The 144,179-nt window shown below is 32.6% G+C and overlaps 4 protein-coding genes across 4 annotated transcripts; all 4 read right to left on the reverse strand.

The window, feature by feature from the left end:
* Positions 1-1,624: 1,624 nt before the first annotated feature.
* Positions 1,625-33,585, reverse strand: LOC140452708 (chitotriosidase-1-like). Its single transcript, XM_072547029.1, has 7 exons — positions 33,429-33,585; positions 29,031-29,219; positions 22,835-23,070; positions 15,723-15,850; positions 12,894-13,023; positions 9,538-9,723; positions 1,625-2,000 (listed from the first exon to the last, which is right to left on the reverse strand). Exons 1-7 carry the CDS (start codon positions 33,484-33,486, stop codon positions 1,749-1,751), a joined length of 1,179 nt encoding a protein of 392 aa, XP_072403130.1. The 5' UTR covers positions 33,487-33,585; the 3' UTR covers positions 1,625-1,748.
* A 7,994-nt stretch (positions 33,586-41,579) lies between these two features.
* LOC140439912 (chitotriosidase-1-like) lies at positions 41,580-67,892 on the reverse strand. The gene is made up of 7 exons (XM_072530086.1): positions 67,806-67,892; positions 62,490-62,678; positions 56,303-56,538; positions 52,675-52,802; positions 47,884-48,013; positions 46,521-46,706; positions 41,580-41,892 (listed from the first exon to the last, which is right to left on the reverse strand). The coding sequence occupies exons 1-7, from the start codon at positions 67,861-67,863 to the stop codon at positions 41,650-41,652; spliced, it is 1,170 nt and encodes a 389-aa protein (XP_072386187.1). The 5' UTR covers positions 67,864-67,892; the 3' UTR covers positions 41,580-41,649.
* Positions 67,893-67,960: 68 nt separating this feature from the next.
* LOC140434439 (zinc finger MYM-type protein 6-like) lies at positions 67,961-70,594 on the reverse strand. The gene is made up of 3 exons (XM_072522702.1): positions 70,388-70,594; positions 69,412-70,068; positions 67,961-67,993 (listed from the first exon to the last, which is right to left on the reverse strand). The coding sequence occupies exons 1-3, from the start codon at positions 70,592-70,594 to the stop codon at positions 67,961-67,963; spliced, it is 897 nt and encodes a 298-aa protein (XP_072378803.1).
* Positions 70,595-83,836: 13,242 nt separating this feature from the next.
* On the reverse strand, positions 83,837-114,576 carry LOC140452713 (chitotriosidase-1-like). Its single transcript, XM_072547034.1, has 7 exons — positions 114,468-114,576; positions 100,530-100,718; positions 95,044-95,279; positions 92,545-92,672; positions 87,703-87,832; positions 84,342-84,527; positions 83,837-84,188 (listed from the first exon to the last, which is right to left on the reverse strand). The coding sequence occupies exons 1-7, from the start codon at positions 114,523-114,525 to the stop codon at positions 83,946-83,948; spliced, it is 1,170 nt and encodes a 389-aa protein (XP_072403135.1). The 5' UTR covers positions 114,526-114,576; the 3' UTR covers positions 83,837-83,945.
* Between the last annotated feature and the right edge of the window lie 29,603 nt (positions 114,577-144,179).

Below are 144,179 nucleotides of genomic sequence, written 5' to 3' on the forward strand. Positions count from 1 at the left end.
ATTTTCCTCTATTTGTTGTCCGTTTTTTACTAATGCATTTTTTTATTGCACTCTATGCTCATTATCCCAGGATTGTTTGCATACCTAGGATCTGTCAAAGTCTCTTTTTTAATTTGTGATTCATGTTCAGTTATCCTAACACTTAGTGGTCTTGAAGTTTCCCCCACATAAACATTGTTGCATTCACAAGGTATTTGATAAATGCAATTTTTTTGATTTCTCCTATCGGTTGTTGGGGTTGGTTTTATAAAAAATAGATCTCAGGGTGTTAGTTGTTTTAAATATTGTGATGTATTTATTTTCTTTCCGTTTTAGTTTTTTTGATAAACCTTTTATATATGGTATTGTTGTTATATCTTCTAATCACGTCTTTTAAGCATTTCTGCATCGTTTTTCGAAGCAGTCCCTGAAGATCTAAATCGGCATTGATCTTTTGCAGTGGAGAATGAATATTTTTCTATATGTTTCAGAAAAGTCTTTGTCGAAAATTCCTGATCATCAGTTTAAAGCCTGATTACAATTGATTACAACCATTCATTTGACGCTCCATATGTGTGATAGTTCTGGCTAAACTCATTATAAGCTCAATATGCGCATTTTCTCTGTGTTTAATAGAATATGTGTGCACATTCCTTCTTCACTCCGTTTAATCGATATTACTTCCTCTATAAGGCCAATTACTAACCTGTATCCATAAGTCTCTTCCCCCAGGTTAATGTTTTTGGTTTATTACTAGATGTATAGTATATAGTATATAGACTACGTTATTATACGGAGTAGAGGCCTGGACACTTTCCGAAGCTTCTTTAAGAAAACTCGAGGCATTCGAGATGTGGTGTTACAGACGTATTTTAAGAATTTCATGGGTGGATCGTGTGACTAATGTTGAGGTCCTACGTAGAATAGGCAAGGAATGCGAGATTATTAACACCATCAAAGAGCGCAAACTAGAATATCTTGGCCATGTTATGAGGAATGAACAGAGATACGGCTTGTTGCAACTCATTCTTCAGGGCAAGGTATTTGGAAAGAGAGGACCAGGGAGAAGAAGAATATCGTGGCTTTAAAACCTGAGAAAGTGGTTTAATACATCGACAACCGGACTATTCAGAATAGCAGCAAGCAAAGTTAGGATAGCCATGTTGATCGCCAACATCCGGAACGGATAGGCATCGTAAGAAGAAGAACTAGATGTAAGCCATGCGAGTCTCAAATACTCAAAAAAATTCACTTATCCCAAATACTTATGGCACCAAAGGATTGGGCTCTGGACAGACTATTTCAATTTTATCATATAATTCCGTTTACTAAGACCCAGTTGTTTGATATTCTCTTGGAAGCTCTTCAGAGTGACACCACCGTTGAGAAGATAATAGGTATTGTCTTGGCACTACGCACACTCATTCTTGATTGTCTCCTTATTTCTATCTTAGGATCTCTATATTTGCCAATTATTTAGATGCATTTAAAACTTAGATTGTTCTTGATATTGTTATTGCTATTCAGATTTAAGCTATACAGCTTTTATTGCCTCTAATGGTTTTACATAATCTTGTAAAGATGTGTATTAAGACCTAACTGTTTGATGTTCTTTAAGGGGGCCTTCGGAATGATACTAGTAGTCTACAGGATAATTATTGTTATTATTATTGTTATTTTGTTTTTTATGTTATTAAATGGATCATTTACACAAGTATCTATGACAATTTTCTAGAATAACCTACTACACATAACTAAAATTTACAAATTCAAAACTGTGGATCATGAATTTTGTTTATAGTCTTTAATAAAATATATTTTTCTCCACAAGTTCCTCTGAAATCGTCGTAATCTAATGACCACACCATCATTCCTCCCAATTCATTGTCCCGAGCGTAGTTTACTTTTTCTGTTATTGATCTTTCGTCTTCAAATCCAACCCATTGATCGTCCCAATATCTGTGAGGTACTTTCTGCTGATCATCCCAGACATACGTAGAATTTAAATGAAATTCGCATATCTGAAAAACAAGAAAAAATAAAAAGTGCCCTTTAAATAAATACAAAAATGAAAGAAAAATGAGGTATAAGATTAAATGAAAGGAAATTTCAATTGTCTGGTATTACAACAATTCAATAGTCAACATCACTTCTCATGCAAGAAGTACTCTCTGGTCATGTACTCTCTGTGCTGGTTTGGTGAAACAAAAGAACGCAACATTAGACAACAGTACAGTTGCAAAAATGTACAGCCTCGCTTGCATGTGAATGATATAAGTGCCCACTGTAGCCTTAGAGATAATACTAGACCTAGGCTCTAAAATAATTGCTCGAAAACGTACATTAATTCACATGACATGTCAAGAACGAGAAATAAACGTTTATTTTCAAGTATTCCAGAATTATAAATACAACGTGTTCATACAATACACTTAGCCAATTTATTATATTGATGTACTTTAATATTTATTTTCGATTTGTGCCTTCTAGGAACCGTTTGATGACTGAAAATAATTTTAAATTTATTTTTCGGTTTTGATAATTTTGATAATTAATTGTTTAATTTGGTACCTTAATATTTTCTTCTTCTTCTTTTTATGTAGACATGACTGTCTGTTTTTCAATGTACCTCCAGTAAGTTGTCGTTCCATCGTTTTCGTGGTCTTCATACTCATTGGGGACCGTCTCACGCCATCTTTACTACTCTATTTGTTGTTATTCGGCTTATATGATCTTTCCATTCTACTCTTTTATTTCTCAACCATTCCTTGATGTTCTCCACCTTGCGTCTACTCGTATATCTGTACTTCTAGCTCTGTCCTATAATGTCTTGCCATCAATTTTTCTAGAGTGTTCATCACTGTTGTCTAACATTCTTTTTGTTTTCTCTGTGTCAGGTTCTGTTTCTGCCGTGTATATCATTATTGGTCTGATGGCTGTTTTGTAAATTCTGCCTTTCATTTCTTTCTCGATATTTTTATTAATTTAACTTCAATTTAACCTCAATACTACTTAACAATTAGTCATCATCATCAGCATCATCATCATCCAGCCTTAATTGATCACGTCCACTGCTGGACATAAATCTTTCTTAAACTCCTCCATTCTTTACGATTTTGTACTCTTTGTTGCCAATTTTTGGTGATACGCCTGATGTCGTCAGCCCAACGTGTATGTGGTCTTCCTCTACTAAGTGTGTCTGCTCTTGGCCTCTTGAGCTCTTGGACGAGCAAAATTTGTAATTTTGCTCGTCCATAGTGAGTCGTGCATTCGCGCTACATGGCCTGCCCAGTTCCATTTAAGTTCCGCTATGCGTTCCACTAATAATTAGTGGTACCTACCTAATAATTCGTGTACTTAATATTTAGTGGTAACTTAATATGTCTAAGAATATTTGTACATGAATTGCATCCTATAGTGAAATGTGCATTAATATCAATCCTTGTAGTATAATTTTAAGAACTTTATTGACCTTTGATATTAACTAGATTTTAAAACAAGTTTTACAGGCTAGGGCAGATCTGTTTTAAGGTGGATATGAGAGGTGGCATTCTGATTTTTGCAGAAAAAGTGATGTGTTAACTTCAGTAATATTAATTGACTTATCTTCCCTCTCAAATAGGTCGGTAATATTTATATAAAAAAAATTAAATCTTTAAAAATTACTAAAAACATCGTTTTTTTCTACTTTCCTTGCTTATCGTCGAAATGAAATAAAATGGCAATACTTGAATTTTCTATAAAATAAAACTGGTTAAAAATGTTTTGAGTTATTACTCTTGCTGCAAAATAGCAATAAATACAAAAAAGGGGAAAGGCCTTTTCTTATTTAACGTTTTTGAACCACTTATATTGAACTTAGGACCTTCATAACTTGCCTAGAAAATCTGTATAATATAATAAAAAGTTCACCAAATTTCATTAAAATCAATTTAATAGATTTTGCGTAACAATTTTGCAATCTAAATTAAAAAAAATACATTCTTCAAAATCTTGCACAATAAAAACTAGACCACAGAAGTTTACCAATTTTACTTATAAAAAAGTACTACACCTATCTAACATACTTTATAAAATGGAAATCGGGTTCTTTAGGCGGCCTTAGGAATGTTTTAAAATTATAAACAATGTTTTGGTTTATAAACAAATAGAATTAAAAGATCTGCAACTCCAAATTCCTGACCTCTTTCCTTCAAATGTAAAAACTTCCCCTCCCTGAGTTATCATAATTCCCGAAATCAATACCACATTACTCCAACATTAAATACCAGAGAGATCACCCAATGTAATCCGACAGTCATTTTTATGCGGGAAAAAGTTTTGCATTTATACAGATGCCTCCAAATCTGCAGTTGGCGTAGGAGCAGCATTTGTCACTCAACTTTCCTCTTCAGATTTCACAATCTGTATACAGAAGTATATGCAATATTACAAGCCCTTATTCATATCAAAAGTACAAACCATTCTTCCTCCGTCATTATCACAAATTCTCTAAACCCGTTGACAACAATTGGTCAACTATACACTAAGAACCCTATAGCCTAATTTGTCAGTAAAGAATTTGCTGGCTTACAAGAATCTGGTCTCGAAGTCAAATTTATGTGGGTTACATCTCATATTAGAATACAAGGTAATAAAAAAGCAGACCTCCAAGCAAGAAAAGCTACCAAAAACGATAATGCTATATTTTATAATATCACTGGAGATAGTTTCAAAGACTATCTCCAGTGATATTAAACAGATCGTCAAAGAAAAAGTAATCAGTGCGTAGCAAAGTAAGTGGAACGTATAGGAATCTAAATTAAAAGAAATTAAATCGACAGTGAAACAGTGGCGCCTAGTAAACCTAAAAAAATCTCACCAAGTCAAAATTTCTTAACTGCGATTAGGTCATACCAATATTACGCATAAGTACCTAATGACTAAGGAAGACATTCTAGTTTGTGAATATTGTCTAGTCAACGTTTCTGTTAAACACCTCCTAACAAAATGAGATAAATATACAGTGAACAGACAAAAAAACAATATTTCCAGTGATTTCAAACCAGTATTAGGTGAACATTTAAATACTAAAAATATAATATTAGCTTTCTTAAAAATACATCTTTATATAATTTTATATAATGTAATAACTAATATCGCAATTGACATAGTTGGTTAAAGCGACTATTTTTTGTAAATAAAAAAAAACAAATAGAATATCTCGGTAACTATTTTCTTTTAAATTTAAAGTTGAATTACGAGTAGTGGTTAATGAGATACTACCAGTCAAAGTTGACCGGGGTTTGCGACGAAGTTATAAACAATAGGATGGGTAATCTTTGAACCATTTCTTTTTTCTTTTGAAGGTCTTTCTCGATAACAGTTTTCATATTTTTAAGATATTCATAACATATATTATGATAATAAAAACGATTGGTATTGGGCGTGAAAAATACCAAAAACACTATATTGAAAAAAATTGAATTTCAAAGTTCAAAATCTGTAAATGTAAAAAAATGTATTTTCTCGGCTTCCAAGGGAGCCATTTTCTTCATTTTTTTAAATCTCATGTAACTCGAATAGAGAACCTAAATAAAGCATTTCCATATCCCAAAGATGTTCTAGTTTTTGCAAACTAATTAATTTATAACAAAATATAGGTACACGTATTTTTCCTATGCTGTAGACTTGTTTTAGAAAAACTTGTGGGTAACACTGTATAGATAAAACGTGTACCTTTTAACGCTTTAAAAATAAATATTCTCATTTGAAAGCTGTATAATTATTTAAACAATCTTTGTTTAAACAAATTAAATTTGTTTTCATTTTTTTATAACACATTAATAAAAGTGGACTTCACAACAATATAATTTAATGTTATTAGATTTACTTTATAGAATTGAATTAAAAATTATTAATTATTTCATATACAAAGTATCTTTTTTTTTAATAAATTAAATTGTTTTTTATAAATGTTTTCATTGTTAATAAAAGGGAACTTCTGAAAAATATAATTTTATGATATTAGATTTAATTTATAAAATTTAATTAAAAATTATTATTTATTTTATACAGAAAATATCTTTTTTTTTAATTTTTGAACGAATATTCGTCTATAAAGACGTTCTTTCTTGCGCTGCGGACTGGAGGGATCTTCTATTACTTCATCAAAATCTTCATCTTTAAGTTGAAAATTACTCCCCAAACTTTTATCATATAATTCTAAATCAATTTTATTAAAGTTGTACAAAAAGGGGTGTACATATGTGAAATTATTAATAAAAATTCCGAGTATGAGAACTGTATTAAATAGGGCTGGTTCAAAATAATTAGGAGAGGAAGTCAAGGGTTATACAGATAATAGCCAAATCAAGTTTATAAACAGTCTTACCAATATTGCTGTTATACACACTCGCGGTATTTATAGGCTTACACTCGCGGTAGTTTCTCGTACGCGGGGCGCTGTCTTTACCGGTTTCTACACACGTGTCTCGCGGTATGGACACTAAAATTAAGAGATAGAGCACAGTTGCGTCGGTTGTCTATACAATTCAAAATATGATTCGCAGTATTTTTCGCGTAACTATCAAAGAGAGAGAGAGAAACAAAGATAGAGATAGAGAGAGAGAATGTCTGTTACTAGTGGCAGTCAACAGTCGAGAGAGATCAGGGCCATCTATTCCGAAGTGCAAATTCGCGTTAACCTTGCGCAGCTACGTCACTCGCAGCGTAGTATTCACATTGTATACATAAGCACTCTTAACTTAGCCACCCTAAATAAGGATATTTTGCATATTATTTTACTTTCTTCATACATTTCAAATAAAAACAAATGTTTATAATGTTTTCTTAGTCAAATATATTTAATTTTTATACGACTTAGAACTAATAAGGTATTAGTACAAACAAATAGCTACTGAGTTAGGTACCTACATACTTGCACTTTTCATAAACTTTTGAGAAGGAAAAAATTTTTTATATTATACATAATTGGTAAATATATACTTAAATTTAAATAAAACAACAGTCACTTACAGAAGTACGATGCCAATTTTCAAAATAAATATTACGATCGCGTTAATTCTTGCTAAATAACTATAATATATAAAACAGTTTTTAAACAATTTACGTTTAAAAATATAAAATTATATACATTATGCGATAGTTTTTTGTATTTACTTGTATTAGTACGTGGCTAAAACAATTTTTTTATTAAAATCTTTTATACGGAAGTACACACGCGACCGAAAAAATGTTTTCTTAGCATCTTGACGGCAATCAATATTAACACAGACTTGACATATTGCGGACTACAGACTTGAAATATATTGCTTGCCAATAAATATGGTATCTCCACTTTTTCCAAATGAGCCATAAATTCGTTAGAAGATTTATATAGTCCACCTTCTGTCAAATGACTACGTCGATCTTTGGTTAGTTAAATTTGGTAACTTGCGTTTAAGCTTGCTACAAATAAATTCTCCTTAATGTCCTAGTCCATCATATCCTAATTCATCGAGTTCTTTACAGAGGACTATGTCATCTCCATCCGTAGGATTGGTGTCAATGATTGTTTTTTTAAGCAAGCTTTTCTACCATACTACCGCTAATAGTTAATGTAGGAGTACCATCGTCTTCTACATTACATTAATTTAAAAAGGCACCTTCGTTTTTTTTCCATTAAATAAAAACGCAGTCGGTATTTAAAATTTAAAGAAGTTGGATGATCGTTTAAACCACCTTTCGCTCTTATGACCCTAAAAAAAATTCTCCAAGGGATCTTGGTTTAAGCGCCTCGTCAAAAGGTAGTTTATATTGTATCGTTTGCCTACATCTTCGAGCAGCAACTGCAAAGCCTTATTTGATATAAGAATACCTACAACGTTTTGGAAAATGTTATAAATGTGTTTTTACTTTGATATATTGTGTTACCTTTTTGGAACGAAAGCAATGATTTCTTGCCTTTAACTCGCATTGTTGAAATCATATCAGACACTCTCTGCAAAATTTATTTTGCGCTTCTACTCCACCAGACCTCAGGTTTCATCATAGGCGATTTCTTGTTGGGAACAATATCTTTTTTCAAACCCCGATAATTTTTCGGCCGATAATTCAGCAGTTGATGTTTAAGATTTACAGAAAGTCAGTCTCTGTAAAATGTTTTGAACAAATATAAGCCGTATTTGGGTTAAATTTATCTTTCCTACCGGTGGCATGCACACATTGTTTAATTAGATTTTCCTCTTTAGGGAAACGAAAAAGCCTCGTGTCAGGGCAACGATTTCGCTTGCTCTTGTTATTAAAGGAACAGCCAAAAACCGCACAATGCATATCGTAAAAATTAAAAATATATCTGTGAGATATGTGAGAAACTTCGAAACTGATAACTCCACTCTACGGATGCTAGTTTCTAACTGATTACGCTGCGGGTGACGTCACTCCCTGGCCGACGGTCATGCTGTGTGCGCAATATGTTACCTTTGTCGTTTAATATACCATGGAGAGAGATTACGTCTGTTGCTACCGACAATGAACAGTCGAGAGAGAGTCTTCTTTGTTTGCTATTTTAAAACCTATTTCTAAAGAAGTGGGTTTGAAGTGGGGTAGGAATCATTACTAAGGGTTGGAATAGGGTAATGATTTTAAAATTGAGGTGAAGAATAATAGTAATTAATACAGCGAAAAACATGACATAATTTTTCGCATTTTAAAAATTGAACAAAAGTTAATAGCAGTATCAGTATTTTCTTCTTCAAGATTAATAATATTGCTTTGCGAATTAATCGAAAATTGAAAAAACTACTTTTTGTATAAAAAAATATATAATTTTTAAGTGAATTCTATAAATTAAATCTAATAATATAAAATTATATTGTTTTGAAGTTCATTTTTATTACTCATAAAAAAATTATTGAAAATTTAATTTGTTTAAAAAAAAAGTTTACACGTTTTGTAAGTTTTTCTAAAAAAAATGTTCAACATAGGAAAAAATATGTAGTCTATATATTCTCCAAAAATCCGTTTCTTTAATTTTTTAAACTGCTTTTTCATTAAGTAGCCATATTTCATTGCTATGAAATATGGCTACTTAATGAAAAGTTAATTGCTATATTACTCTACGTATACTAGAAATTGCTTCATCGATTGTTGAATTATATAATCATGACGTGATACTGTCTGATATATTTGTGCCATTTACATTATAAATTTGTCTGTTTTACGGTGTTAATAAAAAGTCGTATATAAGGTCCCACACTTGCTTTGTTATTGTTATATCATAACATAGTTGAATCATTTATCGTGTTGCAATTTTAATATCTATAGCATTTATAGTCTTATAGTTATGATATCTATCCATGTTTCTACATTTCATCTTCCAGGATTTTAAACGATGTTTATAGTATATATTAAATAAGTTTAAAGTTGCTATAGTGAATAACTTGGTCATTATCAATAAACAAATATAATTTTTCTATTTAATACTTTTCATTTTTAGCGAATCGATTTTAAATATTACCAAACATTTTAAATTATTAAAATTTCACTATTTATATATATTTAACAGTTAATACTTACTTCATTATATCCTAAATATCCAGATTGTCCAGTATATGGCCCTTTATTACCACCACCGATGACATCTGCATAAAGAGAAGTATTGGTTTTATCAGCTAAGGTAAATGTTCTTCCATAGGTGACAATACCGAGGTTTATTTTTGCGGGATCTGCACCACTCAATATCCAATGTTGGATTCCTGCATCCTACCAAATTACCATATTAATATACGTATGTAGCATATGCGGACTATAGATAAATACAACGTGCTATAGGTACAAAAAATATGTACTATGTGTGGTATGTGCTGGTATTCTAATTTATAGATACATTACAGGTAACGACAAAGTGTTATTACTTTTCATCGTATGGTATATATATATATATATATATATATATATATATATATATATATATATATATATATATATGGAAAAAAATTGTCCCAAAAGGCGAATGAGCCGATAAAAGGCCAACGGCATGGAGAAATAGGAACGGCAACGGAAAACCACTATATTAAAGGTTTCTGAGGATATAACGTTATATGAAACAAGAAAACTTAATAACCTCCTAAAAAGTCTCCGAGTGATCGAGGAGACAATATTGTAAAAAACAAATTGATTATAAAACAGTCAATGAATGATTTAAAAACTCCGTTAAATCGGTCAAGACTTACCCAGATGCCGATATTCTATCAGACCATACTTTACAATCACAGTCAGGCTAAAGAAAGCCTATAAAAATCAGAAAACTTCCAAAATATTACAAGATGCACTCCAAGACCCATGCACTCTAAATAAGGTTTTTCAAGAAATTACCAACAAGTTCCCCAAAAGTAGACTAGAAGATACCAATAACATAGATGATTGCTGGGAACAAATGAAAACAACAATAATCACTGCAATTGGAGAAAATCTTATAAGACCACGAACAGTGAAAAATGACTAGAAGAAATAAGTCATCTTAGATCTAATGAACGTTCGGAGGCAGTCTTCTTCTTCAAGTTCCGCTCCTCTCGGAAATTGGAAATAATTCTGACAATTATAATTTTGTTGGTTATGCGCCTGAGTAGTTCAATTGAACTGAATTCAAACCATTCACGGAGATTGCGTAGCCACGAGATTTTATGTCTTCCTACGCTTCTTTTGCCTTTGATTTTTCCCTACATTATATTTCTTAATAGTTCGTATTTTTCACCTCCAATGATGTGCCCAAGTATTCAAACTTACTGATTTTTATAGAATTTAAAACTTGTTTTTAAAACGCATTGTTTTCCTAGTTGTTTGACAACTTATGCGTTTTTTTTGGGAACCATCCATGATATTTTCAGAATACACCGGTAACACCATATCGAAGGCAGTACAAATCCATAAATAGAAAAAAATACTAATGAATTTCATAGAGAAATCTGAAAACAAATAAAAGTAGCTAAAAAGCGATGGCTACAAGAATCCTGTTTATTGAGAAACGACACGACAGCTTCCATTTGCATAAAAAACTAAAAGAGTTAACAGGCAAAAGCAAAATTTACAGGCAAAATAGATTACAAGACTCTGGTGGTAGAATTTTAAATGATATTAAACAGTGCTGTACCGAATGGAAAAATTACATAATAGAATTATTTTAAGAAGACCAAAGAATCTATCAAGAAATAACATCTAACCGAGATACTGGCCACCGATTCTAATCTTAGAAGTTTAGAAGGCCATTGACCAAGCGAAACAAAGGAAGGCTTCTGGTCCTGACGATTTGTTACAGAATTGCTGCATAATTGTTACAACTATTAGATAATGAGAGTATTGCGATTATCACTTCCTTCTTTGACAAGATATACAGTAGCAGTAAATTACCAGACAACTGGTTAGAATCAATATTTATAACTATTCCCAAGAAAAGGAATGCCTGACAGTGCAGCGTCTATCAATTTATCAGTTAAATGAGTTACACGCTCAAATTTTTTATGAAAATATTGCTTTGTCGCATCTACAAACTTTGTTGGGAGATAACTGGTGACGAGCAGTTTGGTTTCCGAAGTGGTATGGGTATTCAGGAGGCTCTTTTTTGCATGCGAATACACCATTTTCGATGATAATAAATAATTTTCAATTATATAAAAGGAAAATATTAAATTGATGTGTATCCATTTTCAATAATAAATATTTTTGTTTGGTCTATCTATAAACTTAGTATCAACCTTAGCACAGTATCGGTGTTTGTATTAGAAACATCAGAATGTTTGAGCAAAAAACGTTGAAGCACGTCAAATTTTAAATCTAGTTTTGCTTTAATTTTCAGTATGATTTTTTCGGGGCACGGAGTTTCGAGCGGACTCGCTGTCCGGAAGACACATTTTGGGACACAAATCATGTAAAAATTAACTTAGTCATTCATAGAGAGAAAATCTCTTCTAGCTACCCCTAAAATCAGGTCGCTTAACCACTTAAATAATAAAACAGAGGATGGCCCTTTACCCAGGGCATTCAAAGTAACTTTCAGTTACTCCCCATTCGTTATGTTCTGTGATGGAGAGAGGTAATTGGTGATAGCTTGGGGGGAGGTCAGATAGGTCCGATAGGTACCACTCCATTACGAAGTGTGACCGGTTTGATCTTTGGACATGTGGATCTCATTGCTCCATTGGAACACACATGTGACTCAAAACTGGGTTTGTCCAAAAATTGTTGATTGTGTGATTGTTTGTATGACGACGGCATAACGAGCTCAGGATGTCAACAATATTTATAAGAGAAAACGGTATACTCCAGTAAATGACCGTTCTGGAGTGTAATTTTGCTCGTCACAGGATTTGCTTGAAAATTTGGATTTAGTTTCCTGTTACCCTCTACTTCACTTATGTACTCAAGCACAGTTGCTTTTACTAGGTGGGTGAAAATTCTCGGGGGTTTTACTAATTGAATACTTTTTGAGTTATTTGTGAGTGAAAATGTGAAAAAAATCAAAATAAAAAGCACATTTTTAGACGGTTTTTCACAATTAACTCAAGAAGTATGTATTTATCGAAAAAAAATTCTTAGTAAAAATGTAGCTTATAAAAAATAAAAAATTGTGTACCTATTAAGTCTGTAGACCCAGTAGAAGCAACTTGTAGCTCATGAAATGCTGGTTCTTATGTGCCAAATTCCAAATCAAATATTTCAACGTTAAATAACCAAAAAATGAAGCACTTTTTGGGGAAAACTCATCAAAACTTTTTGAAAGTGTTTAAAGAAAGCTTTAATTTTATTTTTTTTAAAACGTTTCTAGCATTAAAACTACAGATTAGATATTTGTTTTCTCACTGAATATACCAAAACATACCTGACATCAAAATACTGTTTATTTTATTTTATAAAAATTACAAAATTTTATTACTTACTACATTGTACGTACTATTAGCTTCATATTCGTAATCAATTTGAGCTGGGAACAATGGTGAAACATGTCCTACAAAATTCTCAAATGCTCCATGAAAATCAAAAACCATAACATTAAGCATATCCACCAACCTACAAAACGACAAAAGAGACTGTTCTTAAGAAAATATTAAATAATGTTATAGAATAACTAAAAATTCAGGTTCATTAGTCAGGTTTCACAAAACATTACATACTCAGAAACCAAATAGACTATCTATCAATAAATGAGAGATATACCCATAGAAATAGTATATTATCAATTGAAACCTTTAGTTATGATATTATTAACAAGAACTAACATTTAATAACAAATATATGGGGCATCGTTTAAAAATTTGTAACGTCAATAACATCGCTTAACGAACCCTTGCTAAGGAAAAATCGTACATGAGAAAATACAAAGAATTTTAACAGCTACAAATCAAATAAGAGGAAGCTTAAATTTACACAAAAAGCAAACAATTATCAAAAAGATAAGATAAAAACTACAATACATTCATGGAGGAAAGAAGAAACATTAAAGCCTAAAGGAAAATCAAGTATCTGAACCTATCATATGAGGCAACATTTTAACGATCAAAGAGATAGTGCAGGTAAGACACATAGGAGACTGAAGAAAAATTAAAGAGTTTGGACCTAGTATATAGGACAATGATTTACTGATCAATCAGATGATGCAAGCAACAAATCTATGGATAGTAAAACAGGATCAGAAATACCAAGAGAAGAAGTCAAGTACACGATCAATAAAATGAAGAAAGGTCCAGATGAGTTGCCAACAGAAATAATAAAACTCATTAAAATCATAATTTTAAAATGATTGTGGAAATATTACTCCAGTCGTCAGAGACAAAAACGCCAGTGAACCTCTAAAAATTATACGAACAAGCTGCATTTTGCTGTTCTGAAGCTATTTTCTTGTGGCATGTTAAAGTAATTACTATTTAAATGGGAATAAGCCACAATTAAAGGTTAAATTAATTTTATTGACGTTTCAATTTCCACTTCGGAAATCGTTCTCAAAATACGTATTATAATATATTATTATTATCAATATACGGTAAATAATTTTTTTTGATAAAAATATATTCAAAAAACGAAGCAAAAAAAAACAAGAACACACGCGATTTTTCTTTCTTGCTTTATAAATTTTTCCACGGAGGTATAGGTGTAGACATTGCTTTACAGAAAAAATGTCTGTCTTTCCTATTTAAAATGATATTTGCTAGAAATCTTTGGGATGCACAGTATCCCAGATACGACTTTTCAAAATTTGCTACTCACACAATTTTTGGGCCATTTTTACTATTTTTTGGCAAAAATTGTTCTATAACTTTTTTCTACGCAGTTTAAAGTATATGCAATAGTATATTAAATAGAAAGAAAATATAATTACCTTTAAAATTATTTACTGTATAAGATTCTAGGAATAATTATAAGCCAGACACGGTTTTTCAAAGTTTTCTATTTTTAACGATTTTTGATATTTACGGCAAAACACAAAAATTGTGTAGGAAAGCTGCACTCTTCATTTTTAAAACCCATTTTAATTTTTGACGATACGATACTCTGATTAAAAGTTATTGAATTTGCACCGTCGAGTTGATACAAATTTTATTTAAAAAATTGATGTCGCACGCGTAACATATTTAAAATCGCCGGTTGCTTCAATCGTTGTTTCTGAGAGAACAGTTCATTCTACTGAAAAAGTGCTAATATATATTTTTGTTCAACGTTATCTCAGCTACATCTTTTGTTTAAAATTTTTTTCTACGATGTACAGATTCTTGATAAATCGATGTTTTCCGTCCTCCACTCACTACGAGGGGCGGTTTTAGGGAGAAGCTCGGGGTTAAGTAAACTGTTTTGCATATTTTTTAGGATCAGTGGCATTTTCGTCTCTGACGACTGCGACTGGAGTATTCTTTTCTTGTATATTTAGGTATATACAAATAGTTGTATCAAAATTTGACAAACCATATCTTGGTTACCGTTAATGCTAAATTATTTTATAAGTATACTATTTCTTTTTTATTTGGTAATGCATATACCTAAATGTACAATAAAAAATTTATAATAAGCAATTTAAAAAACAGCTGTAAAAATTAGCAAAAATCATTAAAAGTATATAACTTTAATGAATTGTATTTTGCTTAAAATTAGTTCTAGAACCATCGAATATACACTATTTAACAGGTAATTGATTTTTCGTTCAATTAAATATTCCACCGCATATACCTAAAATTGAGTAGAAAAAAATGGTGTGGGTGGCGAAGCTTGAAAAACGGTACCTGGGATACTGTAATCCTAAATATTTTTTCCAAACGTCATTTTGAAGAGGACATATAACAGTTTTTTTATATACCATGTTTTTTTCTATACCTATACCCCCGTGAAAACAATTTAAACTTTTTTTGCTTCGTTTTTGAATATATTTTTGTAAAAAAAATTATTTTTTACTTTAAACGGTGACATTTCTATAGGAAGTTTAATTTTAAACAATTTTTCTTTGGGTGTATATGTACGAAAACTGCATAGAATTCACCCAAATGCACCCAAGTACATAGGGACAAATTTACCCCTTTCTCAAAAACGCAACCCTATAAATGGTAGCACTCCACGGTTTTTACATATTTAAGGATACATTAATAATAGCCTAATAGCTCTGATTTATATTTCAATGAAAGTTAATGGGTATGGCCTGCTGATAAAAATAAATAAGATATGGTTACAAGTGAAGTATGACGTGCAACGGTATTTGTTTTGCATTTAATATATACATTACTTACTCATTTATAACTGGGACATCATATCCAAGGTCAATTTTTTCAACGGCGCCTGCAGTGGCTATACTGAGCAAGTAACCCTTGGGTTGAAGAACGTCACTAAGAGCTTTTACAAGTTCGACAAAGTCTTCCTGAAATAAAAATATTCCTTGTTTACTGTTTTAAAGCACGATACATAAGGGGCTACATACCTTCCTATCAATAATGATTTAGAATAAGATTCTACTACATATTGGGAAAGAGTTATTATCATCAAGCAAATAAAACATTTAAAACAAAATTCAGTTGTGATATTTCTACTTAAAATTTTGGCTGTAGTCCGGTAAGAATTGTTCCTAAGAAACGTTTAAAACAAACTATAGCGATTTGTGCCATTGTGGAATGTATGAACAATGTTCCAGTAATTAAATAGATGAAAGAAAATAGATGTTACCGTAGGCGTCACAGTAGACTACCGCGAAGTGTAATACTATGTTTTTTGTATTTTTAAAATTTAAATAATATTTGAACAATTGAATAAAGTAATTTTATTATTTATTTATTATATATATTTTAAACAAATAATATTATACTCAAATAATTCAATGAAATATTAAGTTTGCTCCTAAAGCCACCTGTTGACGTATTAACAAAGCATATGTTGTTTACTTTTGACAGATTAGTCAAATTCAAGCAAAATATTATATTATAATAATATATAAATAAATATCATTTGATAGTAAATTTAATTATTATATAAACTAAATAATATATTTAAAACTATTACTTGTATTTATATGAAAATATTTTAAAATGAGAAGTGTATTAAAAATTTAAACCATATTGTTATTAATCGTATGACATTTATAACTTTTAAATTTATACACTCGTTGTGAATTATACATTTTACTGACAAATTCTTTAATTTTTTTATTTCTCATTTAATGTCTGTATTTTGTTAATAATTTTTTAAATTTAAATCCACTTAAAATAAATATATGCTGGCTAGAAACGAATTATCGAGAATAGTGAATCGATGTGAAGAACCGCTATTTTATGACGCTACCCGTGACGATGCCATCTTGTGGCGCTAGTTCCATTACGTCCTCCTTAACATTTTACTATAAAGAAAAAGTATACTCGTACAAATATATACAACACGAGTATAGAAGCTTCGCTTTAACAGGAATTGCTTCCTACCTACCCATCTTCTTTTTGTTGCCTACCTCTGTCTGTTTTCGTTTGGCTTGGTCTTCACTTTATTACTTTGCGTGGCTGTTTTATTTCAGATTGTCTTGTCACGTGTCCCAACTTTATTTTATTTTGCTATGATATTTTCTATTGGTTAGCAAGTAATTAGCTTTGGGGAGAACTATGTGGATATCTTTGTTGAATCAGATTAATAAATGGCATATGAACGTTTGTTTCTTTAAATTGAATTAAAATATTTAACCACCTAATTCTTGTGGTCTTCTTCGATATTTCAGCTTCATTTTGCTACTTACCTTCTTCTTCTTCCTCTAACGTTACAATCATCTGAAAGTTTTGGTCTGATTAACACTTGCATTCAATCCCATTCTATCATTGGCGACTCTCTTTAATTCCGAACGTCCAGAATCCTTAGATCATTATCGACATTTTCTAACGCTTTCTTGGGCGGCCTCATGGTCATTTTCGACGGGCCTCCGTTGGGTGATATTTTTTGTATTTTTTTCATTTTTATTAGTAGCAAGTGGCCAAGGCAACGAAGTATATGATATTTAACAAACTTTACTATATCGGCGTGCTTAATAAACTCGAGCTCAAATTTCATGTGGATTCTGTAGCCCCCATTCTGCTCCCTCTAAAGAAAACTTTTTATATGACATTTTGTATGTTTAATAACATAATTCCTCTATAGTTGGAGCATTTTTCATTATTCCCTTTCTTGTGAATGCAGTGTTGGAATTTCCATTTTTCAGGGATTGTTTCATCGTCCCATATTTGGGTGATTAGGCCATCTATTTATTTCCATAGTGCTGGTACTCCATGTTTTAATAATTCAGCGGATATTGTATTAGTACCAGGTGTCTTATGATTTTTTAAAAAACTTAATATACTTATTATTTCATCTTCAGAAGGTCCATGAATTTCTCTTTCAGTTCATATAACTACCCTATGTGCATTTTTCCCCTCTTCTACAGTCTTTATATTTAGTAGCTCATGCAAATATTCTTTTTCACCTGCTTAGTATGCTTTTACCATCATTCAAGGTAGTTCTTTTTTATCTTTAAAAAAACTTTCCCTAGGTTTAAAATCTTTTGCTACTTGATATGCATCTCTATAGAGAGAGAAGAACTGACAATAGGTGGTCCACTAGAATTACATTGTGGTATCCAAGATACGTCAAGAGAAAAAGAAGACGTGCATTTAAATTAAACCTAGAGCTAAGATTAATACTATTACAGGAATTAATATTAAACTCTACAATCTTCCGGGTTGAAACGCGTCGATTATGATTGCGCCGAGCTTTCGACATCTTCTTCGATGTCTTCTTCAGGCCTTCCGAGGTCTCCAAGGTCTCAGTCTCCCGAGCCCCCAGACAAACATTTATATATACATATATATATATATATATATATATATATATATATATATATATACATATATATATATATATAGATATATATATATATATATATATATATATATATATATATATATATATATGTCCAAAAGTTTGAAATACGTACAAATAATGTATCTACGCCTATGGGGTTTCAAAACTATTGTTGATATTCATTTTAGAGCATTTTCAAATGAGAATGATAAAGAATTTGAATCGTTTTTGTATCATTTTGGTCACATTCAACTGATTTACAAACTGAAGATGTTGAAGAAATCTACGATTTTTTTTTAAATTTGATACCTTTGAAGTGAACGCATTGTTCCTTTTGCCGGTAATTTTTCTTTGTCACTTATTGCTTAATTAAAACAGATTAAATAATGTTACCAAAAGTTAAATATAAACTGCTATAATTTCCATGATTACTAAGTAATATCAGTGATATTTTTGGAACTTTGTTTGTCATCCATATTGGATATAATGTTTTTTGCTTAGTTACTTACACCAAAGTTTTTTTAACATGTCTGTTCCTTGAACTTTTTTTTAACTTTTACAAAACTGAATTATTTCGAGTTTTTGTTAATCGAATGTATTGTATTTTTTAATCTCTATGGTTCACAAATTAAGCTATTTTCTTTACTTCTTCACCATCATATTATTGCTGCATATCTTTTATAAGCTAAACCATGTGCAAATTTGTTTATATGTTTAGATGTTTGCTTATTTAAATAATTTTGTAGATGAACTGATAATGTGTATAAATTAAATACACGAAACGTCTTCTCTTCAACTGTTGACTAAGAACTCTCCACTATCTTAGTGAATTACATTTATTTTGAATTTAACGGTTTTAATTTTTTTTCCTGTTTATATATATATATATATATATATATATATATATATATATATATATATATATATATATATATATACATGTATAAACAAACAACACATTTTATTAGGGTTGCAGTCAGAAAATTGGCCGGGATGTTAATGAAACACTCTTTTGATTTGCTGTCTAGCTTTCGGAATGGTTTTATTCCTTTTTCAAGACACTCTAATAAGAAAAATATGTAAATATTCATAAAATATCACAATTCTTCAGTGCATCTTACTAGTCGTTGAGATTATTTATAAAAGCATTGACACTCAACATTAATAACACACATATAAAATATAAAATAATGGACAAAATACATTCTGAATTTTTTAAAATTTTCTGTTCTCTATGTGTCAGAGTTAAAACACTAAGTTTTACTATCTTTACCTAAATTTTAAAAATTTTAAAAATTTTAAATTTTCAAATTTTTAAAATTAAGTGTTATTTTTAACATTATCCTGAATGAGTTTTGATATGAGCCTGAATCGTGCGGGGCACGTAGTCTGGCACGTAGTCTGTCGCGGCTGCAGGCCCCTCACGATTTTTTCAACACACTATATATATATATATATATATATATATATATATATATATATATATATATATATATATATATATATATATATATACCCGGTATTTTTAGGCGTCACGCCCTTCCGGTAGGGATCTATGGAGGAGTATCACCGAGCCGCAAGCCCTTATCTCCTGCCGTAATGCTCCACCATAGGCCGATTAGACACCAGCATATTTTAGTCTAAGCCGCAGATTCATCTAGAATTTTAAACTGCTGCGTTAGACTTTTTGTTTTTCTGTACACCGAGCTAGGGACCGAACCCACATCCACTGAACCACTCGCAGTGAAGCGAATGAGAAGCCGGCCGCCTAGCCCGCTTGGCTATCTGACCGACTGGCAACACTGGCAACACACTATCCTGTACAAAATGCAGTGTTGTCCTGCAATGTTTACATTTTTCTGTACATTCCAGGATCCCTATTTTAAGGACTGTCCTCGCAACTATTTGGTATGGTTTTTGGCATCCCACCTCTGAAAGGCACGCATTTTACATAGTTTAGTATAAAAGTACTTTGTGTTAAAAAATATTTTTGATAAACTCAATTAAAAAAGGTGTACACATATTAATTTGTTTTTTCTTCTTCTTAAAGTGCCCTCTCCTCAATGGAGGTTGGCTACTACAATTTTAAAATCTTCTCTATCTTCAGCTGTTCTTATTAGCTGTTCAAAATTTAGCCCTGTCCATTGTCGGATGTTTCTCAGCCACGATAGTCTTTTCCTTCCTAGGCCTCTCTTTCCCTCGATTTTTCCTTTCACTATAAGTTGGGCATATTGGTACTTATTATTTCTCAGTATGTGGCCTAGGTATGATGTTTTTCTAACTTTTACTGTGTTAAAAAGTTCTCTTTCCTTGCCTATTCTATGCAGCACTTCTTCGTTTGAGGTATGCGATGTCCATGAAATTTTGAGCATTCTCCGGTAGATCCTCATTTCAAAGGCCTCCAATTTATTTACGGTTGATGTTTTTAGGGTCCAAGTTTCAACTGCATATAGAAGAGTCGACCAAACGTAGCATTTTGATAAACGTAGTCGAATTTCGAGTTTTATTCGAGAATCACAAAGCAGTTTTTTTTATTTTTTCGAAAGATTTTCTGGCCTGTTCTATTCTCGATCTTATTTCTAGATCAGGATTTAGGCTGCTATCGATCCAACATCCCAGGTACTTAAATCTATTGACCTGTTCTAAAATGTGCCCATTTATTGTGCAAGGTTGAGGTACGTTTTGGTTTTTTCGGATTGACATCACTTTGGTTTTTTTAATGTTTATTTTCATACCAAATTGCTCACAGGTCTAGTTGGTCTTGTCGATGAGTCGTTGTAGACCTACGTCGGAATCCGCAATTAACACTGTATCATCGGCGTATCTGATACTGTTGATATTTACGCCATTCACCTTGACTCCATCTTTGGAATCCTCCAATTTGTTTGTTAGAATTTGTTTTTTAGAAACACAGAATGTCATAGAAAATATCGTTATTATTAGACGATTACTTTTGGATCTTCAGATTTTTTTGAAAGTGTAGGTATATTTGTTTTTATCTCTACAAGTAGGTGCTAGTAAGATATCGATTTTTATTTTGATTTTATTTACTTATTTTTGTATGATTCAATTAAGATAATGAAAAATATTCACATTTAAGATCTTTATATTTATTTATTTATTATCTTGTTTGACCTTATGATATTAGATAACAAATATAAGACTAGTACTAATAACTAATAACTAAATATTAAAAATATTATTTACTAAAAACTAAATATAAGATATTATTGAATAACAAAATATAACAGCTTGACGAAGAAAAACAAGAAACACGAAATACAGCTAAACTGTAAATCAAAATGAACACCAATGAGTTTTAACCTGAAACTCATGAAGGAACTTAAGATTAAATACATTAAACACATTTTTCTCTCAAAGACATCAAAAGAAACTACGTCAGAAAACATCAGCAAATTATCAACAACAATAATGAAAATCGAAATATTTACCCATTAGCTTTAAAAAATGTTACATATTCAATAAAATACTAAACAGACACTGGTCTCTGAAGGGAACATAGTTGCATATTTGCACCCAGAGAAAGGAACCAGTCATTGGCTTCTACAACTCTGAAAACTGGTGGACTCTCCAGATGTAGGCGATAAAGAGAAGGTATTCTTTACCTTCTTTGACAAAAATTTTGACAAAAGACGCTGGCCTCGACATTGAAAAAAAAACTTAAAATCCTAATTAAAAAGGGGTGGTCTGTGAAACCCTATATGAAAGATAAAAAATTACGAAAAAAATTACCGAATTTATTAACGATAAATTGATAAAGAATAATTATTGAGATTACAGCATTTTATACAAGTTTCACCATTGAAGTTCAAACAAATAAAACATTTATGTTAAAATGCATATTGCTCGAAGATTAGAAACAATCTGAGAATGAAATTATGCCTGGTATTTCTTTTTATAAATTAGATCTAAGCTAATTATGTTCTGGGAAGGGGCAGTGTAGTTTCGCCCTGCACATGGGATCTACGTGGGAGAAACCGCAAAACTACTAAGTGTCAGGATAAAAGAGCATGAAGCATACATCAAGAATAGAAACTTCGACTAATCTCAGATATGCACACATACCTGGGACAACGAGCACACAGTACAATGAAAAGATGCATCAATAATCATGAAAAAAGCAGACATAAAAAAGAAAAGTCAAAGAAGCAAGTCACAAGCAGTCTACTTAATTAAGAAAAATGTGTAGCAAATCCATCAGCAGAATGTAGCAGGCTTTGGTTGCCAATACTACAAGAAGAAGTCAATAACAAGAATATAAAATAATAGCGGAGTAATAGAAAGTCGGGGAAATATTGCATACAATCCACTACAATTCACCCAACAATGTGTTTAACCTCTCTTCTATTAACGTCTTCAATTAACCTCTCAATTTGAAGCTTAGAATCAACCTGAAGTCCGCAATAACTTTTTGAGTTTATATTTTATGATTTTTAATTAAAATTTTTTGATCTTAGACCACCAATACCTGTTAAATTAAATAAATAAATATTTAACGTAATTATATTGTACTTACTTTGTCAATAGTTTCGTTTCCTCCTCGTAATCCTGGATATTCCCAATCCAAATCAAAACCATCGAAGCCCCAATTTTCGATAAAAGCTAAAACCTCATCTGCAAGCTTTACCCTTTTTGCTGGATCTGATGCTACTGCTGAATAGTGCTCGGAGCCTTCGTTCCAACCGCCCATACTTACACTTACTTTAAGGTCAGGATTGGTCTCTTTAAGACCTACGAGACGCTTAAAACCCTCTGAAAATAAAAATATACAATTAAATAATATTATTTTACAATATTTCTGACATTTCTAAAAATCGTACTACATAGTATTTAATCGTCTAGGCAAGTTGTTTTTCCATCGTTTTCGTGGTCTTCCTACTAATCGTTTTACCATCAATTTTTCTGTGTTTTCATCTTTGCTGTTTCAAACATGTTGTTTGTCCTCTCTGTGTCAGTTCGTGTTTCTACATGTCTTTATTGGTCTGAAAACTGTGTTGTAAATTCTGCCTTTCATTTCTCTTTGTTCTATTTACTTGATCTTCCATTTCCCTTTAGAACTTTCCGTAGCTAGATAATGTGATGCCTAGATATTTAAACTCCATCACTTGTTCTATTATCTGATCTTCTAGCTAGAATTTACATCTTAGTAAATTTACTGTTATAACCATGCATTTTGTCTTTTTTGGGGAACTTAACATGTTAAATTTTTTGGCGGTTATATTAAATTGGTATTGGCATACGTTGTAAATCATCTTCATTCTGAGAGAATAGTGTCCCGTCATCTGCATACCAGATTATTTTAAGTAGTTTTTGTCCAATTTGGTATCCTTTTTTAGTTTTTACTTTTTATTATTTCATCCATAATCAGGTTGAACAATAGAGGACTCAGGGAATTTCCCTGTCTTATCTTATTCCCAGCTTCAATAAGGTCAATTAGTCCCTCTTTTACTTTTACTTTTATTGTGTTATTTTGGTAAATATTTTTGATCGTTTTAATTATTCCTAGATGTATCTCTCTTGCGTGCAACAAGTGAATAAGGTCCTTTAATTTGACCCGCTCAAATGCTTTCTTTAGGTCTACCAAACATAGATATACCAGTTTGTTGTATTCTAATTGAGAAAATTAACATGTTAAATTTTTTGGCAGTTATATTAAATTGCCAGCTTCAATAGGGTCAGTAAGTTCTTCTACTTTTACTTGTGTTGTGTTGCTTTGGTAGATATTTTCGATCGTTTTGATTATTCCTAGAGGTATCTCTCTTGCGTACAATAAGTGGATAACGTTATTTAATTTGACCCGGTCTTAAGGTCCACGAAACATAAATATACCGGTTAGTTGTATTCTAATGATTTCCTTTGCACTTGCCTTATTATAAATACAGCGTTGGTGCTTGATCTTTCCGACCTAAAACCTTGATGTTCTTCTGCTAGTGTTACAATGTCAGTTTATTTGTTATCAGTTTGGTTGTTAATTTTAATGTTGTGTTTAATAAATTATTTCTTCTGTAATTTTCCGGGTACGATTTGTGTTTGCTTGATTTTTTTTCTCGTACCTACTGCTCGTTGCTTTTTTGACAAATTTGATTGGATTATTCAATTTTGGTATTGGTGCGAACAAATCCTTGGTAACTTGCTGGGCTTTACTATTTAAAGCTGGCTTCCTCTTCGCGGTGGGTAATTTAATTTTCGGTGTAATCAGCAATTCTGTACCTTTAAAAGAACTGTTTAAGCATTTGGAGTCAGAAGTTATTACTTGATTAGATCACGGATTACAACATGTTGTTTCTTTTGTAGATGTAGTTTATATTTTAATTCAATTAGTGAACTGTTATCTTCAGAACTGCTGCTCCTCTTAGATCTTTCAATGGGTTTATCTTCACTAGAGACATTGTCGAGTAATCGTGAAGACTAAAATTTGATAACGATTCGCTACTTGAAAAAATAATTAAACGCTTCTTTTTTGTTATTAGTTTTCTCTCGTACTTGATATCCCCTTGTACTTGCTTCGTTTTCATCTGCAAGTTCAATCGACTTGCTAGAACTTCTAACGACATTTGATGAATCTTAGGAGCTACTATGGTTTACTTTGTCTTCTTCTCTGTGGGTGATTAAACTTGGTACAAAGGCAGTCTCAGGTAGCGTCTGGTCTAAACGGATAAATGTTGGTGGCTGCAAAACCGGAGATAATGTTTGATAGTGTCATTGCTTTTAGCCAAACTGGAGTAAAAATTTTTCCAAACCTCACTTTTGAAATTGCCTTGCCAGAGTTAGTTGTTATAAACTGTAGCACGTCTTGTCTGACTTATCCATAGGTTGCAACTCGTGTGACCTGTTACTAGGAAGACAAAATAAACAAATGCTTCGCATGGCATACTACCTTTATTTGTAACAATAGTAGTTTTTGAGTCAGACCATTCAGGTTTAAAACTTTGGACTTCAAAAAGCACAAAAGTAGGTACAGGTTGACCGCAACCTACAATTGACACGTTTTCTCCGTGCTCGGGTGCGGTTAAATGTATCGGTTTTGCTTCCCTTTAAGCAAAAACAATTTATTGCTTATGAACTGTCAATCTGCATCCTGTTTCGTCCATATTATACCAGGTTTGTCAAATAAGGCATTCCCACCTTAGCTAATCTGTGAATTCTTTCGACAGGATCATTTTCTTGTACTGCAGATAAAGCCGGTGATCTTCCAAGCTTTCTTACGGGATTTTGTGTGCTGTGATAAAGACCTAGCGTTGAGCGAAGAATGTTGTAACGCTTGGCAGCACCTTCCGTTCGATATGACTTGCAGAGCCGAGCGTAGATCTTCTTACCACCACTCAGCTCGTTTTCTTTGCATTCGATAAAAGAGTTTAATGTTTAATCCCTAATATTGCCACTGGCAATATTAGAAATTATTAGCGATGGTAATATTAGGAACAAACAACATGCAGAAAAATATCCGTTACTTAAAATTGCATTTGAAATAATTCATGCAATTCATAAATAATAAAAGTAGCTTTTAATAAAAGAAGAGCACTACAATCACTATTTTCAACAGTACTCAGGGGAGAGGAGATTCCACTTGTATGTCAGGCTAAATACTTAGTTATAATATTCGACCAGAAGCTAACGTCCACACATCCGAAAGCTTAAGTAAAAGACTGTAATCTTACTTGGAAAATAAGGCTACTGTTTTAAAAAAATGGAGGTTAAACTCAAACTATATCTAAAGGTGCATTGAAATCAAGGCGAACACAAACGAACGAACGAGGGAACGAATTTGTAGATGTTTGCTTGGTCATTTGTTTTCTACAAAATAGGACCATTTACATTGTAGCGAACGTTCGCATTCGTTAATGATCCGTCCGCAATATCGGATACAGATGAAGATGTCATCATTAGTGCTGCTAGTTTTATAGTTATTGCAGAACTTTCTAGAAACAAAGGAAGAAGAGAGTGTGGTGTTCAAATTTGTTACAAAAGAGAAAAAGAGGATATGATGCCTTGTTAATTGATTTAACAACTGACAATGTAGGTCAAGTTACAAATTTCTATAGAATGTCTGCGGATGATTTTGAAATGAAATTTAAAAGCAAACCACGTAAAATTATAAGTTGTATCAGTCCCACTACCTGACTTTTTTAAAGAGCCTTTAAAGCTCTTTTTGTCTTTCTCGTCAAAATGATGCCAGGAGTGAAGTAATCTTTTTTGACGTGACAACGTCTTAAATTAGGTTGTGGCTCGGAGTCACTCATGAAAAAGTGTAACGCCCGCTCACGTCTGTTACGATGAGTCACCGAACGAGAGAGAGGCCCGCCGGACCGGCGAATGCCTTGCGTCTCTCTCCCACTCAAACATGATCGGTCCGCTGCGCGCGCAGCACTAGAGAATTAGGCGCGTTGAATCGGTGCGTGCTTGTGTCTCTGTCTTTCTCGAGCGTTCTTGGCGTTGGAAAACCGAGAAAGCGTCATAATACAAGTTCACACGTGTGGTTAAAGTATCGTCAGCTGTGTCTGTAGTGAAAATGTGGAGTGCTTAGATTCGTCATTTACAAGAACTACAACAATAAAGGTAAATAATTGTACACTAATATTTCATTATCGTAAACTATGATTGATTGATTAATTGTTAGATATATATTTATATGTTATATAAATATATTTCTATAGTTAAAATTTGTGCAATTCTTATTTTCATTCAATTCCTTGTTCCTATTGTGCAATTTAATAATATTCATATCAATAAATATTCTACCGAGAAAAAGACGTTGTCACGTAAAATCTTCGCCCGTAAAACCGACTTTACAGGCAACCGAACTTTTTTTACTTTAGACACATCACAATTCATATCATTCTAAATTTTGTTCCAGGCATCAGTTTTTTGTTTATTTTATATAATTTCGACTTCAGATTTAATAGATATTCAATTAATTGAAGCGGCTTTTAATTCGTACATTCCATATTGCAAAATTATTTATGCATACAAGTTGTCAGCATTGCAGAACAAACGGCTCTGTCAGCCTAAATTGTAAATAAATTAGTTTTAAAATAGTACTTCCCAATTCGCTGATTTACCGACATCGTTTGTATCATGTCTGTACTTGATCCCCTTCGTTCGGTCGTATTTGATTTGCTGTTTAAATACAATAATTTTAACGAACGAATTATTTCGTTCGTTTGTATTCGCGTTAATTTAAATGCACCTTAAAGTTATACACAAGGGTAATAAGGTCCATGATAACCTCTGGTTCAGTGACTTGGTGTAACAATATATAGCAGTCTGGCACAGCTCGACTGCTTCGTGTAACTCACAGAATGCTTACTTAAACTACGAAAATTACTCCAACAGAGCTGAAGGTTTTACTAAACCAACAACCTTATCAAAAATACATTTAGGGATATACTACGTATAAAGTGCATAGAAACAGAGGCAGACCAAGTAATTTTATATCAGAAAATAAAGGCAGATACGTTTTGGGAATACCAGTGAACCATATAAATATAATTCCGGGATATCATTTTAACAAAAATTGTCAAATTATAACATTAAAAAGAGAAAACTGGAAAACCAGCCGGCCAGTAAGGACAAGTTCTGGTTTGTATACGAACAGTTCCAAAACTGACATAGGTACCGAGGAAACTCATGAAGGTTGATGGGCCTAAAAAGGAGTATGGACTCCAATATTTGTAACGGAACTATCCTTGGGTTCTGCAATAATACTAGAACATAGGAAAGATAAAGTGTTCAGCTAAATTTACAGTAGACATACTAAGTCACAGCTGAAATGTTATTATGATAATAGTGGGCTTATGTTATATGAGGATGTCATAGTAAACTTTTTGCTATGAGTTTAGAAGATATGAAGGCCATGTTGCACGTCTTATACCACTGCGAAGGCCTTGTATAATTGCAGCAGTTTTTGTTTTTATCTAGCGAAATTCTAAATTCCGCATTTCCTTCCCCAATATTTCCACACTTTCCAAATAGTCACATTCTTTATTTTACTTTTTATATGTACGAATGGTTGTTAATGTCTTCCCTACTTACTGAACACCAATAATGGTACGACGAAATAAGCCCTTATCAAATGCATTCCTATTTATTTTTGATCTGCTCGCTAGTTGTGATGATTTTGCGACAGAGAATTTCTCAAGGTCGCTAACTTGACGTCTTTAAATGACAATTCTTTTTATCTTTTAAACGTATACTTTAAAATAAAAACCAATATTTTACATTTTTTTTGCAATAAGTGGAATATGTAATAGTGACTAAATATCCCCTTAGTGACCACAATAAGTTCTTTAATTATCTGTGATAACAAAATCATGATGTTTTAGTCTACTCAAAGCTATTTAAATTATTTCTGCATTGTGGTTTTCTTTTGTGAACATTAAAATAATGTTTCGAACGCAGGGTAATAAAAAAATAGGATTTCTGTTACTTTACGCGGTTCTGTTACTGTGTTGCGGTATAGATGTCTGTCATGGTGCTAGCGTTATTTGATGATTTAAGTACTACGTTTTAGATGACTTTTGCTGAATTATTTTGGGTTAATAATTATTTTAAATTAATATTTTACTACCAGTTTACTCCCAAAATACTCCCGTAAATATATTTTTTAATATTGAGATTTTTCTCAGTATTATAAATAGCAGAAGTCTATAGGGATGCTAATTACAGAGGCTATATTAATCAATGGATGTATTAAACAGATATTATTTACTTACCATGACCACCAGGATCATTTGACTCCCAAGAATCCAAAATGTGAATAGAACCATCTAAGTTCAGACCAAGGAAAGCAAAATTAATGTGTGTACACAGCGATGGATCTATATTACTGACATCGAAAGCACCATTTCCTGCTCTATAAATAGTCCAACTGGCGAAATAACAAACGACGTTTTTTTTCGCACCTATAAAAAAATCACGTAAATAGTTATGTAGGTAACAAAGAAATTATTAAATCCGACTATTGTTCGGAAGTTATTTTTTCTCGTTACTGATTTTACCATATATCCGGTTCGGAATAAATCAAAATTTAACATAATGACGGTATTAGATTTTTGTTTCGATACAGGGCAGCGACAGCCGCTTATACGTATTTCGACCTCTTTAGGTCTCCTCAGAACGGTATAGCCACTGCTCTGAACCAAAACAAAAATCTCTCCCGTCCTAGACAATAGTTATCAAAATAAGTATATACGGACGTAACTACGCCATCTAAAAACAATAAGAAAAATCAAACGATTTCTACCTAGCGAAACCGAATTCAAATTTTTACCACTGTGTTTCCTAAAACTTGCGAAACAAACAGCTGGATAAATTACTCGGCAAGGGAATCTAAAATTGCATCCCACATGCCGTTCATCCTGGTCAAAATTCGTAGTGAATTCAGTTTCTGGTACTCCAAACGAAGTAAGTGATAAAACATAATGACAGTATTAGATTTTTGTTTCGATACAGGGCAGCGACAGCCGCTTATACGTATTTCGACCTCTTTAGGTCTCCTCAGAGCGGTATAGCCACTGATCTGAACCAAAACAAAAATCTCTCCCGTCCTAGACAATAGTTATCAAAATAATTATATACGGACGTAACTACGTCATCTAAATACAAAAAGAGAAATCAAACGATTTCTACCTAGCGAAACGGAATTCAAATTTTTACCACTGTGTTTCCTCAAAACTTGCGAAACAAACAACTGGATAAATTATTCGGCAAGGGAATCTAAAATTGCATTCCACATGCCGTTCATCCTGGTCAAAATCAAAATTTATTTATGTCTTTTGTGTGATTTGGGTTTATCTTTTTTATGTCTTTTGGTTGGGCGTTTATTTGGAAGTGCCCCCCCCTTCGCAGTTGGGAGTTCCCCTCCCAAGGCAAATGTCTAGATTGGAATATGTTTAAAAGGATAAATGGTAGAATAAATTTTAGAGGAAAATTAATAATATAAATTATAAAATAAAATTAAGAAAAATATTAACTAATGATGAATATTTAGAATATGATATTGTACTTGGATTAGATTCAGATTAGAGCCAAAATATATCAGATATCACTGGTCTTTAAGCTGCCAAACAGCTTTTGATAGGTTAAAGAATATTCTCTGCTAGGAACCTATTGTAGCTATTTTTGAATTGGTGCAGTTCTAAAATAAAAACGAAGTAATGGAGAAATGAAATCAGTAGCTTACTTTTCAAAAAAAATAATCAAATATCAAAAGAACAAAAAAGCCATAGTTTTAGCATGCCTAGCAATTAAAGAAGCAATAAAATTTTTGCTAATGAGAAAAAAATTTATAGTTATTATTGATCAGAAGCCCCTTGAGGGAAGAGAACTTCGTACAAGACCAGATGAAGAATTAGGAGATATGACACATTTCCTTTCACAATTTGAATTCGACATAAAATATGAACCTGGCAAACAAAATGTAGAAGCCGCCCGCCTTTCTAAAAATCCTGTTTTGGAAAATAAGATCAAAATAATAATCGACAAATAATAGATAAAATGAGGGAAACAATTTTAAACCAAGATATATTTTATAAATTAAGGAAGAATGAAAAAAAAAATTTGCCCAAAGACTTTGGACTAGAGTTAATAACAAAAATTCACAAATGTTATGGTCATATCTCCATTAATTGCAAATTCCACTGGTAATGTAACAAACAGAATTATAAATTTTTATTACATTAAGAATATGGATTCACTGGCAAAGGATATCTGCCAAAAATGCGAGATCTTCTCTAAAAATAAAACAAGAATATATCCAAAATATGGTCTCTTTTCATAATTTTGTCCGCCAAAGGAACATATTGAGATAATGTCCTTAGATACAATAGGAGAATTTGGAGGCAATCGTTCGACAAAAAAATACCTCAACTTACTTGTAGGCCACTTTACCAGATATGCGTTTGAAGTTCTAAAAATCAGACGACAGATGATTATTCATAAAATTAATTGCCAAAACTCAAGATAAACACCCCATAAAAACATTATTAACAGATCAGTCAACAACAATATGAAAAAGCTCCTCATAAGCAAGGGTTTGTCTCTTCCCCTAAAACTACGTCTAGTTGAGTGCTACATTTTTCCGATCTTACTATATGGTATGAGAGGCCTGGACGCTGACAGAGACTCTCACGAGAAAACTAGAAGCATTCGAAATGTGGGTGTACCGACGCATTCTTCGTATATCCTGGACCGAACATGTCACCAACATAGAGGTACTCCAAAGAATCGGAAATGAGAAAGAAATCGTGAGCACAATCAAACATAGAAAGCTTGAAAATCTAGGCCACATATTGAGACACGATAAGTTCCGTCTACTTCAATTGATTGTTCAGGGGAAAGTAGACAGTAAGCGAGGGCCAGGCAGGAGAAGACACTCGTGGCTCCAAAATCTGCAGAAGTGGTTCGGGCTCACATCGGTCGAATTATTCAGAAGCGCCGCAAACAAGATCAGAATTGCCATGTTGATAGCCAACGTTCGCAACGGACAGGGCACTTGAAGAAGAACAGATCAATATCCTGGAATTAATTCCAAAATGTTTAGAAATCAAATGAAACGTTTAGTTATTTAATTAATCTTTACAGCAGTAGACTGCCCATTCTCGTATATCTTAAACGAAAGACTTAATCAAACATTAGTAAACAGAATAAGATGCAAACAAAATAAAACCAGAATTAGATCATGGACAAAATAGCCGACTAATGTATAGATGAATACAATAAAAACGTTTATTCTGTAACTGGCTATAGCCCAGAATATTTGGTTTTTGGAGAAGCCCATCCGATTGTTCCCAAGGAACTGTTTGAAGTGACAAACTTACAAAAAGATAAACAAATAGTCTATAAAAATTCATTACGCCATGAATATAATAAAAAACTAAATGACAAAAATAGAAAATTCTATGATTTAAAAGAGGGAAATTTTAGTATATGTGGAAAATAAATCAACATTGAATGGAAAAAAACTTAACGAAGTCAAACCAGGTCCATTTCAAATAAAAAAGAAATCATAACGAACATAAATGAACCGTAACATCTTATTTGATTAAAATATGGAAAGAACGAATAATAACAAGGAATACTAAGCTCAGGTTAATCAATGCGCTTATTTTTCCCGTTGCTACATACGTAGCTGAACATGAAATATCAAAAAATTGATAGGAGGAAGATCGAAGGCCTCTAAATGTGAGTCCATAGAAGAATTCTACGCGTATCCTGGACAGAACAAAGGATCAACCTGTCAATTATGGAAGAGCTTCATATAAAAGACAAGATACTAAAAAAAGTAAACCGAGCATACCTAATTTACTTCGGCCACCTACCTTGAAGAACGGGGATTATGGAACTATTGGTAGTAGAAGAAAAGGTAAAAGGCCAAAGAACAAGAGGAAGATGTCCAACAACTTGGGCAGACTAAATAAAGACTCTAGTGGGATAATCCCTACATATGGAAGCCGTCCATACGGCACAGGAACGCAGCCAATACAGACAGCAAGTTAATTATATTTGGAGTGTCACTACGCTCTGACAAAGGATCAAGGAATGAGGAGAAGGTGGGCTCGGAACCTCACATATGTTATACAAAATTGATGTTCCCATAACATTTTCCTATTCAATGACAACTTTAAACAAGAAGCAGTCGATCGTACAATTAAAATATACAAACACAGCAATATATCTTGGGTATAACTCTTAATACGAAGTTTCAGTGGAAATATCATATTGAGAAGAAACATGAAGAAGTTCAGAAAAATATATTGGTTGCTTAGTCGTAATTCTGACTAATTAATACATGACAACAACCTCATTATATATAAGCAGATATGGAATAAGTCCAATATGTAGTTATGCTGTCCTGTTGTGGACCTTCATCCTGACCTAAACATCGCTATACTAATTCGACAAATCTCATCAAAAGAGACCACGTCAACATCAAACAGTCCGGATTTGGTAACAAGTTGAATATTAATCGAATATTGAAAGGGATAATATCATTTGAAGTAAAATACCTTAGTAGTAAGTTACCTTTTATTACGACTATTTACATTGCTTGGGTACATAAAAAACAACATTAAGAGACCACTGTGATTTTTATTTATAAAGATTATGCTTACCTGATGTTTGGCAAATAAGAAATGTAGATAGCAACGAGAGTAACACTAGCACCTTCATTTTGAGCACTTACTAGTATTAAGACTACATAATAAAAATTTACGAGTAATTTATACAGCGACACAATTTATTGATTTATCAGATAAATTGGAATAATGACTAAAGATAAAAAATATTATTTGGAAGTAAACAAACACGTATATATAAAAAAACATGAATTTATGAATTTTTAAATGGTTTCAAAAGCAATCCAATTAATCAATAGGTTTTTGGTGTCTAAAATTATTATTAAATATTATCATTAATACAATCGAAAATAGAAGGCCTGATTTTTCATGAATCAGTGATACAATACAATCGTCATATTTCTACGAACACTCTTGATCTGAATGGACCAAAAATATTGAAAAGTGAGGTGATAAATGCTATAGATCAAACGAAAGATGGGAAAGCAACAGGATGCGATGAAATACCAATCGAATTTTTAACGAGAACAACGTGAATGTAGTATTGGAACTGTTTAATAAGATATATGATACTGGTCAAATTCTATTGGACTGGTTGAAATCTACATTTTTGCCTCTTCCCAAGAAATCGAATTCTAAGACGTGTAGTGAATATAGCCTTATAAGTTTAATGAGTCACACCCTTAAAGTATTCTTGCGTAGCATAAGTAAAACACAGTTCGGTTTTGATTTTAGATGCAGTTTTGGAACTCGAGAGCCGCTCTTTGGAATACAAGTCTTGATTCAAAAATGTCTGGATCAACAGAAAGATGTTTACGCCTGTTTTATCGACTATGAGAAAGCATTGAATACTATCAAACATGACAAACTCATAGAACTATTACATCTTACAGGACTTGAGACTAAGGGCATCCAGATTAAAAAAAATCTATATTGGAATCAAACAGCCCACATGAAGAATGGACATATGGTGAGTGAAAACGTAACCATTTGGAGAGGGGTTAGACAGGGCTGTATTATTTCGCCACTGCTTTTCAACCTGTACACAGAACAAATATTTCTAGAGGCACTGGAAAAGTACAACAAGGGCATCAAGATTAATGGCGTACCAATAAGTAATTTTCGATATGCAGATGATACTGTTATACTGGCCGATAACATCGAAGATTTACAACTATTTAAGAAATACAACTGGCAACCAATTTGGACTGAAGATCAATAGAAAGAAAACTAAATTTATGGTGATCAGTAAAAAGAACATTCAACATATCGACCTGAATATTGAAGCCGAACGTATTAAAAGAGTACACCGATTTAAATATCTGGGATATACAGTAAATGATAAGTGAGACCCAGACGTAGAGATTAAGATCCGAATTGAAATAGCAAGATCCAAATTCATCAAAATGAGAAAGCTCTTAAGCAACCGCCACCTAAGGCTACAGTACTCTCTACGCTACTTTACGGAGTTGAAGGTGGTATCTTCTACCATCACTAGTGGTAGTGGAGTTTGAACAAAGAATATAGACGCTTCTATAATATATCTATAATATAAGCGTCTATATTATAATCTAATCTATAATATAAGCGTCTATATTCTTTGGTTTGAATATATAGTTAATATATGAAACCTGTAAAATATCACATTTTGATTTAATTTTTTCATATATCTGTTACATTTTTTCAGACATCTATCAATGGTGAATAAATCTTCTTCTTTTTTGTCACTAAACAAAAAAGAATTTTTAAACAAAATTTTATTTTTGGCAATATAATTGTCAAAAATAAAAATTTTAAGTTGGCATGTATGACATTGGGGCTTATTTGTAATTGGTCGCTATTCTAATTTATTTATAAATTCAATTGTTTTTGTGTTAAGAAAATGTTTTCAAAATTATATTAAAATTTCAGAGAAATATTAATTAGATAAGGACATTTTTGTAGTAATTCTTTTTGAAATGTGTAAAAGCAGCACTTTTATTTCAACTTTGTAAGATATTTTGTCTTTTTTAGCAGCTCTTGATAATAATTGTAAACACAATTGAAAGCTCGAGCCATCCAAAACATACATATTATATATATATATATATATATATATATATATATATATATATATATATATATATATATATAGGCCAAATATATGGTCTAGGAGGTCAAATTCGTTAAACTTCTCGTGCTTGAATCGGTATCAATAGAGTGTTATGGTTCATTTCAGCATCCCTGTTTCATCAGACACTCGGGCTACTACAAATTCAAACCCGGAAAGTCCAACGAATGTCTCCTAAATCTTTACCATTGCATTGGTTAGCGTGCAGAGGTGCCATCTACTTTCGTGGCCATGAGCTAAAACGATTTAATAATATCGTTTTCTGTCATCTGGGCTATACCAATGTGTAAAAGATTAAATCTTTTAGCATATAGCAAATGAGCTGGTGGAGACACTTGGTGAGGATGGACAACCAAAGATAGACTAAAACAGTATGGGAAGCAAAATCGGCAAATAAAATAAAACGAGAAAGACCAAGAGAAACCAAGACCGAGAAATAATAAAATAAGGAAAATATTCAATAATAGAGAGTAATATGGAATGAGGTAAAAACAATTGCACAAAAAAGAAAGGACTGGAAGAAATCTGCACAAATTTCTAAAATTTAGATAAAAGATTACCCCTACACCTGTTAGGTAAAAGTAAGTTTAATTTATTATAATTACGACACATTTAAAAAATATTGTGCCAGGAGGATAATCAAAATGATAAGAAATGATAAAAAATTTAACAAGAATGTTATTACTGTATGCTAATGTTAAATTGATTTTTCAGATGATAAATGTACAAATTCGATTGTAAAATTTAATATAAAGTATAAAATAGCTAAACATATCACGTACGTATCTTTAAAAAACTCTGCTCAAACAAACATATACTTTAATAATTTGGTAGCTTTGATTCTTTCAAAATTTCAATCTTGTGTTTATTTCAATGTAGCGGTAATTATCACAATGGAACCAAATACTTAAATAGGTTTAGTAAAGAGAGAAAAATAGAGAAAGTGATTGAAGTAATTTTAACCAGTAATGATTGAAACACATCAACAACTATCACTTACTATGTTAATCACTTAGAATTTTAATGCTATTCAAGCTCCATAGTTTGCAATAACTATTGAAAATTGTTTATTTTATAACAAAATCACCTAAGTATTATGTGCAATAGAAAATACAAAATAAGTACAAACGTTCTTAATGTTGTGTTATGTTGTTAAACATAACACAACATTAATATTAAACCTTTTTATGTATAAAAATCAGTAAGTTCTCATTAGTCACTTAAATTACACACACCTTACTCTTCATTCGATTCTAACAGTTTTACGCCGCAAGTCCTGACTCGGGACAGGACTGGCGTTTTGCCCACAGGAAGTCCCACATGTCCCGCAAATACTGCACTTTTGTTATTATCGGAATGATTTGATAATTAAAGTTATATAAGTATCTGCATTATGTTCGCAACGTAAAAATATTTATGGAAATTAAAAAGTTTTCTGTTTTAATAATCCATATTAATGAAACATAAATGAATATATTTAGAATAACAGAAAAGTTTAAAATGTTTTCGACAATTCCCTGTTTCAGTCTCACGTGAATCCCTAATAAACTTTTCCTTACTTTTTTAACCACTTTAATTTGAAACACATGATTAATATCTATTTAGCTCTAATAAACTCTAGCTGATAATTTTGATTTATCGAAGTAGCTCTTAATTTAAGACAAACCGCTCGTTACCAACATATTTCATCAACCTTTAAGAGTTTGTGATTTCTTGATGTATTCGAATTATGAAAAAACCAATGTATTATTATAAAAAATACCTAGTTGTGTACAGTGTACAGCATCATTCTGGCGTTTAACATTATTAATAAGCGAGTCACTTTAAATGAAACCTTACGACGTCGAAGAATATTACATTCAAGACAACATACTTAGAAGCAAGACAACATACTCTACACACCAAACTATCATGTTCGAAGACCAATAATTTTAGACTACTAAATTCTGTACGATTATGTACGTTTCTGTACCCTTTTCTGAAGTGTGTCAACCCTTCGCCTGTTTTAGACCAGGCCGGATCTGTTTTGAGGTGGATGTGAGAGGTGGAATTCGGATTTTTGCAAAAATAGTTAGGTGATCACTTCAGTAATAATAATTGATCTATCCTTCCTCTTAAAAAGGTCGGAAACATTAATAAAAAAATTTAAACATTTAAAAATTTCGAAAAACAATGATTCTTTCTACTTTAATTGCTTATAACTTTAAAAAAATTTATTTTGAAGCAAAGTCATTCTAAAATAAAATGGCGACAATTAAATTTTCTATAAAATACAGCTGGTTAATAATGTTTTAATTTATTACCCTTGCTGCAATAAATTAAAATACAAAAAATATTTTTTATATTATATTAAAATACAATAAATATAAAAATAAAATAAAAAAAGAGGGAGAGATAGAGAAAATGGCAAAAATCGAGCAACGTTTATTTATAACACTTCTTTAATTGCGGCAAAATATAAAAATAACATAAGAGAGCAGCACTCTTCATCTTTGAAACGCTTTTGATTTTTGTCGATACTCTGATCAACAGATACAGATATCGAATTTTTACCGTTGAATTGATACAAATTTTATTTAAAATTGTTCAAAATTGTCTCAGCTACATTTTTTATTTGAAATATTGTTTTTACGATTCACAGAATCTTGGTAAATCGATTTTTTCAGTTTTTTCCCCGGAGGGGGGTGTGGAACTTTTTTGCATATTTTTTAGAGTCTCAAAATTAATATTTTCAGAAAAATTCAGATTGTTCGTATGATTTTTAGAGGTTCAGTCAGTAGCATTTTCGTCTGACTGAAGTATAAATAAATAAATGTATTTATAACAAAACAAAAGCATATCTGGCATTTGGTAATGCGTTTTTTAATTAGCTCTATTTCATTTACGTCGTGTCGGATTAAAAAAAATGAAGAAAATTTCTTTATTGGAAGCCGAGAAAATACATTTTTATTACGTATACCGATTTTGATATTTGAAATTAAATTCTCTTTAACCTAATTTTCTATACTATGGTTATAATACCTATGGTTTTTATTATTATAATATCTATAATATAAAAATGAATCGCAAAATGTGTTGGTAAGCGCATAACTCAACAACGCATGGACCAATCTTAACAATTCTTTTTTTTTTAAATGATCCTTAAAGTTTAAGGATGGTTTTTACGGCGAGAAATATTCGAATAATTGAATTTTATTGCTTTTCAATTAAGTTTATATTGAAATCGATAATCTAATCTAATTCAAGTTTATCTTGAAATTCAAGATATTGAAATAGATAATACCATATTCACCCATTTTATCAAAAACCTTCAAAGCGCACATCAACGTTGAATCTTTCTATTCAATGAAATATATTAAATACATTTGCAAATATGTAACCAAAGGGAGTGATATGGCTGTGATTTGTATTAATGCAGAGAATTCCAATTATGAAGTTACCCAATACCAAATGGGTCGCTATGATAGTAGTAATGAAGCAGTTTGGCGAATATTTTCTTTTCCTATTCATGAGAGACACCCTACTGTTGTTCATTTAGCTGTGCATTTATAAAATGGACAAAGAGTATATCTTACAGCACAGAACGCAGAACAAAGAGCTGCTCAGCCACCATCTACTACATTAACCAGTTTTTTTGAGATATGCAAAACGGTGCTTTTGCTTAAACATTGTTATATTCGAAATGCCAAAATATTATACTTGGAATCAATCCTCAAGGAGATTTATACGACGGAAACAAATAAAACCAGTTCCTGGATACCCAGATACAATATGCGATTGGTCGAATTTATTCAGTACATCCAAGCAATGATGAATGACGAATGAATGACGAATGAATGACGATGATGAACTCATTGACATTGGTAATGGCTAATTTCCTATAGACACCTTGACTGGTTGCATTAACTTTCCTCCAATATTTTGTCAGTTCACTCGATCAAAAGATGAACTTATTCAAAAGGTGTTTCCAGATGTTGCTCAAAATTACAGAAACCATGATTGGTTAAGCGAACGGGCTATATTGGCTGCAAAAAACATAGATGTAAATGAATTACATTTCAAAAACAAATCACAGGCGAATTGAGGATATATAAATCAGTTGATTCGGCTACTAACCAAGATGATGTCGTCAACTATCCGCTTGAATTTTTAAACTCGCTGGATTTACTAGAATTTCCACCTCACAATCATCAATTAAAAGTTGGATCGGTAGCTATAATGTTGAGAAATATCAACCAACCGCGTCTTTGCAACGGCACACGGCAACTATACTGAAAGGAAAGTATAAAGGAGAAGACGTTTTGATACCACGCATCCCAATGATTCCGACTGATATACCATTTGAATTTAAACGACTACAGTTTCCAGTGCCGCTTGCTTTTGCCTGACCACAAATAAGTCCCAGGAGCAATCATTAGTTCAGGCACACTGTTCCCGTGTTGGAAAACCATCAGATTTGTTTGTATATTCACCAGGTAATCAAACAAAAACATTGTATATCATAAAGCACTACAATAAAAATAAAACAGATTTTTGTTAATAATTATGATTCACTTGATTTACAATAAAGCGATTACTGAAAATACTTATATACGTTTTATTTCAATATTCTTTATTACATCGATTATTAACCCTATGTTAATAATAATAATAATATATGATCAATGTATGTTTTGTCATTAAAGCACCCACTTTATAAATATGTGTCACCTTTAGGTTCCCACTATCCCTTTAGATTATTTTTCAATCAGGTTTGAACCTTAAGTTCACCTCTTAGTTTGAAGCCCTTTGGCAGACATCCCAGTAGGGGTTTTTAGTGGGTCCAAAAGGGTGGCCAAAGTTCGTGGAAGCGAAGATACTTAGGTCACCCGAGCTGACCCTCACACACCGCCTTATCATCATGGTGACGGTTCTGTTCAGGAGAATTAAAGAAATAAACTGCCACATTCCAAATCTATTTGACAGAACGAAGTCTGTCGGGTCCGCTAGTATGTTACAAATATCTTGAAGATATAAAAAATTTTATCGAGGAACCCTGAAAAAAAAAAGTAATGATGTACAGATTATCAACCTATTGTTTATAACTTCGTCGCAAATGTCGGACAACTTTGACCGGTTGGGTCTCAGGAACCATCATTTAATTCAACTTTTTTCTTTTATGGCAAACTTCTATACGGTTTACTTTTTGCTTTGCAGATTTTTTTGCACTTTTTAAAAAAAAATTTTAATTTTTTATTCTTATGCGATTATGCGAAATTTATTAAATCGATTTTAATGAAATTTGGTGTACTGTTTTATTATGTTATGAATATTTTCCAGACGAATTATGAAGGTCCTACATGCATGCCTTGTTTCCCTCTCTTTTTTGTATTTATTCCTATTTTAAAATAAGGGCAATAAATTAAAACATTTTTAACCAGCCGTATTTTAAAGAAAATTCAATTACGGCCATTTTATTTGTTTACGATTTTGCTTCAAAATAATTTGTTTTAAAGTAATAAGCAAAAAAAGTAAAAAAAAATTGATGTTTTTAGTAATTTTTAAATATTTTAATTTTTTTATAATGTTTCCCACCTACTTGAGAGGGTGGATAAGTCATTTATTATTAATGAAGTTATCACCTAACCTATCACCAAGTCTATTTGTCTTTTTCGTGCCAAGAATAATTGACGAAAATCATTATTGACAATATTTAACTAACTGCAACAAATACTTTAAATTCACATGAATAATTTTATAGCATGAGAGAATACTGGTATTTTTGTGTTCTTTATTAAGCCACACGTTTATTGTATCTTCCAAGAATGTAAATATTCAGTGGAATCTATTTCGTTTCGGGGTATTGATGAAAATGTCTATAAAGAATTCAGATTTTTTACTGAACCCAGGCTGGCTTTTGTATACTCTTAGACTCATACAGTTACATTACCCACTTGCGATCATTGATCTTCTAATTACTCGGTCCTCATTTTTAAAACAAGATGGGGAACTACTTTTTGATGATTCTCGAGATAGGCGCTTATTATTTTTATCGTTTATTCTATCTTAATAGACTACAAATAAATCACTTCATTAAAATCATTTTTAATTTTTATCATTACAAAAAAAAATAACTTACTAGGTTTTAAACAATAAATTAATACTACACTAATTATTTATTTTATTTATAGTTTTTAACAGTGGATATTTCTCTCCACACGCTCCTCTAAAATCGTCATAATCGAATGACCACAACATCATACCTCCCAAGTTATTTTCAATAGCATAGTTTACTTTTTCTGTTAAAGACTTCTCATCTTCAAATCCCACCCATTGGTCATCCCAATATCTGTGAGGAACTCTCTGTTCTTCATCCCATACATAAGTTGAATTTGAATAGTATTTGCAGATCTGAAAAGTATAATTTTATTTCAAAATATGTGACTATAGAATATCTCAACAATAAAACTTATAAAATGAGTTGAAAAGTAGACAAATGTGGCATAGACTCTTAGATGTCAATATAAAGATAAAAATTAGAACTCTGTCTTTGTCGTAAGTATCTTGTTACTATCTAGAACTAGAAACAAACAAAGTAATCAAAAAAAAAGGTCAAATAGAGGTAAATAAAATCGAAAGAGAACTAAATAATAAAAAAGAATTGCTGAAAGGACAATATAGCATAAAGGTTTAAAGGGGGTGGACTTATATTGAGACAAACATAGACTAACATTGAATTGGTACATTTTATTTGGAGATTACAGTTGCCGGTAGTTGTTTCTTTAGACGTTTCGTTTACAACTGCAGCATAATTATCAAACGTGATGCGAGAGCAAACATAATCTCCTGTCCCTTCCAAACAAAGAAGCACAGAAAAATTAGTGGATTTCATAAAAATTGCTGATGGCTTTGATAATTATCACCCACACGTAGCGTCAACTGGTAAAAAAAATTTTTGAACTAACAGCTGTTTTTGCTGCAGTAGCGAGAGGGTCGTTCCATCGGTTAAGCAAGACAGTCGTGTCTTAGTTAGGGTTGGAGGCTCTTGCGCCATCATCAATACTTTTGTGATTGCTATAGTGGAAGAAGACATCGTTTTTGATAGTGAGTGCTACCATTCTATTATGGTAAAGTACAACCTACACAATTTGTTACCAAAACTATTTGCTGCTATATCAAGTTCCGTTTACTGGTATAGCAGTTTGTTGGTGCTATATTTAAATAGGTTTATTCATGAACTCAATTGAATCTTATGCCGCGGATCGAGAGACAATTTAATCTTTATTTGGAAAGTTCAAATTTAACTTTATCAGAATATTTTACGTTTATTTAACGTATTTACTATATTGTATAATAATTGTAGTTTTGTTTTACCATTTGTATATATATATATATATATATATATATATATATATACATATATATATATATATATATATATATATATATATATATATATATATGTATAATTTTTTATAATATATTATATATGTCTTATACATTGTGTCAATTTTAAAACTTACAATGGGCTATATCTCACGAACAAAAGATGATATCGAAAAATGCTTAAAACTGTTTCTAGAATAGTAAGTTAGTAGAACTAAATTGACATACAAGAAAAATCATCCCCATCAACCCACTAGGCCCCACCCACCACAACCAAAAAAGTTTAAATTGCAAACCCCTACTTGTGATACATCATTGAAAAGACTATAAAAAATGCTATCCAATTGTAAAAATATTCATTATACAGAGTGAAGCAATAATTGTGAAACTTTAGCATACATGGAAAATTCAATGAGGTTTTTGTTGAACTACAAATTTGTTAAAAATGTCAATTACGTAAACGTTCAAAGTGGTTTCCGTTGTTTTGTAAACAATAATACAGCCTATTTTCAAATTCTGCACGAACTTTGGCAAATGTTGTTCTAGTAATAGTGCGACATGCTTACGTAATTCTTTCTCGCAATTCCCCAAGTGACGCAGGTTGAGTTTTATAAACAACAGACTTAAGGTAACCCGATAGAAAAAAGAAAACAAAGGCAAATTAAGTTTTTATTTAACAAAAAAAAATTCCGACCTGCACTTATCATTAAAAATAATAGTCGGGTAGATAGAATTACAAATCCAAAAGTCATAGTAAGCCGGCTGATATTAACACCCTGTATAATTATTAAACAATAATTATACAGGTTCATCAACAGAATCAACAAAAACCTCATTAAATTTTCCATTTGGGGCAAGGGGTTTCCAATTTAAACTTTTTTGGTTGTAGTGAATGGAGCCTTAGGGGTTGATGGGGGTAAGTTTTCCTTCATGTCATTTTAGTTCTGCCTTACTATTCTAGAAAAGGTTTCAAGCATTTTTCGATATTAGCTTTTGTTCGTGAGATATAGCCCATTGTAAGTTTTAAAATTGACAAAATGTATATAAAATCATACTATTGCGTTACATAGATATTTATGTGGCAATCAGCTGTAAAAGTCAGTGTCCTGTCGTATAATAATCTAGCATACACCTAATTTCTTTTGTAGATATGAGGTTTATTTTGGGTGATATAGATATCCACAATTATAATATTTAGGGTTCAAAAACAGCTGTTCGCGCTAATTCGTTGACTTTTGTATAGCAGTCTGGGTTATGAATAGCTACTTTTTTGTATCATTGTCACGCATATTGTAATTTGTAAATATTAGGGATTTGTATAAACTTTATGCATATATAATTTCTTCTTCTTCTTCTTTCTTTTTGTATGTAAGCTTTAAAGCCTCTTGTTTAATATTAAAAATTGTTTAAATTGTTTAAATTTCACACCATCTTTTTCTTGGTCTGCCAATATTTCTTCGTCCATTTGGTGACTTATCTCGTATTTGTACTATCCTATCCTCTGCCATTGTACTAATGTGTTCGTTCTACTCCTGTTTCCATTTTTTCACCCATCCATTTACATCTTCTATATTGCATGCTCTTCTTATGTTTTCGCTTCTCTCCCTATCTAACAGACTCTTCCCTAATATTCGTCGGAGTATTTTTATCTCTGTTGTAGTAGTCGTCTCGTTTTAGATGTGTCAGGTCTTGTCTCCGTCGTATATGTTAATATAGGTCTAATTACTGCTTTATAGATTCTTGTTTTTGTATCTTGTCTTAGGTGTTTGTTCTTCCAGATGTCGTACTTTTTCTTCAACATCTCTGTAACTAGTTATATCTATTCCCAGATATCTAAACCTTGCTTCCTGCTTTATTATATTCCCATCAATTTCGATTTTACATCATAGTGGTTATTTAGATGTTTAGATGTTAGATGTGGTCATACATTTGGTTTTTTCTGCTGATATTATCATATTGTATTTCTTGGCTGTTGTATTGAAGATGTGTGTTAATCTTTGGAGTTCGTCTTCTGCCTCGGCGATTAATGCGGCGTCATCTGCATATCATAATATTTGGATTTCTTTGTTCCCCATTCAGTAGCCATAACATTGACGTACTGCTTGTATTATTTCGTCCATTATTATATTAAAGAGAAGTGAGCTTAACGAGTCACCCTGCCTGACTCCGCTTTGTACTTTGTACATTTACTTTTGCCTGTATTCGATTATGGAAGTAGATGTTTTCGACGGCTTGTATAATATTGATTGGTATATAATGTGTTTATTGATTTTACTTTTTAAATAGAGTTTCATATCGTAGCCTTGCTTTTATTTATCTATGGTTATATACATACCCAAGGCGAAAGGGAGAAACAATCGAGTTCTAGATTGAACATAGGAATTCCCCTCTCTTTCTGATGGCCTCAATTATTGTTATATAGTGGTCATCGTATGTTCAGAAATCAACACCTATCACTCACAGATAATTTTTCTCGAGTGTCTGCGTTAGTTATAGTTGGCGTGTTTCTCCAGTATCTGTGAATGGTCCGAATCGACATTGGAATCATCGGTGCATCTGAAAGAGGTTTTGTATTTCACACTTTTAAGAGCTTCATTCTGTTAAGAGAGAGGATATTTTTAAATTTTGATAACTTTTTTGTCTGAATATCCACGGATAATAATGTGATGTTCTTCTAATCATCTGAATCCATTCGAATAAAATTTGGTGGTTGTCTTGTGTGATTGTACATTTTACAACGACGGATTTTTGAAGTGGTGAGAACGACATTTTCTCTTGTGTTTAGTAAACTGTCAAGATTTTAGAGGGGCCTAGAGCAAACCACCAGAACTAGAAGGATACCAGATTGAAAAATAAAATGTAAAAGTAAAAAATCGCGATAAAAATAAAGAAAAAAAGAATATTTAACTAACTAATCAGAAATGGAAAACTTCACTAACGAGACTTATATAAGACTAAACTTTCAAACTGTTTTCAGGTGCTCTCTCTATCAAAAATAGCCTACGAGTATTTCTATATTCTAAAATACGCAGTCTTATAAATACGCATCGATTAATTCTTTTAGAATATAGTTCGCTAGAAATATATTCGAGTGTCACGTTTCAAGTTTTTAATCAGTTTTTCTAATATTTGGATCTTTTGCGTTCTAATTTTGTTACTAATTCAACAAAACGTTTTAGGCCCCATAAAAGGTATTTTTGCAACTCTTATAGCTAATTTGTTGGCAAGTTTATTTCCCTATATTATGTTATATCTAGGAATCCATAGCAGAATAAATTTTCTTTTTCCAAGCTTCCTTTCCAAAACATGATCAATTTTACTTTGCTATCTAAAGAAAAAAGGTGAAATAAATAATATAAAAATACAAAAAGAAATCAATAAGAACGATCTGGTATAATATTAATGAAATAATTGTGGATATCAAATTAACGTGGAAGAATGCTCCTCAGACCAAAAAATGTAACAATAGATAGCGAACAGCAGAAATGCAAGCAAAAACACTCCTTCAAAGATGGATGAAAATAGTGGTAGTGAGAGTCGTAGGTTAGTGGTGTTCACGTGTAATTATTTAGGCGCACTTTTTTGACTGTGAATAGATTCTAGTAAACAAAATATAATAAAAATAATTTTAAAAATTACAAAATGTTACTTACTTCATTATATCCCAAATATCCAGATTGTTGTGTATAAGGTCCAAGTTTACCTCCACCTTTGACAGGGGCATAGAGGGAGGTATTAGATTTATCAGCCAAAGTAAAGGTTCTTCCATACGCGACAACACCTAAGTTTATTTTTGCAGCATCTGCACCACCTTCCAACCAATGTTGAATTCCTGAATCCTGTTAAAATCAGGATGTATCTTATACTAACTTAAATGTGTTTTGCATTATTAAAAAATACATTCATCTATTCATTCTTTCAAAAGAGGTAACCTAAACTTCAAATAATATTTTCATCGTAAGCTGATACAGTATTAAGATATTTTTAATTGAACTTTCTCTATTTTTCTCGTATATAGGGTACCGTTTTCTCATTTCTTATATTATTCCCATTCATATATCTCATTTTTTGTTTGAAACATTTAGAAAGAAAGAAGAAAATATATTCGAGTTACAGAAATATAAACTTATTGTAGTAAAAATTACAACGTACTAAAAATGATCTTACTCTTCTAGAAAAATAACAATAAGTGTTCAAGCTCTGTCCAAATACCGTCTTTGTTCTCATGCAAACAATAAAATAAACAGGCTTATGTGTGTACAAAAATAATGGTGATAGACAAATTCAACACTGAGTAATCACTTGCAGATAATATCAGAGTCACCTAACTACAGTTTGGAAAGATATATTTATCTCTCAAAAAATCATGCTGAGATCTGCACATATATTCTCAATATTTCTATAAGCGGCAGAAACTTGTACTCTTCGCGCATAAGAACGTCAAAAATTGCTGCCTTTGAGACGTGATGCTGGAGAAGAATATTGCTCATACCTTGGATCGCTCATCGGACAAACGTTTCCATTCTTAACCAACTTGACATTAAAGTAAGGCTGCTTACGTACTCACAACATGACTGTAGCGAATTTTACAGTTCTTTGGTCGCATGGTTCGCAGAGGTGACGATAATTTAGATAGATTAATTGTTTCTGGAAATGTTCTGGGGACCGACCAAATTTAGAATTCAGCTGGCGACTCAATGGCGAAAATTTGTTAGGAGTATTTGAGGAAATCACGATCCTCAGTAATGAGGAATGGACCAGAAAGAGAGAGAGAGACATATGTATTTTGACTTTTGACGGGTCTAGTTGAAACATTGCCATATGATGTTAAAGAAGAAACGTTGCGTATTTTTTTGTCATTATCATCATCGTCGTTGTCTTCATCGTATTCTCGCCATCCCCGTCGTCAAATTTTAACTTGTTCAAAAATGGACTAATACCTACGTTTTTAAACAGTTTTAATTCTTTCATCACACATTTAAACCATAAATTTTACCCTAAATTTTTGATACTTACCACATTGTATGTGCTATTATTTTCAAAATCGTAATCAATTTTTGCGGGATAAAGTGGTGACAAATGTCCTACATAGTGGTCAAAAGCACCGTGAAAATCAAAAACCATTACATTGATCATATCTAGTAGCCTAAAATTTAATTTTATCTTAATATTAAACCGATACGTGAAAAATATGAATATATCAAAAAAAATTTTGTTCCATATTAGCGTTTACCTTCGTATTATATGTATATAGGTATATATACATATATATATATATATATATATATATATATATATATATATATATATATATATATATATATATATATATATATATAAATGTTTTTGATGGGTTGGAGTCAATAAAAGGGGCTATTGGTTAACTATTTAATATCTCGAGCTTTCAATTGTGTTTACAAATTATTATCGAGAGCTGCTAAAAAAAAGACAAAATATCTTACAAAGTTGAACTATAAAGAAAAACATTTTTTGTTAACTCACCAAATAAAATTAGTTTCGTTAATAAAAATTGCTGCAAATACATGTCAAAAAGAATTAATACTAAAATGCCCTTATCTAATAAATTCTTCCCTGAAATTTTAATAATTTTGAAAACAATTTAAAATAATAATTTTTTATTTGATAAGGGCATTTTAGTATTAATTATTTTTGACATGTATTTGCAGCAATTTTTATTAACGAAACTAATTTTATTTGGTGAGTTAACAAAAAATGTTTTTCTTTATAGTTCAACTTTGTAAGATATTTTGTCTTTTTTTTAGCAGCTCTTGATAAGAGAATTGTAAACACAATTGAAAGCTCGAGATATCATCAAAAACATTTATATATTTTTTCCAAACGAGTCACAAGTACTTCTTTTTTCTTACTCTTATATATATATATATATATATATATATATATATATATATATATATATATATATATATATATCTACATATACATATACATATATCTATATATATATATATATATATATATATATATATATATATATATATATATATATATATATATATAGAAAAGAAAAGAAATTTAATCTTTGCAGATAAGTTAAATAGTAAACTCTTAAATATTGGGGAAATCTGCAAGAAAGACTCTAATGAGTATCAATTGTTTCGCCGAACGTTTTCGCCAAAGAGAATTAATTTTAATTTGGTTTCTTCAGAGCTGAAAGAGAATAAATTATAATTAGCTACCATATATTATCTATTAAAACATTATTGGTCTTACCGTAACTTAGAATTGTAGAGTTAGAATATTAAAAAACTTTGCTAGTAACATAGTGGTGTTTTTTGTTACTATGTGCAAAAAAAGTTTTTTTAAGGTTTGAAATGTATGGTAGCTTTGAACTTAACACGCAAAGGTTTACCCAAGGTTAATCGAAAAACCCAATGTAACTACATTTAAAAGGAGGTAATTCTTTGAATTGTCGGCAATAACTAAATTTTTGATTTTTAGAAAGTTTAAAAGTGAGGTTCTGTTTTAGCCAGAACGCATACGCTGACAAATTCAAGTAGTTCTTATGAATCTTTATGTCGTTAAGGTTCATTGGTAAAAACGAATGAAATTAAATCCCAGTATAGGGAAATATTATTTTGATTTTCTTTATTTAATTATATTCTATTGTTCATGTATTATTATATCTTATTGAGATGTATCTAAGAAAAGCAAGGGAATGTTATCTTTTTTAGTTAATAAAAATTAATTATAAACGTAGGTTAGTTGTTAATGGATATATCAGTCAAGTTAGTTATCTGTGATGTTGTATTGTTCTTGGTATCTGATTTAATAAATAAATATAATCAATAAATTGATACTCATTAGAGTCTTTCTTGCAGATTTCCCCAATATTTAAGAGTTTACTATATATATATATATATATATATATATATATATATATATATATATATATATATATATATATATATAAATATATATATATATATATATATATATATATATATATATATATAAATATAAATATATATATATATATATATATATATATATATATATATATATATATATATATATATAGTGATGAGTGTCTTACCACCCGGCTTTTTAACGTATGAGATAGAAAACACAGTTACCTTGTGAAATAAAAAGAGATAAAACTCGTAGAGGTGGAAAATAATCGGTAGAAACCTATAATTTACATTACATTACCACCATCGATAGTCTTACACCTTTAGACGTTAGCTTAGAGCTAAATCACCTCGGTCATAATTATTATGTGTAACGTCGTTTGTGTGACGTATTTCCATTTTTAATTTGGCATAAAGTAAAAACTGATTGACCACAATAAAGCAAAAATGTGAATAAAATAATTTAATTAATAGTGATTATTTAATCTAAAGTTTTAAATTATTAACCAAGAATAATTTCTACTATGATTTGAGGAGTTTTATACACTCTTGTCACAGAATAATTATGAACCCTTCGTGGCTTAGTGGTAAGAATTCGGCACTGCGACCTGCGACACAGACATCGCAGACGATGTATTATTATATCTTATTGAGATGTATCTAAGAAAAGCAAGGGAATGTTATCTTTTTTAGTTAATAAAAATTAATTATAAACGTAGGTTAGTTGTTAATGGATATATCAGTCAAGTTAGTTATCTGTGATGTTGTATTGTTCTTGGTATCTGATTTAATAAATAAATATAATCAATAAATTGATACTCATTAGAGTCTTTCTTGCAGATTTCCCCAATATTTAAGAGTTTACTATATATATATATATATATATATATATATATATATATATATATAAATATATATATATATATATATATATATATATATATATATATATATAAATATATATATATATATATATATATATATATATATATATATATATATAAATATATATATATATATATATATATAAATATATATATATATATATATATATATATATATATATATATATATATATATATATATATATAGTGATGAGTGTCTTACCACCCGGCTTTTTAACGTATGAGATAGAAAACACAGTTACCTTGTGAAATAAAAAGAGATAAAACTCGTAGAGGTGGAAAATAATCGGTAGAAACCTATAATTTACATTACATTACCACCATCGATAGTCTTACACCTTTAGACGTTAGCTTAGAGCTAAATCACCTCGGTCATAATTATTATGTGTAACGTCGTTTGTGTGACGTATTTCCATTTTTAATTTGGCATAAAGTAAAAACTGATTGACCACAATAAAGCAAAAATGTGAATAAAATAATTTAATTAATAGTGATTATTTAATCTAAAGTTTTAAATTATTAACCAAGAATAATTTCTACTATGATTTGAGGAGTTTTATACACTCTTGTCACAGAATAATTATGAACCCTTCGTGGCTTAGTGGTAAGAATTCGGCACTGCGACCTGCGACACAGACATCGCAGACGATTAGAGTTCATTTGATTGTGATTGTGACATTGTGATTTTTTTTTTTTTTTAATAATTTGCAATTATGCAGAGATCGTTTTGCTTTGAATCACTAAACATTTATGTCACTCGTTACTAGTATTATAAGTGTTTAAAGTTAAACATAAATGTCTTATTGAAAAAACAGTATCGTTGTACTTCGAAAATAAAGTAAAAATTCTTCAAAATTAAAAGAACGTTTAAAGAATGTTTAAATAAGTAAAAATTCTACAAAAATAAACTGTACAGAGGACAGAGAACTGTAAATCTACTTGTACAGAGGAATTCACAACTGAAGACGGTAAAACTGGAATTGAATTTGATTTATTTTGTATTTCTATTTTATAACATTGGAATAAGAATAAATTGTAAATAATGAGTTCTTCGAAAACTTGTTACCTAATATGTATCATATTTTCTATTATTTTTTGATTGAGTAAAACAAAAATTTTATCCTTGATGTGAATTGAACCCCAATCTTCTTGTCAATAGACCACGTCTCTTACTATTACACCAATTCTACATACAATAATTGTTTTCTGACAGAACATACTTACCTTTAGTTTAGTCAAATATTTCAGTTATTTTTATTATTAAATAAACTTAAAGATTTATAATTTAAAATGGCTACTAATTAATGTTTTTTACTATAATATATCTTAATTTATTTAATCATTTATTCTAACATCAAAAATTATTAAAATAAAATATTTTCGAGGTCATCCGTATAATTATGACTGAAATAAAATAGCCACGTCTAAAAATTAGCTTTATCTCGTACTATCTCACAACTTAATCTGTCTTCTATCCTTTCAGAGCTATTTTGCCGGGAGGTAAGACACTCATCACTGTATATATATATATATATATATATATATATATATATATATATATATATATATATATATATATATATATATATATATATATATATATATATATATATATATATATATATATATATATATATATATATATGTACATCTATATACATCTTCGCTTTCTAATCAGAAAGCATCATCAGTTCATTTATAAAGAACAATATGAAAAACCAAACATCCATAGAAAAGTTATTATAATTATGTTACCTTAAAAAGACATGTATCATTGACTGCTATAGCACATATAACTCTGTCACACTACTAAACCTTGACGATTGAGCTTAATGCTATATAAAACGCTAATAAGCTTACCGATAATCGAAACAGTACTGTCAAATATAAAATGTAAAATCACGTTGGTACAGATGTCAGAGCGAAAATATCAAAAAATGGAATCAGCACCATCTAACAGTGCTCCACTCTAATATGCATGTCTTAATATAAAAAGAAACATTTTTACTTACTTTGTAATCGCTGGAATGTCATATGCTGCATCAATTTTTTCAACTGCTCCCGCTACTGCTGCAGTTAATGTGTAGCCCCTGGGCTTTAGAACATTATTAAGTTCTTTTATAAGTGCCGTAAAATCATCCTAGAAAACAATAACAATATAGATTTATTGGTCAGATTTATCTTCAAATAAATTTTAGAGAATAAGAGGGGACCCAATTTATCAATTAAACGTTCAACAGACCAACAAACTAACAAACGTTCAGAAGCAAAATCTAGTCGTTTAATAAAACTATTTTATAACAGTAAGAAAACCCGAAAATAATAGTAGAGATATCTTAGTGCACTTATCTTAAAAATATATCTTAAACTTACAAGAATTGAATGAACTTCATGAGATAAAATGATGCGATTAACGAAATTTTAAGACGATGATGGTAAAGAGGGAAGGTTAGATTTGTCCAGTGTGGTATTACAAACGAATGAGAGAATTAGCTAAAACATCTTAGTATCATAGTCAAGTTTTAACGTTGACTAGGAAAGCTATTTATCACAAACTAACAATATAGTTCGACAGAACAATAAACTACATTTTTTTAGTTGTATATTTATTAGTATAGGAGATGGTTATAATGAAAATCCGTTCAATTATGATTAGAGAACGTGGACAACCTTTTGCGAAATATAGCATTTATTTTTTTATTTCCTTTGGCATCAGCGATTGCTATCCAGCCAGTCATTATATTTTAATGTTTTATTTATTCAAGCAAATCAAAAACAAAATAAAAAGTTAATAAAATTGTAATATCACGTAGATTATCAAATAACAAATATTAAATGCTTTTGACTGTATTGATCAGACCGGATGTTTACAAAATAAAAAATAATATAAAGTTATTAAATAAGTTAAAATTAAGTAATATAATTGTTCTAAAGCTAGTATTTTGATAACAATTTCTAAAGTGAAAATCAAAATAAACTTATTACAAGTAAAATTGTGGCTTCTTCCAAATAAAGTAAAATAAATAGTAAAAGTTACTAAAGAATTGTAATATATGTTAACCAAAATTTTATAGTTTAATATATTATTCCATTTCTACGTCACTTAAAAATTATTAAAATATAAACTATAAGGAGACAACGTCAACAAAACACAGTATTAAAAATTTATTCGATGATACAAACCTTGAAAATAAACAACCACAAATGACAAATTGAGAAATGTAAATAAATAGAAAACCGCAGACCAAATACAATATACAGAAAGAAAAATGTTTCTTCTTCTTCATCTTCTTGTTCTTCTTCTTCCTCTTTATAAGCAATTCTGCTTGTTCATTGGCGGATTAATACCTCTATGGAAGGTTATCACTCCATATTTTTCGCGGTCGTTGATGCTTATTTTGCCGATTGGTGACTATCTCTTTTTATTTTGACGACACGGGCCTCCTCCATTCTGCTTATGTGGATATTCCATTCTTTTTTCTATTTTCTATTTTGTGCCCATTTATTTATACGCCGTAGGTTACATTTTCTTCTAATTTCTTCACTTCTACTTCGACCTCTCAGCGTATTTCCTGTAATTCTTCTCAGTACTCTCATGTCTGCCGTTTCCAGCAGCTTTATATTGTGCCTGTGTTGGGTCTTGTTTCTGAGGCATATGTCATTATTGGTCTTACACTGGCTTTATAAATTCTTGGCTTCATCTCAGTGTTAATGTGTCTGTTTCGCCATATAGTGTTATTAAGGCATTCTGCAGTCTATTTGCAACTTTCAAAGGAGTGGTTGTGTTGGTTCGTGTTTGATTCGATTCCAACGTCATCTATCAACAATAAAAAAATCCTCAGAAAAGGTACAGAAATCTAAATCTGAATTCGATATATTTTAGAAAAATATTGAACAAGTGTTTTTCAGTTTTTCGATCTGATGTTTAATTCGTGAAACATTCGACTGTCTCGATATTCGATAAAAATCAGCTTTTATACTATAACGTAAGTACAATTACAGTTAAATGGGCATTAAAGATGACTGTCAAGAGGTTGCCATGATTTGCAATCATCTGGCAATGAATGATGTAATTTTTAACAATATTCTCAAGGAAATATAAAAAAATCATGCTTTATTATTAGATGACAATAGGCTGGTATTTTACACACATTTAGTGTCGTTAAGTAAAGCTTTCGACCTAGTCAACTGGAGTAAAATTTGGCAGATTTTTTCTGAAGTGGGAGTCCCGAATCATCTGATATTGCTAATTAAAACCCTATATAATAACAATTATGTCACTTAGAGTAAATGGGATAAGTACGAACCGAACGTTTCAGGATCACTAAGGGTGTCAGGAAAGGCTGCATACTCAATCCCAATGCTATTCAACATATACGGTGAATGGATAATGCGGAAAGCTATTAGGGACTGGAACGGTATCATCACTGTCGGCGGGAAGAAGATTTGCAACTTGAGATATGCAGATGATACAATCATCCCCGCTAGTTCCGAAGTTGAATTGATTTACCTGCTATCACGTATTAAAGAAGTAAGCTTAACGATGGGTCTTAAAAAACAGAGATAAATCGAGAATCATGATATTTGACAGAGCTAACAACAATCAAAATCATTTACCCATGATAAACAATAGCGCCGTTGTAGATACATTTGTATATCGGAACTCTTTAATAACTAACAAGGAGGCTGTACTGAAGAAATAAAAGACCGCTTAGCAATCGCAAAAAGCGATATGGCAAAATTAACAAAAAATTGGAAAAGCTATGAAATAACTATCAATACAAAAATTAGGCTAGTAAAAAATCTAGAAGATAAAAAGATTATAGATGTATTTGAGATATACTGCTGAAGACGAATGCTGAGAATACCATGAGTGGCTCGAACAACAAATGAATCTATATGAACCAGCTGAAGATAAAGAAAAGACTAAGAACGCAAATACCAGAAAAAATAATACGCTATTTTGGACACGTACTTCAAAGAAATGGTCTTGAAAAACTTACCGACTAGGGGAAGGTAGAAGGCAAAGAAGTCGAGGTAGATCTTCCACACGATACACGGACCATATTGTTGCTACTATTGGCGCTCTATTATCAGAATGTGCTAGAATGGCAGAAGATATAAAGACGTGGAGGAACATTGGAAAAATTAGCTAAAAGCTTCATGATATCACGATACCTGCATCAAGTTAATGACTAAGGTTAACTACTTTCGTGCCTGTGTTGGAACCATGCGCTGACAAATTTTCAACTTTTATAAAATAAAGGTTTGGGGTTCAAGGGCTCTTGTTCTATTAGAGTTCATATTCGTTTCTATAATAAATATGTTAAACGACTATGTGTTTTTTTACAGGATAATAGATGAATGAATTTTCAAATTACGGAAACAAAACATAAGCACTATTCATTTTAATTTTGCAAAAATTTAATATAGGCGAGAGAGGCCAACTGATCAAACTTAAAAAATATGTTTGTTTTCTAATTTTCTAATGGTTTCCAACAATATTATCAAAAGATTAAAAATATCATAAAAAGGACTGAGACCAAACCAGAAGCATAAAAACTAATTATTCAAAATACATTATACCACGACAAATTCATTTAAAATTTGTTATCCAAACTAATTAAACATATATCTTACTTTGTCAATGGTTATGTTTCCTCCTCTCAATCCAGGATATTCCCAATCTAGATCAAATCCATCAAAGTTCCACTCTTTTAGAAAGCTTAAAACGTTGTTGGCCAATATTTTTCTCTTATTTGCATCTGAAGCTACTTCTGAGTATACCTCGGATCCTTCGTTCCAGCCACCCATACTTACACTTACTTTAAGATTTGGATTTGATTTTTTAAGTGCAATCAGATTTTTGAAACCCTCTGAAAAAGGTACCGCTAATTAATAGTTATTAATAAATTTGAAATTGATCATAATCATTATCATTAATTGTCTTTAAATCCACTACTCTGCTTACCTCCTATTTATCTGAAATTGTGTTCTTCTTGATCCTACTTTTCTTCATAGTTACGTGCGTGACTAATTTTAGAAAATAATTTAAAAAGGTTAGTCATAAAGATTATCAATTTTTTGAATATTTACTCTCCATCTATCCATTTTTTATTGATGTATTGATGTCGCTACGAATTTTTCTGACATTTTAAATTTTTAGGAATATTTTATAGAATTTTAAAAGAAGTGTTAATGAGACTAATTTAGAGTTCCGACGATACTGTTTAATTGTTGGTGTGTAACGTTGATTATACCTCGTTTAGGCGGGGCACATCTTCAAGGTGTGGGCTCCCTTTCCAGGGAGAGAGTTGGCAAGAACAGAACGTCAGTCTGCAAAAGCAGTTTGTGTTGATGAAGGAGAGAATGGGAAGACGAGTGGCATGCTACGATAGTCAGTGTGAGTATCGTTGTGGTGAGAAAAGTTGTTAGTCATGCCACACTGCGGGGTACCTTCGCGTGTTACCAGCTATACATTTAGGAACGGCTCTTTCGGTTGAGCACTTTTGGCTTGCAGATTGTTAGAATCTGCGATATCTTAATGGCGTCGCATCTAGGGTGTTGAAATACTTATCATGAAGTTCGTTTCCAGCCAAATTGAGAAGTTTGGCAAGGAAGAAGGGAATTTTCTTTGCGGGGTGCCTGGTAAGTATGTGTCCTAGGCGGTGGCAAGATGTTTTAAGGACCTCCTTTGCTCTGATGTTGGACCTTGTTATGGTTCGTAGGACATATCTCTAGGTACAACAAAGGAAGTGACCCTCCATTTGTTGCACAGTCGACTGTTGTCGACTGTGCCGAAGGAGAGCAGTGCAGTATAGTCGGCATAGAGGAAGATGATTTCATTTTGATCGGTGGGGCAAGGGAGCTCACTGTTACAAACTGTGTAAAGGATTGGGCCTTGAAGCACTCCAGCTTGTGAAGTGAATAGTGTGGAGTAATTCTAACTCTTATAGTACGATTGGAGAGATATGAGTGTATTGTTTTTAGGAATGTGGTTGGCAGTCCAGAGCGGCCTCTGGAGCGGCTTTTTCGATCAGACCTGCGTGCCAGACCTGTTCGAAAGCCTTCTGGACATCTAAAAGCCTATGGCTATTTTGTCTTTTTCATTGATTGAGCGTGAAATAAAGGTTGCTGCTTCTGTCAATGCATTTTGAGAGAAGGGTTCAGCTCTTAATTCGAATTGAAATTTTGGGATGACGTGGTTTTTATCTAGGAATTCTACGAGCCTTCTCTCAGAGACTTTACCTAGACTGTTCAGAAGAGAAATTGGTCTATATGATTCAGTGTTGGTTAGGAGTTTCCCTGGTTTAGGGATCAAGAGGTAGGAAAGTAACGCAGTATAAGGCATGCATTAACGGTTTATTTTATTTAATATCATAATAAGAAGATTTAAGTATAATATATGGAAAGATATGATTGTAGCATTATGACTGTAGTTGTCAAAATAAATTTCAAAAATTGAAAGTAAGAATAGAGTCGTTATTATTTTTTAATTCCATTAGTGAGTTATGCGGAATAAGTAAGCTATTTGAACGATTTTGTTTATTATCTATATCATTTAATTAGCTTCCTGATGTTTATTTTTCTCCTGCCCCTTTAAATAGGCATAATTAATAAAAAAAAATGTTGGTCTTTGATTCTGTATTTTCAGTCCTGATAGGACAACTCAAAACATCAAGTATTAAATGAGTAGTTTGAGTGGATCATAGAAAAACTTAAATGCATTAAAGTAAGTAGAACAATTAGACCAATTAATTAACGATTTTCCCATGACACCCTTTGATACAGCCATCTAACAATTGCTTGTGATAAATTTGGTGATAACGATATGTAATAAACAAAATATGCAAAAGTCATTTTTATAAATAAACAATATGTAAACAATGAAAGAACGTAAATTATGGTGGCACAATTTTACTGAAAAGCATAGAAAATCCTTTGAAGTCTTTTGAGAGTTTGTAGTCTTTTTGGTAATTTGTATTTTATTGGAAAAATAGCTTCAAAAATCGATTTTTTGAAAATGAATAATAACTTTTCTAGAAAAGTTTTATTTTATAAAAATTAAGTTATTTAATGATTAAAAAGTTTATGTTAAATATTGTAAAATAGGTTTGCAGTAGTACTGTGATTTTAAGCTTATAAACAATAATTAAAATAACTCGATCATCATCACATGTAGGAAGTTCATTTTTTTTATTCGCTTTATTGGCATTTTTATACGAATTCAAAAAAAAAACATAATGTCCTACGACTTTTAAACCGGTGTTTTTTTTTAAATTTGGGCTATTGTGTGGCATAGATCATGAAAATGCATTTAGTTAATTTGTGAATTGTTTATTTAACTGAGTAATTTGTTTAAGCAATTTAAAATAAATATTCATTATGCAAAATTTTACTTTTCTCTTATTATTATTAGTAGTAAAGGTTGTGAAATGATAAGAAACTTAAATATTTATGTATTATAGTTACAAATAATATCTTTTAACAATAAATTTTACAAAAAAATATTTTTTTAATTGAAAATCAAATCTATACGTATTAATTTTTTTTTGAATTATGCTTATTATTTTTACTTTTCTTGACTCAAAAACATTATAAATATATTTTAAACAAATTAATTGTTATAAACTGTATAATTATAAATAAAAATAGTAAAGTTTTGTTTATAATTACACAAAGTTTAAACAATTAATTTGTTTAAAATATATTTTTAAATTTTTTCAGTCGAGAAAAGTAGGGGTAAGGGGGGGCAAGATGACGATAGTAAGCTTAAAGAATTCCTAGAACTGATAAAGGATTTTCTATGCTTTTTCAGTAAAATTGTGTCACTTGTCCGTATAATCCGGTCTTCACTTTTAGTACTTAAAATCAAATATCGAGCTTACATTGTGTATATATTATTTTAAGTAAAAAATGACGTTTAATCTTTTGCATATTTTTTTATTACATATTGTTATCAGCAAATTTATCAAAAGCAGTTGTTAAATACCTGTATCAAAGAGTGTAACGAAAAACTCTCTTTTTATTTATAATATCTTTGGTCTAAATAGCGAAATATAATGAACAAATAAGTAATATTTATATTCAACTCTTCAACTTCCTTAGTAGTTCATCTCAAGAACGTTAGACATTTTCATAGCTATCTTGACTTAATTAGATACAGTGACCCGCAGCTTAAATGGTGCAGTAGCTACTTAATAAAACTAGCTTGTGTCGGTGGCTCAATATTTATTAGAAAAAAATTACATACTTAAATTAAATTACTACAAGCCTTTTAAAAAAGTATAAGCTATTTTTGTTTCAAGTATACCATACTTAAATAACTATAAACATTTAATTATTTTATGTATGATTTTGATGTCACAACTATGATGCAAACTTTTAAACAGGAAAATTAATATAGAAAAAAAACCCTACACATTAAAAAATGATTGTTAATATTTTGTAGGTCCTCCTTCATTATCAATGACAGCCTGCAGTCGTCTAGGAATTGATTCGACCAACTTTCTAGTGTACTCTGGGGAAATTGTGTCCCAAGCTTCAATTATTTTTTATTTTTTAATTTCAACCACAAATATTTAATAACATTTAAATCTGGTGATTGGACTGGTGTTTTAATGACATCCAAGTATATCCAAGTACATGTATTGGTTCATACACCCTCACATCATCACTCCACCTCCACCGTGCTTTACCCTAGCTTTCATAATTTTTCCATCGGACCCAAACAAGTTATATATATATATATATATATATATATATATATATATATATATATATATATATATATATATATATATATATATATATATATATATATATATATAGATTCACGGATTCTACAGTATTCACTGCCTTCCCTCGCTCAACCGTCTCCATCTCTCTCTGTTGTCTCATTCTCCATCGTTTAGGCCTCTGTTACTCATGGCGGCGTCTACTTCGTTCCTCCAGGATCTTCGGTTTCCTCCTGTTTTCCTCCTTCCTATGGGGCTCCATTCTGTTATTCTCTTTACCCATCTGCTGTCGCTAGTTGTTCTTACATGTCCATACCACTTTAGTCTTTGCGAGCACAAATCTAATACGCCTATTTCTTTGGTTGTCTTTTCACCTCATGTCGCAATTTTGGTGCACTTTTTGTAGGATTATTTGTTATTTCTCAAACAATCCATCTTTTTTCACGTTTGGTAAAAATCTTATTTGAATCTAACCTTGATTTATTTTCAACTCTGTTGTCATTTTGGTAACATTCAATAATGTGCTGAACTATTGATGAACATTTATTTACCACTTTGGATGTTTTTTTGGCTATATCCATTTCTATGGTAAGTGTTTTGTATAAAACTTAAGAGGTCGCTGGTTAAATGATATTAGATAAATAATAATGAAGATAAAATGCAATATTTTGTTTGTAAATAAAATTAGCGGAAAATAGTAAATACAACTGTCAGTAAATTACGAAATTAACTAGCCACACTTATTATTGTTGTTTGTACAAAGAATATAGACTTACTCTTTGAAATATTGATGTCGTATTATTCTTAGCCAGTGGAATATCGTTGGTACCGCGTCGGGACGCCGAAGCTTGTTGGCACAAGAGCCAAAAAACTTGCTGTGTTTCGTTCGCTGTCTTGGGATGAAGTGTGTCTTGAGATTGCAGGTCAGAAAAGAACCTTCTGGCCGTTGGGTGGAAGAGGGTACATCAATAAATCACCCTATTGTATTGTGATTTTGAGTGGCGATAATTTAAGTTAATTGTCCTGGTAAGTAATACGAAACCGTACACTTGTTTCTATATTTGTGACCCAAAATACAAAAGAGAAGCCAAATTCTCCGTACTTAAAACATAATAGATGAGATAGCCAGTTTAACAATTTTAAGAAATAACAGGAAGCAATATATTTTAACAGAGTCGTTAGAATACAGGATTGAATTAGATCACATTACAGTACCGTAACAGAAAAAAATTAAATGTAAAAATATGAAAGAAATAGTACATACTTTCCCAAACAGTAAGTATTAATTATATTTCTTTCTCTAATCGTTGTTCGGCGACCCATTCTTAAATAATTTTGTTATTTGTTGATTAAATACTTCGAAATGTCAAATTAAACATAAAAATAACTGCAATATGAGTTTTATGCAACGCCTACTTCGCAAATTTCAAATTAATAAGTTCTGTAATATTTCATCTTATCTGCATCATTTTAGTTGTGACATCAAAATCATACATAAAATAATTCAATATTTATTTTTATTTAAGTATGGTATATTTAAAACCCAAAAAATAGCTTATGCTATTTAAGAAGGCTTACAGTAATTTAATTTTAGTATGTAATTTTTTTTTAATAAATATTGAGCCGCTGACCCAACCTAGTTTTATTGAGTAGCGACTGCATCATTTAAGCTGTGAGCCACTGTATGTTTTTAAGAGTCCTTTTAAGTTAGAATTATGCAATTGTCAATTTTGCGAAAACTTGTAAAAATACTTATATTTGCAGTTTTTAAAAATGTAAATTTCCTAGATAAGCATTGTCAATCCTGGACAATCAAAAGAACTCTGGGCAAGTAATATGTAACTTCAAAATCTTTAAAAACAATAACAAGCACAAAAATATTAGAAATGTTAGAGTAACAATGAAGGTGTATCAGTGTACCCCTTTCTTGTAAAAATAATTAAATTTTATAACATGTTTCTCCTGTTCCAAGGGAATATATTAATTCCCATTTATTTATATTATATTTTCATTTTATAGTATTTTTTTTGTTTCATAAGTTTCATTACTAGTTACTCCCTATAAGTTTTTTTTAAATAGTTTGTACTTACGGTAACCTGAGGGATCATTTGATTCCCATGAATCTAAAATGTCAATGGAGGCATCTTCGTTAAGACCAATGAAAGCAAAATTGATATGGGTACACAACGATGGGTCTATGTTACGTACATCGAAGGATCCATCTCCGGTTCTATAAACTGTCCAGCTAGCGAAATAACATACGATGTTTTTTCCTGAACCTACAATAAAAAAAATTTCTATTCTACAGATTCTACTGATTTATTCTTGGGTAGAGAGCCATGTTTAATTTAGGATGGGGTATTTTTAGATATGTCTAATTATTCTAACATATTCAGAGCCTCTGGTTATACCGTAAGTTAACTTAAACTTCCTTATTTTAAATATAATGCTCTGTACATTAATACATATTTGAAGAGAATGGCTCTTGAGAATTCACGCTTCTTCTTACACTGAGGTATGGACAATTTTATTATGAAACAGTGTCCGATTTGACACCCTGTTCATTATAAATAATAACATCGTAAACATTTTGTTTAGTACACAACTTTAACATTTTGTAGATAAAATAATATTTAATGTACAAGAAGATTCAAAACGCATACTTAAAAAGGACGCCGGCACTTTTCTTATGTAAAAATGATTTTAGTTAAATTGACTGAAACTTTGCAGGGAGGTCGCTTTGGTCATGCTGATCAAAAGTTATCATTGCGCCAAAAGTTAGAAATCAATTTTTTCTGAAGAGGTTTTAAGTGTGTTTTTAATCCTTTTGAATATTATAAATTTGTAAAATATACAGTTTTTGTCAAAACGTGCAACTAACTTCAGGAAGTGATTCTGCATAAAAATAATAAAAGTTTGCTATATAAACGTATGCCTGCAAAAGCTTTCTTTTCTGAAATACAAGGTGTTGGAATTTTTTTTTACAAACTAACGATGTATTTATGCCCCTGAAACTAGTTGAGATATGCAAATGAAATTTGGTCGGTTTTAAGAGTTGGTTAATGCACATTTTTTAACATACAATTAAGAATTTTATATTCATTATGGGCGTGCATACGGGTAATGGTCTCAAAGTTTTAAAGAAAAAAATGGTACGCCGCTAAGATTTTTTAAATTAAAAATCATTATTAAAAAACTTTTCTTCTTTTTTTCGTATGGATCGCCGTTTTTATGAAAAGAAAAATAAAACATCTTAACGCGTACTTTTCATTTCTTTTAATACTTCGCTAATTATTCTCAAGAACTATCTAATACTAACATTAAACCAGAACAATAACAGAAAGTATCACTACGTAATACAATTTTAAATAGGCGCACAGCTACAAAAAATGTTTAAAATTACCTCCATGAAAGATGACACAAGTTGCAACTCTTAGCCTCATTGGTTGTCGTATTTATGCAAATATTCCAGGTATTTTTTTATTTACTTACGTAACAGTATCAGTTAAATTACCTGGGACATTGCATAGATATATTTTTGGTCGTGCTGATCAAAAGTTCTCAGTGTCCCAAGACTCAGAAATAAATTTTTTCTGAGTTATAGAGTTTTAAAATATCGGTTTTAGTTCATTTTTCAAAATAATGAATTTGGAAAGGTACCGTCCTTCACATTCAATATACGGTATCTGAATCTAAATAAATACGAATAGGGTATCGGAATGATATTTCTTAATGTTTCTCTGTCAAGAGAACAAAACAAAGTGAAATTTCCTGGGTAGGATATTCACGTCGATATTCCGGTGGAATATCCCGTTACCTATGTTTCCAAATTCATTATTTTGAAAAAATTGACTAAAAACCGACATTTTGAAGCTCTATAACTCAAAAACAATTGATTTCTGAGTCTTGTGACAATGAGAACTTCTCATCAACATGACCGAAATTAACTCTTTGTAAAATTTTAGTCAATTTAACTGAAACCACTTACATAAGAAAAGTTCCGGAGTCTTTTATCAACTTCCTTAAATGTATCAACCTATATGTTATGACGTCCTTGGAAAGAACTTTATTCTTGAAGTTTCGTTAATTATTTCCTATATCTAAATCTAATAGTTATTGAAAAATTTAGCTTTTAATGTAAAGACTAAATGTTTGTATTAGGATTTTGATTATTATTGTTTAGCGTGCCATAGAAATTTTAGTTTCCATGGCACGCTATTCTTAGTTCGCGTAAATTATAGACAGGTGATGTACCTAGAAACAGGTTTACATTTTTGCGAATAGATAACTGTCAACTAAAATTTTCATTGCATGGTATACAAGAATAATCAACATCATAATTCAAAAATTTAATCTATACATTAAAAACTAAAATACCTGATAAATTTAGGTATACAAAGTAGTTACACTCCAATCGTAAAAGACGACAATGCTACTGAACCTCTAAAAATCGTACCACCAAGCTGAATTTTGTTGAGAATGAAAATTTTGGGACCCCAAAAAAAGGTTGCCATTCCTACCCCTGGAGTTTCCGCTAAGCCCCCTCTCGCAGGGGAGAAAAACGGAAAACATCGATTTACAAAGAATTTGTACCAAGAAATGTAGCTGAGATCATTTTAAACTAAAAAGGTTTGTTAGCATTATTCTGCAGAATGAACCGTTCTCTTAGAAACAATGCTTGAAGCGAAGGGCTTTGTTGAATGGCAGTTCAATTAGGCGCGCGTGAAATCAGTTCTTTAAATCAAATTTGTATCAACTGGACGGTAAAAATTCGATATCTTTTAATCAGCGTATTCTACCAACAAAAATCAAAATGCATTTCAAAGGTGAAGAGTGTAGCTTTCGTACGCCATATTTTTATTTTGCAGCAAATGAAGTAAGTTTCCATAAATAAGTAAGTTTACCATCTGTTAAATAAATAATGCACGCTAGTTGCGTTATTTTTGTCATTTTTTACGATTCTTAAGAGATCAATTGAATTTATCACTTCCGCTGACCGGTCACTATGGAATTTCCATTGATAGAGACTAATCTTCAGTACCTATAGTATGAAATTTTGATTTTGAGTTTTGGCAACAAATATGAGGCATTTGAAAAATATGCCTAAAAAACGTTGAATTTTAACTTTTACATTACAAACGATCTAAAACGTTTAAAACTTCTTCTTTTCGATTGCACAAGTACGTTTTTAAAACTACACAGCTAATGCTGTCTTTGTGGAAGCATTAAGGCGTCGTAGACATTTAGGCATAATTCAAATGCCTCATATTTGTTGCCAAAGCTCAAAATCTAAATTTCATGTTAAAGGTTTTGAGGATTAGGCTTTAACAATGGAAATTCTACAACTACCGGTCGATTGAAGTGATACATTTTATTGATCTCACAAAAATTGTAAAAAATAGCAAAAATCGCACAACGTTTATTTATTAAACAGCTTTATAGAAACTAACTTAATTAACGGCAAACTGTAAAATGTTGAAGTTTCATCAAAATAGGAGACACTAAAACAATTTGTACGAAATAAAAAGTTTAAATTTTATTATTTATTATGATACAGTGTGTTAATTCGGACACTGTTTCATAATAAAACTGGTTATACCTCGTAAATCACTCGGAGTAAGGCTGCATAACTTTATATTGAGCGAATAGAGCCGTCCTATCGAAATGTGGAATAATATACAAAACATTATATTTGAAATAAGGAAGTTTTAGTCAATTTCCGGTATAACCAAAAGTGGTATAAGGCTCTGAATATTTTGATTAATTAGACGTATCTAAAAACTCCTCATCCTAAATTTTCAGATAATAATTATGTCAAGTTTCTTTAAAACGTCTAATTGGAACTGTTCAATCTGTCAAGTAAAAACAATACCAAGAAATAAGGATTAAAATATATTATAATTTGTTCGAAAATAATTAAAAGACGATGGTAATATGGAACATTGCAGGTAATGTTTATGGACCATTCCTGTAGCATAGTAGCATTAGGAACACAACAGAGCACGGCATTAACGGTTTTTGTGACAGATATCGTCAAATCAATAACTCATTGCCACACAGTTTTAAATGACAATCAAATTTATTTTCCCTTTAAGTTTAAACTTGTAACTACCGCCAGAAAACATTAACAGGTACTTCAACTTTTGTTCAGTTTTCAAACGCAAATTATTTAAAGTTAGGTTCAAAAAATGGAGCACAACATTTAATGAGATGCCAAAGGTGTTACGCTGCTATTCCAAATTCAGATTCGGCTTTTAAAGAATTTTAATTACGAAAGGAACCTGACTAAATGTTTTATTATAAACTTTATTTATAAGAGCAAGTTTTAGTGTTGCAAATATTTACGTGGTGTTTAGACACATAGAATCAAGCACTTGTTAAATTTTCATTTCGAAATTTGTGAGGCACTCGTGTTACAAAATTTAGAATGACGAAATTTACTATATTTTCCTTGTCCTATTAATCAATACAAATTCATCTAAATATATTAGAAAATTATTGCTGTAAATTTTTGGGATCTGTAGGCAATCTGAAATCTGCAATCTTCCCTACAGTCTGTAGGGAATCTGGAATTATTTCTTCCTGATGTTATGTATCCAACTGCGGCAGACATTCTAAAAGAAGAGAGAGATTGTGTATTTCCTAGCCCTGAGATCCACATCCTCTTCAGGATATTGATCCTTCTTTAAAACTAAACTCTGAACATCCGTGAATAGTATTCTAATATGATACTAATTACCGGTATTTCTTAAAGTAATATTTTTTGGCTGTCTAATACGATGGTCTAATCTGAAACGGTTGATTTCTCGTAATTTTGCTTATTTTTAGTCAAGTAACTATTTAGCCCTGTATTTTCGTTCCGATATACATTAAATTAGAACTATTTGCTATGTGCCAAGTCTTTTTTTAGGTGTACCGAAACTTTCGGTACCGGTTAAGGCAAAGATAAATAATGCAGATATTCGAGAAAAATCATCAGTCAGTTATATCATCGCCTTTGATCATTTCTACCACCGTTTTACACGAAATTTCTGGAATAATTAACTCTATACTACTGCCTATAAACCGCAAAAACAACACACCATTACAAAAAAACCGACCACAAAAGGCTGTAATCTGATAGAAAAGCAAGATTTGAACAAGAAAAATAAAAAAAATAAAACAAACTAGACCCAGAACAAAATTTAAACTTAAATTTAAGAATTTTACAGTCTTACCATATACAAATAATTATCTCAAAAGTCGAAGGGAGCACCAAAGATACTAGATAGAGTATTAAACATAAATTATGATGATTATAATGACGATAAAATTTCTAATAATGATGCTTGTTTATGAAGAGCGATATATATTTAGAATATAGTAGTAGACTAATAGACTAAGTATTTTCTTGTAATCGAACTTACCCAAGGTAGGAGCAGTGCAAAATATTGCTAATAAACAAATCGTTATGAACAGTTTCATTGTGATATCTTATTTAGTTTAAATGCAAGCAATAATATTTTTGTTAGCTATTTATATTAAAATGCATTGATATATCAGATGAGATAAATTAGTTAGATTAGATTCTCGTTTTCCCGAAAAATAGTCTCATCTAGAAATACCCAAATAAAAATAATGTAAACATAAAAATCATTTATTTGATAAAAACAACTTTTACATTAATCATTTTACGTTTACTGCATATGGAAAAATAAATACTGCGAAGAAATACAAAGATACAGGACAATTTAATGCTACTAATACTGATAAAAGTTTAAAATAATCTAGAATAAAATAATATCAGCAAAAATCGAAAACCTGTAAACAATTAGGGAAACATTGAACATCATATCTACAATAATTACAGGTACAATATTATGAATTCGGTGTGTTTTTTTTAACTCAATGGTTCCCAACCTTTTTCCCATGATCGCCCCCTTAGACAGGTTTCACCAGTTATAAATACTACAATCGCCTCCCCACCCAATTAAATTGAAACAAATAATGAATCTATACAAAAGGTAAGTATCCATATTTATTTATTTTTACATTTCGTAAAATGATAAATGGTTATATGTGTGTAAAAGAATTGTTAATGACTTCCTTGGGCCTGGTGTCTCTCATAATTTCTTTATGTCTGGCTCAATGTTGGTTAATAACAACCTCAAATCCCCTCTTTCTATTATGTCGAGCCTATTTCTTTGTCTGTTTTTCAATATACACACAGAACAAAAACCTTTCTCCACTAGATATGTTGTGGGGAATGCCAATAATAATAATTTGATTGCATTCCACATAATAATTTGATTGTTAGGGTAAAAGGAAGGGGAGAAAGAAAGAAAGATTGCATTCCACAAGATTGAAAACACTTCTTTCATCCGCAGCCAAAATCTTTCGTACCCACACTTCCGAAACAAACTTTCAATTTCAACATCATGTCTCAAATCAATCAAGTTTTCTTGAAGAGAAGAACATACCGTTGAAATTTCCACGCTGAAAGGATTGATAAACCAAGTTGGCACTTTCAGACTAGCCAAATCTTGGAATCGGGATGCAGATCTTCTTTCAGTGTTTGAAGGTGGAGGCAGTATGTTTGAAGATCCTCAGAATCGCCACAAGAAGATTTCAAGTTGGGGAATTTGGTGCATATTTTCTTCTCTCTCTTCTCTACATATTTTCTTCAAAAATAGATAGTTTGTCAATGAATGCTCCGACTACTCCCTTCGCTTTGGCCATATTTATGTTCTTCCCCTGTAGTTGCAGGTTCATTTCCTTTAATTTTTGAAAAATATCTGATAAGTAAGAGATGTCATTTCGCTTCTCTTGTAGTTCTATACTCAGTGTGGGGTCAGTAGTATTAAGAAATTCAATAACAGTATCCATGAGACTGAAGAACCGCCTTAAACCATTGCCTTTAGAAAGCCAGCGGACTTCCATATGTAGTAGCAATGTATTAAATATCTCATCATTTTCTTCACAAAGTGTACGAAATATTCGATCATTCTTTGGTTTTGCTTTAATTTTATTTACCGCATCTATGACAAGTCGAAGAGAATCGTGCAACCTCCCACTCAAATTCTTGGCAGCCAAATTCTCTTTGTGAATGACGCAGTGAACACACAAAATTCCAGGTACTGCTTGTTTCAGATGTGCAATAAATCCCCAATGGCGTCCTGTCATTGCTGCTGCATCGTCAGTAGCACATGCGATCATATTTAATAAAGGAATCTCTTTTTCCTCAAAAAATCTCTTAATGACTTCAAATATGAAAAATCCTTTTGTATCAGTAGTCAGACTTCTAACAAATAGCATTTCCTCGGCCATTTCTCCTATGCTGTCACTCAGGGTACTCTCGTCAAGTTGCACAGTAAGCTCTTTGCTTTTCAATTTGTTGCAGAGAACATCTTCGACATTCGCTCCCATTTCATCAATCCTTCTGGAGACAGTATTATTGCTGAGAGGAACTGCATCTGTTACTTGGCTGGCCTGACTGGGTACCAACATAGTATCAACTATCTCTTTGACAGCTGGGAGGATGAGTTCTTCTCCAATTGTGTGCGGCTTGCCACTTTTTGCTATTAAGAATGATACCTTGTATGAAGCAAGTAAACCCTTGTCGTTTTTCTTGGTAGCTTTTGCAATCAATGACCCAACAGTAACTCGCCTTTCATACTTTGCCTTGAGCTCCTGTAAACGAAAGAAATACACATTCACTTTAATTATTATAAGTAATGGTAATAAAGTTTAAAAAAGGTTTTCTTTCAGTCTGACTTTTGGTAATAGAAAGTAAAAATAATTATAATATGTTGATACCTAGGTACAGTTACGATCACTAAATAGTTTACATTTTAATTTTTACATTGTAATACTTTTGACGTAAAAGGTGCGTTTAAACGAGGTAAAAATTTAAAAAATAGGCTCCTAGATACGTAAGTCTGTAAACTATTCAATGATTGCAACTGTACATGGAAAAATTACATCCTACAAACAAAAGACTTTTACTCACCGCAAAATATTGGACGGGTCTGTCTGACTTCTCTGGATGAATCCTCTTCAAGTGATCCATAAGACGAGGCGGCTTCATGGATTCGTTTGACAAAGATTTTGCACAAATAAGACACAATGGTAGATTCTTATTTCCTGGCAATTCAATGAATCCATATTTCAAATACTCCGTTGAGTACTGCCGGCACTTTTTTTTAGGTGCTGACATTTTGAGAGCAAAACAAAAGAGTAATTAATTACAACTTATTGAGAAGGCAAAGAATAAAAACACTATCTTGCAATTCTCAATAAATAATTATATTGCCACGCGTCGACGTCTCTGTCCGAATTCTAACATTGTGACTAATAATGATTCTAATATTGTGACGCCTCGTGTTCGACAAGATCTGTAACTAGACGAGATGTTTGTGTTATTATCACCTGCATTGGTATAGATATATTTACTTTTTATTACCCTATGGATATCCGATCGAAAGTATTATATTTTTTTCTCTTTTCTTATTTTTCTCAATTACCCATTTCTCGTTTTCCGGATGCTAAACGCCCCCTTTTCTCTGTCGCCCTCCATATCGCCCCCCTGAATATCTCAAATCACTCCCCGGGGGGCGGTCGCCCCCAGGTTGGGAATCACTGTTTTAACTAATCAATTTAATATTTTCAAGTAAAAAGGGTATTATCTATTGCAGGAAGGAGTTTTCATCAATCTAAAGTTATTATTTAGGTTTTTCGACAAGATCTCCCCGTAGTTTCCGTTTTAGTTTGAAAATTGACCTATTCCAACTCGTGCGAATATTAGTCAAATATAACACAATTCTTAAAATTTAATTGTGATACTTGAAATGCTGTGTAGGAGATGTGCCTGAACACCAGCTCTTTCTTTGAGGTTTTTAACCTTTCTTCCTTCTCTTTCATCACTTGATTCCCGCCTTTGTCTCTCGTAGCTTTTATCTTCTTAGCTCAATATAACCTCTTCTTATCCCTTAAATCTTCTCTATACCAATAGGGATGACTGTGTACTGTCACATCCTGAGGGTTGCATCTTTGTGCTTTGTCCTTTATTTTCTCGTATCCTTCTTTAGCAAAGTTTTGAACTTGGCCATTCATTCCTTGGATTTCCTGTTTGAGTCTTATGTTGTCGAGATAATTCAACCTATTTCCTCCCTTCGTTTTATAACGTGTTCCCTAACTTTAAACAAGATTTACTTGTGATGAGTAAATATTTCTTCATCATGTACCTTTCAAGTAAATACCTTGTTCTTCTTCAAAAGAATGTTAATCATATTTTATATAAAACAAAATACATATGTTACAAACGAACATCTAACTTATTTATATAGTCTATCGATTCTGGAGTCGTCATTAGGAAATCCTCTGGCCTGCCAGAGTCATGTTCAAAGATGGGATCAGAAAACTGGATTATATTTTTCTTCCTCTAAAACAAAATGCTTTTTTCGACGCAGAAATATAAGTCACCAGCAAATAAAAACCTTTGCAATTCGTTGATAAATTTCTGAAATTTGATAAGAAATAAAATTTAACTAAGAATCAACATAGGTATAAGAAATAGAAAATAAGGCACATATCAAACTATGTTACTCGCAATTTATAAACACTTGGTAAGTTTTAAAATTTCACAAATAAAAGGTAGATATTGAGCACAGCTTTTTTATAAAATCTTGCCCAAGTACTTTCAAGGGCATTTCGTTAAAAATTGTTGGCTATCCAGCACATCAATGAATTTTATAAACATTTAAACACATTTACATAAAAACTAACTCTAGACAAAGGACAAGCAGTTGGACGGAAACTCTGTTTCGCGCTGTTGCCCACAATGTAACATCGAAACAATTTTTAAATGTTTGTTCTTTGTCCAGTGTTAGTTTTTGTCTAAATATATTTAAACATTCATTGATGTGCTGGATAGCCAACAATTTTTGACGAAATGCCCCTGAAGATGCTCTGAGAGCGAAAGTACTTGGACAAGATTTAATAAAACACTGTGCTCGATATCTGCCTTTTGTTCTTAAAATTCATACATCCAAAGATTCAACCATATATTATGTGATGCCTAGATATTTAAACTCCATCACTTGTTCCATGAACTGACCTTCCAGCTAAAATTTATGTCTTAGTAAATTTGCTATTACAACCATGCATTTTATCTTTTTGGAGAAATTAACATGTTAAATTTTCTGGCGGTTATATTCAGCATACGTTGTAAATGATCTTCACTCTGAGAGAGTAATATTGGAAACAGCAGAGTAGTAGTATTGTTAGAAACAGGAGAGATGAAAACACTTGAAACAGAAACACACAGAAAAATGTATAGTAAAACACTATAGGACAGAGCTAAAAGTACAGATATACGACATAGATGCAAGGTGGAGAACATTAAAGACTGGGTAAGAAATAGAAGAGTATAATGAAACGATCATATAAGGCGAATGACATCAAATAAAGACATCAAATAGAGACATAATTGAGACAAAATAGAGACATCAAATGTCCACATAAAAATAAGAAGAAGAAGAAGAAGAACCATATATTATTTTAGATCTAAAATTGACTATGGAATTGTTACATACGGGTCTGCCACATCTGCAATGTTAAAATTTTGACACTGTTCATAATAAGGCACGCTTTGAATTATAAGAGGAAATTACGAAATAAGACTTTATATACTGAAAAAGGGCAAACCATCATTGTTAAGAAGACACCAATTTACTCAGATATGCATAGTAACTGTTTAAATTATATTTATCAAATAAAAAAGAAGCTACTTCTCTATTTTGTTTTATTATAGAGTACAACAATCACTTGATTTAAATATTAATTTTTCTTCTCAAGTTTTCTTTCAAAATAATAAGTCTATTCAACCATGAATTCTCAAAATAGTTTCTAATAATACATCCCTAACAAATTATATTAAAAAAACATCGTAATTATCATTAAAATCATTAGTATTCTCCTTATTAAATGAATACAGTAATTATATACAAATATATAAAGATAGATCCAAATCTTAATCTGTACTGGAGCTGCAGTTGCAACTCCTATAACATTGTTCCAATACAAACTTTCCACAGTAGTTTATTCACAGGTGAAATGGCTACACTTCAAGCTCTTAAATTCAGATAATATTCTGCTTTTTCTAAAACTTATAATACCAGACTCACTTAACTATTTAAGAGAAATTCAAAAGATATATACACGTCATGAATTAGTCCTCCAAATATGAAGACTACTATATGAAATTTAAGAAGATAATAAAGACATCAAATTTCTATGGATTCCATCAAACCTCAACATCAAAACATCAAAACCGACAAGTGTGCAAAGAAAGTAACAAAAAGTGATTAAGATTTTTTTTACATGACCCGTAACCGCGCAGGGTTATTAGCGTGTATGGATTGTGTTACAAAATGAAAACCTAATAATAGAATATTATTAGATTAGATTACCTATTAGAATAATAGAATATTAATAATAACAATATTAATAATAACAATAGCCTGTGGGAGTTTTTATCAGTTCTTCTATCAGGCGCGGCCCCCTGCGAATGGGGGATACTTTCTGAGTATTTTTAGCACTGATACCCAGAGGGTAGCAGGGTTACCTGCCGTGGAACAAAAACTGATACCTGGCAGTAGGTATAAAATGCACACCCATAAAAATGAAGATTAATAATTTATATTTAGGGTTGCTTCCTGGGGATCGCCAGGGCACGTCTGGAGCCTGCGCTGGACATGACAGCATGCTGGACGTCGGAGGCAGGGTGTTGACGAGGCAAGCCCCTGTCATACAATCAGCTACAGCCAAACAACAACAACAACCACAAGTGAGCCAAACAACAACAAGAACTCCACTCGCTGAAGGTGCTGCGCTGGAACATCAGCCGGCGCTCACTCAAGCGGGACGACCGAGGCAGCGCATGAAATGGACTTTGTCAATAAATGAAAACATTTTGCGTTTTTATTACAAGGTGACGAACCTCGGTTGAGAAAAGATCGGCTATCGACAACAACTGTATGCCGAATTTTGCAGGGAGTACACAGAGATTCAAGTGTTTGTACAGCGAATAGCAGATCAGTACCGGGTAATTATAAGAAATAATCTTATTCCAGAGGCTAGACGCGATACCACCAGAAGCGAAGTCGAACGGGAGATTAATAACCAAGAGCTAGTTGTGGATCAAGTCTATAATGAAATCCCTAATGAGCAGATTCCTGAGCACCTCATAGAAGAAACTCAACCTGTTAATACGCAGCAGGACAACAACGAGTTGCACGGTAGCTTGGTAAGAGAAATGGCACGTGCCGTACAAGAGTTTAATGGTACAAACCCACTTAGCAGACCACCGCTACCAAAAATAAACTCTTGTAAGAAACTAGGTGCGCTGTTACAATTTATGAACACTGAAGTCCTACCCAATTATACATTTTATACCCAATCTTAATGCCCATAACATTAGCAACAGCAATTGCTAATGTTATGGTCATTAAGATTAGAACACGACGGGGTACTAATATCGAAAGGACAGATAACAAAGTTGCACCTTTGGAAAAACGGCTGCTGATTAAAATTGAAGCATTAAGTAGGGACATTGGTCAAATCACGGAATATGTTCGAGGAATAACAAGAAGAAAAGTAATCAGAAGGGCTGATTACTTTTCAAGCCAAGAAGAAATCCATGAGTTTTTAATAAATCAACTTTCCACACCAGCTGCTCTTAACACCAATACTGGATGGATCGAAGATACGGCGCACAACTGCCAACACTACGTTACTGCTCCTTACGAACCCTTTACTACTGAAGAAGTTTCAAATATCAAAGAGCTTCATAACTGGAAATCTCCTGGAGCAGATGGCATTCAGAACTTCTGGCTTAAGAAGTTCTGGAGTATTCATGAGTACTTATCAGCATTAATTAATCACAGTATTTCTAATCCGCAGGAAATACCATTTATCCTAATCCAGGGAACAACTTATTTAATACCAAAAGATCAAAATAACACCCATGATCCAACCAAGTATCGCCCATTTACTTGTCTTCCAACTCTGTATAAATTGGTCACATCCTGTATAGCTCGGTGTGTCTACCAACACTGTGCTCTAAACAATATCCTAGAGCCTCAACAGAAAGGGTGCGCTAAGGGTTTCATTCCATGGACTGCAAAGAACAACTTATCATCGACTCTGTCATTTCTAATCAAGCATATAGCAAAAAAAGGAATCTCTTTACTAGTTTCATCGATTACAAGAAAGCGTTTGATTCAGTGCTGCATGAATGGCTTATAGATATATTAAAAATATATAAAGTTGATGATAAACTAGTGACCTTGTTAAAACATATAATGTCAGATTGGAAGACAATATCGAAACTAAAAATATTGCAATCAACCGGGGCCTATTTCAAGGAGACTCGTTGAGCCCACTGTGGTTTTGTCTAGCAATGAACACCCTATCTCAGCTACTGAACTCAACTGACACAGGTTTTAGCATCAAAAATAACACAACCGTTGTGACAAAGCTAAATCATCTATTGTATATGGATGATTTAAAACTATTGGTTTCCACTCGAAGCCACCTGGATCAGATGCTGAAAACAGTGGAAATTTCTCTAATGAAATTAGTATGCACTTCGGCCTTGACAAGTGCCGTGTCTTAAATATAATCAAAGGAAAAGTTCAGCCCGTTGGATTCGATATGCAAAACGGCCAGAACATCGAGGCCATGGGTGAAAATGATATGTATAAATACCTCGGAATAAAGCAAGCGCGGAAGATTGACCATAAGCAAATGAAAACTGAGATAACTACTGAGTTTATACAAAGGGTAAAATAGCTGCTTCGTTCACACTTTAATAGTAAAAATTTGTTTAAGGCACTAAACACCTATGCATGTTCCGTGCTGAGCTACTCATAGGTATTGTTAAGTGGACAAAAACGGATATAGAAAATCTTCAGCGAAAAGTACGAACACACCTCACAAAAACACAAAAACACCATCCTCGAAGTGCAGTAGAAAGAACATTACCGCGGTATTTAGGAGGACGAGGACTTATGGATATAAGTGAGCAACTAGAAAAACACATTACTAATTTAAGAACTTATTTTCAGGTGCAGGCTGAGACATCTACTCTATCGCGCGATTTGTGTGCTACAAACAACATATGATACAACACCGATCAAACTGAGGTAACCAGAAATGCGCATAAACCATCTTACTAAGGACGAAAAAATGCGCACCTGGATGAGTAAACCTGAGGTTTACTGAGGATAATGAGGTTAGTCAAGTCCATGTCGACAATATAGCGTCGAACTATGTCTGACATCAGGAAAGTTGTTCCCTGAAACAGAAGGTACTCGCCATTCAGGATCAGGTTATACCAACCAAAAATTACTTGAAATATATCGTCATAAACCCTCAGGTCCAAAATGACAAATACTGATATATATGTCAAGCTCAAGAAACCATGCTACACCTTACCGGGGGCTGCCAGGCATTTGCTGCAACTGAATATAAGGAACGGCACGACTCAGTAGGAAAGATCCTTCATCAAGAGTTAGCCATCAAACTGGGACTTCTGCAAACAAACCATCTCCCATATTATTAATATGTTCCTGAAAGTATACTTGAGAATGATAACTACAAGCTATACTGGGACCGCACTGTGCTCAGAGACCGAATAGTGGCATATAATAGACTAGATCTCATACTAGTTAATAAACTAAAGAGACAAACAGCACTAATTGATGTGGCAATACCCAACAACAATAATCTTTGTGTTAAACAGAACGAAAAGATCGCCAAGTACAGGGAGCTGGAAATTCAAATACGAAGACAGTGGAGAATGGAAAGTGCCCAGACAATATCTATTATTCTCCTTACTACTGGAGTCATTCCGAAGAATCTCATAGAAAACATAAAAAGCTAGGTCTGAATGAACATCTCTACAAGACCATGCAGAAAGCTGTACTGCTCTCAACGTCCAGATGTGTGCGAAAATTTTTGGGGGATACTTCAGCATACCAAGTCACCTAGGGCTCGATAACACGGAAAGAGTCCCACCAGAGCTCAATCCTTTTGATACCGTAGGTATCTGGGATGAGTGAATTTTCCTCTTAGAGGGATTGTGAGCCGTATGGCTAAATATAGATAACAGGATAACAATAGATCATTAGAAAAAGCCCTAAATCTATACAAAGTATAATACTAGATTTTTGATAACAGCTTGCAGTCTTTGAGGAAGGAGAAAATATTTTTTGTCTCACTGTCTTTTCCAAGAACACTATTTGATGTTGGTGGTATGATATATTTTGCGTTGCACTTCATACTTAGGATATTGCAGTAAACAATGTTTTGCCAGTAAGACACTTTTACAAATGTCACACACAGGTTTATCAGCATGCTTTAGTAAATAGTCATGTGTTAACCGAGTATGACTAATCTGGAGGAGAGTGAAGGTTACTTGTTCTCTTCTATTATTTAATTTTGGAATTTTATGATGGTTAATATCAACTTCGTACAGCTTGGTTGGCGAGTTCTTCCATGTATCCTGCCATATTGTAGTAGTCTTTTAAAATATGCTTTCAGGTCGGTGTATACAGATTTCATATTCTCTTCTGCATTTGAGTTACTAGGTGTCTACAAGAGGTCTACAACCTCGTTACCTTAGATTCCAATATGTGACGGTACCTAGATAAAATTAACTTCAATATTCATATTTTTTGTATATTTTATATATTTTCTGTATGAACGGTTTATGTTTTTGATGAGAAATTAGTAGTAGATGATCACAGTAGAGTTGGTTTAATGTCATAATTGAACTGAGAGAATCTATAATAATGATATTTCTCTTTTTATTTTTGTTAACTAGCAGAGCTGGTAGTGCTTTTAGTATGACAAATATTTCAGCAGAGAACATTGTTGTATATGAAGGTAATTTGTAATCTACTGTGTAATCTGATGAGTAGATTGTTGCCCCAGTTTCGTCTTCGTTTTGGAGTCATCGGTAACAGCTACCATATTTGCTTAATATTTTATGTAATTATTTTTAATTAATTTGACTTGCTGCTGGCGTTTCTGATTTGCTTAGGCGTAATAAGCTGATATCACTAGAGGGAAGGCGAATTATCCAAGGGGGAGGTGTTTGGATTGAGGAATTATCATTGAAGTCTGGAAAATGGATACCTGTTTTTAACAAGTAAGTCTGTATGCGATAGTAGAAGGGGTGATCAGTTCAATTTGAAATTTGGAAACAACTTCTAAAGCGGTCAGCGCATATGTTGTGTATTATCTTGATTAGATGATACTGCAGCATCATAAGCAAGACTTAGATATTTTCTTCTAAATGTGAGTGCGATAGCTCCAGTCTCCCAGTATAGGGTTTGTATTGGACTTGTGTGGTATGCTCCAAAGGAAATTCGAAGACCTGTATTTTGAATCATATCTATTGTACGTTTTTTAGAGAAGTTGTAAACGATTGAACCGTAGTCAAGTTTAGAACGTACTAGGTCCTTGTAGGCTGACATGTATTTTTTAAATATTTTAAATATATCTCTCAAGTTAATTTTGGGTCAAAGATGATGCCAAGGAATTTAACATCGTCTATGTATTTAAGCTGTCCTCCATTTAAGCATAAGTTCTTTGGTTGTATTTGGTGACTTTTCGTAAAACACACTGCTTTGGTTTTTAAGGTATTGAACTGAAGTCCACTTGTAAATGCCCATTCTTCAATATGATTTATGGCTTTTTGAACACGGATATAAATGGTTATTAAGCTCTTTCCTCTACAAAATATAACTAAATTATCTGCATATAGCCTAGCTTTTACAGGATATTTAATTTTTGTGGTAATAGAGTTCATAGCTATAAGAAACAGAATTGTGCTATGGCTCGAGCCCTGTAATATACCATTTTCTTGATTTCTTGTTGAGGAATACTCTGACTTGAAACTGTCTACTTTTTAATAAGTTTGCTATGTATTTGGGTGGGTGTATTACCTTTAATTTTCCATTCGCTAAGAGTTTTTAAAACTGAGTATTTTCATGCTGAATTGTAGGCTTTACTAATGTCGAAAAATATTCTGATACAGTGTAGTTTAATTGCGAAAGCATGATGCATTTCCGATTCTATATCAATAAGATTGACTACAGTAGAACAATGTTTTCGGAAGCCACTCTGTTCTGGTATGATTAATTTCTTTGATTCCTGATACCACATGAGTCTGTTATTTATTATTTTATTTAGAATTTGGTCCATATTACAAGTAAGAGATATTGGCCTATATGTTTAGGGATATGGTTTTAATTAACTTTTTTAGAAATAGGAAGTATTATCGAATTTCTCCAGGATTTTGTAAATAAATTTTTGAGAAGATTAAGTTGTAGATGCTGAATAAGGTATTAAACGCTTTTTTGGATTGTTGTATTGCTTATATTATGGTTCCACAAAGAAATTAGAAGACATTTACTGGTGAAGTTAATTTTCTCAATATTTTTATCTGCTGAATCTATTATTAGTTTTGTAATAAAATCTACTTTTTTATGTATATTACTGTATTGATTTATGACCTACAAGTTGTGTTGGATATGGTTTTGAAATTTCGTCCAATTTGAATTTTTAAGTTCCATTTTGCTTCTGGCATAGCTGTAGATGCCCCTTTGTTATGAATTATAATAGGATAGTGATTACTGTCGTATGGCTCGAGTAATACATCCCATGAAAGCATATGCGTTATTGATGGTTCACATATAGATAGGTCTATAGCGGATGCTTCGCCCATTCTTATGTCAAAACGGGTGTCTTGTCTATCATTAAATAGATTTAGGTTGAACTTCTCCAGAAAAGATTTTATTTTTCTACCAAGAGGTATAAATTTTTTTTATCCCATAAAGGACTATGTGCGTTGTGCGACAATTAGTCGTGGAGTAGGTATTTGGTCTAAAAGGTCCGATATTTCCTTATGGTTAAGTTCTTGGTTGGGGGAATGTATATGTTGCATACGGAAAAGGTAGTTGCGTCTTTGATTCTGACTGCAATTGCCTCAATGTTTATTTCTAGTAGTATTGCTGTGCTAATACCATTTGTCTTTATATTTATCACTACTCCTCCCCTGACTATTTTAGCGTGTTGTTGATTTCTAAATAAACAATTAAAGTTTTTTAGTTTGTGTGTAGTATTGTCTTAAAATTTAGTTTAATACCCATTAGATTCCATTGAATTAACCTAGTGAATGTTATTATTATATTATCATGTATCCGTAGAGGTGTCGCTGTCTGCCTCGATATGGAAGTATGGATTAATTTGTCGAAGAATTTTATTTCTTATTCGGATACATCTACTTTAGTTTAGGGTATATTTTTGTCAGTAGATCTGTGACTTCAGAAATTTAATTGGTATACATCGTTGGAATGCTTAATAGGTCTGAAAATCATCTCTATTTTTTTTTTCGAATAAATCTATTAGTTGTTCATAGTTTAAGGGATAACTGAAATTTTGGTTTCTGAATAATTCTTCTGTTGCTTTCATCATTACCTCTAGCTTATTTTATGGTTTCTTGTCTTGGTTTAATTTAGTCTCTGTCTTTTTGTCCTTTGGTAATTCAAACATATGTTCTAATGAAGGAGTTAAGGACGGTACAGAACGCTCGTATGTTTTTGTACTATGGGATCTGTTTCTATTTGGTTAGTTAGGAGTTTGGTGCTTAGTGTTTTATGTTGCACAGAGTTTCCGATCAGTTGGGTATGCTTCTGTTGGATGTCACTAGTCACTTCTTTAGTCATCTGATTGTTACTATTTTATATACTTCTTGTGAGTTTTGTCGTCTGATACAGATACCTTTGTTGGACAGACTTTTGCTAAATACTTGGTATTTGCATATTTGGCAAGTCTGGCTATCTAAAGATAAGTATACTCCATATGATGTCTCCTAATGAATGATAACGAAAGAATTGGGTAAGGTATGGTTGCTTAAAGGGGATATGTAGGTTTGCCGCCTGAAGCTTAATATATGCTGGAATTCTTGACTTAAAGTCTATGTATATGTTGCATATACATAGACTTTATGTCCCGGTCCGTAGAAACGATAAGGGTGGCAGAAGACTGACTTCAAGTGCTTGCAATTCGGATTCTAAGAGAAAGTGTGGAATAGACGGACATACGTTAGAAAGTAGCAATCGTTAGCGGGGGGTGATAAGTCGACCTGCTTGTAGAGTTGTTAATTAATTTTGATTTTTCCGTAGTTGGTAATAAATCATCCACTAATTCTTCAATTGCTAAGTAAATGCATATTCAGTCGTTGGATAACCTTGAACAGAAAATAATACTGATTGGTCGAGTTATTAGACTTAAACTGTGAAGATAATCTTCAATTTTGGAGTTGTTAATTGCACTACATACGATTGCTTGATTTCTTGATAAAGAAAAAAAGCGGTTGGTTGTCTGGATGCGGAAGAGTAACTTTTAGGTTCTAGAGATTGTTGGTCTGGTGCAGTACTAGGTTGGGTTGACGTAGATGAGGATGCCATGATGTGGTTATTAATGTTTGGCCAAAATATTATATAACTAGGGCCAAAAAATACTACCCTCTTTATTAAGTTGTCGATATGTATTTAAATAAGTTAGTCACCTTACCAGTGTTTATCGTTAAAATACAACACATTCACACGAGTTTTTAACTTTTGCAAAAACAGAAAAACGAATAACTAAAATTTAACATACTTGCGTTGAACGTTTTGATAATACTTGATATAAAATCTTTCATTAAAAACATCAAGTTAGAATCTATGAAGAAGCTATGAGCATATTAATGTGTGTATTAAAAACGGAGTCAGTAGGTGTGGCTAACGATCATACCAATATGGCGGTGGGATCAGGGCCTGACTCAATAATATTAAAGCTACTATAAAAGATGACTAGTTATTCAGAAGATTTAATAATCTAAAAAAGTGCAATACATTTTTATTAAACTATGATTTATTTTTCCCGCGGTAAACACTAAAAACACGATATATTATACATAAAGATAAATTAATACAGTTAAATAAAAAGTTGTATCTGAAAGAGATAATAATATAAATAATATTTTAATAGGTAAAATAAATATACGGTATGAAATAAAAGAAATGCGTTCGTTTTACAACTTATATATTTGATAACTACAAATTAACTGACACTTAAAAATTTAGTTCAATTAACAAAGTTAGAAAAGTTATTATTAAAAAAACAAAATTAAATATCTGCCGAATATTACAATGGAAATACTGTATATAAATAAAAATAATTATGTTGCAGTAGTTAATAAGAAATTTTAAGATATTTAGGATGAAGATATTTGAGTATTCTCAAGAATAGCACGATCTACCTTACTTATAAGATTTTTTATTAATACTATTAATTTATTTTCTGAAGTACGGGCCATTACTTTGTTTACACATTTGTATATATAACCTGTGGAACGTTATTCCTGAAGATTTTTTATTAACATTGCTACTGCAACTACGTTGAGAACAAGAAACCATTATTATGCACTATCACAATATAATATTACAGTTTTTATAAAAGTATTATAAAACTAAAAATATTCGAAAAACAACAAACGTAAACAATCATACACGATCTGTCAAAACAATCATAACAATATGGCCGAAGTGGAGTCGTTTTTAGTCACGTGATGCCCTCTCCATAGATTCTAACTTGATGATTAAAAACAAAGTGCTCAATATCGGAGTGTTGTGTATTTATTGAAGCACAGACTAACAAAACATGACTATTTATTTACTTATAGAACGGTTACATATAATTCAATTAATCATAGCAGCGTGGACATTCGGAGCTGCTCATTCACATAACATAACCTCACTCAAGCCTGTCTAAATTTTTCTGAAGTGTCTACTGTTCTGATTCAGGATTAATATATACCACTGAGAATAGTAGCAGTTTATAAACTAAAATAGATATTAAACCTGGGTGTAGTGTCTCAAAAATCAGATTTATTCATCAGGTGCTAATATCACGTCTTAGAATTAAGTACTCACTTGAGTACTTAGTTACAAAATGGGAAACCCCGTTGTTAAAACTTTAATATTGATTTATCGCTAAAACGTATATTAAGCTTAAAAAACATATCTAACTGATTGTATATTGTATACAATTTTTTGTATTCCCGCCAATAAACTACAAAGTTGATGCGGTAAATAAACTTAAAAAAAAACTTAAGCAAATACTTAAAAAGTAAGATCTAAAGTTTGTTAGAAAAGCTTAAGAGGCTGTTAAATCATACATTTATACTCCTCAGTTGCGTTTATTGTTTTCTGACTATTCGTTCCTCATATTTTTTATATTAAAAAATATAGGGAACAGGATACTTACTTTTTTAATAATCTGGGGATAGGTGCCGATTATGTCTACCATTTGTTCTAACCTAAATAGGCTATAAATAAACAACTTTAATATTTTCACTTTTTAATACTAGAATTAGGTATGTATAATAAATTACTAAATTTTAAACATTACAAAATACAAATGTTACTAGATTTTAAATAATAAATAATACACTAATTATTTATTTTATTTATAATTTTTAATAAAGGATATTTTTCTCCACACGCTCCTCTAAAATCGTCATAATCAAGTGACCATACCATCATACCTCCCAAGTTATTTTCAAGGGCATAGTTTACTTTTTCGGTTAAAGATTTTTCGTCTTCAAATCCTACCCATTGGTCATCCCAATATCTGTGAGGAACTCTCTGTTCGTCATCCCATACGTAAGTTGAGTCTGAATAGTATTTGCAGATCTGAAAAAATATGGATTAAATGGCGGTAAAGAGAATAAATAAGTGGCAAGTGGTGTTCACGTGATTAACTAGGCGTGTTTTTCATGACTGAATACATTGTAGTATAACACACAATAATAAAAACAATTCTAAAACCTACAAGCTTTCACTTACTTCATTATATCCCAAATATCCAGATTGTTGTGTATAAGGTCCAACTTTACCGCCACCTTTGACAGGAGCATAGAGGGAGGTATTTGACTTATCAGCCAAAGTAAAGGTTCTTCCATACGTGACAACACCCAAGTTTATTTTTGCAGCATCTGCACCACCTTGTAACCAATGTTGGATTCCTGAATCCTGTTAAAATTAAGATCTATATTGTACTAACTTAAATGAGTTCTTTATTATTAAGAAATGTTTTAAAATGACAAAAATATTAAATAAAATTTAAAAGAGGTAAAATCTAAACTTCAAATGGTATTTTTATAGTAAGCTAATACAGTATCAATATATTGTGAATTGACTTTTCTCGTAAAGAATATCCTTCCCTCATTTCTAGGTTTAATAGATTTGGAAAGAAAGAATAAAATACTCTCGAATTACAAAGACATACATTTATAGAGTTCGTCTAATAGGGAATTGGTTTCCATGCAGTTAGGAGTCTTTGGGCATCACCTCTTTGATTTAAATTGTTTGGATATTTTTCAATTTGTATTGCTTTCCTTATTACAAGTTCTATTTTCAATGTTAGCTATCGTTGTTTCATTTAAGTTTTATTTATGACATGTGTTTATAACACGTTAGCACAACATTAACTAATCTGATTTGACAATAACAAGTAAATCAAATTGGAAATAAACAATGGAATAAAACAAAAAGGAATATGAAAAGGAACAAAATGAGACTAATATTGTATAGACATGTGCTTCAGTACTAATAGCGGATAGCGAATACCATATGTATTTACCTGACTGTACTATTCAGCAAATTAATAGTACAGCCATTACAGTAAAACAATATTTTAACATGATGATGTTAACCTCTGAAACAAAATCAAATATACCTCGGAAGTGTAAACTTGAAGTAGATGGAGTAATTATCAAGCAAGAGATGGAATTCAAAATTGAATAACAGAAATATTAGATTTATCGATGTTGAGGTCAATGTTCGAAAATAAATAATAAGAGTAATACAAATGACAGAATATCTAAACGATATAGTATTATCCTAGACCCCAAATCGAGAATACATTGGGTCTTTAATTAAGCGCTTCCTATTTTTAAATTTAAATAAAACAAAGTGTGTTTTAGAAATCCATCGAAATTTTTTATTTGTTTGAAAGGTCTCTCGATGCCATTATGTATGGAATTATACTATCGTTTAAATGTACGCCGGGCTTCGCTAGATAGCGTACATCTGTATTGTCCAACCATGACTCTGGCGCATAGATCAGACTGACTGATCAGACATGACAGACCGAACGTCGGTCTCAAAGAAATATCAACCGATGACGTTACCAGCCCAAAAGCCACACCAAACCGTTAATTTTTCGGGATGTATTGAACGCTCTTGGATCTCATCTTGGATTGGTATCGTGCATAAAAATGTGCCCCAGCGTTGAAGATGATTTTTTTATGAAAAATTAAGGTCAGTTTTCAACTGCTTCAGTCTAAGCCATGACAAATTACCTATTTGTGGTCTGTGAGGGGCCAAGTTCTTGTGAGCAACGGTAAAATCGATTGCCTCGGACTCTCATGTACACTTGTACGGACAGCGGTGACGTTTTCGATAGATCTTACGGTTTTTGTTGACACAAGGATCTTGATTTCATTTTGATAAATTTTTTTATCATTTGCACTTATTGTAAGCTATATACATCCATGTTGACTTGTCAAAATAGACTGAATAAATAACAGGCAAATTATGTATCTTCAATAATAAGGCAGCTATCAACGCTGTCAAATTTCGGTTTGGAAGACAGTAGGTAGTACGCTGCTTCACCAAATTTTGACCTCTGACCCCTTTTTTGGTGGAGGCGCAATTTTTTGGTGGGCGAGTCTACTATGTCACGGTCTAAGTCGAATGTTACGTTTTATGCCAAATGTCACGTTTGATGTCACGTATTATGTCATGTTTTATATCACATGTCACGAATTACGTCATGTTTATATCACGTTTTATGTCAGGTATTATGTCACGTATTATGTCAAACGTGACAGTGACACAACAAAATGAGATCAAAGGTCAAAGTGTGATGAAATGAAACGCATCAAAAACCAAAATTCTACTAGAAACAATATAAATAAAGATACTTTGTAGAAAAGCTGGAAAGACATTCTTAGGTGGAGGAAGACACGAAAGAATAAGGTCGAAAATATTAACAACTGTATTAAAGTATTAAAAGATGAATAAACACATTAAACGAAAGGGAAAACATGTAATATTCACAATATCGCAATAGAAGGTAAAAGGATAATTGGTCTGGCACCTATAGTCTTTGATAAGACATTAATTAACAGGGATAACATCAGTTAACTGCGTGAAGACATAGGGAAAGTTGGATAGTTCTTTGACATGTAGATAATAAAAAAAGACAACAGCGTACAGAATTTGGATATATCCTTAGGTTAGGTAACCCCAAAAAGTTTTCAATTGGTGGTAAGGCCATACACTTTCTAAGATAAAAAGTATAGAAGAACCCCAATATATTTGAGCAACAATATATATACAGTAAATGGGAAAGGTAGGAATCAGTTTATGATGATATTGAAAATAATTCTTGCAATTCTGAGTTGCAACTAATTTAAGAGTTATTTTTTCTCGCAAATAACACAATAAAACGACAAACAAAAAACTAAAGAGAAGACAATTGAGTCACTCAGACAGCTAGCTAACATATTAAGCGATAATATAAATAAAGTATACACAAACGAGACTTATCCTTAAACTTAATATAAGCTTTCACTAGACACTCTGCTAGAACATCATAATTTTTTAGGTCATTATTTGCTAAAGGATAAATAAAATATTGACCTAATACTATTGACAAACGGATTATCATTGAAACACTGAATATTATTAAGAAGATAATCTTTTTAAAAATGTTTTAAAAGAAAAATATACTTTGGTATATTGAAATAAAGCTGAAATTGAAGGTGAACAAAGAAATCACAATAAAAACTAAGATATGCATTTAGAAATTCTTTAACATCGATGTTACCATTTAAACTCAGATTTGTCAAATGTTATCTTTCGTCTCAATTATCTACGCTACGAACACAAATAATAGAGACAAATTGAAGATTTCCTACTACAGTATTCAGGCACATGTTGAAATTTCCATTGTCCGCTAATATTATAACTGCGAATGCTCAAAATTTGTTAAACAAAAAAATTGTTTACAAAAGAAAAAGTTTTTTATCTTTTTCATGTTTTTCAATTCTTGAATGTATATTAAAACTTTTTACAAAATCTTCAATTAATTAGTTATGCCTTTAAACTAGGAATTTGATCACACATTTTTGATACTTACCACATTGTATGTGCTATTATCTTCGTAATCGTAATCAATTTTAGCGGGATAAAGTGGTGAGATATGTCCTACAAAGTCGTCAAAAGCACCGTGGAAATCAAAAACCATAACATTGATCATATCTAGTAGCCTAAAATTTCATTTAATTAATTAAAACTATCGAAATGCTAGATGAAGATGAAAACTACGAATAAATTAAAGACATTTATGCTTTCTTTGTATGTATGAATTCTTATCTGGACGTCTAGCTGCACGCTGCATGCGATTAAATGCGCTTCTGGCCTCTTCAATATGATACCTGATTCAGGTATTGAAAAGTGGAGGATCGTTCTGTTCTGTAGAGCCATCGACAAAAATCGTAATTGATATAGGCCACGGAATCACTTAAATATATGGGTAGGTAGTAACCTAGACTAAAAAATTGTATCCAATTTCTTCTGTAGTAAATGTGTTTAGTTTGTTCTTGCAAATGCTTATACATACATTTGATAGTTTTAACAACATACAATTTAATAAAATTAATTCTCTTAGTTCTTCAAATGGTCAAATGAGATTTTACTTTAAATGGATATTACACTCAAGAATGTACAAGATACTAGAAGAACTTAGCGGGTCAACACAATTCGGTTAAGGGAGGACTAGGAACAAGAGAGGCAATTTTATGTTTGAACACCTTAATACAAAACTGTTTAGATCAATGAAAAGATGTCTACCTCACCTTCATCGACTACGAGAAGGCATTTGACAATGTTAAACATGATATCATGATGGAACTACTACATAGGGCCAACATTGACCAGAAGGATCTCAGAATTATTCAGAATCTATACTGGAACCAAATGGCAAAGGTGAGGATTGATCAAGAACAATATACGGATGAATTTGAAATCCGAAAAGGTGTCCGCCAAGGCTGCATACTCTCTCCGATGCTTTTTAATTTATATGTTGAAAATATATTTGCTGAAGCATTAGAAGACACGGAATTAGGCATTAAGGTGAACGGCATACTAATTAGCAACCTACGTTATGCGGACGACACAGTGATTATAACTGATAATTTGGAAGATCAGCAGTTATTACTTGATAGGGTGAATAGCATAGGTAATAAATATGGCCTCAAAATCAACATTTTGAAAACGAAATATATGGTCATTAGCAGAAACCCTCCAGAAAACCCGATAATATGCATATGTGACGATCGCATAAAACGTGTGAAAACTTTTAAATACCTTGGCACCAAAATCAATGACCAATCGGATCCACAACAAGAGATAAAAACCCTAATACAAATGGCAAGACAAGCTTTTGTGAAATTCAGACCGCTTCTATGTAATCAAAACCTAAATTTCGAAATACGCTACAGAATGGTCAAGTGCTATATATAGTCCATCTTGCTTTATGGCATGGAAACGTGGACTTTGAAAAAAACATCTATCAACAAACTTGAAGCATTTGCAATGTGGTCATTGAGAAGAATGATGCGAATACCTTGGGTGAATAGAGTTCGAAACGATGACGTCCTTAAGAGAGCCGGCGTGGAAAGAGAACTCTTTCAATTAATTAAAAAACGCAAGACAGGCGAGCTGTGTCACGCCGCCAAGAACAGAATTCTAGTAATGAGATAGTCGCCTACGCACTTTGGTGTATGGCATGTTAAGAAGAAGAAGACCTTATTTATAAATTTCATTACATTACTTTCAAATAACTCTTCTAAAGATGTTACAAAAGTAACCAAAAGGTAAAAGTGTTTTAGACTACTTTATTTTCTTTAAAATTGTGTTTTAAAGAAATCAGATAATGAGGTATAAACAAGTTAGGTTACCTATATAATATGTATTTTAAATTGAACATTGATAGAAATATTGTCGTTGAAAACTTGTTCGGCCATAATATTACTGTGAAGAACTAGCTTTGAAGAAAAACTTTATTACTGAGAAGACAAAAAAAAAAGATTATTGTGAACTTAAATTTCAAATTTCAAGTCTCAATTATTTACGAAGGATCTCAGAAAGCTTAGAATTCCACTTATGGAATAAAATTTTTTGTGTCCTTATTTTAGAAAATAATAAAAAACGTTGAGATATCTTAACTCTTAAATTTAAATGTGCGCTTTTTAAATATAATTTGAATGTACAGGGTGACCCACGCAAGTCTGGCATAGTCCATAATCGGTATTTTAAATGAAACACTCCGTATATTTTTATGTTTTTAAAAGCTCCTTAACATATATTAATTTATAGAATACCCGAGGTAATTGATTGGATTACATTAAAATAAATGCTCAAAATGTTCTCCACCTTGTTGTTGGCACAGTCTCCTATAAAACTCGTCTCGAACTTTGTTTAAAGTTTGAGGTGAAATATTCCGTATTTCTGTAGTTATCTTTTCTTTAAGTCTTTAAAGAAGATTTCATTCAAGTAATTTTTCACCGTTAAAGCATAATGGGGTGTTGCACCGTCCTGCTGGAACCATACAGCTTCATGCGGTAGGGTCGGATCTATTGGATTGGGATATAAGTTAGCCAACTGAGGAAGAACATCGTCTCTTAGCATGCTTAAATGTTTTTTTTGCTGTCAAATTACCATCTACAAATATAGGACCAATAATATGATCTCCTATAATACCTGCCCAAACATTCAACTTTTGAGGATACTGAGTGTGTGTCTTACGCATCCAATGAGGATTCTCCGCTGACTCTCCGGTAATAAACAAAAATTTTCCCCAATATACTAACACTTAGAGTAGAAGTGCATTGTCTGTATTTAGCTAATATAAAATAATACCATAATACGTGATAAATTATTCATTTCAAAATTTCACCTTATATTATTCATTATGGACCCTACATGATATAGTTCGTTGAACTCAGGTTGTTAAGAATCTTTTAAAAACATAAAAATATACAGGGTGTTTCATTAAAAATAAGGATTATGAACTATGCCAGACTTGCGTGGATCATCCTGTACATTTAAATTTATGTTTAAAAAGCGCACATTTAAATTTAAAAGTTACCGTGTCCCAGAGTTTTTTATTATTTTCTATAATAAGGACACAAACAATTTTATTCCATAAGAGGTTTCCACACTGTGTAAATCATTTGTATCAGAGCCACTTCGTGTGTAGTCACGTATTTTATTTAATTTCCTTCTATAAGATCAATGTAAATTATGAATATTCTTTGTAATAAACTTTTCTTTTGCTTCTGAATATCTTGGTTTATAAAATTCGACCAGTTTTTATGTACTCTACCACCTTTTATTCTCCATTGCCACTTCTTTTAGGTGCTATAAGGTAAGTTCGTATAATCGGCTACTACTGAAATATTTTTTTTATTATTTTATTATTTAAAATTATTTTACTCGGGCCAGTTCATCATCTACAGAAATAGACGAAGTGTGTAAAATGTTTCATTCCAAAATTTATAAGAAACGATTTTAAGATTTAAAACTCATACCAAATATTAAAAAGCGGTAAAAAATTATTTATTTTAGTACAATATCCCTAGGTTACCAGTCAAAAAGTGGTCACAAATATTTTTAAATCAATTAATAGTTATTAACTTTTGAACATTTTATTTTGTTCATTTATTTTTTTAAATATAATACGCTGCTAATGACGTATATGCATGTTTTTTATACCATAAATTAAATCCAATGATAATCAAAATTAAGTTATGAAACATAGAAACTGATATAAAAGATAATATTGAAAATTTAAATGATTACCAAATTTTAAAAATTACTAAATTCATTAAACAAAATTTTTATACAAAAAAGATTTTTTAAATTTCAAAAAACTTAAACGTGTGGTGTTATTATATGTTAACAATTTAATAATAAACAGACGCAAAATTTCATTAATTCACTTAGTAATAACGCGCTATAAAAAGTATTCACTTCTGTCGGCACTCCCCAAGTGCCACGCACCCTTTTTATTTGTGACTGCAGATGGCAATTTATTGGATCTCCCGTCGTATGCGAAGGGCAAAATCACTAGTTATTATATATCTATCGACGGATACATTAAAAGCTCACATAACTGACACTTCAACCGAGTAGCGTTAGCGCTAGCTGTCTTTTACTTTATCTTTGATACGTCACGTTTTTTATAGTTGACAACCCTAATTTGCGACCATATTTTCTCAGGCAACCTTATATCATCATATTAAGAAAAAAATTAGTTTTAACTTGATATAAAAAAACATGCATATGCGTCATGAGCATTGTATTTTATTTAAAAAATAAATAAACGAAATAAAATTTTTGTTCAACAATTAAATATTAAGTACTAGTTGAATTCAAAATAATTGCGACTACTTTTTGACTAGCAATCTATTATTAATGTATTCTCATAATTTTAAATTTATGTAAAAATGTGAGTTTGATTAACTACGTTATGAACTGCAAAGGGATCTTAGACTATTTATCATTGTTTTAAGAAACAATGATATTTTAGGTTAGGTCTGACTTTAACCGAAACAGTTCTTCTGTTCGATATATAGATATAATACAAGATAGACTAACTGCTGCCATACAGTGGCGTTCCCTCAGTGCGACAGAGAAAACTGACGCAAAGCAGTCCCTGCATCTCTGTCTAATCGCCCGGATTTATCGACCATGTTACCCTCTCGTTGGTCATTTAGACAAAGATGCAGGGATTGCTTTGCGTTTTCTCTGTCGCTGGGGGAACGGGCTGGTATTGCAAAGATCATTCTATCTTGTATTATATGTCTATCTTTTTTGTGATACACTTTTATTCTACTTTAATCCATTAAAACCACCAATGCATTGTATAATAAAGTGATATTTATGTTTTATTATAAAAATAAGTATTTTGACTTACTCTGTAATCTTTGGAATATCATATGCTTCATCAATTTTGTCAATTGCTCCTGCTGCCGCTATAGTTAACAAGTAGCCTCTAGGCTTGAGAACATTACTGAGTTCTTTAATAAGTGCAGTAAAATCGTCCTACAATAGAGACTTAATAATTAAATTTATCTTTAAATAAATATATTAAGAGGTCCAAAAAACATTTTATTATCTAAAAAAAACTAGACTCTTGACAACTATTTAATTTCATTAATAAAATCTTAAAATAATAGAAGAGATATCTTGGAACACAACTCATAAACAATATATCTTAAACTTAAAAGAATTACATTCATGGTAAGGTGAAACAATAATGTCACAGGAAAATAGCTTCACTACAATAATGTGGTTAATAACATTTTTAGACGCTACTTGTCAAATTTGTAGATTTGTTCAGTTATGTGGTACAAACGAGTGGGATAAATAGCTAAACCATTTTTATTTTAACTATAGCTAGGAAAACTGCAACAAACTAAAAAGATAGTCGAATCCTACTAATTTCATATTTCAGAGAAACACAGAGAGAAAGAGAAGGGAATACAAAGATCAGGAGATAACGTCAACAATATACAATATGAATGATTTTTCCGATGGTACAAACCACTGAAATAAAAAAATGAGAAATGTAAATAACTAGAAAAGTTTTGTATCCCCAGAAACTGAAATTGATGGTCAACAACTAACATCACAATTACAGTGTGTCCCAAAAGTAGCACAATATATTCATAATTTTGTTTTTGATATAGTTTAAAAAAAAAACAAACACAGGTCTATTTTTACAAGTTGTATTTTTTTGTTACACATCTAATTTTTTTCTGTTATATTTGCTGAAGTTATGATGTCATAAACTTTTGTTCAAATAGGATAAACTATACTTATTTGAAGAAATAAATATAGGTTTTGTCTCTGAAATGTACTTTCAGAGACAAAATTAACGCTACTTATCCTTCTCTAATTACTTTATGAAATATTCTAGGATGTATATATATATATATATATATATATATATATATATATATATATATATATATATACATAATATATACACATAATATATATACATAATATATATACATAATATATATACATAATATATATACATAATATATATGCCTTATATAACCATTGGCGCCGTTTCTCGCATCCTAATTTTCAGTTTTTAAATCTCTGGCGTACATTACATCTTCCTTCCAGGACCGTGCTGATCTACCTCGGTTTCTTCTAGTGCGCGGCATTTTGCTATCTTTTTTGGTTATCTATTTGCAGGCATTCAAGTATCTTACCAGTTTAGTCTTTTGGTTTTGATTGTGTCTATTATGTCTAGATCTAGTTAAGAAATAAATCGCCAAAATTTTCGTTTTTATTTTGTAGACTAAGTACATATCGGATCGACATATCTATCTTTTACCCTCAACGTTACATTAGGATACTTAGGCGAATAATGTAATATTTATTGCCTATTATTATAACCTTTCTAGTTTTGATAATAGTCAGGATTTCTCGATCTTTGTTTATCTGTCTGAGGACTGCCTCATTAGCCTATGGATGGTCCAAGAAATTTTGAGAATTCGTCATTAACACCACATTTTAAAGGCTTCTATTTTATTCATGGTATTAGCTTTAAGCGTCCAAGTCTCACATCCGTAAAGAATGATGCTCCTTATATAACATCGGAGTTATCGTAATCGCATTTGAAACGATCTCATCTCAATGTTGTAACCATTGATTGTTATAGGGATCGGTTGTATATTTATTTTATTTACAGACATCCATTTTGTTCTTGTGGTGTTAATATTAATGGCCTATTTGCGATTTGTCTTGTGCAATCTATCAAGCAGTATGTTGTTTATGATCTTACCTTCTATTTTTTTAAATGCCATAACTTCGACAAATATAACAGACAAAAAATTGAAGTGAAACAAGAAAAATTAATGTTTGAAAATAAAAATCGACCTGTGTTTGTGTTTTTTCCAAACTCGATCAGGTATAAAATTACGAATTTTATGCGTTACTTTTGGGACACACTGTATATGAATATAATTATGCTCCTTAGATTATTGGTTAAAATTCACATTCATTCGTTTACGAAAATTCGTTTACAAAAAAAAATACACAAATAGACACAATGTCAAGTAATTATTTTAATGACTGTGTTAAAAAAGTTTTCTTTCAAAATAATGAGCGAATGAATTTCTAATTAATGGAAACAAAACATACGCACTACCCATTTTAATTTTTGTAAAAATAGAATATAGAAGTTGGTTGAAAATATATCTTATAGCTGGACGGACGAACTGATCAAACTTGAACAAAAGCCAATATTTATAAAATAAAGAAATATTTATTTTTTGTTAATAATTGACATTAACAGTTAAAATGTTAAAAATACCACAAAGAAGACTAAGAGCAAACCACGAGTATAAAAGATAGATATTTAAATATGGTTTAAAACGAATCAAATAGATCTTACCTTGTCAATGGTTGTGTTTCCTCCTCTCAATCCAGGATATTCCCAATCTAGATCAAATCCATCAAAGTTCCACTCTTTTACAAAGTTTAAAATGTGGTTGGCAAAGATTTTTCTTTTATATGCATCTGAAGCTACTTCTGAGTATACCTCGGATCCTTCGTTCCAGCCACCCATACTTACACTTACTTTAAGATCTGGATTTGATTTTTTTAGTGCTACCAGATTTTTAAAGCCCTCTGTAAAAGGTAATGCTCATTAGTAAATATTACCAAATATAAAGTTGATCATCATTATCATCAACTCTGATTTTTTTTCACCTCACATTTACGGTAAATGTGCACGTTATTAATTTTAAGATACAACCTCGAAATGATAGTCATAAAACTTCTCGATATTTTAAGGTTTTCAAACAAAATGAAGTCTCTATATCTAAATAAATTTAATTTCTCTCTACCTATATTTATTTTTTATTTCCAATATGCCATTTGTCACCTTATGTCTTGACGAATTTTTTTATTATATATAGGTCTTAGACAAGGAAAGAAAGGGGACGCGTAATCGTTTAAAATTGACTGAAGCCTAAACTGGCACCAACCGGCACCAGAAAAGTTGCCAGGTCATATTTTATTTCTTCAGTAGATTGAGAATAATGAATACATATCAATAAATAGATTTTTTTTTAATTTATAATTGAACATTGACATAATGATCACTTTTTGAACATGATTTTATCATTACATATCTTTTAGTAGATCGGTATAGTGTTTCAGTAGATCAGTAAATTGAAATTGAAATCAGTAGATCTACTGAAAAATCAATACACCTGGTAACCCTGCGAGAGATAGTAATGGGCAACGTATGAGCACCAAAACATGCGGTCACATCGAAACTGGCTTCACTTTTCGAAGGTTTATTATATGAACATTACCTGTCCACTTTCTTTCCTTGTCTAAGATATAGGTGCTGTTACAAATTTTTACTGTAATTTTTACATTTTTAGGCATACTTGATGTGAATATAAAGAAGAAATTGTTATTGTGGTTCTCATTTATAAATTTGTTTAGTTGTACATATTTAATCAAATAATAAAATACTGAAAAAGAGAAAAAGTAACTAGTTTAAACTACCTCACAGACGAATCCATACATGAAAATCACCTTAAGACCATAATCAAACGATAGTAAGGAATCAAATCAATGTTGCTTTAAATCTTCTTCTTCGAGTGCCTTCTACTACCGAAGATCGTCAAAAATCGTTTTAGGTCTTTCTCAGTAAATCGTTCAAGCCCAAGCCTATCTAATCTCGTATATTTTTAAGTCGGAAGCACTGTCTTCATCGTGGTTCACGTTTGCCCCCAATATTACCCCCGATTACGAACTGTAGAAAATCGTATCTGTTGTTTATCATTCCTATATCATCGATTTTTATTATTTTAATGAGCTTACGTTCTGTGCTTATTCGATGGAGAACTTCCCGGTGGTGTAGAAAGTTCAAGGTATTCGTAACATTCGTCTGTGTACCCAGATTTCAAATGCTTTAAGTCTGTTCAAACTGGCAACTTTTAGCGTCCACGAATCAACTCCATATAACAGTGGCGAATATACGTAGCACTTCGCAAAATTGTATCTTATTTGAAAATCGAGTAATCTATCGCGCAAGCAGCTTCACATTTTTAAAAAGTTTGCCCTGGCTCTTTTAATTCGGGCTCGGTTTTCTAAGTCAAGATTTGGATCTTCACTGATCCAGCTGCCTATTTACTTAAATGCTTTGATTAATCACACTTTACTTTTTCGTGTCTGGATCCGACTACAGTTTTTCTGCCCAATATCGGGCTACGTCTACACCCTTTGTATTTGCGAGCCATAAATCATCGAGGGTGCACTGTGACGGGCAAAGTCTGCATACTCTCAGGTGCTCCACGTTCTGTATTTCCCCACATTCACAAAGTGCGTCGCTGTCTTAATTACATTTCTGATTAATCTGATTAATCTGATTAATCACAGATTTAAATTAAGTATCCAGAGTACAAAACTGTCCAGGGATGGACGTAGGGTCAGACCACAGTCCAGTCGTTGCCAATCTCAGACAAAACTGAAAACAATACACCGAAGCAAATCCTAAAAGTGCAACATTAAAATACTTCGAAACGAAGCTAATAAAGAAAAAGTAGTAACCAAACTTAATCTGTCTATTCAGTCTTGACCTCCTAGAGGGAGTGTAGTGTTCGTCGTGATATCGTGTATGGTCAGTCATAGGTTTCTTGTAACTTCCTGTAATCTGGTCAATCCATTTCGTTGTAGATCTTCCTCGTAGTCTTCGGCTTTCTACCTTCACTTAATAATAAGTCCATCCATATTTCCTATGTCTGACCGACATATCCAAAATATTTAAATTGTTGTAGTTGGATTTTTCTAAAGAGCCTTGTACAGATCTTTAGTTCTTTTAGAATAGAATTATTTTTTCTACGGTTGGTCCATGGAATTTGCAACATTCGTCTCCAGCAGAACATTTTAGTGGCATATATCTTTATCTTTTCTGATTGACTTACTGTTCCATATTTTGGTCATTGTACAATTAAGTCAATTAAGTACAGATTAAATCGCAACATTTATTTCTTTAATACCTTTATAGAAATCTACTTTATTTGCGGCAAAATGCAAAAATTGCATATGAAACTTGCACCCTTCATCTTTAAAATACATTTTGATTATTGTCGATAGGACACTCTGATCAAAAGACACCGAATTTGTACAGTCGAGTTGATACAAATTTTATTTAAAATTGATTTCGCGCACGTAACTGACATTTAAAATCGCCGGCCGCTTCAAGTGTTGTTTCTGAGAGAACGTTTCAATCTTTAGAAAAGTGCTACTAAACAGTTTTGTTCAAAATTGTCTTGGCTACATTTTTTATTTAAAATATTTTTTCTACCGCGTACAAATTTTTGGTATTTTTTACGTTTTCTTCTCCCCTTGGGAGGGGAGTTTTATTGGGAAGCCGGAGAATAGGAAAGGTAAACTTTTTGTATATTTTTTGGAGACCCAAAATTGACATTCTCAGCAAAATTTAGCTTTGTTCCTATGCATTTATTTAAGAGGTTCAGTGGCACTTTCGTCTCTGACGACTGGAAAATACTGTTTGAAGTACTTATGATTTGAACAAAAAGAGGATGGAGTAGTATAAACCTACAGTCACGAAATTTATCATCAATTCTATAAGGCAAAGCTGAAAGTACAACGTAAAACATAAGCTTGATTGATTGAAATATGTAAAATTTATATTAATGTTTTAATGGAACTTCTATGTCTATTGCGGCAATCTAACCTCATCAAAAGCTGTCAATTAAACGTAATTTAAGATGATAAAAGGACAAGTACTGACACAAATATTAGAAAAAACTATTCTACTTTCTTATAACTATTATTTTTCTATAGTGGTTTATGTGAATGAAGTTAGACATTTTCATAGGTATCTTGATTTAGTTAGCTATATTTAGTTATAGCTATATAGCCCTTTTTAGTTAGAATCATGTAATTTTCTAATTTTTTTACGAAAACTTGCGAAAAGATGTACGAAAAGATATATTTTGAAAAGTTTGAAATGTGAAGTTTTTTAACTGAGTACATGCCATAATCAGCGGGAGTCTGTTTAAGTTAATGTAAAACTTCAAAAACTAAAAATAGTAACAGAAACGCATATATTAGGAATGCTAGAGTAACATTGGAGGAGTATCAACATACCAATTTATTGGAAAAATAAGTAAATTTTCGCACGTTTTTTTTTCAGTGAATATGTGTATTCAATCTACAGGGCGTTTCAAAAAGGTATGTAATAAATTAAACCACGCATTCCGGGGACAAAAATAAATTGATTGAATCCAACTTACCTTAGTATAAAAGTGTACACAAAAAAAGTTACAGCTCTTTGAAGTTACAAAATAAAAATTGTTTTTTTGCATTATCTCCTAAACTACTTGACATTTTCTAATAAAAATGGACGGAAAACGGACGGATGGAAAAATGGATGAAGACATTTTAAAAATCATTAAAGAAGTCCCTGGAACAAGTACAAGGGTAATAGCTGCTCAACTAAATCTTCCTCACGTAAGGGTTTGGAGGCGTTTGAAGGATCAGCTGCTTAAACCCTACCACTTAACAACGGTTCAAGAGTTATTGGTTGAATATTATCCTAATAGGATTGGTTTTCGCGATTAGTTGTTAATGGAAAACACTCGAAATGTTAGCTTTATTAGAAATATTTTGTTTACTGACGAGGCTACCTTCAGTAGAAAAGGAATAACAAACCATCATAACCAGCATATTTGGGTCGACGAAAATTCTCACGCCAAAAAAACGACTCATCACCAAAGGACTTTCAAAGTTAATGTTTGGGAAGGAATTGTGGATAACAATCTAATAGGCCCAGTATTTCTTCCTAACAATTTAAAAGGTGATAATTATTTGCAGTTCTTGGCAAACAATTTACAAGATTATTTGGAAGAAGTGAATATTGCAATAAGGCAAAATATGTGGTTTCTACAAGATGGCGCTCCACCGCATTACAGTAATGAAGTCAGGGAATATCTTTGCAGGTAGTATCCTGGTCGGTGGATTGGAAGGGGTCGTGACGCACCTATTTCTTGGCCACCCAGAAGTCCAGGTCTTAACTACATGGACTTTTGCTTTTGGGGGTTTATGAAAGAGAAAGTGTATTCTGTAACAATAGAGGACGAACAACAATTGAGGGTTAGAATAATTAAAGCTGCAAATCAATTTCGTCAGAAAAATATGATTTTTCAGCGCATTCGGTTTTCCTTATTAAAACGATACCGAATGTGTATTGAAGAAAATGGGGGTCATTTTGAACATTTATTGTAATATCATATTTTTATAGAGTATAGATATTTTTTGTACTTGTTAATTCACTTAAGCCATTTATTTATTTGAACGTAATTTTTAAAAGATTAATGAAAAGGGCCGTAACTCAATAAAAACTGTTTTTTGAAAAAAGTGATAAGAGGCAAAGAAGTTTTAAAAATAATGTGTTAAACTAATGGTACCACAAAATTCATTTGATTTAAACGTACTCAAAAGTTTGGGGGGATTTGGGGCTGCAAACCCCCCTTAAAATATTTATGTGCGCTTAGATTTTGTTGTTCCTTTTGTATGAAAAATGCTTTCATAACAAAAAAGTAACGTTCCATTTTTATTACAAAATATCAAGTAATTTAGGAGATAACGCAAAAAAACAATTTTTATTTTGTAACTTTAAAGAGCTGTAACTTTTTTGTGTACACTTTTATACTAAGGTAAGTTGGATTCAATCAATTTATTTTTGTCTCCGGAATGCGTGATTTAATTTATGACATACCTTTTTGAAACACCCTGTATTTGTATTATATATATTTCCATTTAATATTATTTTGTTTGTTTCATGACTTTCGTAAGTACTCCTTATAAGTTTTTTTTTAAATAGTTTGCACTTACCGTAGCCTGAGGGATCACTTGACTCCCATGAATCTAAAATGTGAATGGAGGCATCTTCGTTAAGACCAATGAAAGCAAAATTGATATGGGTACACAACGATGGGTCTATGTTACGCACATCAAAAGATCCATCTCCGGTTCTATAAACTGTCCAGCTGGCGAAATAGCATATGATGTTTTTTCCTGAGCCTACAAAAAAATTGTTTGGTATAAATAAAAACTTTTATGTGTATGTTTGTTTTCATTGGAAAAGGATATACAAGGGAAAGAGAAAACAATGAGAAATACTGATTACGATATATTCTTATTTGTCCGAAAATAATTATATATACCTAGTGTACCTTTTTAATATTAATTTTACGAAAAAATGTATTGTTTATAAAAAGTTCTGCATAGTCCAAGACCTGAAATGCAACGTACATGGGGTTTGTGAGGTTTGCCAAAAAAGAAATTTTTTTTCTCAAAAGAAGTTTTTCTCAAGAAATAAAGCATCTTTATTTTTGACAATATTGAAAATAATTATAAAGAAAAGAATTAAAAATAACTTTAAAATATTTAGCATTGGTTATTTATATTATCAAAACTAATTTGTTTGACATTTTCTCTGGGATAACATAGAAAATTTAAGTTTGCACAATAATGCATAATTAACCCGGGATGAACTGGCATGTAAGAGAACTGTCAAAACTGTTTCATGTCTGAAAGAGTATTTGTTTATGAAAAGCAAGAAATGTATGTAAATGGCAATGTCAATGTCAATCATGAACAATTGATAGATATTTTGCGAAAGACAGGTATTGACGACAAGGACATTCGAATTGTGGCAAACCTATACTGGGGTCAAACAGCAAGAGCAAAAATTGGCAACGAACTCACTAAAAGTGTGCAGATCAAAAGAGGTGTCCGTCAGGGTTGTATATTATCCCCACTCCTATTCAATATTTATTCCGAAGAAATATTTAAGAAATGTATGGAAAATGCAAATGAGGGCATAAAAATAAACGGCGAGCTAACGAACAATATAAGATATGCCGACGACACGGTGATCCTTGCCAGTACCATAGACGAATTACAGCAGGTAATGGAAAGAGTTTATTCAGTTAGTGAGGAATACGGCCTGAGCCTCAACTTCAAGAAGACAAAGTGGATGCTGATAAGCAGGAAGCAACAGCCTGCTCGACAGTTACGGATAAGTAACATACTAATTGACCATGTAGAATCTTATGTGTACCTTGGCACCAACGTAAATGCAAAATGGGAACAGGCCACAGAAATTAAGGCGAGAATAGAACGAGCTAGAGCAGCATTTAGCAATATGAAAAAGCTCCTTATAAGCAGAGATTTGTCTCTTCCTCTAAAACTACGTCTAGTTAAATGCTAAATTTTTCCGATCTTACTGTATGGTGTGGAGGCCTGGACGCTGACGGAGACGCTCACGAGAAAACTAGAAGCATTCGAAATGTGGGTGTACCGATGCATTCTTCGTATATCGTGGACCGAACATGTCACCAACACAGAGGTAATCCAAAGAATCGGAAAGGAGAAAGAAATCGTGAATACAATTAAACAAAGAAAGCTTGAACATCTAGGCCACATATTGAGACACGATAAGTACCGTCTACTGCAATTGATTGTCCAGGGAAAAATAGACAGTAAGCGAGGGCCAGGAAGGAGAAGACACTCGTGGCTCCAAAATCTGAGGAAGTGATTCGGGCTCACATCGGTCGAACTATTCAGAAGCGCCGCAAATAAGATCAGAATTGCCATGTTAATAGCCAACGTTCGCAACGGACAGGGCACTTGAAGAAGAAGAAGAAGAAATGTATGCAACTTTAGGTCTGGATGAGAAAATTGAGATTTTACTAATAGTGAATGATAAGTATAAAACAATTCGAGAAGTTGCCAGATACCTTCAGCTTCAAAGATTATAAAAAAACAAATATCAACCTTACAAATCTCAAAAAATTCATACTTTAAGACTAGGAGATAATGATAGATGATTTGAATTCTATTGTAATATGAGTATAAGAAAACTTGTAATACCTATAACCTATATATAACAAGGTGTATTGTTTTTTCTGATGAAGCAACATTCTCATAAAATTGTTTGGCTGGAACAGTTTCCAGCCAAAACTGCCAGGTTGGTGGAGTGATACAAATCCACATTTTACTTTCAAAGCATATGCTTGGTGCGGAATATATAAAGATCAAATATATGGAGCTTTCTTTTTCGAGAAACCCTGAATGTGGATCGTTATTTGTGTTTTTTTTTTAACAATGAAAAGTGCTTTTCTTCTAATTGAACGTCAGTAGATATGGTTTCAGCAGGATGGTGCTCCATATCACAGCAGATTACATGTACTTCAATACATTAAAAATATTTTAAATTGAAGAGTTTTTAGACCCACTCGATTTTTTTTGTTGAGTTATTTAACGAAAAAGTTGTACTTGCAGCAGCCATTTTGTGTACATTTTTCCAATATGTTGACCATTAAAAGAGAATAATTACCGAAGCAACTCATAGTATAACTCCACGTATGGTTAGGACTGTCTTACGAGAATCTTGTTATAGAATGGTTAGATGTATGAACCTAGATGGAGGATATATTAACTAGACTAGAGTAAGACTAGACTAGAACCACCTAGAGTAAATTAAGGATAATAATTGTTCATTTGTATCTATCTTCTATCTGTATAAAAGGCTAGGACGATAAGTAACACCATTTGTAAAGTAAGGTAACTACGCCACCTAGGAAAGAAATCTAAACTACCAACATCTGACATTTCAATCATATTTTGTTCTTGAAACGCCACGTGTAATTAATAACACTAATAATATTAATTTAATAACATTTTAATATAATTAATAATATGATTAATTTTTTTGCAAAATTTCCAAAAATGTTGTTTTTAGTAATTTTAAAATAAGGTAATAACATAATAATTTAAAGCTTTATGATAGTTTAGATTTAAACACCTAGCGCCACCTAGGAAAGAAATGTGAACTACCAACTGACAGAAAAAATAAATTAAAATTATCTGACAAATAAAATGTAAAATATTTATTTGCCAAGTATGAATTGGCACCAATAAGCACCCACTGAATAAAAATATATTGAACGTTTATAAACTTAGTGTGAGAATATAATTGAAACAAAATCGAACATTTTAATTTTTGTAATGATACAGACTTTTTTAAAAGGTTTAGATTATACTCCAGTCGTCAGCTGAACAAGCTGAATTTTGCCAAGAATATTAATTTTGGGATCCTAAAAAAGATGCAAAAAAGTTTACCACTTTTACCCCCGGTCTTCCACCTAAACCCCCCCCCCTCGACGGGGGGAAAATGCAAAAAAATCGATTTACCAAGAATCTGTACGATGTAGAAAAAAACGTTTCGAATAAAAAATGTAGCTGACATAATTAAAAACAAAAATGTTTATTAGCACTTTTTGTGTAGAATGAACCGTTCTCTTAGAAACTACGCTTAAAGCGAGCGTCGATTTGAATGTCAGTTACGCGCGCGAAATTAATGTTCAATAAAATTTGTATCAGCTCGACGATAAAAATTCGATATCTTTTGATTCAAGTGTCCTATCGTCAAAAATCAAAAGGCGTTTTAAAGGTTAAGAGTTCGGCCTTTCGTATGCAATTTTTGTATTTTTTCGCAAATAAACTCGGATTTTATAAAGGTGTTAAATAAATATACGTGGCTCGATTTTTGCCATTTTTTATGATTTTCCTCAGATCAATACAATCTATGCCTTTTATTGACTGATAACTATTCAGTTTCAATTACTAGAGCCTAACCTTTAAAACCTATAGCATGAAATTTTAGTTTTGAGTTTTGGCATTTGAAATACGCTTAAAAAACGCTGGATTTAAACTTCTACATAATAAACGATCTAAAACATTTAAAACTTTTATTTTTTAAATACAATAGTCCGTTTTTCAAAAGAGACAAACTTCTTCTATAAACTACCCACAAAACCGTCGTCTTGAATGCATTTTCCGGGACGTGCGATCGTTTGTAATATAAAACATTAAATTCTGCGTTTTTTATTCATATTTCAAATATCTCATATTTGTTGCTACCACTCAAAATTGAAATTTCATGTCATAGGCTTTAAAGATTGAAAAAAATGGAAATTTTGCTACGACTGATCAATAGAGTCATAAAAAATGACAAAAATCGCGCCACATTTATTTATTTAACACCTTTATAAAAACTGAGTTTATTCTCGGCTGAATGTAAAAACTTCATACGAAAGCTGCACTCTTTCTGACGTTCAAAATCGACGGTCGCTACAAGGGTTGTTTATAAGAGAACGGTTAATTTTACACAGAAAGTGATTATAAATATTTTTGTTTAAAATTATCTCAGCTACATTTTTATTTGAAACATTTTTTTCTACGGCGTACAGATTCTTGGTAAATCAATTTTTTTGACGTGACAACGTCTTAAAAACTCATGAAAAAGTGTAACGCCCGCTCACGTCTGTTACGATGAGTCACCGAACGAGAGAGAGGCCCGCCGGACCGGCGAATGCCTTGCGTCTCTCTCCCACTCAAACATGATCGGTCCGCTGCGCGCGCAGCACTAGAGAATTAGGCGCGTTGAATCGGTGCGTGCTTGTGTCTCTGTCTTTCTCGAGCATTCTTGGCGTTGGAAAACCGAGAAAGCGTCATAATACAAGTTCACACGTGTGGTTAAAGTATCTTATGTGGAGTGCTTACATTCGTCATTTACAACAACTACAACAATAAAGGTAAATAATTGTACACTAATATTTAATTATCGTAAACTATGATTGATTGATTAATTGTTAGATTGACACAAAAGTTGAGAAACTGAGTTTATAGGTTATGTCATACTATTGACAAATGTTGATAGTGTTAAGTAAATTATTAGTTTAAATCACTCTGCAATCAATCGTAATTCAGTCGATTGGGAAGAAACAGCGCGTTTCAACTGCAAACAACTATTGTGCAATTTAATAATATTCATATCAATAAATATTCTACCGAGAAAAAGACGTTGTCACGTAAAATCTTCGCCCGTAAAACCGACTTTACAGGCAACCGATTTTTTTCGTTTTTTTTTTACCCCCCTACAAGGTGAGTATTAGGGGGACGCCCGGGGATAAATGTGGTAAACTTTTTTGCATTTTTTTAAGGGTCCCAAAATTAATATTCTCAGCAAAATTCAGCTTGTTCGTATGAATTTTGGGGGTTAACTCTCTGACGATTAAACTATTAAGTAAACCGACAATGATCTATATTCTGAGAAAATATTGTAAATGGTTGTTCATAAATTATTATAAAAATAGGTGTATACCTCTTTTTCTTTACTTAGTTTAGGTATTCAATGTTTTCATAATATTGAAAATAAAAAAATGGTTTGATTAATGTTTTTAAGAGATATTTGTGCTATTGATTAAATAATAATAGTAGTATAGAATTCCAAAATGAAAAATATGCACATAGTACATAGATTCTCAGATTCTTTTAATAATTATAAAATTCATTAAATTATATAAAAAAAGAATCAGAGTAAGTATACACAATATCCAGTACCTATGTGGTACGAAATCTTATATATTGTAGCGAGATTAAATAAAACGAGCGGTTCGAATTTATATAAATATATTTATTTATAAGTTTACAGTTCGGTACTCTCTTATTAACTAATCTCACTCATAACATCGTTACATATATATACCAAAGGTATTATGTTCGGGAATATTCTGGGGTAGTCCCACCTCTAATTCGTTGGATCAAACTTTCTAGTTTCTAGCGGTCGACAGTTCCCGTCGCATCTGGAAGGACCGAGCATTCTCGTCCCGGCCTGCAACCGTTATATGCATGTTCGTAACACTGCCCCCCTCTTAGATCTGAGCGTCCCGGTTAGCAACTCTATACGTAGGCCCAAGATGGCGAAATCTACAGGACTCTCCAGCTCTGCACGAACCCCTCAAGAAGAAATAACAGTCTACAGACTTTGAAGGACACGATCTCTTCGGGTTAATACAACACACAGTAATTCGTACGCCGGTTTCTCGGAAGATCACTTCAAACATGCTTCTGACAATCTTCCAATCCAGATTTTCTAGTGCATGGAATATCTTGGGTAAGGCCAAATTCTTGTTGTCGTAATTGCACACGATTTTCTTCAAATTAGTTAGAGCACGCCATATATCCTCGTAGCTTGCCCTGTCTGTATACGACTTCCTGGTCACCATATACAACAAAGATCGAGGACCATCTTCTAATCTCAGTACTATTCCAACTTTAGGCTGCTGGTTTTTTAACTCGTCCAAACGACCGAACTTCCTATAGAAGACAGATGAGATTCCTTTAGTCATCTTAAGATCTTGGGCAACACAGTTGGCTAGAGGGACGTTAAGCGGAACACTAAAAAGATCCTGCTGAACTTATGTCGTCACGCCGAATCTAGCACTCTTTCTCTCTGCGTAATTTGACATAAACTCATTAAAGCTTAGTCGCCGGTCATCTTTGCTCTCATGTTGAAGGGCTCGGGCTTCTTCTGTTTCATTTGAGCCAGCATAAGGTGCAAGACGATTTATGTGAACTACTTTTGGTTTACCTTTCGGCAACTTCTTAATTCGGTATATTAAGTCATTTATTCTCTTTTTAATTTCATACGGGCCCGCCCATTGTCTTTGCAGTTTAGGAGATAAGCCACGACGACGTTGTGGATTATAAAGCCAAACAAGATTACCTACTTCATAGCTTTCATTCTTGCATCGAGAATCGTATTGATCTTTCATTCTGTCACTGGCTAAATGGATGTGTTGTCGGGCAAGTTCATGAATGTTGTTCATTTTTAACTTCAGGCGGTCGACATAATCTTCGCTTGCAACATGTTGTTCGGAAGGTCTGTAGCCAAACTCTAGGTGGCAGGGCAAACGAACTTCACGACCTAACATCAGGCAGGTTGGAGTCTGGCCTGTAGTTTCATTCACGGCCGAGCGGTAGGCCATTAGGAATAAATGAATGTGCTGGTCCCAATCTCTTTGATGTTCTGATACAACTTTGGACAGGTGTTTACCCATTGTTCGGTTCATTCTCTTGACCATTCCATCCGATTGAGGATGCAGGGGTGTCGTTCTGGTCTTATTGACACCAATCAATTTACAAACGTTTTGGAAAAGGGTTGACTCGAAGTTTCGCCCTTGGTCGGAGTGGATCTCTAAGGGAACACCAAATCGGCTAAAGAATTCTTTAACAAGTACCTCTGCAACGGTAGCAGCTACTTGATTTGATATCGCATAGGCCTCAGTCCATTTCGTAAAATAATCCATGGCTACCAGGATATATTTATTTCCATCATTCGTCTCCGGAAGTGGACCTGCAATGTCGATTGCTACTCTTGGACGGCTTGGACCACTGGACCACCAACTGGACCATTACTGGTTGCACACAGTTCACATTTCCGGCACCATCTTCTTACATCATCTTTACAGTTCACCCAATAGAACCGTTCTCGAACCTTTTGCAGAGTCTTCGTAATACCAAAGTGTCCACCTGATGCACTGTCATGCAACTGACGCAATACTTCTGACACCTTACTTTTAGGTACAATCAACTGAAGCTTAGTTTCTGTACCATCATCGTTCTCAAAGGTTCTATACAGAAGATCATCTTTCAGCACTAGGCAATTCCACTGGCTCCAGTAACACTTGACTTCAGGACTACATGCACTAATGTCTTGCCAAGAAGGCCTTTCACTTCGACGCATCCAATCCAATACTCTTTTTATACATGGATCATCTGCTTGAGCGTCTTGTAGCTGTTGAGGCTGCCATTGATCATTAATGACGGTGGTTCGTCTCACGGGGCAAAGTCGTTCTTCTAATTTAAGACAGTGATTACAATTTTCACTGCACGGTCGTCTCGAAAGCGCATCAGCATTTAAATGAACTCTTCCAGCCCTGTGTTCGATCTCGTAATCATATTCTTGTAATCGTTCTAACCATCTTGCCACCTGGCCCTCTGGATTACGGAATTGTAGGAGCCATTTTAGAGCAGCGTGATCCATGCGAAGAAGAAACATTCTGCCATACAAGTATTTATGGAAATGCTCGCAAGACTTTACTACGCCTAGCAATTCTCTCCTGGTAACGCAATAGTTTCTTTCTGGTTTCGACAAGACTTTGCTAAAGTAAGCGATGACCTTCTCCTGCCCATCTTGGATTTGGGAGAGAACAGCTCCTATTGCACTGTTGCAGGCATCGGTGTCCAACACAAATTTTCCTGCCTGTCTAGGGTAGCTTAAAATCGGTGCGCTGATCAGAGCCATTTGTAAGTGTTCGAAAGCTCTTTGACACTCTTCGCTCCATGTATATTCTTTGCCTTCTTCTGTCAACCTTGTTAATGGCTTGGAGATGTCGGTAATATGAAAATCCTTTGAAAAAATGTCGGTAATATGTACATAAGCCAAGGAAACTTCTAATTTCGTGTTTATCTCTTGGTACTGGCCAATCCTTAATTGCTGTAAGTTTTTCAGGATCAGCTGTTACACCATTACTTGTTACAATATGTCCCAAGTACTTCACTTCTCATCGAAACAAGTGACATTTCTTCGGACTTAACTTTTCTGGGCAAAGGATAACTATCTTTTTTAGTTACCGGATTGAGCTGTCGGTAGTCAATACAAAAACGTGTTGAACCATCTTTCTTCTTTACTAGCACTACTGGTGATGTCCATGGACTGTTTGATGATTCAGTTACCCCTTGTTTGTTCATATCTTTGATGATGTCTTCGGCTTCATCTCTTTTTGCAAATGGAAGTCGTCTAGGTTGTTGTCTGATTGGCTGAGCGTCTCCGGTATTAATTTTATGCTTTACTATACTTGTTTTACCATTATCCTTCTTATCAATGGCAAAAACATCTTGAAATTCTATCAGCATAGACTTCACTTTTTTAGTTCGTTCACCATCAAGATCTTGGCACGTTTTAATCATCGTCTCAACAAGCTCCTTTGGATACTTAGATTTCGACTGTTTCTCATTAGTATTCATGGAACAAATCGAAGCCACGGGAACACACTGTCCGATGAAAGTTCTTTTACTTAACTTAATAGCAGTTCCCTTTAAATTCATAACTCTTACAGGAACGACATCTCGAATTCTCACTAAAGCTTTTGCCGTTAGGAACTCGGCATTATTCACATCTTCGACCATCCTTAAACTTCCCTCTCGGCAGTAACCATCAGGTCTGGTCATCAAAATTTTCTCACTATTACCGGGTATTGTTACGTCACAAGTAGTTATTAAGCTGATAACATCTTCTTTGTCTTCATAAAACGGCGACTCTTCACCACTGATCTCGAAAACTCCATCTTTGACATTCAATACAGCCCCAACTTTCATTAGTAAATCCATCCCCAATATGAACTCGTCGGAGATATCTGCAATTAATACTCTATGTTTCACTGTGGTCTGGCCAATGGATACTGACATATTAGCCTCGCCATATGTATTAATTATCTCACCAGTTGCTGTTCTAAGCTTTACTGTTGCAGGCGATAATTTAAGATGGCCTCGTACTACTTCTGGCCGTGCAATAGTTCTCGTTGCACCTGTATCTACCAAAAACGATCTACATTTATTATTGATACGACCCTCGATGTAAAAGCTAGGAATTCCACCGGAGGACGTAATGTTCACAGTTACTAGGTCACCACAATTCCAACATCTGGGCTCGCGTCTCTTCGGCATCGTGTTACGAACTACTTTTCGTACCATTTCTTCCAGACGTTCATCATTTGGTTCGTCGCCTTCTTCAATGGTTCTTACTTGATGGGTCCGTGAAGTTTGACTAGCTGTTTCATGTTCCAAGGCAATAGCGAGCGCTTCATCTAGAACTTTCGGTCTTGATAGTCGTAAAGCTTTCTGCAATTCATTGTCTTTTAACCCATTGACGAAGATTACAGCAATTTCTTCCAACATGTTGTCTGGTGCCTCTGGATAAGCGAACCGCACTATACGACCAGCATCTGCTTCAAACTCTTGCAAATTTTCACTTGCTCGTTGAATTCTACTTCTTAGTTGCGCCTTGTAAACTTGTTGTAGATGGGCATCTCCGTAACGTTTGTCTAGTTGAGTGAACAAGGTCTAGTAACATTTTTCTTGACCCTTAGGAATCGATCTTACGATATCCGCAGCATCACCTCGTAAAGCAACAGTTAAGGAAACAGCTTTTTCTTGTTCTATCCAACGATTTGCTTTCACTACCGGATCTAAGGCTACTGTAGTAACTGGTGGTAGCACTTTCGTGTTAGTTATCATGGTCTCTAATTGTTTGATCTTCTCTTCTATGTCTTCTATCTTGTCGTTTACATTTTTCTGTATATTATCGAATGTTTTAGAAATTTCTTCAAATTTCTCATTGTTCTGAATAAATATTTCTTTAATTATTTGTGAAGTCTCGTCGTTTTGTCTAGCTACTTCTTTAATAATTTGAGACGTTTCATCAAATATTTTGGAAACGTTCTCGAATTTATCATCATTTTTTTAGAAGATTCTTCTATCATTTGCGACACATTTTTTATTTTCATTAAAACTACTTCTTCTGCTGACTGAAACTGGAATGTCTCTGGGTCTTCTCCATTCTTGTTAAGCACAGTCTTCAGTCGTTCTTGGAGTATCTTCTTGGACCCACTGCAGTCTGCATCGCGTTCTTCTAGTTGCTCACGTAACTGAAAGTTCTACTAGCAGCATCTTTGGTCAGGCACACACGTACGTTTTAAATGTTCTTTTATACAAAGATCACTACCGAACTACGCGGATGTTCCCGACGAGTAATACTTTTTTTTAAGTTCAAAAGTCTTTTTCAAAAGTCACTGCAGAATTTATTTTCAAATCTCACACCGGACACCAACTGTAGCGAGATTAAATAAACCGAGCGGTTCGAATTTATATAAATATATTTATTTATAAGTTTGCAGTTCGGTACTCTCTTATTAACTAAACTCACTCATAACATCGTAACATATATATACCAAAAGTATTATGTTCGAGAATATTCTGGGGTAGTCCCACCTCTAATTCGTTGGATCGAACTTTCTAGTTTCTAGCGGTCGACAGTTTCCGTCGCATCTGGAAGGGCAGAGCATTCTCGTCCCGGCCTGCAACCGTTATATGCATGTTCGTAACAATATAATATATGGAATATTGACTTTAAATTCTGACAATTTCGTGATACTTCTTGGATATGTTTTTCCAGGTACCTACCAGGTAGGTATAAATAATTCTATATGCTTGATAAGAAGTTTAAATGGAAATAATAGAAATGGGTTGTTACTAGGAGATGCTGATTATACAGTAAAGCCATTTTTAAGAAGTACACTAAACAATCCATAAAGAAAATTTCTATAATGAATTCCTTATTAAAACCAGATATGTAACAGTACTTTTTATGTATGGAAGAGAAGGTTTAGGTACTATTTCTTCCAATGGAAGTGGTTGTAAACTTGAAAAGATTCAACCGTTCTAATCTACATTCTAAGAGTATACCCTAACGAGAGATCAAAATGAAGACGATTTTGAAGATGAATTGCTAAATGAAAACATTGAACTTGCCAAAGATGAAGATGTTAGAGCTAACCTTACATATTATTTTAGTGTTATGGAGAAACCTCAGAAGAATCATTAAACATGTATTATTTTTTTATTTGTTATTAAATTTTTCTATACATAGTTTACTAAGTAAAAGGCTAAGGCTAAGCTTACTAGGCAAAATCACTAGTTTATTATAACAGAATAAATTAGTTTTTTATTCATTTAAATATATTGTTACGTTACAAACAGTTGATTAAGCAGTTATCATTGTATAATAGAAATTAGAGATAATTGTTTTGATAACAGTAGATTTTAATTTAAAAAGTTTATTTAAAATTGTTTTAATGTTAATAATGTTAATTATTAAACGAATTTTGCTAATGTGCAATTTTCAAAGCTATTGTAGGGAAAATATTATATAAAATAATTTTTTAAATATAAATAAACAATGTTAATAATTTAATAGTTATTTTTAGTTCTAAACATCTTTTCTTTATAATAATTTTTGTTACTGTCAAAAATAAACATACTTTATTCCTAAGCAAAACTCACATTTTTTGACAAATTTCGTATATGACTAATATGATGATTGCATTTTAGGTTTTGGACAATGCAAAACTTTTTATAAATAATAATTTTTTTTAGCAAAATTTATATTAAAAAAAGTTTCCCACATGCCGCCAACTTACGCAGACACACTATATTTGTAAGAAGATATGTAAGACTAAGTAATATGTAATTTTACAGATAATATTTGTGAACAATCCCTTTGATCAATACCTAAGAGGCGGCCAAAGTGTATAATTTGATTTAATTTTTGTAGTATTGCAGCAATAGAATCAGAAATACCACATAGAGCTCGGTATTATGGCTTTTGCTATATTTAATTTTCCGATCTGAACAAATTGAAAACTCATTGTAAGATATTTGTGGACGATAGTCAAACTTATTTTTCTTTCATGAACAGGACCTGAAACTTTTGCACAGTTTGTAAGTCACCTATAATGTATAGCTAAATAAAAAAAACTAAAAATGGAGCACTGTCTATCAGACGTCAAATATGTTACATTGGCATTAAAAACTTAGAGCATTTAAGGACATTTATGTACAAAAGTTTATTCCGAAGAGCATTTTTAATTGTTGCAAATATTTACTTAGTTCTTAGACAACTATACAGAAACCGATACATTTTAAATTTTCATCTGAAGATTTCTGAGACTTTCGTTTTATTGATTTAGAGAGATGGTCTTGTACTATTTTTTTTTTGTTTCGATTAATCAATAACATTTTATCTATGGATATTAGAAAATTATTTACATAAATTTTCGTGATTTGTAGGATGTTGTTTGAAATTATTGCTTCTTGATGTCTCGTTGTCTACAACTGCGGCAGATATTATCAACAAAGATGTAGATTTTCTATTTCTTACATATGTTTAGATGGAGATTCTCTTCTTTAAGACTAAAGTTGACATGTTGTTTTTGTAGTTTTTTAACCTCTCTAAATATGTGTGGATAGTAGCGTAATGTTCTTCTAAGTGCCTAGATTTCTTCAAATAAAATTTGGTGATTCTCTTGTGTAATAGTTTAATCTGCAACGGCTATGTTGTGAAACAAGTATATTACGTTTTGTTATTCCAATGCACAACCACAACCAACAACAACCACAAATCTTTTCAACGTCCCAAACGGATTGGCACTAAAAGAAGAAGAAGATTCCAATGTACCCTGAACTATAGTGAATTCGGTAATTGCTCTTCCCAGATATAACGAAAATTACGATAATGGTTCGGACCCAGAGACATCCCATAGACAATTAGGCCCTTTAAAAAAAACTTTTAAAATCGACCTTGAAATCATGAACTAGTTGATAGAAAAACAAAAGGTAAACATGAACAAATAGACAAAAAATCTTAAACAAGACCAAAGATTAAGCAAAACTTAAAGTGGAATTGATTAATTTTACAATCATCATTAGACTAAATGACAACCATGATCCTACATAGAGTATCAAAGATCAATTATGATGATTATAATGATGATGAAGTTGCAAAAAATGATACTTCTTGAGGATGAAAATAATAAATTTTGTGATATATGGTCGAATAAATGAACTTTAATCAAATAAAAGGCAGATATCGAGCACAAATTTTTTATTAAATCTTGTCCAAGTACTATTTCGCTCCTAGAGCATCTTCATGGGTATTGTTGGATAGCCTATAATTTTGACGAAATCCCCTTGAACTCGATGCCCCTGAACTGTGCTCGATATCTGTCTTTTATTTGATTAAAGTTAATACATTTTGGATTCAGTGGAATAATATAGTACGTACTTTTTTAGAATTGAACTTACCCAAGGTAGTAGCAGTGCAAAAGATTGCTACTAAACAAAGCACTATAAATATCTTCATTGTGATAACTGATTTAGTTTAAACACAAATAATAATCTTTTGTGTAGCTATATATATTAAATGCATTGATCTATCAGATCAGATAAATTAGTTCGTAAAGATAAATTCATTTTCCCAGAAAAATAAATAGTCTCATCTAGAAATACCTAAATAAATAATGATATAAAAGTAGCAATATTTTATTTGATAAAAACAACCTTTAAATAACTCATTTGTTTGTATATTAAGGAATAATATTTGTTTGCCAACCCTCCTGATGGCATGTGCCAAGGAGAACAAATGTCGCTAAAAGAGAATATTGTATTGTATTTTTTTTAATGAGAAATAAAAAGGCTTTATAGATTTATTGATTGATTGAGTTGCAAATTCATATTCTTTCTTAGAAAGATTAACATGGGTGGGATAAAAGTCCCCTCAAGCTATTGACGTATAGATGGTGGTGTTATTTCATATTATTTATTGCGATTTACAGCTAAAAAGGCCACCAATATTATATAATGCAAACAGCAACTACACTTGAGTACAAAATAATCGACTCAAAATTATTTTGCGAAAGTATGTCTCTTGTTTCAACCTAAAAAGTGTAAATTTAAAAATATTTAGTGTATAATCATTAACCTCGTTGGCTTAAACCTTATTGGGCTTTAAAAAAGTTTTGTTTTTTGGTGAATCCGATGACTTATTACAAGTAAATAATGCAACACGTAGAGAGTGGGTCAGAATTTGACTCATCTAAATCGACACGCACCGACTTAACGCGTTCGGTTAACATCGTACGTATCAATTTCCGTAGCAAACCCACTAATACATAAGTCACTAAGTTCGCAACTGCATTACAAATGGATACCACAAGAGGCGGCGAGTCTATAGAAGACCAGGAGACCGATTTGCTCAATGTTGTATACGAGAAATTGTGTCATATGGAGACGGTTCTTGTATGTCTTGGGCACTCATTTCCATGGATGAAAAAACCGAGTTGGTTTTCGTGCCTGGTGGCGGACGGTGAGGAGTTTTAAGGGCGGATCGTTATATCAGAGACATTTTGGAGGAACATGTGGTTCCATACGCGGGATTTATTGGTGATGCCATTATTTTAATGCACGATGCCATACCACACGAGTCACCATCACCTATCTGAATGAGATCGGTATACCTACAATAAATTGGTCTGCGTTGAGCGTGGACATAAATTCAATAGATCATGTTTGGGATGAGCTTAAATAAAGGGTCCAGGACATGAATCATGCATCAAGGAGCATAATGGAATCGAGAGCTGAGCTTAATGATGAATGGGAAGCAATGCCTTAAGAATTTATTATAAAAGTCATCCGATCCATGCGAAATCGATTGGAACGCGTAATTAGGGGTAGAGGTGATAATATCAAATACTGAAAAATAAAGAAATTTAGTTTGTAATTGATGATTTCTCTCTTTATAACGTCTTTCTTGCGTTAGTTCCAATGATGAATATTTAGGAAACTCTGTTTGTATTGCATATTGTTTTTATAATGCGTCTTTCAAATAATGCAATAGCAGTTTTTGTAAGTTCAATAATAAAGTTATTGTTTGCACATGACATCTTTTTATGATCACACTTCTTACATTAAAACAGAAGGTGTAACCTCAAATATCACTTTTGAGTCGATTGTTTTGCATTCAAGTGTAGTTGGTTGGTGGAGAGCGAGTCGTGGGTTCGCAACTAGCTTTCGAAATTTGCTTCAATAGAACAATTTACCACAGGTAAGAAGGAACAGAAAACAAAAGGCACAAAGGGAAACAATAAATTATGTTAACCAAAAATGTAAGAAAATATGGAAGTTACAATTGTTGATTAAATATTGCCAACACACTCTATAAATAAATAAAAAATATGTTCGGTGGAATTAATCCACACACTTACCTAATGCTTATACAGCCTGATATTTCTTGCTCGTCGTAATAAAACTCTAGAATTGTTTAAATTTAATATTCAATCAGGAAACTTATTGTTAGTAGAAGGAATAAATAAATCAATTCAAAACAAAAACAATTTATTTCAACTAATGATTGAAAAGCAAATAAAAATAAAAGTGATAAACAAATTTATAAATTTTCTAGATGGTAAAATACAAGAAGACTGGATTTTCACAAATCTTCAGCATAGAATTATATGCAAAACTAAATAATATCGTATTTGATCAGTAAAGATCTGGTTACCGTTAATCCAAAATCAAATAAAACAAAAAATATAATATTTACCTAATAAGGACTTAACTTGTGTTAAGGAAAACTCTAAACCTCATAATCTAATTTAATTCTTAGGCTATTATTTATTGATAATTGACGATTTCTGGACAATAACATAAAAATAAAAAAAAATAAAAATATTTATTGTAAACAAAAAACAATCAGGCACTGTGTTTAACTTAAAATGTGAGCACAATAGTAATTCAACTTGTTTATAAAGATATGATCTTGTATTTGCCAAAGATCCAGCAATTCTCAAGCGTTTCTAGGTAACATATAGGTAACAAGTAACTTAGAGATGATGGTCTGTCTCTTGAAAATTCAACACTAACTCTACACTAAACATATGAATTACAACAAATTACAACAAAATATTTTAGTGAGATTTCTGCACTTAAAATAAAATCAATCAAATCGTAAAGGTATACACGTCTTGCTCCACATACAACCCACCAAGAAGTAACCTTTCCTATTCGGAAATCTACTACCTCGAACATGTCAAGCTTTCTAGCCAACCGAAACTCATTTTAATAAATAAACACTAAAATGTATGAAAAAAAGTATGTATGTCTATTGTGGCTTGTAAAGTTATGAAAAATGTGACAGCTATGTAACGAGTTGTAGGTTTAATTTTATCAATTCGCCTGAGTTTTTTTCTTTTAATTAATAAATTTAATATTCTCGAATAAAAATGATATTATTAATTGAGGAATGAGGTTTCATCAATAAAAGTTTACGAGTATTTAGGTCTTTGTATCAGAGTTCTCGGTAGTTTTACGTTTTATTTTCATAATTGATCAATTGCCAATTGTAAGAATATTAACGAAATATAACACAAATCTAAAAATTGTGTTGTGAGATTCGAAATGCTGTGTAGAATATTGGCATTTAAGGTTTGCATCTGAAGAAAGTTTAAAACGCCAAATTGCAATTTGTGCCCCTGTTGAAACGAATGAAAGGAAAACTAATCATGTCCATTGTGATCACGTCATCTTAATCTAGAAAGAGACCAGAGGAAGATGAACAAGAAGATTATTCAATGGCTATCTCTATCGAATATTTTAAATTTTATAATATTAATTCTCCACATTGCTGGCGAAGTTCAAAAGAAGTTAGGTTAACTATACTAAATATCTCTACATAAGAGGGTCTTTTCGGTCCCAAGAGGATTCAAGTAGCTTTTCTTTAAACATTTTCAAAAAAGTTTTATCTCGAACCAAATAAGGATACACCATTGGCCAGTCTACGTAAGAATCGGCCTTTCATTAATAGTATTAAGCTTACAGAACTACGGCGTCAAAACTTTCTAAAAACATCTCTGAATAAAATAATTCGCACATATAAAAATAAAAGTAATATTGTTGGACCACGTTACGCTGCTGTTTACGATATTATCAAGGTCATTTGTAAGAAAATGCAGGTGGGTACACATATGCGAGCCGAACGGTATACGTACAGTACGCGTACAGATCCTTGAAAAATATTCTACATCGTACTAATCGCATACTTATCTCGATCCATGGAAAGCGACAAACCAACAACGAACACACATGTGTGAAATGATTCATTTTATTTATAATTTGGGTACTGATTTATGTTCCTGTTTTTGCTTGTTTAACAAAAATAAAATTATGTACAGTAATCATCGACGTATAAATAAAGATTTTATCTTTATTTATACGTCCATGACAATAATCAGTTTACTGTTTTCTCACGTCTCTCTAGGAAGGAACACGTCATTCACACAATGTCGATTTGATGACACAATAAAAATGTTCGCTGCGTCTAGTAAGCGCCGTCCAAACTGAAAGCCGAGCTTCCTTTGAAGTCGTGAAATAAACCGCAACAATTTGGTTCGCGACGAGTCACGATGAAACAGTACGCAAGCGGTTTTTTCTGCCGTACACATTAACGAATATAGCGTTCACAAACGGTTCGCGAACAGTTCTGCTCGCAAATGTGTACCCGCCTTAATGGTTGTCCGTTAATAAAATATAAGTAAGTTATTTTTTCCAATTCAGAGCACTCCACATTTTCGGCATTTAAGAGTAATAACAACTGGAAGCACCAAGATAGATACATAAAAAAAATTAATTTGAGGAATTAGTTGGTTTGTGATTGGATTGGCATATATTTTTGTTTCAAACGTATATATTGAACAATACAAAGAGCAACCTTGTTTGAACACTTTATTTTCATACAAGCTTATGGTCCACTTTATTTCGTATTTATTTTTATTATTGTGTTTGTGCATATTTGGTTCCTAGCTTTAATTAATATATTTATACAAGGAGACAGCCCAAGTCCAGTTTTCTTTAATTTAATTTTTGATAAAATAATAGAAGAAGTAACCAGTGCCAAAAGTGAATACAGCATAAATAACAGACTGAATTATTATGACCGTAATTACAGAAAAAAAAAGAATAATTATCGAAGAAATAAAAATGGAAGACCACAGTTAGAGATTCAATATAATGCAAAAAAAATGCACCGTTCTCAAAAACAGCACTTTGGAACAGATAACAAGTCTAAATATCTAGGAACTGACCTCTCCAGTGGCCACGATTCTTTAAAAGATTTTTAAAAATTCAGCAGAGGAGCAACTGTGGTAAGAGAAGAAAATAGGTAAGAAAAGAATAGATTTACAATTGGTTTTATTGTAGCTTGGACAAAACCAATTGTGAGCAAGTCTTTTCTTAGCTATCTTAAAGATTAAGACCTTTTAAGTTCAATAGAAAAGGGTATCCAAGGATCTTATATTATCGTGATAAGATGTATAAGGAATTAAGGGAAAATCACTAAATATAGGCCTATTAAATAATTTTTCTTCTACATTTTAACGTGTCAAAATTCCTATACGTTACATCTTGTCAAAATTTTCGTTATTTTATTAAATTTAATTCACCCTGTATATACATTTTAATTCTTATAAACATTTTTGCACGAGGTCATTTCGTAAAATCACCGACTTAATAATACCGTAATAAACATTTTTAAAAGTTTCCGCTGGGCTACTATAATATAATTACCGTTAGAACAACCCCCGCTGTTTTAACTAAAGTAGTCGGTAGTTTTTTGTTTACAAATATAGTGCCGACGGTCGGTTTGAATTTTTTATTGTCCCTTAGAAGGTGTGAATGAAATGAAAATATCCCGTTATGAACTACCCTGACGTTTCCGTCTATTTTGGACCACGCACCAAAATATCGGTATCCCCTTTTTAATATTTTTTCTATAAAAGAAATATCTTCATGATCTAAATTCATTTTCCGCTAAGCAATATATTCGAAGTTCGACTAGTCACTTTATAGTTGCCAATTGACTAGCCCCACGGGTTTATCACTGCACGATCGGTAATATATTGCATTCATGTGTGTCAACTGTTGAGCTTTATATGAAACTTATAACATTCTGGAGTGTGCTTTATGTATGTCGGTTCAATACAAATGATACGGTTATTGGTTACAAGTCTTTAGGTTATTACAAAGGTCCCATGAACCAGCAAGGAAACCGTGAATAGTCATGTGAAATGCGAAACTTTTAAAGACCCGGTTTAATGGGTCTCGATCACTTAAGAGATTCATGTCAATAATTCGGATTTCCACTCATTCTAATTTTTATTCATGGCACTGTTATCTGCAGACTATATTATCAAGGAATAAATATTATTATAATTATCATTATACACAAGCAAGGGCAGAGGGACAAGTCCCTGTTATACCCAAAAACAAAGAAATTACCAGAGTAGCCTACTAGTAAATTACAAAAAAATACAATTTTTGGTTTAAAAGAAAAACGATATTTTAACTAAACAGAATGACGGTATTAGATTTTTGTTTTGATACAGTGCAGCAACAACCGCTGATACGTATTTCGATCTTCTTAGGTCTGTTCTCTGCTCACTGCATATAGTATAGTCACTGCTATGAGAGCAGTGACTATACCGTTCTGAAGAGACCTAAGAAGGTCGAAATACGTATCAGCGGTTGTTGCTGCACTGTATCAAAACAAAAATCTAATACCGTCATTCTGTTTTGTTATTTACTTCGTTTGAAGTACCAGAAACTGAATTCACTACGAATTTTGACCAGGATGAACAGCTTGTGGAATGCAATTTTAGATTCCCTTGCCGAGTAATTTATCCAGCTGTTTGTTTCGCAAATTTTAGGAAACACAGTGGTTAAGATTTGAATTCGGTTTCGCTAAGTAGAAATCGTTTGATTTCTCTTTTTGATATTTTAACTATAATATAAATCGGTCAAGTCTGTTTTTGAACGCGTTGGTAGAGCGAACAGAGACAATGTTATCAACATTAAGGTTATTCCAGCACTCAAAAACTCTATTTGGTAGAAAGTTCTGTCTTGCTCTTGTAGAAAAGTTCTCTTTTTTAAGATTAAACTTGTGACCTCTGAAGCGTTCAACTGGACTTACGTTTAACATTTCATCGAGATTTCCAAAGTTTAATTTTAATATTTTGAATGTGGGAATTAAGTCTCCACGTTGTCGGCGAAGTTCAAAAGAAGTTAGGTTAGCCATACTAAGACTTTCTGCTTAAGAAGGTCTTCTCGGTCCCAAAGGAATTCAAGTAGCTTTTCTTTGAACGCTTTTCAAAGTTTTGTCTCGAACCAAACTAGGATACCACTGAATATCATTGAAAATCTCGAAAAACACATCCGAATAAGATATAGTCTAAAGTTCACACGTTTACAAATAGAAGTAATATGGTCGGACCAAGTTAGGCTGCTGTTTACGATAACACCATGGTCGTGAGACACAGAATCTAATAGTGAAGTACGGCACAAGTGGGTTATTTTTACCAATTCGAAGCACTACACATTTTTCTGCATTTAAGGATAGTAGCCACTGGGAACACCAAGTTAAAATAGAGTCCAAGTCCATTTGGAGAGTTAGCTGGTTTGTGATAGAATTGGCATATATTTTTGTGTCATCAGCATAGAACGATATTTTACTTGAAACATAATAAAGAACATCGCTGGTATAAACCGTAAAAAGCAGAGATCAAAAGACAGAACCCTGAGACACTCCACTTTTCACTAACCCGTTTTGTGAAAAAAATTCGCCAACTCTAACTTTGTAATGATCGGTCAGGAAATCATCTATCCAACGAAGTAACGTACCGCGCACTCCGAAATGTTCTAGCTTATGTAGAAGTCCGCGGCTTAAGTACACGGTCAAAGGCTTTAGAGAAATCTAGATAAACAACGTCAATCGGTTGCGAAATGTTAAGGGATGACGTCCAGTCGTTAACACAATGTAGGAGATTGGATAGAGTAGAGCGACCAGAGACAAATCCATGTTGTGTTGGAATAACATGTTCTGGAGAAGAAATTTGGTCATTTCCCCCGAAATAATAGCTTCCATGACTTTGCCAACTTCTGGCAGCAAGCTAATCGGACAATATTTATTGGGGTCGAGTTTGTTGCCTTTTTTAAAAATGTGGGTGACGGATGGTATTTTCCAACTAGGGGGTAAGGAATTCTGTATAAAAGAAGTTTAAATAATTAGCGTTAAGGGTATTGCAAGCGTGTCTGCACATCTATTTAACAGTTTTAGTGTTAAACCATCTAAACCAGGTGAAGCGGTTGTACGAAGTTTAATTAAGATCCACTGTGAATTCAAGTTGCCGTAAGGATGCGCTGACACGATTACAGTTCATAGCAGGTAGATAGCCATCATTCGATTCTTTAGTAAAATCCTGTGAAAATGCTATAGAGAGTTTCGGAATATTTTTTGTCTGAAGAGCATAAAGTCTGGTTGAGTTTTTGAAGTACAGGACTGGAAACTTTAAACGTTAGAAGGAGGATCGTGTGTATATGTAGACTTTTTTAATGTTACCACTTTCAATAAGTGGTCATTTGCTTCAAAATTTTATCTTAGAGTTTTTAGAGATGTTTGTAAGTTATTTGAAAATCTGCGGTGGTTTTAGAAATAACTCAGAAGCCCGGTGTGTTTAAATTTTCGCCATGGATGTCTTTTGTAATTAATTTGTTTTATTGCTGTTCAATTTATCCAGGGTTTAAGGTTGTTTTTATAAATCTTACGGAAGGTGGTATTTATAGAAATTATATTGTGGACGGTATCGAGAAATACAGTCCACATTAATGGGGGGTCGTTTAAGTCTGCAAAAAATAAATGCCACTCAATTTGAGATAGTTCAGTCTCAACTTCGGAAAAGTCGGTAGTAGTTCATGTTACAATATTATTTTTGCGGGATAGTATTTGATTGAGCTGGATGTGATCCGTTATAACTGCATGATATGACTTTTAGGAGAACTGACTTCGAAAGATGAAATCAGCTGTTCGTCGTTAATAAGCACAAGATCTAAACTAAAAGGTTGGTTATTAATTCTAAATCTAGTGGGTTCTATGATGAGTTGTATCAGGTTTGAATTTACTACAAAACTTATAAACAAATTATGAGCGTTTTCGACGTCAGATAATGAAGTTATTGACCAGGTGATCTTTGGGAAATTAAAATACTCAGTAATGATAAGATTATCAAGAGATGATAGTTCTTCAAGTTTTATAAAAAAAAATTATCGTGTGTAAGTAGTGTAACAGGTGGACGATATGGGATAGGTACAAATGGGGATTTTTAGCATTAATTTAGTAGTTGTTGTAATAAAATTAGATAAATAAATGCATTCACCACCACCCACACGATTTTCTCTGTCTTTGCGATATATTGTATAGTCGACACGTAATTTCGTGAGAAAATTTATAGGAACCAGAGGAGTAAAATACTACTAAAATGGCAACACTGTTAGAGTTACCACTACTTTATTGAACAGTAGCGTAGATATCTAATTTTTAATTAAATAAAAGTTTTTATTTTTATTTAAGAAAAAGTTTCATTTTCTATAAAGTTTAAATAAAAAATATTGGTGTTGTTAACTTCTGTGATATATCTAGGAAGTGATAACACTAATCGACTCGGCTAAATAGAACTTATTGTAAAATAACAATACCTATAAAAAATTGTTAATAAAAGTAATTATCACATACAATTAAATAAATTTTTTATGTACAAGTATTTTAGTATACAAACGTTTTAATAACACAACTGCTCATAAGTTTTAAAACTTATGATCACATTTTATCCCTGATAACTTAGATATTGTAATAAAAAAAATAAAGAATTAATTTTTTAAATTATATACAGCGTATTCTATTAACAACTTTGGTTTGACACCGTGTGAGAGAAGACTTAGTATCTCAATAATTTAAAAATGGGTAATAGGTCTAAAACTTTTATGAACATCTTTTTTATATATCTAGCAGGTATTTTATAATAACCTAACCTGTACTTTGATTATTTTAAATTAAATTATGTTGTATGTTTTTGTTCTATCACGAAGTGTATTTGTACTCTATTTTCAAAGATATATAAGCAAAACGAGAATTTGTACAATTACAATAAAAATAAAGGTTTCAACTAACACCTAGTTGGAAATAAGAACTTAATAATCTACTCATAATCACTGTTATCACTAGTATCAGTTGTATCTTCTATATTTATAGTTCATTTGGTTAATGCTGGTAAATATTTAACATAGTCATTTTCCACTGGGATTACATGTTTGATTACACTTTTCCAGTTGGTTGCTGTGATCTTTGTGACTTCTCTTCTAATTAACTGGAGAGCAGTAGACAAAAATTTAGGAGCCACGTTTCTTCTTCTTCTATTACCTTTAAGTTGTGTCCATATTAACTCTATTGGGTTCAATTTACAATAGTAAGGAGGAAGTAATTGTAATACTGGGCATACCAAGCACGGTATGCCCATTACTGCGAGTACAGTTATCAACAACATATTCCTTCTGGTACTGTCTACTGTCAACAACCTCCAACAATTCCTTTTTACTATATGATGCCTCAAAGTACAAATCTTTCTCAAACAAATTCTTGAATTTGTAATTTGTTTCAAGTAATATTTGGAATTTTCTCATTAATCTTGAATAATATGATACGTTGTCCATGATAATCACACTAGATTTAGGTAATCTTGGAAGAAGAGGTTCCTTTAATATTTTTTTGTAGGTATTAATAATACATCATCGATCCATCTATTTTCTCCACCGCAGTGTAAAATTATAATTCTCTGTCCTGTCATGTAGGTAAGATGTTTCTCCTATAGTCTTGTAGCAGATTGCTTTGGACACTCTGATAAACATGTTTCTACAATTGCATCTGATTTAGACAATTTAGAACACAATTCTTCATAAACATGTTTCAGCATATGTTTGGATGGTATCATCAGAGAGGTATTGAAAATGTCGCTTACATTTTACTACACGGCTTTGTAAAGATATTCCAATCGATTAGAGGGTTCCGCTGGCTCTTCAGCTGCAGAAGTTAGTTTCATAAAAACTAACTTCTGTTTTTTTCTTCAAAAAAAAAACATTAAACGTTTACATCTATGGTTCCTGAGTTGAACGTTTTTTATACTTCATTTCCATCATATTGATAGCTGAAAGCATTATAATTGACGCTCGAACTTCTTGTGCGATATATATGTATATATATATATATATATATATATATATATATATATATATATATATATATATATATATATATATATATATCTAGATTTTTCAAACCATGATTCACAAATTGAACCCTCCATATCCTCATGATAATCTAGATTCACGTCTTTATTTTTTTTACAGATATTAATAATAAATCGTCGATGCATCCATTTTCTACACCGCAGTGTAAAATTATAATTCTGTCCTTAGGTTTCATCCAAATAAACAATATTTCGTTTAAAAATAAAGTTTAAAATAATATAAAATATTATACCTGCCTACCCAATTGTAAACCACTGGACGGTCGAAACGAAATTTATTGGGATAAACTACTTTATGGTTTCGGTTGCTCAGGCAAAAATTGTTATCTTACGCAAAGAATGCATCGATGATAACTTTATCTGAGCGACTGTACATATTTTACCAGGCTCATCTAAATGTAAATATCGATGAGAATATTAAAACTTTGTATTATTATACATCTCAGTCATTGATAATTTTGCAGTTAATAACTACTCCTGGTAGAGTACTTTTATTTTATTTTTTATTGTCTGCTTTTATTACAGATAAATATATTTTTACACAGTCTCACCGAAATACGAGGCGACTATATATCCATTTATATTAACAGAGGAGTCAGGAATTAAGGGTTTTAAGAGTTAAGGGTCAGGTATTAAGGGTTTAGGTCAAAATTCGGCAATACAAATAATGTAAGGTTTAAAAAGTTGGATCGTGCATACAAATTCGTCAAACGTAGCGGAAAGTGAATCTAAATTAGTATAGAGAAATTTATCTTTCTAAAAATTTTGAAAAATATAGTATATAGTATATAGGAATATCTCGAAGAAAGGTTTAGTTAGGTAAAGAGGGTATTATATCGTAATAAAATAATAAAAGGATAATAAAAGCAAACAGAGTAATAAAAATAAAATTTTATCAGATCCAGGAAGTGTTTCGGCTGAATTAAGAAGAAAAAATATTTCTAGATTAAGTTTAGTTAGAAATACCTATCAGATTTAGCCATACAAATCAATTCATCGATCTGAATAAACCTGATACGCACATTTCAAAATATAAAAAAATTTCTTGATAAGATTACAAAATCGTGACATTAAATTGTATTAAGGAATTATTTACCATCAAAAAAATTAAAATAACGGAATGAATATCTGCTAATCTCTAACAAACAGGATGCGAAAGTTAAAAAATTTATCTATACCAGTTGATTGACATAATTATGAAGTAGTTTTTTATTCGAATTTTATTTACCTGGTGCTAGTTACTTTTATTATAATCCACTATAGTCCTCACGGCAACGGTCTTACTTATCCCTCAAACCCGCATCAGCCTTATGATTACAAATCCACCATGTACTCCATTGTCGTAAAACCAATCCTCAAAATTTTTTATAAAATATAACTATGTTTCACGAATTTGCAAAGTAATAAAATATGAAACAAGTAATTGCTAAATTGAATTAAAAAAATTATTTTATAATCTTTTTTTATATTAATAAGAAGTTACTTACAGTAAATCCTTTTGATATAATTCATGTGCACTGCACATTTTACGTACAAAAATATTTGTAGCAGTTTTACCTTTTTTGTTCAATATTAAAGACAGTTCCATGTTAATTAACAAAATTATGAAGATTTAGATTTTTGAAGCATATTTTTATTTTATATTTACCTCAGCGAAGATGCAGGTATGTTTGTCCTTACATCTTGTCCTGATGCCTTTGTTTCACGCACCAGTCATAGGTCGCTGGTTTTTCCCTTGAGGAACAAATTTTGTCCTTGGAGAAATAGGTTCACTTTTCTATACTATTTTTGAAATACCACCCAGGAAACTGAGAGAAGTGAAGATTTCGCAAATAACGTTTTAACAAGTCTATTTAAACAATTACCACAACGTATTTTGGACGCCGATAACTTGATTACGATAGCTGATTTATGAAATTTAGTCGTCTTGATTTAAGTGCAAAAAACTAGATAACTTGTCGGTACTACAATATTGACAAGAACTGCGTAAAATTATTAATACACCGACTGTGTTAAACTTTCTGAAGAGCCTAGCACTCATCCAATGCTGAATTCGAACTGATGTCAACTCGCCCCCTTGAATGACACCCCCCTGACCCTTGACGTATATAAAGGATATGTTTACATTTAAATTACCTTCAACTCTCCTTTCATTGGTAAAACTACCTAAGAAGGGTATTTTTCAACTTTCCTTACTGTTGGGATTTTTCGAATGACTCAAACCGATAATTTGAAAATTACTAATCCTTTCATCGTTATGATTATTTTTTGACGATTTTAGAAGCGTGTATCTAGAAAGTTATTTTGAATGCAAGCTATCGGCGCCGTACAAATTGAATAAAAATATTAAATATTGTTGTTACGCAACATAGCCCCCCCCCCCCACCCGGTTAATTTAATCTACATCTAAATGAGTATGAGGTAAAGGACACACTTTAACAATACATCTTATAAATGTTCCGTCTTTAGTTCTTAGTTTTACAGTTCGAACCCTACCGTCTTTGCCTGGCAATGTTTCGATTACTCTTTCCAGTGGACATTTTAGAGGGGGAGCATTGTCATCGATTTGGAGTATAAGATCATTGACTTTAATGTTTTGTTTGGGGCAGAAACCATTTGGGCTTATTTTGGAGGCGATTTAAATAATTCCTAGACCAACATTTCCAGAAATGCTGCTGAATTGTTCTGCATTTCTGCCACAGTGACAAACTATTTTCGGATCTTGTCGAGATATCTTTCTCTGGATAGGAAGTCATGCTGCTTCCGATGAGAAAGTGAGCGGGGGTTAGAAACAAAAAATCATTTGGATTGTCTGACAATGGACAGAAGAGTCTTGAATTTAAAACAGCTTCTATTTGAGCCAAAATAGTGGTTAACTCCTCGAATGTAAAAATATTATTTCCCATCATTATTTCCAAATGATACATGTAGTTTTTTATAGCCGCTTCCCAAATTCCACATTGATGTGGAGATCGAGGTGCAATGAAATTCCACTCAATTAATGTTGAGGCTGCGAATTCTTTTATGGTAGGTAGAACATCCGCTCCCATAAAAAAATCGTAAAGCTCGTTTACCTGATTACGAGCTCCAATAAAGTTGGACGCATTGTCCGAATAAATGGTTTTAGAGATACCTCTACGTGAAATGAACCTTTTCAACGTTAGTAGGAATTCTTCAGTGATAATACTGGACACTAGCTCTATATGGACTGCCTTAGTAACGAGGCATACAAATAATGCTATATAAGCCTTACAAATGGGTGCACATCGTAGTCTTGAAGCTTTTATTTGAAATGGGCCCCCGTAGTCGATGCCGACATTTGTGAATAGTCGAGAGACCTGAAACCGTTCTTTGGGTAGATCGGCCATTATTTGATGAGCTGGCCTGCGTTAAATCTGTAACAGTTCTTACATTTGTATACGATCCTCTTGATTTCTCTCAGTCCATCAACAGACCAATAAGTGAGTCTAATGTTTGACTAATGTCTGACTGAATGATTTTAACTATTCTATGCTCAGCTTCTATTAGTTCGGTAGCCGAAAGTACACCATTTCTTTTATTTTCATTATTTTTAAGGTTGTAAATATACCTATTGCAATATGCAATTAATCTTTGTAACCGAGTGAAAGATGAGAATTTACAAAAAGTTGTATATAGAGTAGGTTTCGAATTATTTACAGCGTATAGAGTGCCTTTTATTTCAGGGACATATGTTAAATCAATATTTGGAACGAATTCATTAAATTTAGTGGTTGTATTCATTACAAAATGGGGCCCATGCCACCATAATGTATTGTCTATCAGCAGGGCCGGTGTGGTACCGCGAGACAGAATATCTGCTGGGTTACCTTTAGACCCTACGTGATTCCATAAATAAGTTCGCGTTAACTCCTGTATTTGAGTTAAATGGTTTGCTACGAAGATTGACCAACGAGAAGGGTGAGAATTTATCCACGCGAGTAAAATTTGGGAGTCTGTCCACAGCCTAATCGCAGCTATGGAAGAAAGCTTTGATGAAATAATAAGAACGATATTTGAAATCAGGGTAGAGAGCAAGACTAATAACTAATATTAGACTTAAAATATACGGTATGATATGGTGATATGATACAAAATTGAATAAAAATATTAAATATTGTTGTTACGCAACATTTACCTGCAAAATATTTGTTACAACCAGATTGGTTATAGCCTAGAATTTAATGTGGTTATAATCAGTGAGCTCTGAGAGATTAACATAAATATTTTTATTGAATCCCTCATAGCCTGTAAAGTCGATCCAAATTCAATTGAAAACGAAAGTCTCGAGCTTATCAATGATATCTGACAATCTTATAGGCGTAGGAAATTTAGTTTTTCTAGAATACTTAATTTGATGAATATAGGTTGTCTTTGCATTTGGTTTGTAACATTAAATGATTTGGCGTAAATGAAATAAAACAAAAATAAAAATAATTCACCATATGTATTAAACTAACATAGCTGCTATTACAGAACAGTGAAGAAGTCAATAATTGAAGACTTGAAGTTAAAAAGGGATGTAAGTGCCAAAACTTAAGAAAATATGGTAAGACCGAAAAGTGATGTACCTAAAAGTAGAAACCCTCAATTTAGAAGAGTGATATCATAGTTTAAACGCGGAATATCCTCAAATTTAAATGTACACAGCAGCCCTCGAAAACTGCCTGTTTTCTCGATTGCAATTTGCGTTTCCTTATAAGAAATTACAGAATATATAAAGTAGTATATTTATTTGTGCTTCTCTATAGTAGACTTGACCAGAAGTTGTCGTACAATGTAGCCAATTCTTGTTCACAAGTAGTAATTATGGTCATACAAAACCTGTATTCTTCCATGCAGCGATTATTACCGTCATAAAAATACAAAAAAACCTGATTTTTTCAATAGTAAAAATTAAGCACAAAATTGTAATGAAATAAATTTTATTTATATGTTCCGTTTCGTTACATATTTAAATTTATAAAATAAAAATCGATATTTTAAAACAATATTTTTCAAACGTTTGGCAACTTTGGAATTAGCGACGGAATTCCGTTTCAATTCAGATCCACAGAAAGCCGTAAGACTAGATTTTGTCGAGCGAGTGCTCATCAACAATAGGTTATTTACATTGGCGTTTCTGAGGGTAGGGTATTTTATGCGATAAGTTTGTGTTATTGATAAAACGTGTTATTGATAATACGAGTGTTATAGTTTGTCGTTTTATAGTAAATTTTTAGTTATATTCTGTGATTATTTGGTTTGAGTTTTATTGGAGTTGGACGAAAAACCGAGTTGTTCCAAGAGAAGTCTGCAAAATTCTGATGTTGATTCCAAAAATGAAATGCCGCAAAAGAGACGGCAAACGTCCGAAGAGAAGGTAATAATACGAAACGTTTATGAAGGAATTGTCGGCAGAAAAATGGAATTAAATGTTAACCAAGCGGTCGACATTTGTAGCAGTTTAACAAAAGTATCCGTTAGCTGTATTTATCGTGTACTTAAAAATACATCGGAAAATAAAAAGCAAGAAAAAGGTAAAACTAGAGGTAGGAAAAGCATTGTTTTGGATGAGACAAGGAATATTATACGTCGAAAAATTCATTCATTTTATTTTCGGAGTGAAATTCCAACACTGAAAAATATTTCTCAAGAGCTCGAAAACGATGACTCCTTACCCAAGATATCTCGTAGAGTCTTAACCAGGACCATGCGTGAAATGAACTTTCGATATGTAAAACTCAACAGAAAAAGTATGCTATTAGAAAAAAATAAAATTATTGTGCGGAGAAGAAAATATTTAGAAGAAATACGCAAAATTCGCAGCACTGGACGCAAAATATGTTATTTGGATGAAACCTGGATTAACCAAGGTTGGAAAAGGTCATACAGTTGGAAAAGTTTGGCAAGATTTAAATCTCAAAAGTAAACGCGAAGCATTTATAGAAGGCTGGTATACAGGATTAAAAGCTCCATCAGGAAAGGGACGGCGTTTAATCGTCACCCATATAGGAAGTGATACAGGGTTTCTTGATGATGGTTTTCTTCAATTTGAGTCGAAAAAAACAGGTGATTATTAAAGAAATTGAAAGAGAGGATTCAACAATGGCTTACAGAAAAGGGGATTGCATACGAAGAATCAATGCTCAAAATTTAGCTCCTTGACATTGCACGGTTAAGGAAAATTGAATATCTTAAATATGCTGTAGATGAAACTGCAAAAGATTATGGTGTCAAAGTTCTGCGTCTACCACCTTATCATTGCGAACTTAATCCCATTGAACTTATCTGGGAGCAAGTGAAAGGAGAAGTAGCACGCAATAACAAATCGTTCAAATTAAACTAAATTAAGAAACTTTTGATTCAAGCAATCCTCCATGTAACTTCAGAGAAATGGGCTAAATGTATGGGCCACATAATTAAAGAAGAACATCGTATGTGGGAATTTGACACTTATATAAAAGTTTTACTAGAGCCAATTATAATTACACCAGGTGGTGAAGATAATGACAGCGATAGCAGCACTGCATCTTCAGGTTTAGACAGCGAATAATATTTTCTAATAGTTTAATAAGAACATCAGCATAAAAAAACCAAAAACAAAAAAAACGAGAAGAACATAGTAAGTGTGTATAGTGTTTGTGTTTAAACACATCAAACATTATTTTTATTTTGTTTTTATAGAATTTTATTTTGTTTTATAGGATTTTATTTTGTTTTGTTTTATACTGTTTAAGTGTTTTGTTCATTTTATTTAATAAGACAATATGGCTCTTGGCGAACACCCATTTAAAAAAAGTATCGCGCCACAAGACATACCTCTGGGGTGGTGTGGAAACTGTCTTAAAATTTGTTTAAAAAAAATTTCATTGTGTAACTCTTTAAGGGCGGGTCACGTCAAAAGACGTTTTAGCGTAACTTCCGCGACAGCCGGTTGGTATCAGTAAACTTTCTGCAAAATTACTTCTTTTTTATAGCTTTTTGTTTGTTGCATTCTGTATTTTTAGGGGAATGTAGGGAATGAGCCACAAAATATTTATTCATATGTTTATTTATTGACGTTTCGATCTCTATTCCGTTTTTAAAGATAGAAAAAAAAATAAACAATATAAGATTATAAAAATATATAATAATAAACAAATAAAATAAATATAACTATCATTTATATCTTTGAAAGCGGTCTTTGGATATAGAGATCGAAACGTCAGTAAAAACTTGTAAATAAATATATTGTGGCCTATTTCGAACATTAATATTTGAAAAATAAAATATAATTAACGTTAAAATAAAAGTAAGTGTACGTCACTGGATTTCCAAACAGCTTTCCGCATTTCTGGGCCTTTAAACGATGACTCACTCTCTCAAATAGTGAAATTATACCATATGTGTTAATGCCTTGACCGTGACGTGATCAAAGAGTCAACTTTTATTTATAGTTCAAATATTCGCTAACAGATAGAGCTAGATGAAAGTGTCATGCCAACTCTTGCAGGTTTTTTGCTATTGTAATGTTTTTATTAATTCTAATTTATTTATTATGATACGTGCGTTACAAACGCCATAATTATCGTAACACTATTTTTAATTTTTTTTATCCTTTATAAACCAGGATATTTGTATTAGAAAAGTATTAAACATTAAAATGGTCTTTGTCGGAGAAAACGTCTAAAAGCCGATAGTTAGTCTAAGTATAGCTATTTTTTACGAACTGTCTAGAAAATGATAATATGAGGAGCCTAGAAGGAGCCTTTTATCTTCCGATTCAGTTTGGAATCACCGAATCCTTAGGAGCATATCTCACTTAGTGTCAGTTTGATTCCTCCACCAGTTTGGTGGCGTCATCAGTCGCGTAACGTTCGTATATTCTACTGGTAGAATGGGAAAATTGAGAAATGGGAAAATATAAAAGTAGCAATAATTAAAACAGCAAATGAAAACTTAAAACCAACGAAAAGAAAACATAAAGACTGGATGACTGAAGAAATACTACTATTAATGAATGAAAGAAAATCATTCAAAACAAAAAATCCAATTACATATAATGAAACTGATCGATTAATTAAAAAGAGAATAAAAGAAGCTAAGGAGAGAATGTTACATGAGCAGTGCCAAGAACTAGAAGAAATTGAGAAAAAATATGACTTTTTTAACATGCATAAAAGAATAAAAGAATTAACAGGAATGAAAAAAACACTTCAAACTAGGCAACTAAGAGATGAAAGTGGTGCACTTATAACAGATATAAACCAAAAAATGGAGAGATGGGCACAATATATCGCACAACTTTTTGAAGACAAACGGAGAACAGAAGCACCAAAAGAATTTAAGGATGATACTGGGCCTGACATTATACGAGAAGAAATTGAATATGCAATGAAACAAGCTAAAGGTGGTAAATCTCCCGAGCGTGATGAAGTTCCTATCGAATTACTCAAAATTGTAAATAATGAATCTATTGATCTTCTTCTGGATCTATTCAATACCATATATAGAACAGGTATAATACCTAAAGAATGGCTCCAATCAACATTCATACTGCTACCCAAAAAAGCCAATGCAAAGGAGTGCAATGAACATCGCACCATAGCTTTAATGAGTCATGTCTTGAAATTGTTTTTAAAAGTAATTCACAATAGAATACATAGAAAATTAGATGAAGGTATAAGGAATACACAAATGGAGTTCAGGAAAGGACTATGAACACGAGATGCACTGTTTGCAGTAAGTGTTCCTTCGCAGAGATGCTTAGATATAAATCAGGAAGTATATGCCTGTCTCATTGATTTTGAAAAGGCATTTGACAGAGTGCATCATAATTGGCTTAAAGAAATTTTATTAAATAAAAACATAGACAGTAGAGACATTAAAATCATATGTAACCTCTATTGGAACCAAACAGCAAAAGTGAAAGTTGAAAATGAACTGACCGAGGATATCCAAATTCGCCGTGGGGTCCGCCAAGGGTGTATTTTATCACCCTTGTTATTCAATTTATACAGTGAAGCCATCTCAGAATTAGCGCTTGCCGAGGTCAGTGAAGGCCTTATAATAAACGATGAGCCACTTAATAACATAAGATATGCTGACGACACCGTCCTTCTGGCAGGAACACTAGAAGAACTGCAACACCTTGCTGAACATTTAAATATATATTGCAACGATTATGGACTAAAAATAAATTTGAAGAAAACCAAGTTCATGATATTTACAAAAGCACAACACATCAAAGTTAAGCTAGTACTAGATAATACAGAAATTGAACAAATATCTTCGTACAAATACCTTGGAGCATGGATCACAGAAGATACTGATCAGACAAAAGAAATAAGATGCCGCATTGAAATTGCACGGTCAATTTTTAATAGAATGAGAAAACTTTTTTGTAATCGCGATATCAATATATCGCTCCGAATAAGAATGCTTCGATGTTATATTTTCTCCACCCTTTTTTATGGGGTTGAAGCTTGGACACTTAAAAAATCCAACATTAAAAACCTAGAAGCATTCGAAATGTGGTGTTACCAACGTATTTTGAAAATATCATGGATGGATCCCAAAACAAACGAACAAGTTCTCGAACAACTAGGAAAACAATGCGAAGTTTTAAATTCCATAAAAATCAGGAAATTGGAATACTTGGGGCACATCATGAAAGGTGAAAAATACGAACTACTAAGGTATGTAATCCAGGGTAAAATCAAAGGCAGAAGAAGCGTAGGAAGACGTAAAATCTCGTGGCTACGCAATCTCCGTGAATGGTTTGGATGCAGTTCAATTGAACTATTCAGGCGCGTAACCAACAAAATTATAATTGCCAGAATGATTTCCAATCTCCGATAGGAGCGGAACTTAAAGAAGAAGATTCTACTGGTGTTTCCACCGCTCTGGTTGCGCCACTAGTAGTGTAATATTTATGTACATAATTATTATACAACGCATCACTCACTGGCACACCAGTTATTGGCAACCAGTGCTAGTGAAAGAACGTTTTTACTTGCGAAATTGTGTTTTTATCGTAATATCATGCGTTTTAATACTGAGAGATTTATCATAGAAATTGATTGCAGTTCTTCACTTTGGGATACTTCATCAAATGATTACTCTAACCGAGATCTAACAAAGAAATATTGGGAGGAACTCTCTAATCTATTTTGTGGAGAAGAAATGGCTTCTGGAGAAAAGAAAGAGTTGGATAAGTTTTCATTAATTTTTATTAGATAAACATAGGTAATTAATTCATTTATGTACATTAATGAATACTTCTATTCTGCCAAGAAAGTACATTTTCGGTTATAACATAGTTTGCAAATTCATCTCGAGTTGATTGTGCTGTTCATCCTCCTTGATTCAAATTCTTGTTTATTTCCATGCCATCATCGAAGCCTATAATTTCTAGGATGTTATTATATGAACATCTATCTCGAATACGTACGAAGTTATGCAACAGACAACAAATCTTAACAATGCCTTTGCAAAATCTATGTGCACATTCAATGGCCTGTGAAATATCCTCCACTTATTGGATAAAATACTGGGATGCCGCTAAGGTATTGGCCGCCCGTGTGCAACTTAATATTTGCCGCCCCTCTTCCAACACTTTAGACATACATATTATTATTTAAAGAAATGTGCAGAAGATGCATAATATAACAATAATGCATCTTACTTGAACATTTAGACTAATCTCCATGATCCAACGTCAATATATTATCCTAATGTATTGTTACGATAAATATATACTGGCCTAAATATATGATGACTAATAATTCTGTTTTGTTGTAGAAATTTGGCGAAGGATCTAGGTTCAAATTATGGTGAATCCTCCAAAACTAGATGCTTCTCGATTTTTCGATGCAAGACAATGCGATCTTTCGATGCTGTTCTAGTATATCAAGATTTCGTATATAAATACAACATTTTTATATGGAGGGCCAGTTAATACTCAAGACCCGCGCTCGCGAATTTGTACGTACGGATATAATAAATTATTGTCAGATAAGTTAATATAAGTAAAGAAATAAATTAAATCCGTAAGTGTTATAAATAATGAACCTTTTAATAAATTCACAACAAATGGTGTCAGAACAGTGGAATACTTAAGATAAATTGCGAAAATAAATTACAAGTGAATATAAAATAAATTGTGAAAATGGCTACGATTTATGAGCTGACAGTGACTAATTTAAGAAGACATCTTGAAGACAGAGAATTAGCTTCTACCGGAAAAAAGGCTGAGTTAGTCCAACGACTAAAGAACGCTTTACTAGAAGAAGGACTAGATCCAGAGACTTATATATTTGAAGACAAACATGATGCTGTCATCTCGTCGATTTCGAAATTGGAGAACAAAGTTTCTGACGATATTTCGAAAGTTTCTTCTGATGTAGCCAAAGTTTCTGGTGATGTAGCCAAAGTTTCCGGCGACATCGCATCATTGGAGAACAAAGTATCCGGCGACATCGCTTCTTTAGAAAGCAAAGTTTCTAACGAGATTTCTTCTCTGGAAAGCAAAGTCTCTGCTAACATCTCTTCGGAAATCTCTAAAGTCACTTCTGAGATGTCTGCCCTGGACGATAGAATATCTTCGTTAAAAAACCAAGTTGCTGCCGATATGTTGGCCTTCGAAGAAAAGATATGGAAAGAGATGGAAAAGAAGATGGAGGAAACCGGGACAGCAGAGAGAGGAAACAATCCAATTACAGTGGAGACAAAAGAAGACGAGACGAAATGTAAGTTGGAAACACGACCGAAATTTGAAGGAAGTGGAGGTTCTGTCCATGTGAAAGTCCCAACTTTCGACGGAAAATCATCATGGAACAACTACATGAAACAGTTCGAATCAGCCGCAAGAGCAAATGGATGGTCTGAAAAAGAAAAGGCTGTAAACCTGACTATCGCTCTTCGAGGAGATGCCTTAGATGTGCTTCAGGCCATAGCAGTAGAGGAGACCGATGATTTCGAACAACTGAAGAAGAGGTTAAATATGCGATATGGCCACGAACATTTGGAGCATGTATATCAGTCGCAGCTTAAAAATCGTAGACAGAAGAAAGATGAGGCTCTTCAAGAATATGAGGTAGATATTGCCAGATTAGTACGATATGCTTATCCAACAGCTCCCGAAGACATGATGGAAAAATTGGCCGTTCAAACGTTTATTGATGGTCTTCGTGATCATGAAATGCAGAGAACACTACGATTAGCTCGTCACAAGACGCTGGTTGATGTCTTATCCGCCGCCCTCGAATACGAGTCAGCTACGCAGGCCTCTGGCGGGTACAGTAAAGTTAGGACTGTAAAAGAGGAAGGAGATGAAGATAAACTTGACCAGCTCTTTAATTTGATGAAAAGCATGACATGCAAGAAAAAGAAGACCATAAAATCAAGAAACTCACCATCAGGAAAACCAGAACGAGTCAACCCTAGGGAGGCAGCTTCGACCCGGAACTCTTCCAAAGACCCTCTTATACTAATAGCTTCTTTGAAATGTCGTGAAGATAGTGTATATGTAGATGGAGACATAAATGGTAAAAAGCATACGTTGTTGGTGGATACCGGAGCGACCAGAACCATTATACGCCCGACAGTTCTAAACAGCCGAAAGAAACTGTTACCAACGAGGTTGCGACTTCGGACCGCTACAGGTGAAAATGCCAACATTCATGGAGAAATCCAGGTACAATTGGGAATTGGAGCAGAAAAGTTCGTCCATACTGTTATAGTTGCTGACATCGAAGAGGATGTTATATTAGGAATGGACGTAATGAATATGCATGGATTCCAATTGGATTTTAAGAATAAGGTAATCAAAGTTGGCAATGAGGAGGTATTTCTCCATCCACATAATGACAACACTGTGCAAGCAGCCATTACAGAAGATACAGTCGTGCCTGCGAGAAGCGAAACGATCATAGTAGCGCGGCTACAGGGACTTGTGGACGAAGGGAGACCTGTTATGATGGAGCCTTGGAACCACGACGATGAGGTTGGCCGTGGAATCATAATTGGAAAGGAATTGGTGACTTCGGCTAAGGAAATTCCTGTGAGACTTATCAATGTCAACGACTACCCAGTGACCATAAAGAAAGAGACAAAAGTAGGAACTTGTGTACCTGTGACATCCATAATCCGTCAGGCGACAACATCTGATAATTCCAACGACAAATTCGACCAAATGGTTGCAGTTGCAGGACAGTCTCTAAATCAGATGGAGAAAAGGAAATTAAGGGAATTTCTGCGGCAGTATCGTGATATTTTCGTACCGAAAGGAGGAAAGACGGGAAGAACTACCGTTGTTAAGCATAAAATTGATACTGGTAATGCTAAGCCAATTCGTCAAACAGCTCGACGATTACCACAGGCGAAGAGAGAGGAAGCTGAAACGATTGTTCAGGAAATGAAGAAAGACGGGGTGATAGAACCTTCTACGAGCCCATGGGTCTCTCCGGTGGTCCTGGTTAAGAAGAAAGACGGAACGACGAGGTTCTGTGTGGATTACCGTTTGCTGAACAACGTTACCAAGAAAGATAGTTATCCTCTGCCTCGGATCGATGACACATTGGACACATTGGCTGGAAGTAAATTGTTTTCTACTTTAGATTTGAAGTCTGGATACTGGCAGGTAGAAATGGACCCAGTCGATAAAGAAAAGACAGCTTTCACCACAGGATCTGGATTGTGGCAATTCAACGTTATGCCATTTGGACTTTGTAATGCTCCTGCGACATTTGAGAGGCTTATGGAAAATGTGTTGAGAGGGTTATCTTGGAAAACATGCCTGGTTTATTTAGATGACATAATCGTCTTGGGGGAGACATTCGAAGATCATTTGAGGAATTTAGAAAACGTTTTTAATCGACTTAAAGCTGCCCAATTGATGCTAAACCCCAAGAAGTGCCAGCTATTTCAAGGTAAAGTCAATTATCTGGGTCATATAGTCAGTAAAGAAGGAGTGGCCGTGGATAAGGGAAAAATCGATTCCATTAAGGAATGGCCAAAACCAACTGACAAACATCAAGTGAGAAGTTTTCTTGGACTATGTACTTACTACCGGAGGTTTATTAAGAAGTTTGCAGATATCGCTAAGCCATTAACGCGACTTACAGAGGAAGCAAGAGAATACCGCTGGGATACAGACTGCCAAAATGCCTTTGAGACCTTAAAAAAACATCTAATAACAGCACCAATTTTAGGGTATCCACTGCCAGAAGGAGAGTTCATCTTAGATACGGATGCAAGTAATGTGGGAATTGGAGGAGTGCTGTCTCAGATTCAAGGAGGACAGGAACGAGTCCTCGGATATTTTAGTAAAGTTCTTTCAAAACCTGAGCGGAATTATTGCGTCACGAGAAGAGAACTTCTAGCAGTAGTTAAATCAGTAGAGCACTTCTATCAATACCTCTATGGCAGAAAGTTTCTAATCCGAACCGACCATGCCGCCCTTAAGTGGTTGATGCAGTTTAAGAATCCAGAGGGTCAGATAGCCAGGTGGATCGAACGACTCCAAGAATACGATTTTAAGATTGAGCACCGGGCCGGAGTTAGCCACAGAAACGCTGATTCTCTTTCCAGAAGGCCATGCCCAGCAGAGTGTTCCCACTGCAACAAAACGGAATCCAAGGAAGCAGCAGTGCTAAGAACGACGATTGTCAACAACGACTGGACGCCTACTAAGATAAGGGCAGAACAAGAGAGAGATCCAGTTATACAGAAAATCCGAAAATGGAAAGAGGAAAACCGTCGACCACCTTGGCAGGAAATATCAAACCTATGCTCAGTAGTTAAGACGTATTGGGCCCAGTGGGACTCATTTATCATCGAAGATGGCTTGCTCAAACGAGTCCTGGAAAATGATGACGGTTCAGAGAAAAGAAGACAGTTGGTGATCCCAAAGAGCAGAATAGCCGAAGTACTTCGTCAGTTACACGACAGTCCATCGGGAGGGCATTTTGGTGTAAGGAAAACCCTTCAGCGAATTCGGGAACGGTTTTATTGGATGAACAGTTCCGACGATGTAAAAGACTGGTGTAAGAAATGTACTATTTGTGCCACGAGTAACGGGCCTTACCGAAAAAGGAGAGCTCCTATGAGACAATATAATGTTGGAAGCCCGTTTGAAAGAATAGCTTTGGACATCGCTGGGCCATTTCCAGAAAGTGAAAATGGAGGCAAGTACATGCTGGTAGTAATGGATTACTTCACTAAGTGGGTCGAGATTTACGCACTTCCAGACCAGAAGGCCGCCACCGTTGCAGATAAGTTGATCCAAGAATATATCAGCCGATTTGGAGTGCCTTTGGAGATCCATAGTGACCAAGGCAGGAACTTCGAAAGCGATCTATTCCAAGGAATATGTGATAGACTAGGCATGAAGAAAACAAGAACGACAGCATATCATCCGCAATCTGATGGTATGGTAGAACGGATGAATAGGACAGTTGGCAAATATTTGACAAAGATGGTGTCCGATCATCAGCGAGACTGGGACCAATACCTTCCGTTCTTCACAATGGCCTACAGATCTGCTGTTAACGAATCAACAGGCCAGACACCAGCGAAAGTCCTATTCGGACGCGAAATGCGACTACCTTGTGATCTAGAGTTTGGGTGTCGACCTGGAGAAGATGTAGCAGGTGAAGATTATGTGATCGAATTACGAAGAAGAATGGACGATGTACATGAGTTGGTCCGTTCCCACCTTCAGATCGCTAGCGACCGAATGAAGAAACGGTACGATACACAAGCCGAAAAGGGTTGCTTTAAGAAGAACGACAAAGTATGGCTGTATAATCCCAAGAAGCGAAAAGGTTGTTCTCCCAAATTGCAGCAGTTTTGGGAAGGTCCATACCTCATCATGGAGAAGATCAACGATGTCATCTACCGAATAAGCAAGATTCCGAGGGGAAAGCCGATGATAGTACACCATAACCGGTTGGCATCTTTCGAAGGTGACCACGACGTAGATGAAGAAGTGGAAGTAAACCAAGTCCAAGATGTGTTTAACCTCACGTTTGAGGAATTCATGGGTGCCTATGGAGGTACCGGTAAAGCAAGACATGGTGTTACCACTGAAGAAAAGCAAGATCTACTCGCGCTCCCCGATGACTACTCGCTGGCCCTTACCATCCCGGCCAGTATCAAAGACGCACCAGGGTTGGCATCCGTCTTTCGAAGGAAGTTTGGTCGAGTTGCAGAACTGCAATGCCAGGTGCCAGCTCCCGGTAAAACCTTGAAACTCCAAGATGCATCACGTTACCTTTTCTACCTGGTAACAAAAGACACTGCCCGTGACCAACCTACCTACCGAGATGTATGGGAAGCCTTACTTCAATTGAGAGAGCACGTACTAGAGTCCGACGTGCAAAAGTTAGCCATGCCAAAGTTGGAGTGCCGCCAATTAGATTGGAGGGTTATCCGAAATATGGTGGAGGAGATCTTCAAAGACACCGAAGTCCAGGTGTTAGTCTGTTGCAATCCGCTAAGTACCTTGTGCGGAGGGAAAACCGTCCCTTGTCATTTTTATACAACTGGAAGTTGTAAAAGAGGGTCCAGTTGCCGATACCAGCATACAGTTCCGGTTCCAGTCCCGACAAGGTTCCAGGAGGAACCATCTTTTAAAAGGGGGGCAATGTTACGATAAATATATACTGGCCTAAATATATGATGACTAATAATTCTGTTTTGTTGTAGAAATTTGGCGAAGGATCTAGGTTCAAATTATGGTGAATCCTCCAAAACTAGATGCTTCTCGATTTTTCGATGCAAGATAATGCGATCTTTCGATGCTGTTCTAGTATATCAAGATTTCGTATATAAATACAACATTTTTATATGGAGGGCCAGTTAATACTCAAGACCCGCGCTCGCGAATTTGTACGTACGGATATAATAAATTATTGTCAGATAAGTTAATATAAGTAAAGAAATAAATTAAATCCGTAAGTGTTATAAATAATGAACCTTTTAATAAATTCACAACAGTATATCCTAATTTAAACGTCCTTTATCCTAATTTAATAACCATGATCCAACGTCCAGAATATGTATATCCTAATATCCTAATTTAAACGTCCATTTAATTAAAATAAACCGTGAATAGAAACATAAACACATAAAAAAACTAAAAACGCACTTTTCGGGCTTTCGTCACGGAAAACTTTTTGACAATATCTTTAATGTCTAATGTCCAATGTAGATAATATTGCTAAAGCAGAAAGTCTATCTTGCTTCATTGAGGATCGCACATAGTTTTTAATAATCTTAAGCTTTGGAAATGACCGCTCACCCATAGCTACAGTAACAGGTATAGTTAGGAGTATACGTACTATTATAGTTAAGTTGGAAAATGTTGATACAAGATTATTTTCGTAAATATATTCAAGAATATCACTAAGACTTTTTTCTGTGGAAAAAAATGGTTGAATAGCTTTAATTTCTTCATATAAATCGGTTGCACTAATGGCAGTCTTTGTACTGTTTATGCCTGTAAGGGCTTGATTCACTTTCTCACAATTGGTTTTAAGCTCATCATGCCATATATTACACTAAAAATGTCTGTGTGCTGTTGAAGTAATTGAAATCGTTCTTCAATTGCTGTTATGGCAGCATCTAAAATCTTAAAATAAAAATTTATTTTAAATGACAATTCCGGAGATAATATAGGTTCATCACCTCCTTTATACTCAAAATGCACTTTTCTTCTTCTAATTCGTTCGGTAGAGGAGCTAGGGAAATCTTCTTCTATGTTACCTTTTGTAGATATCTCTCTGGATTCGGTTACAAAATTTTTAAAATGTTCATCAGAACGTTTGGTTATGAAATATTTTTTTACATTATCAAGTGCATCAAGTGAAGATTTTATGTCAAATTTTGGACTTGAACGATTTTGCTAACCACGTTCATTTTACTTAAAATATCTTGCCACACTACAACAGAACACCTGAATTTGAATTTCCAAATTTTATTTTTAAGGGATTTTGCTAAAATCCTAGTATTCATATCCCTTGTGTTATCATTTTGCAATTCCTCTAAAGCATCATATATTTCAATAATCTGTGTTTTTAATGGTGCGATCGCATCGATCAGACTCTCCCATCGCGTGTCCGACAATGCTTTTAATGTCAACTTTGGAAGGTGCTTTAATAAAAATGTTCCATCTAATATTGGAAGAAGAAAAAATACATATAGTTCCTGTACAGTATTAAAAAATTCCACTGACTCAAAACTTATTTTTACTGCATCATTCACCACCAGATTTAAACTATGCGCAGAACAGGGAATAGAAAATGGTCGAGGATATTTGTCTAAGATTTTCTTCTACAATCCAATGTGTTTACCACGCATTTTGGCTCCATTATCGTAACCCTGTCCACGCAAATTATTAATATTTATATTTAGTTCATTCTGTTTATTTTCATAAATTCAAACAGACCTTGTCCAGTTACGCCAGTTACAGGAGAAAGGCCCAAGAAGTATTCAAATATCTGAACTGGTGTTGAAGCAGAAACACATATGACTACAATTGTTATTTGTTCTACGTGCGTTATATCTGGGGCACAATCTAATATGATAGAAAAATATTTAGATTCTTGAATTTGTTTCAGGATAACGTCCTGAACAGAGTTTGCCAATAAAACAATCAATTCATATCTGTACTCTTGGATTCTACACGACGAAGATGCTCTGATAATACAGCGTCAAACTTAGAAATCACTTCAACTAACTGCAAATAATTTCCATTATTTGGTTCAAATAACTTATTGGATGATCCTCTAAAAGCTAAACATTGTTTAGATAACAATTTTACAATTGATAATAATCTTTCAACAACAGCGCC

The sequence above is a fragment of the Diabrotica undecimpunctata genome, chromosome 1 (genome assembly GCF_040954645.1).
Source record: "Diabrotica undecimpunctata isolate CICGRU chromosome 1, icDiaUnde3, whole genome shotgun sequence".
In the NCBI taxonomy this organism is placed as follows: Eukaryota; Metazoa; Arthropoda; class Insecta; order Coleoptera; family Chrysomelidae; genus Diabrotica; species Diabrotica undecimpunctata.

Coding starts and splice junctions, on each gene's coding strand:
- LOC140452708 (XM_072547029.1), bottom strand. CDS start 33,486: ATGAAGGTGCTAGTGTTACTCTCGTTGCTATCTACATTTCTTATTTGC. Junction 15,851..22,834: donor GAAACGAAACTATTGACAAA/GTAAGTACAATA, acceptor TTTTTATTTCAG/GAAGACTTTGTCGAACTTGT. Junction 9,724..12,893: donor CTAATAGTACGTACAATGTA/GTAAGTAATAAA, acceptor GTAATTTGGTAG/GATGCAGGAATCCAACATTG.
- LOC140439912 (XM_072530086.1), bottom strand. CDS start 67,863: ATGAAACTGTTCATAACGATTTGTTTATTAGCAATATTTTGCACTGCT. Junction 56,539..62,489: donor AAATGATCCCTCAGGTTACC/GTAAGTACAAAC, acceptor TACCTTTTTCAG/AGGGTTTCAAAAATCTGATT. Junction 46,707..47,883: donor ATAATAGCACATACAATGTG/GTAAGTATCAAA, acceptor TGATTTTAACAG/GATTCAGGAATTCAACATTG.
- LOC140434439 (XM_072522702.1), bottom strand. CDS start 70,594: ATGTCAGCACCTAAAAAAAAGTGCCGGCAGTACTCAACGGAGTATTTG. Junction 70,069..70,387: donor GACCCGTCCAATATTTTGCG/GTGAGTAAAAGT, acceptor TTTCGTTTACAG/GAGCTCAAGGCAAAGTATGA. Junction 67,994..69,411: donor TTCGACTTGTCATAGATGCG/GTAAATAAAATT, acceptor GGGTATTTCTAG/ATGAGACTATTTTTCGGGAA.
- LOC140452713 (XM_072547034.1), bottom strand. CDS start 114,525: ATGAAGATATTTATAGTGCTTTGTTTAGTAGCAATCTTTTGCACTGCT. Junction 84,528..87,702: donor ATAATAGCACATACAATGTG/GTAAGTATCAAA, acceptor TAATTTTAACAG/GATTCAGGAATCCAACATTG. Junction 84,189..84,341: donor GATATTTGGGATATAATGAA/GTAAGTGAAAGC, acceptor ATATTTTTTCAG/ATCTGCAAATACTATTCAGA.